The sequence below is a fragment of the Uloborus diversus genome, chromosome 1 (genome assembly GCF_026930045.1).
Source record: "Uloborus diversus isolate 005 chromosome 1, Udiv.v.3.1, whole genome shotgun sequence".
Classification (NCBI taxonomy): domain Eukaryota; kingdom Metazoa; phylum Arthropoda; class Arachnida; order Araneae; family Uloboridae; genus Uloborus; species Uloborus diversus.
In genome coordinates this window covers 263,993,414-264,137,592 of record NC_072731.1, presented here as the reverse complement: position 1 = coordinate 264,137,592, position 144,179 = coordinate 263,993,414, and the positions used below count along the sequence as shown (strand labels likewise).

At 33.4% G+C, this 144,179-nt stretch overlaps 1 protein-coding gene across 1 annotated transcript; it reads left to right on the top strand.

The window, feature by feature from the left end:
• Positions 1 to 65,783: 65,783 nt before the first annotated feature.
• LOC129227381 (uncharacterized) lies at positions 65,784 to 143,466 on the top strand. Its single transcript, XM_054861934.1, has 8 exons — positions 65,784 to 66,033; positions 97,283 to 97,463; positions 121,460 to 121,765; positions 125,718 to 125,913; positions 128,472 to 128,930; positions 135,273 to 135,518; positions 139,748 to 140,576; positions 142,895 to 143,466. Exons 1-8 carry the CDS (start codon positions 65,814 to 65,816, stop codon positions 143,464 to 143,466), a joined length of 3,009 nt encoding a protein of 1,002 aa, XP_054717909.1. The 5' UTR covers positions 65,784 to 65,813.
• Positions 143,467 to 144,179: the final 713 nt, after the last annotated feature.

Here is a 144,179-nt window from a genome sequence, read left to right as displayed (position 1 = left end):
TATGTATCATAAGAGTACCAAATACAAAAAAATTACGTCACACGACAAACCGTTTTGGTGGTAGGCAAGACACAAGCAAGAACATATGCGCACATGCAGACAGACGTACAGCAGGTTGCAACCAAAAAGGGAGGTAAGCAACCATATGCGTAGCCGCTGGGGAGGAGCAGTACAGGCGCAACAACTTGGTGCTCTTTTTAGTTGCTCCTCCCCCCCACCATCACTTTAAATCTTTCTATTTTAAGCTTTCATTATCCCAAAAAGTTAGGAATTAATGTGAAAATTTAATGCGCTTTGCATTTAACGCTTTTTGCTCGGGAGGGGGGGGGGGGCGTTACAAATTTTCGGGGACATCTTTACTAGGTACGCCATAGGTGTTTAGGTGATTAAACATACAACAATTTAATTTGCAAATCATAATACCCTTGTATTTTGTTGGTCAAGTTATAGAATTACGATTTTTAGACAATTTTTCCAGTAAAAGTAAAAGAAAGTAAAAGAAAGCATGAAAAAGGCTTAATGGTCCTAAAAATATCGCTAAAAACAAAAGAAAGTCAAAAATAAATAAAATTCAATGAATTTCGAAAAATTAAAAGCTGGAAAGTAGGGAATTGAGATGGGGTAAATGTGCCTGCCAGTCTATCTGCCCTTCCTCAACTCGCCCCCCCCCCCTACCCCAAAAAACTGTTGAGTCAATTGTCCAATTAGATTTTTACTTCCTTTTACCAAAAAGTATTGTATTCGCGAAAAAAATTCACTCAAAAATCGGCCTTAATTTCCATTTAATTCGCCCCCGATTAAATATTGAGTTTTTTTTTTTCAACCCGACCACACGTGCATATATGCCTAAGAAAGTATAGATATCCTAAATATCCATTTTGACGATCCCCGAGTTAATTACAACTTTTCTCATGACGTCTGCATGTACGTATCTCGCATAACTCAAGAAGGGTATGTCCTAGAAAGATAAAATTTGGTACGTAGTTTCCTGGTGGGGTCTAGTTGTGCACCTGTACTTTTTGTTGCAATCGGATGCTCCTTAGGAGATCTTTTACACATTTTTGGGGGGAAATCATTGTTAATTTCAATGCAAACTCAAGTGGTGTTATAATTTGGCAAACACTTGGCAATATATCGCCAAGCTTTTGGTCGACATTTTTTTTTTTTAAATCTTTTTTTAATTTGGCCACTATTGGCGATATTTTTGCTTTGGTTCGCAACAAACTTGGGTCGAAAATATTTGAAGTGTTTCTTTGCTTACTCCAAGCCCAATGCAGTATTATCATTAAATTAGCGTAAAAGGAAGTCATGTGATACACACATCAGCTCGTTTTGCTCGAAAGATCCCGCCGAAAAAACCTAATTCCCATACTTCACTATTTGATTTAGACAATTTTTCGTTCAATTTAGACAGTTTAAAAAAATCTTCACATTAGCGCCAAGGGGGACATTTAAGGCAAACATAAATCCCGCACCAAGAGGCAAATTTGCTTCAAACACACTTTGAATGAAATAACTCTTGACAACCAATTCCCGACTCCGGAGAGTTTTAACTCTTTCAACTCCTGATTCACTAAACTAATTGGACTCCAACTCTGACTTCGCATCGTAAAATATGAGACGGGGCGCAAATTATTGACTTCGACTCTTGGAATTTTCAAGTCTTTGACTCCGACTGCCTTACCTCAAAATAAGTCCGGTTCTGACTCCGTAAACAATGACTGTTTCGGACTTTGAGGGAAAATGACCGACTCCGACTCTTTGAGTTTAAAATTTTCGACTTCCAGCTCCTTGACCCAAAATTAGAACGACTCCGACTCCGCTGCTCTGGTTTTTGTCTGTGAAATAATTATTGCTGATTTTTATTTTTACTCTAAAGTTTTAGTTTATGTACTCTAGTTCTGGCAGCGGCTAATGAATAGAAATTCGAGCCCATTTTGTATTAGCATAAAAAGCTGCACAGACGATTCCCCCCCCCCCCCCTTTTAATGGTGAAAATTATTTAAGTTTACATTTTATTGTTTCCTTTTATTTTTTAAACGGGAGACAAAACGATTTTTTTTTTTTTTTGCTATAATGTATTTATTTAAATGCACATATTTCTTTTTCTTTCTTTTTTTGGTTCTTGGAAGTGATTAAAGGTTTTTTTTTTTTTTTTTTAATGCAAAAATATATCAGCAATTTCGTCAAAAATGTGCTACTATTTTTGTTCGTTTATCTATTTTTTTAGATGAGCGAACATATCTTGTTTCTAGAAATCAAATTAAATTGTTAGAAAGCTGTGATTGACATAATTTGAAGCCTCAAATAATTTAGAGAATTTCGATTAGATACTAGGAAGTCGATGTTGTTATTACGGGAAAGTAGGCTCGTTTATTTCTAAACGGAACTTCTTGTTGGTAGTTAAATTACTTCTCACATAAGACTTTTCATTTAAGAACAACATGTGATAATAGATAACAATACTTTTATGTTTGATTTTTAATGTTTTAATTCAAACATCATACTCTCGAGTAAAAGTAGAAATATTACTCATACTTAAAACTTAGAAGCTGTTAGTACCCAGGGGTGCGTACAAACTAAGATATTGAGTCGGAAGGTCATGATGAAGAGTGACCCCCCCCCCCTTCGCACGAGCGAAATTACGGTTTAGGGTACAAAAAATGTCTGAAATTGCTTGGGTTTCTACAAAAGCACTAAACAAGGCGAGGGAAAGTACTTAGTAGAGCACAAACATTACTAATTAATTTTATTAGCAATAAAAAAGTATTTGAAACGTTTACTTTTACAAATAATTAATGAATTGAAGAAAAAAAACTGAAATCGTTTGCATTTTATTCACAAACTGTTTGAGCATAATGAGGACGGATAATAGTGTCGAAGGTTTAAGAAGGCGGGGGGGGGGGGGGGGGGGGGGGTATTGACCTAGGAGAGGTTGGTCCAAAGCTGGTAGACCATCGTACCCCCCCCCCCCCCCCCCCATGGTGTGTAAGCGGTGATACATACGTATGTCGTGTTTACATGAACATCCCCGAGTTTTAATCAGTCCCAATGAAGGAACAGAGAAGCGTCATAACGCAATCAGGTATTAAATTTTAAAAAAAATGATGCATTTCTTTTAAAAAAATGAAGATTTGTAACTTATAATTTGTCGAAGATCAGCTTATTTTTTTAATTGCCAATAATATTGCGTTATTCTGACACCCTCCACCTACAAACCAGATAATTATTTCGTTTGTTTCTTTTTTAAATTATTGAAATTAAATAAGTTATAATTATTTAAATTAAAAAAAAACGGGCTTTTAGGAAAAGCTGGTCGGGCAAAGCGGATATAGGATTTAATCATATTTTAATTTATAAAATCTTGACTCGTGTTCTGACTTAGATTTTCTATTTTAATAGGATAAGTTTAAGGTCAAAAAGTTATTTTTTTAAGGATGGCAATTAATTGTCTATTTATTTAATGGATGTTTATTAATTTAATCAATTTTGTATTTATGATTTATAAACAAATGTGCTGACTTTAAATTACAGCTGTTTTATTTTTGTTTTATAATGGCAGGTAGCTAGTCTACTATTTTAATCATTTAAAACTTCATATTTGATTCGCTAATGTCCCAAATCGCAATTAGTTAAACTTACCCGCTTTGGGCTCCATGGTAGGGCAAAGCAGGTTTTTCAAATGTTTGTAAAGTTTTGATAATAAATAAATATTGGATGTGAAATAATACAAAAATCTCTTTGCATTTTGAAGTTCAAGAGCCCTGCTAGGAAATGAAACCGAAATTGTTGCGAAAAAAAATTAAAAAACTACAATTTTCGAGCGTTTTTCTGACACCTACCCGCTTTGGGCCACCATCCCCTGATAGCATCAGCATTAGCAGTTGCTCAACTGTGCCACAACACAAGTAACAAAGGACAACGCAATCGCTTTCTGCTTTTGAAGTCGTAACATGCCGACATGCATGTTTTTAGTAGAACTTTTTTTGCTACTCTAATAAACTTTTCTAAAAGATCAGAGCAAAGTATGACTGAGACCATATATTTTAAACAATTCCATTCATATTCATTTATATTATCAATTTCGCTGCACTATAATTAGAAAATATACTCAATTTCAATAAATAAAAAATAGCAGTAATCACATTCTATTTTGCGTATGGAGAACATTGGACGATCTCTGGTTCATTTAATTAGTTTTACTGTAATTAAGCAAACCTATATATTTAAAGCAAATTAAAAATTCCGCCAGAAACTGAATTAATTTACGAATAAACTGCTCCCTTGTGCTTACAGAAATAGTTAATTCGAAAATTAAATACGTAACTCCAGTTTACAAAAATATTCAAACAGCTCACTTATCATAGAATTTGCTCAGAAATGAATAATCCTGCTCTATAAATGAACTCTAAGCATGCTAAATTCAAATACTCCCTATTTGTTTATTTACAAGAAAGTCGCCCGTCAAGGTATGACGAAGAAAAATTACTTCTATTGTGAGCCTCTGAGAAGTAGAGCTTCAACCCTGACAATGTTTACCTATGTTTCGGAAAATAGGGGGGGGGGGGGTAATTGGCGCTAAGTTGAGTTGAGAAACTTTCTTTGTAGTTCTTCAAGAATATTCCAACTAAAATCCGAGTCAACAACACGTCTATTTTTCACTAACTCCCCTAAAACAGGTAAACATAGTCAAGGTCACAGCTGAACTAACCAGAGCTGCACTATTTTCCTCTACATTTGAACAAAACTATTGCATGAAATACACCGTCATCTCAGTCAATTCCAGCCAAGGTCTGCAGTTTCGTGATTATTTGCACTCATCAGCCCGGCATAGGACTAACTGAGCTGGAAAATCTCTCAAGGAAGGCAAGAGTGCCAAGCAAACTGGTAGCTAATATAGAATTAGCACTGATCAGACGAGTGACCGAAACAATGTTTCGGTTCAACTCGAATATTGCAGGCAAGGCAGGTATATTCAGTATGTTACAAACTTACTGGTCAGTGCTAATTCTATATTAGCTACCAGTTTGTTTGGCATTCTTGGCTTCCTTAAGAGGTTTTCCACCTCCAGCTCAGTTAGTCCAATGCCGGGCTGATGAGTGCTAAATTAGCACGAAACTGCAGTCCTCGGCTGGAATTGACTGAGATGGCGGTGTATTTCATGTATTTCTGCTTTAGCCCTGGCTATAGGGCGGTAACTTACTGAATAAAACTATTGCCTTTTTGGTGACATTTTGATAGTTGAAATTGTAACCCAAACTCCAGTGAATGAACCCTAAACTCATGTAGGTAGCGTTAATTTTCAACCACTTTTTCGTTTATACGTTCCCCTGAAATGACAGTCTTACCAGTAAAACAGTTAAGTGACGGGATCGAGTTCAGCCTTGTCACAATTCCCTGCGTGTTAAGCATTACATAAAATATTATCAAATGATCATGCCGTGGCGCGAGTTTCATTGTTGAAACACGCGTGTTACTCGATCATCACTATAATTTATATGAGGATACCTCAAATATACTAACACGCAGTCAAAGGTGACCGGATCCTAAATTTGCGGGGGGGGGGGGGCTCTCAATTTGTCGAATGCAATCCCGAATTTTATCAAATGAGAAAAAAAAAAAGAAAAATAAAAGCACGCGCATATATATATATATACATACCAACGTTTCATGAGAAAATACATTTGGCTAAGCAATATTTTTAAAAAACCGCAAGATTGAAATACAGATTTCAAATTTTCGGATCATCAGTCAAAATTTGTCGAATGAGAAAAAATTTTGGGAGGCCATGGTGACCTCTCATCGTGGAACCTCGGCATGCAGCAAACCGTCTGATTATTAAAAGCAATAAAGAGAATAATAAGAGTCCGACTCAACGCGTGTCAGATTTTATCAACAGGACTTTCACATTCATATTCACGGACATGAACTTTAAATTATCATTACCGTGTTGTAAACGTGGATTAAACAAAATAACCTAAAATTACAACCAAGGTGCGAAAACAAACTAGTATAAACAGTAACAATTACATTTTGATATAAAGAGAGTAAAATATAAAACTGCATAAGAGAACATTTCAAAAATACATTACAAAAATGCCTTATTGTGCTAATTCGCCTTTGATTAATGCAGTTTGTGATTCTAAATGGTGTCTCTGGATTAAGCGAAATCCGGTTTAACAAAAGTTTACTAGTTTATGTTATTTTTTTTATCTTTATCTTTACTAATAATAAAGCTGAAAGTCCCTCTGTCTGTCCAGATCTCTGTCTGTCAGGATCTCTGTGACGCGCATAGCGCCTAGACAGTTCGGCCGATTTTCATGAAATTTGGCACAAAGATAGTTTGTAGCGTCGGGTGTGCACCTCGAAGCGATTTTTCGAAAATTCAATGTGGTTCTTTTTCTATTCCAATTTTAAGAACAAAACTATCACAAGATGGACGAGTAAATTACGAAATTATCATAACGTGGAACCGTAGCATGGGCACAAGCCAATTGACGAGAAAAGAAATTATCATAACGTGGAACCGTAACATGGGTACAAGCCAATTGGCGAGAAAATTCACCATACAGTATTTGTAAATATACAGGCGAACCAAAAGACCTTTTAATTTTTCTATTACGGGCAAAGCCGTGCGGGTACCACTAGTATATAATAAAAGAAAATGAGTTCTGGTTTATCATTGCATTCTTCTAGGCAGGGCAAAGACGATGCAAAAAAAAAAAAAAAAAAAAATACAAGACAACTTAAATCAGTTGTTTTTCTACTCCTTCGATTAAGACAACAAGTTAATGTTTCACTCAACTACTGTTTCTAAATTTTGTTTAATTCGAAGTACAGTCGAACCCGCTAATGGAATAACCAATTTTCCACGAAAAATTATTCTAATACGCGGGATATTCCATTAAACGGGATTAAAATAATGGACATCAACGGTTTGGTACATTGAAAAAGTATTACATAAAGCGGGATATTCTTTAAACCGATATTCTAATAAGCGGGCTTGACTGTATTTATGTCTTTTGAAGAACAAAGATTTTTCAGCGAAAGTGGAACATTTATTTACTTCCAAATTTGCAGTTACTTAGTCCCCTAGTCCTGCCTTGCTCTGCCAACGATATCAATCAGTCAGACTTTCTTGTCCAATTTTGCGTGTTTTAAAGTACGGCAGAAATCACTCCCCCCCCCCCCCCCCCCTTACGAAGAAACTATTTTTATCTTAATAGTATTTTTAAATACTTCTAAAAGTCTGGAATAGTTAAAAGGTTTCATTGTAATTTCAATTATGTTCCATGTAATTTCAATTATGTCATTGTAATTTCAATTATGTTATTTTCTTTCTCAGAAAATAAACAGCTAGTTCCAAAAAAGAGTGCAATAAATTACGTCTACATTCAAAATTAAAATAGGTAAATGCGATCAAAAAACAACGGAACATCGTTGTCTTAATAGTATTTTTAAATACTTCTAAAAGTCTGGAATAGTTAAAAGGTTTCATTGCAATTTCAATTATGTTCTACTTTCTCAGAAAATATCAGCTAGTTCCAAAAAAGAGTGCAATAAATTACGTCTACATTAAAGATTAAAATAGGGAAATGCGATCAAAAAACAACGGAACACTGTCAGTAGAAAAACGTAAGATATTTTATATTAGATTTACCTTTAGCAAAATCGTTAAATTTACAGAATACTTTCCTTATGTTTACCGGAACAGTACCTGCAATACCTTCCCGATAAACAATCTTTCAAACGATGTCTTAATCCAAGGCAAAAAACCATTTACCTTGATTCTTCACACACACAATGCGATTCTCTTTTTAAGCCACAGTTGAGAGCATCGTGTTCTTTTTCGCAAAATAAACAATTAACCGTTTTCTTATCAGCCTTTTACCTTCAGCAAAATCGTTAAATCTATAGAATACTTTCATTGTGTTTACTGGAACAGTACCTGCAATTAATTCCCGATAAACAATCTTTCAAATGATGTCTTAATCCAAGGCAAAAAAATCATCTACCCTGATTCTTCACACACACACACAATACGATTCTCTTTTTTTTCAACACCTAACCACAGTTGAGAACATCGTGTTCTTTTTCGCAAAATAAACAATTAGCCGTTTTCTTATCAGCCTTTTACCTTTAGCAAAATCGTTAAATTTATAGAATACTTTCATTATGTTTACCGGAACAATACCTGCAATTCCTTCCCGATAAACAATCTTTCAAACGATGTCTTAATCCAAAGCCAAAAAAAAAAAAAAAAGCATCTACCTTGATTCTTCACACACACACCACAATACGATTCTCTTTTTTTCAACACCTAACCACAGTTGAGACGTGGGTCTCGGTTGAGAACACAGTGTTCTTTTTCGCAAAATAAACAATTAGCCATTTTCTTATCAGCGAAAGATTCATTTCCTTTCATCGCAGCCACGAACAAACTAAACTGCAAGTGGAAATGCGAGCGCTGTCTTGTCCACTTGTAGACAAAAGTTGAATTTTTATTTTTACTGTTTAGTTCAAATGGCTTCGACATACACGAATAAGTTTGGTCTCTTGCTGATATTTCTGTTAGCAAAAAATCCAAGGATTGATTTACGTCTGGAACACAAGGGGTTTTCTAATTTTGTCTATTAGGGGCCATTCATTAATTACGTAAAGGTCTCGAGGGGGGTGGGGGTTCGAAAAATCTCTACATACATTTACTTTGGGAGGGGGGAGTCATACTCATTCTTACGTAATATTTTTCTAGTCGATATTTTGTATTAGAAATCACGCGGTGAAGTGGTTTGGCATGGATCCTATTTCATTTGAATCCGGAAGGTAAAAAGCTGTTTTTTAATTGTTTTATAAAGAATGAATAGTATAAATATTTAAAAAAAAAGAATTGTCCTATGTATATATGATATGTTTATTTTTAATTAATATCGCTTCATATACAAAAAAGGTCGAAAAAATATTCAATTTATATTCTAACTTTTTAGTAAACATTTCTTTACACGTAAATATTTTAAAATATTTTAATAGTGATTTTTTTTGAGAGAGATGTAAGGTACATTAGACAAAGAACTGTATTGAGATGTTTGTTTAAGACCCACAGCAATAGAACTGGGAATTTTAATAACTGATCCTTTCTCTAACAACATTTTAAAAAACGAAATAATCTTGCGTAAGAATTTGGGGGGGGGGGGAGTGAAAACCCTACGTACTCTTACATGGGGGAAGGGGGGGTCAAATATTGCAAAAATCATCCTTATGTAATTAATGAATGGCCCCTTATATTATAATGCCAATTTATGGGGTATTATTTTCAACACTGCTGCAAATAACATTGTACAGTATGAATTAGGACTCCAATCCTAAAAGCGGAAAAGCAAATCACGTTAGCTTCTATTTCATTGTAAAGCCGTTTTAACTTCGAAAGTCAGTAATTTTGTAAACAGGAGAAAAGCAATTTTTGTTCACATGGCTGTTAATTATGACGCGTTTTTGTCCGAATCGTTCTTTTAAGATTTGATGTGCCGAGTCATTTTTATCTGAAATTTCAAAACCCGCAATTGCATTAGCTGCTGGACCACCCAGAAAACTTTTTAGGTGATTAAGTTTTTCAGTTTTTGAAAGCGTTTCACTTTTATGAATCGAGACCTTGAAAGTGTAGTAAAAATAAATGAAATTTGCTGCAATCACCGAAAAACTTTCGAATGTTAAATTTTGAAAGCTTCGCGTGTTTTGATTTGTCTACTAAATTCCCCCTCATGTTCAAACTTACGTTCACTTGGCTATTATTAGAGGATTTAATTTCCTTTAATTTTCTTTGAGCGCGGAATAGTGCGTTTGAAACCACTAGTATTCTGATACCAGTTTTTTTTTCTTTTAATTCTAACAACGGTTCGATATCATCAATATTCTTTAAAAGTTCTGCTTTAATATTTAATTGAGTATCTTCATGACTACTGTTCTAATAATGGTTCGGTTTTTCTTGAGCTTTTCAAAACCTATTTTATTAAATAAAAGTGTCGCTTACCTTTTGCAGTCTTCGCACTATGTGCTAATCCATACGAAAGTCTTTTGAATCCACAAATGTAACATACAACACATTATGTTGAATATAAGCGTAACTGTCTTGTCGGATGCAGCACAAAAATGGTTCAGTAGGTAAAACTGCCACATCAAATACAAAAATCGACAAACAGTTATTGAAGAGTAGAAAAAACATTCTAATTTAGAACTGTGCGTTTAAACGTTTATAAAATGCATTTAAACAACATATATCCAAAATAGTGATCATAAGTTCCATTAAACCATCGAAAATTCTGCGTTCGTACAACGTCAGTAACTCAGTGGCGACTGAATGGTTGATGGTAGGGAGCGTTGACGGGCTGTTGCCATTCCAAATCAAGTAATTTTCCTCGGGCTGTTATCATTTGTAAACTTGTAATTACTTCCTTTTACAAGAAAGGAATTATTGTATTCGCGAAAAAATTTTACTCAAAATTCGGCCTTGATTTCCAATTTGCTCACCCCCGAATGAATGTTCAGTTTTTTTTTAACCTGACCACACGAGGAAAGGTGCCTAAGAACGTATAGACACTCGAAATATCAATTTTGACATTCCCCGAGTTAATTACAACGACTTTTCTCGGGACGTCCGTATATACGTATGTATGTATGTGCGTATGTGAGGATCTGCGTATGTGTGGATGTGTGTATGTTTGTCGCATAACTCAAGAACGGTATGTCCTAGAAAGTTGAAATTTGGTACGTAGACTCCTAGTGGGGTTTAGTTGTGCACCTCCCCTTTTGGTTGCACTCGGGTGTTTCTAAGGGGGTCTTTTGCACCTTTTTTGGGAGGAGGGGGGAATCATTGTTAATATCAATGCAAATTCAAGTAGTGTTATAATTTGGCGGACACTTGTCGATATATCGCCAGTCTTTTGGTCGCCAAGTTTTGCTGCCAATTTGGCGACAAATTTGGCGATTTTTTTTAAAAATCTGGTTTCAATTTGGCCACTGTTGGTGATATTTAGAGAGTTAACTATTGAATCACATTAGATTTTTCAATAATGGAGAAATAACATTAAATTGGTGTAAAAGGAAGTCATGTGATGCACACATCAGCTCGTTATTGTTTTGTTTTTTTTGTGCAAAATTGTAGAATTGATGTCCAGACGCATATTTTAATACACAATATGAGAATAGGTTCTAAGAAGTAAATATAAAATGGGTAAACGCGTTAACATGACAGCAGTTGGATAAATCAAAAGAAAAAATGAAAATTTTAAAGTAAAAATATTTATCAATTCTACATTGAAGTGAGACAATCCTGGGGTTTCCAATCCCGAAATCCCGATCCCGAATAACGCGGGATCCCGCAGGATATTTAGCGGGATTGATCCAGCGGGATTTCGTGTTCAATCTCGCGGGATTTCCAATCCCGCGAGATTGAACACAATTGCGGGAATTGAACACAATTGCGGAATAAAAAATTGCGGAATTTCCAATCCCGCAATTTTTTTACTTGCAACAGTTTTCCATCTTTTGCCGCTCATAAAACGACTATTTTTACAAGCATCATCTGAAGTTTGAATAACCTTTGTCGTATATCTGCAAGTAGAGCAAGAAAATTTTTGTCTGTCATATGATTAACGGTGGATTTACCACAAAGAAACACAATAAAAATAGTGTGTATTTTCCGGAGAATGAATTGGTATTCTCATTCGATGTTTCAGTTTTCATACGTTCAGTAATTGAGAAAATCCTTGAAATTTATAAACATTTTCAAAAACCATCGCTAAAATTTAAAATCCAATAAATTACGCTTTAGGAAAAATAGAGAAAGTGCAAAACGGATTCCATAACCTGCTGGTGTAGCCTGCGTGCAATGTTGAAGCACTTCTGTAAGATTAAGGAATTCACTCAAAACCGTTTAGTTACAAAGGGTGCATTCGGAAACAAGGATCGGTCACTTCGGTGCCTCCGCAAGCGTTCGGAAACGCTTGCGGAGCCGGTGACGTCACTCAACCGCGTTCGAAAACGCTGCGGTCGTTTTCTGGCAGTCGACTTTTCCTGTCGCACCGCTGTGTGGAAGCGGTTAGCGAGATCACAAACGTCACAAAGTCTGTGTTGACTAATCCGGTCGTGTTTCATGTTTTGATCGTAACGCACGTGACTTTCCCATCACGAAAGTTACGCTTTGATTGGAGTGTCGTTTGCTGCTGAACTAGAACTACCGCGGTGTGACTACGGGCGTTCGGAAACACAGCTGTTCTACCATGCTTTCTAGAGAAATTCCAGATACGTCATAACCACACCGGACTAACCACGCGATGTAACCGGTGGATTATTTCCGAACGCAGTCCAAAAGTGCACTACTCCAAGGAGGAAAGCAATGAAACTCCTGACATTATTTATATATTCGGCACGACTTTGAAAGGGGCGACAGAAACTTTTATGAAACACAGGATGACTCGAATGACAGTGCAGTAAGTGAAGCTGCTCATGTTTTTGAATGTATCTTTAAAGTGAGAGGTAAAATTAGCGAAGTTATCCAAAAACGTTTACTGAGGCTGCAAGTGAGTTAAACGGTGAAATCAAGCAGTATTTATCCCTTGCTGTAATGAATCAAATTCAGTGATACAATGACTAACGTTAATGAAGTAACAAGGGCAAGTTAAATTGGGTACAGAAAAACACATATCCATTAGACACCGTTTTTGACCGGAATTTGCAGTTCTTGAGGAAAAAAAAAAACAAGCACAAGAAAAGAAAAATCTAGTACAAACGGTGATGAAGTCAATGGGGATCATTTTCTAAATGTTTACAATTATTTAATTTCAGTAAAACCTGCTGTAGTGGAGCCACAGCACGTGTTTTCATACAGCGCATTATTTTTTGATCAAAAAGCCATTCCCATCGCATTCGAGCGATATACTTTTGCTTACCAAACGATAATAGCTAGCTACTTGCGTCGCCCGGCTTTGCACGGTCAACCTCTAAAATAAAATTAGTGTCAAGCATCGCGTGTTCAACAATCAGGCTAGAACAAAAAAAAAAAAAAATCAGTAAAATTTTGCGACAGAATGCGGAAAAATAACCAAAAAGTATACATTTTAAATCCCTCGATTACAGGAAAAGCCTTTAAAACAAAAGTCAATATTTTACTTGTTCATATTTCAGAAAAAATCGTAACAGATCTTTCGTTTCAATGATTTTCTTTACGCTACAAATTTTAATAATAGCATTGTTACGGAAAGTTGAGATGAAGCACTGAAGAATAAATTGAACGGAGGAAAGATTTCGAAAAATAGGGATTTTATGTCTAAATCTAAGTGTCATAATTAATATAGTTTTTAATTGATATCTCCTCCAATTATTATCCGAGGATTATGTTAAATAGCAAACATAAATACGGGAAAATTACGAATCCATCGATACCTGTTTCGATGTTCAGTTCACTGGCGTTCGGGAGAAGTAACTTGGACATAGATACATACATAGGTATATACATAGGTACATACGTTCAGTTTTTAATTATATAAGATTAGGGTCTGGCTTTGTAGTGCTGTACAATTTATGTGCGGAATTCAAGAAGACTGCTAATTAAGGTCACATAGAAGCAGTTCTTCTTAAAATACATAACTTTTTCTATTCGACATTGAAATTTAACATTTAGAAGAATAAAGTCAATCCCGAAATACCTCGGGACTGAATTTCGCGCAGGACTGGAAATCCTAGTACTACTGTAAATTTATTACGTATAGAGATACTATTTAGAAAGCCATGTGGTGACCGACCCCCTAAAAGCAAGGACGCACCCTCCCTAAATATCGTGAAGCACCCCCCCGAAACACAAGCCCCCCCAAAAAAGAGAAAAATACCCCTCAAAACAACTCCTCTAAAAGTTTCAATGGCGCAGTCTGCGCTATGACCCTTCCTTTACTCTATGAGTGGGAATTTGGTGAATCATTTTAAACTGAAAGTATTTTTTTAAATTTTGCAGACAAAATTTAATAGCTGAAAACATTAAAACTGTTTTGCTGAGCTTTTTAAGAGAAAAAAAGAGCAGTTTTCACCAAAATTTAGTACAATTCGTGGCAAATAATCCTTTAATCAAAATATTACCTGAAATCTTTCAAAACAAATAAAATCGCTAGTAAAGTATCTAGAATTTTCAATTAGGTAAAGATACTGATACAGTAAAACCTGGAAAATTGACCACCCTTGTAAGTTGACCGCTTTTTTCAGCACAGAATTAGATCTATATCATATAAATTAATCTCTATAAGTTGGCCACGTGTTTAAGTTGACCAATAAAGCAGTGCACCGCGAGTGGTTAACTTACACAGGTTTCACTGTATCAATTAAATTTCCAATGTTATTGATTAGAGAAACGTGCGATTTTCTAGGTTCTTTTTTGCCGTTTGACAGCTGAAAATACTAAACAATAAATTACATATTCTTTTCTATGTTCAAATGCCGAACATTAGCGATAATCCATTAGTTCACGAGTGGTACTTTTTGACGGTGTCCTCATATTTCCATCTTGGACCAGGAGTTAGTAAAACAGGGAGCTAGTCCTATCATTGGCTAAGCAAAAGCTTGGGCAAAGAACCCAAGTCACGTGACTCAAAAACGACGAATGGTTGACACAATTTGCGTGAAACTAGCGAAAGAAACCCGATTTCATCCAATGCTTTTCTTTGAAATCTATCACGTGATTTTGGGGTCTTTCCTTCACGGATGAAAGTCTTCACTCCTTCCGTTTTATCTTTTCTCAATGATTGCGGTAGAACTATACATATTTCTAAATGTACAAAAGCCATTGGTTGTTTACATCCGCATAAAAAAATGCTGGGAAATTCATTACTCTGATTTCAAAAAAAAGAGGTCTCACAAACAGTCATGTCCAGTGATATTTTTAAACAGAGCAATTGCCATCATCCTTAGAAAACTGGGAATCATTGTGTTTTCCCCCAAAGTCCTCCATCTTTTATTATGAGAGCACTGCATTGTATCTTGGCTCAGAATTTTCCTGAAGGTCAAACTAACAAATGTTTTAGTCGTAGGAATAGAAAGTGGAAAATTTATTCTGTTACGCGTTCGATGCAATTTCAAACTTTGACACAATTCTTGAGAAAACACAGGAGATTTATTTACAAATATGTACAAGAAATATCGTTAGCAACTGCTAAATTAACCATAGCAATTAGGTAAATATGAACACCGTAAACTCAACGGTTACACACGTATTTACATCCAAATACGCGAAAACACAGTGCAAAGGCTAATACACACAATAAGAGAGCTAACGGCTCAGACAGTTTAAAAAGCAAAACTGAATCTCCCATTCAAATGCCACACGGCTTTATTCTGCTTTGGAAAGTTAGACAAAATTCTAAATGCTTCTCGATGTTTTCTTTTTATTCCATTCACAAATCTTATCATTCAGAAATTGAGGGACCGTATACTTCAGTCGAATGTTAAGGGGCTGCATGTACATTACAAGAAACTATTTACAGGTTAAGTTACTACAATAATTTTAGATGAAGAATAATGGAACAAACGCCAAATTTAGCCAGATTACAACAAATTAATCACAAAAATAATTGCTATTTATAGAATTTGTAACAATACATTGTTCTACCGATGCTTCTTTGTCAGCCAGCATATAAAGGGTGTCCCAAAATTAACGCAAGATTTGAATTTGCCACAATTTTTGCTGTGAATTGTTCGCAGCCACGGAAAAAGAACAATTTGACTGCTGGGAGTTTAGGGTTAGTAAAAATGGAGTGTTATGCTATTATACAGCCAGCGAAACAATTCAATCACTGCATGAGGAATTTCCTGTTCGTGTACTCTCTGGTTTCGGCGATATGAATTGTACCCAAAGATCGTGTGATTTTACATCATTAGACTTCTCCCTATGGGGTTATTTGAAGTCAAACGTCTATGTCAGCAATCCCACAACCACCTGCGCATTACCTAATTGCGATATCGAGCGCCAATAACAGTAAACAGCTTGACCCGCCCAAACTTTCATTATTTTTCAAATAATTGTTCGATAACGAAAACGCATCATAGAATCGAAAACGCTCCATTTGTAGTAACCCTAGACCCTCAGCTCCCAGATTGTTCTTTTTTCAGGATTGCCCACAATTTATTGCAAAAATGGCGGCAAATTCAAATTTTGCGTTAATTTTGGGACGCCCTTTATATGCTTTTTCATTGCCAACAACTTATCACATATCGTCACCTCAGAGCAACCGTAAGACATCTAATTCTAGAAACAATAAGAAGATATCCTACTGTTGCTCTTAGACGATGATATTCTCTTTTAAGGGGGCACAGTACCTTTAAAGCAATTTCTTATAATTTATACAAATTTTATATTTCTTTGAAACCATAACATGCATACTTATTTCGTAATCAATAATTTATTTTCAAAATTTAAAAATATTGCCAACTTTTTTTAAAAATTCAAAAAATTGAGGAAAATTTCAACTTTTTAAAATCCCTAAGGCTTTTTTTATTTTTGCACTAATTTAAGAAACGTTTTTCGCAAAACGATCACTATAATCATCTCTAAAAATCTGCGCATTCATTTGCTTATGAGTTCATTCGAAAATTTTCTGTGATTAATTATGTAAAAAATCAAAGTTTTTTTTTTAATTGGTTTCTAAAGGTTTAGCATGCTCTAAACATTTGAGTAATTTATAAAATGCTTATCCAATGCACAGTTTTGTCAAATATGTTATCCCAATTGCAAAAAGTATGACTTTAAAGCTGTATCTTTAATAGAAAAAATCCTTAGGGATTCTAATGACATGAAAACACAAAAAAACCACCATCGAGAAAAAGCAATTTGAAGTTTTTTTTTTTCATAAGAACACATAGGGAGCATGGCCTAAAACCACTCATAACTTTTTAAATATTTGAACTACAGCATTTAAACTTTCCCCTGTGTTCAGAATAGTTTTTTGTTTTGAAATAAGCAATAAAATTTTTTTTTGATCTTTTCATCATTTTTGAGGTAATGTAACCTCAAATGATACCTTAAATGATACTTCGAAGAATTGTCGCTAAACATTTCATCTCATTTTGCCAAAGTTTTCTGCATCGTATAGGTTTCTTAACTTCTATAAGTTTAAATCATTATCTCTTTTCAATTACACAGCTTGTCACTATAATGAAAACACAAAAAAAATCCTCCCACAAGGAGCGAAAAACTTATCATTTTCCTGAAATTGGCTTCATCAATTACATTGATTTAAAAGAAAACTTCCTCATTAGACGAAACAAAAAGTTTTTATTTTCATGCATCCTCTTTTTATATAATCTTAATTAGTTCTTGAATAATTAATCAAGTTCATCGTCATCGATTTTCAATTAAAGTATCGCGTTCTTAAGGATCAATTAATTAACGAGAAATGGGAAGGAAAACTTGCTTTCAGTGTTTTCCGAAATTTTCAGATTAGGGTTTGAAGATATATTTTCGGAAAATATGTTTTTACACAACATAAACATACTCTTATATGTGATGTTTGATTTCAAGTTAAATAAATATGCGACATACATACGCACATCCACACATACGCACATGCATACCTACGTACATACGGAAGTCACGAGAAAAGTCGTTGTAAAAAACTCGGGGAATGTCAAAATGGATATTTCGAATGTTTATACGTTCTTAGGCACTTATCCGCGTGTGGTCGGGACGAAAAAAAAAACTCAACATTAATACGGGGGTGAGCAAAATGGGAATTAAGGCCGAATTTTGAGTGAAATTTTTTTCGCGAATAAAATACTTCCTTTTTTTGTAAAAGGAAGTAAAAAATGGTTTAATTAAAAATGTTTGGAATCCGATCTCCACCCCTCCCTCTTTTTTATGTCATAGACAGTTATTATCTTGCAGATAGTTTTGAATTGTGTGCGCACATACTTTAAATTTTTTTATTACTCTGGTCACATTGTATGTTGATTACTTAATTTTTTAAAACCAGGTAAAAATATCTTTAAAGTTTATCGCAAAAATTCCTAACTGATGAAGGTTTATGCATATCTGGGGAAGTTATGGCATTCATACAAAAAATAAAAAAAAAAGATAAATTAATTTGAATTATGGTATTTTGAATTCAAATTATGTTTTTCGCAATCATGAGTGTGTGTGTTTGTGTCAAGGCATGAGTGTGTGTGGGTATGTGTGTGTGTATAGGTATGTGTTTGCATGCGTGTGTGTTTGTGTCTGTATGCAGGCATGAGTGTGTGTGTGTGTGTATGTATGCGTGTGTATTTGTGTCTGTGTGCAGGCATGAGTCTGTGTATGTGTGTGTGCGTGTGTATTTGTGTCTGTGTGCAGGCATGAGTGTGTGTGTGTGTATGTGTGCAGGTGTGTGTATGTATGCGTGTGTATGTAGGATATGGACGTAACCTGGAGACGGTTTTTACTAGAAGAGCAGCATCGTGAGGCCGGTAGACGGTGGTGCTGCAGAAGGAGGCGGGAGGGGGGGGGGATAAAATCATAGGAACCTCAAAACAGTCAAATGAGAGCAATAAGCAATCGTGATTGCTCAAAAAAAACTTTGAGAAGTAATACTTATGATATTTTATTTCTTGCTTTTGGGATAATTTTCATAGATTATAATTTTTTTAATCACAAAAATCGACCTTACCATTTATTATCTAATCAAGATGTAGTTCAGTACTGTGTTAAGGATTGAAAAATTATTTTGTGACTTTCAGTAAGATACAGCTTTGATATTTTTTTCAAAAAAAAAAAATAAAACAACGGTAACCTTAAAGGGTTGGTAGAAGTGTAAAAAGTTAGACACCCCTGTCGTAGACGATTATAGTAAAAATTCCAATGGGGTCGTTTCCTGCAGTCAAAAGTACTACTTTTAGTCATTGAAATGGATAGAATGAGCAAAAAAAAAAAAAAAATACATAACATGGACCCCGAAAATACTTTCATTTTCCCAGCAGTTTTTTTTAAATTATTTTTTTTTAAAGTCCGATTTTTTAAAAAAGGCGTGATCTTTTATGACGTCACAAGTGATGCTTTTTGGCGCATCTTCCTACTACGTTTCCACGTTATGATAATCAAGCAGCGAATTAAAACTGCACTCTACGGTTGCTATCAACCCTATCGTTGCCAATACACCTGTAAAGATGCGAATTAAATATTTAGCTCTGTGAGAGTGACAACACAGAATGGCATTTCATCATTTGTAATGTCATCGGCAAGGAATGTAAACAATGAAAGCTCGCCGATTTAAGTAATTTTTTAAAAATATTAAACTTAAAGAAATTATTTGAAAAATTGTCAGATCCTATATTTTTAAGCATGCTCTTTCAGAAAAAAATACTTTTGAAATTTTGGAAACGATCCCATTGTAGTCTCTGTGTTACTTTCAAATATATAATACATTTCAAAAACTGTTGATTTTTATTAACACAATTCAAACAATTCCCCATTTTATAAGAATATTATTCATTTTTTATAAAAAAAATGTCACAAATGAAATAGAATCATAGATGACGTGTACGTATTGGATTAAAAAGGAAAAATAGAGGGTCGTTTTATTCCTCCTTTGAGAATTTCAGCACGCAAAGGTCTCTTTAATGTAAACAAGATTAATTTTGAGGCAATTCCAGCTTGGGGAAAGATTTGACAGCAAAAATTGTTCTTCATTCGCAATCATGAACAAAAGGAAAAGTTTTCTTTTGTTTAAGTTTATTCATTCCAACAAAAGAAGCAAAACATATAAAAAATTTATTGTCAGATTATTTAAATGATTAGATAATATATCTATAGGGACTAAATACATGAAATACTCACACAATATTCTTCAATCACAACTTTAGTTACGTATTTTGCTGGATTTATAAATGCATATTTGTCAAATAGCGCAGTACAAAAATATAGTTCAATCAAATTTGAAATTTCCTTTTATAAATTTATAAGCAATTTATTGAACTAACTAGTGGCATAATGTATGGTGAATTTCTCGCCAAATGGCTTGCCCATGTTACGGTTCCACGTTATGATAACTTGGTCATTTATTCGTCCATCTTATGATAATTTTACTCGGGAAAATGCTCTTAAAATTGGAACAGAAAAAGAAAAAAATCGAATTTTCGAGAAATCGCTTCGAGGTGCACACCCCCTTGCTACAAACTAATTCTGTGTCGAATTTCATGAAAATCGGCCGAACGGTCTAGTCGCTATGTGGCTCACAGATATCCAGACAGAGAGACTTTCAGCTTTATTATTAGTAACTAGGGGTACCCGCACGGCTTTGCCCGTAATAGAAAATTAAAAGGTCTTTTGGTTCGCCTGTATATTTACAAATAATGTATGGTGAATTTTCTGGCCAATTGGCTTGTGCCCATCTTACGGTTCCACGTTATAATAATTTCGTAATTTACTCGTTTATCTTATGATATTTTTGTTCTTAAAATTGGTATAGAAAAAGAACAAAATCGAGTTTTCGAAAAAACCGCTTCAAAATACACACATTCATGTTACAAACTAATTTTGTGCCAAATTTCATGAAAATCGGCCGAACGGTCTAGGCACTATGCGCATCACAGAAATCTTGACAGATAGAGATCCGGACAGAGATACTTTCAGCTTTATTATTAGTAAAGATTAGTAAAGAAGATTCCTGCTTCTGATGGAAAACGCGACTCCTTTTCAGTGGCCGTATAAAAAAATTTTTTTTGATTAATTTACACATAATTTTACCTTAGTGAAAATTCTTTGCCCTTTGACCAGGGCTATCAGTGGGATTTTTCGTAAAACCCAATATTGGACTCATGAAATTCCCAAGACCGGGCAAGAAATGGATCAAGATCATGTAACTATTAAAATCTTAATTTATAATTTATTCTCTACATTTTTATTACTTACTATTGTAACTGATCGATTATTAATCTTAATAATTTTTAAATACGTAGGTAGTTTTAATTTATTACCGTTAAGTTTTACGCACAAGTACTTGCGTGATAATGGTTTTTCCTTTGCATACGTAAATAAAGAATATCGAAAGATATATTTGCGTAGGGTTACTATGTAATAACAGGGTTTTTAAAATAAAATTACTCACGTAAAAAAGGTGACGATCGTGCCAATTTCCGAAATGTACTTCCAAAGTCAGAATCAAGCGAAGAACGAAAGTTCAGATAATTTTGAAAACCTGTTTTGTCGTAATTACAAACGTTTTCTTTAAGAAATAAAAGAGGGCAACATATACAAAATTTTAATCATTGAAACTATTTGGTATATCCTCAGTTTTGCCGACACGAAATTCCCCTCTCCCCTTTTTTTCCAGTTTTAATCATACCTTTTGATATACTAACGGAAAATTTGAAATGTTGGCGGAAGTGGAGAAAAGCCGATTATTCCGATCTATTTCAAACAATTAAATCGCGTGAAAATCTTTTTCGAGCAGACGACATTTTCGATTCCGAGTCATAACTGACTACAACTGTATTATGTCGAGGGATCTGCATACTAAGTGCCTTGCCTCCATTATTTTTTATACCGATAGATGGCAGCACCACCACCGGATCCAACAGTTAATGAGAATTTTGAACTAATCCAGGAGCTAATAGATACCTGAAATTAGCACCCCCAGAGGTATCGTTTCACTTGGAGGACATTGAGACCACGAGCATATTTAACGTCGCCCAGTCCCCTTTAATGACGACGGTGGGTCTTCGACCATCGAGGTTCGAACCCGAGGCCCTCCGGCTCGACATTTTAATAGGATTTATCTTTTACATTGTTGTATTAAGCTATTTTTATTCAAGCAAATGATGGCGAAAACCACCCCCCGCCCTCTTAGAGCGATTAACTAAAAATTGGAAACAGTTCCTGTTTCCTTGTAGGTTCCCATTTATTCCAAATTTCATCTAAAACGTAGTTTTACTTTTTGAGATATATCACTTGCATAGAAAAAAAAAAGAAAATATTATACATGAAATACACCGCCAGCTCAGTCATTTCCCGCCTGCAGTTTCGTGCTTGTTAGCACTCATCAGCCCGGCATAGGACAGTGACTGAGCTGGAGATGGAAAACCTCTTAAGGAAGCCAAGAGTGCCAAACAAACTGGTAGCTAATATAGAATTAGCACAGACCAGACGAGTGACCGAAGGACTTCGGTTAGCGCACAACGAGCGTGCTTCGGTCACTCGTGGTCTCATAGGGTGGCCGACTTTTTTTTTTTTTTGCGACTTTTTTTTTTTTTTGTGCGGCATATGAAAATTTCAATCAGATTGGGACTCAATTGACACAATTATGTACAAAACGAACGTGTTTTAATGCTATTTTTTATGCGATCCTTAGTCACCGCAAAAAAGTAGGCCTAAGTGTAGTTGCTTCGTTGTTTGTGTGTTTGTGTGAGCGTAATTCCTCATTTTTTTTCAAACTTCAGCATCACGTGCACATAATTTTGAACGACCCTAACTAATCATGAATACCAATAGATGTTATCCAATTGTTGCGAATAAGTCACAGTGATTGCTTCTCGATAAAAATTGCTTGGTTTTTGAAAAAGCGATAACAATTTCAGGAAACAGGGAAAAAATATTACTAATGGAATGGGACGCATCTTTGCGTAAGTGCTTTCGTTTCGTTTGGGAGAAGTTTTTATAAGCGATTAACTGCGTATTTCTTTTGCATTGGCAACAGTACCGAATTGCGGCTTTGCATTTTTCGAAAGAGAACAGAGCGTTGGAAGGAATCCAAGATGCCCTGATGCGAAAAGAATTTAATGCAGCCCATCTATTCAAAATCTTATATATTTTTTCAGTTCTTCATCTACGTTATTTGCAGTTGGAGCGGTGCAGAACGAATGCCTTTTTGCTGGATAAATGTATTTTTTTTCCCTTCTTTAGTGATGCATCATCATGTGTGACTGATGGATTTAAAAAATTAAAAAACATTCCGTCTTGTTATTTGACCATAATTGTTCTAGATTTGTGTGGATCTTATTTTTTAAGATACTGAGTTATGCACCGTGTTTAAAGGCTCTTGTTTTGTGAGTTTTCGATTAAACGATAAAAGAGGGTTTTATTTCTTTAATAATATTAAGTATATCTTCGGCTTTGAACGACAGCTAGACAACTGTAAATCTTTACTAATAATAAAGGTGAAAGTCTGTCTGGACCTCTGTCTGTCTGTCTGGATATCTTTGACGCGCGCAGCACCTAGATCGTTATGACGATTTTTATGACATTTGGCACAAAGTTAGTTCGTAGCATGGGGCTGTGCACCTCGAAGCGATTTTGTGAAAATTCGGTTTTGTTCTTTTTCTATTCTAATTTTAAAAAAACTTTTTCCGAGCAAATGATCACAGCGTGGAATAGTAAATTACGAAATCATCATAACGTGGAACCGTAACATGGGCGAGCCATTTAACATAGCCAATTGGCGAGAAATTTATCCTCCATTATTTGTTAATATACAGGAGCACCAAATGATCTTTTAATTTTCTACTACGGGCAAAGCCGTGCGGGTGACACTAGTTGTAAAAAAATTGTAAAATTTGTCAGGAACTAAAATTATTTTGAAGCATTAACCAATTAAATTTAAAGAAAAAAAATATTTTCATATTCTAATCTAACTATAATAATTTGATCATTTTTAGAAGATTAGTTTTAGTGTTCTGTGTATTTTTGTATCAATACCACTAGTTCTTAAAATAGCAGTTTACGTGTCCTTATGCACATAACTACATGTTCTAGGCCACTTCTACGCGCGAGTATTTAAGAAACTTCTTTTTTTAATTCTAAAACTGAATACATTAATAATAATTATATTTATATTAATTGACTGTATTTGTTATAATTAGTAGTAGCATCACCACTATTATTAGGATCTCTGTGAATCAATAGATTAACAGTAACTGTTGTCTTTAATCTTGCAAAAGGAAATATATTATTATTTAAAAAAAAAAAGTTTTTTTTGGGGGGGGGGGAATTATAACAAAATCAATAACTTAAGGGTCCTTTAAATTTGCTATTTATCAAATGCGTTTTCATTTTAAGAAGCATTTATTATAAAAAATATTAACTTTAACTTCAGAATCCTTCGAATTTCAAAAAACCGCATTTTTCACAGAGAAAGCAGTTTATTAAGCAAAACCCACAAATGCAAATGCAAATAATAATGAAGTTATTATTAAGGCAAAGTGGGAGAGAACACATCCTAATGTATGATAATAAATTTCGGCGAAAATTTTCCGTGATAAAATAAGCATATCACTAAAATAAGAAACAAGAGAAGAAAATGAAAAAAAAAAAAAAAAGCCTGGCAAAGTGTCAGAATCTTAACAAACTTTTTTCTCGAGTCCATTATATTCCTTTGCATAGGAAAACATCCTGTCTGCCGTTGATTAACTTCTAATTTGCATAATCTAATTTCGCATCTCATGCTTTATGTTCACAGATGGTGATTTTGATCAAGGACGACACGATGTTGCAGAAAAATCGATTAAATAATTATCTTCAGGCACTTAGTGTTATGAGTGCGAATGGAGGAATGAGGTTTCTTTTTTCTTTAATTTTTGTTACTTTCTTATAAATTTCGTTTTTAGAAATTTCTTGTCGTTGTTTCGTTCAGAGAGGATTTTTTTTTGCTTGGTAAAAAAAAGCTTTAGCTCGAGAATAATAATTCGTTTTTGAAATAGCATCAAGGTGTAATGTAATTTTCCAAAGCTGAAAGAAAAAAGGATGCTTTTATCAAAAACGTAAACGGGGGTGATGTAGTGATTCGTAATTGTTGTGACATCATACTCTTATTTTCCGTATTTTTTAACTTAAAATAACATTTTTTTTTCTATTTTAGTTAATGAAATTCTCTACTGGAGTTTTTCATGTTCCTCTTCATTTTTATCAGCTTGGAGATGAATCGGCTTTTCTAACACAATTGGAAACTCTCTCTCTCTCTCTCTCTTTCTCTCGCTCACACACCACACACACATATTAATGCATGAAAAACGTCTCACTAAGAAAAATATGTATACGTAGTTATAGTAGGGCTAGTATGGTAATGTATTTTCTGATTCTTATTTAAAAAAATGATTTAAACCGAAAATTGTCCTTAGATTTTTTTTTTCATCCAATAAAATATATAATAAAAAACATATATATTAATTTGAATTTTTGGCATCTTGAATTCAAATTATGTTTTTCGCAATCACGAGCGTGTGCGTGTATGAATGCGCGTGTGTGTTTGTGTGGGCGCATGTGTGTGTGTTTGTGTAAACACATGTGTGTGGGTGCGCGTGTGTGTGTGTATGTATGCATTTGTGTGCGTGTTGTGTATGCAGTGCTGTGTGTGTAGGCGTTCGTGTGTGTGTGTATGTAGGCATATGTGTTTGTGTCTGTTTGCAGGCATGAGTGTGTGTATGTGTATGTGCGTGTGTGTAGTAGTGCGTGTGTGTGTTTGTGTCTGTGCGCAGGCATGAGTGTGTAGGCGTGTGTGTGTATGAATGCGCGTGTGTGTTTGCGTGGGCGCATGTGTGTGTGTTTGTGTAAACACATGTGTGTGGGTGCGCGCGTGTGTGTGTATGCAGTGCTGTGTGTGTAGGCGTTCGTGTGTGTATGTAGGCATATGTGTCTGTGTCTGCGTGCAGGCATGAGTGTGTGTATGTGTATGTGCGTGTGTGTAGTAGTGTTTGTGTCTGTGCGCAGGCATGAGTGTGTAGGTGTGTGTGTGTGTATGCGCGTGTGTGTAGGACATGGTTTTCGCAAGAGAGGCAGCATCGTGAGGCCGGTCGACGCGACGGTGGTGCTGGCGGGAAAATAAAATCAGCGTAATATCAAAAACAGTCAAGTGAGAACAATAAGCAATCGTGATCGCTCAATGAATAGGTTCGCTTCTACCATACTGAGGAAACGAGTAGGTAAATATGAAGCTCGTTTCGATACTAATAGTTGCGTTACATAATTTAAACTTAATACGTATATATTAAAGGTTCGTCCAGTTTTGAAGAGCCAGTTTTGAGCCAACTTTCCCGTAAAAGTGAAAGAAAGAAGAATAAAGCTCGAAAGAAGGCTTAATGCATCTTTAAAATATCGCACCCCTCCCATCCCCCAAAATTGAAAAAAAAATTAAAAAGTTAAACAAATATACCAAAATTAAAAATTTGAAAGTAGGGTTTGGATGATGTGTGTATATCGATCTGTCTGTCCCCCCGTAATGACATTTTAGTGAATAGTCCCTGTACCCACTTTTCCTTGCTGAAAGGACATTTGATTCCCATATTCCGCTTTTTGCAGTTAACAATTTTGTGTTCAATTTTGAACTGTTCAAAAAAGCTGAACAACAGCGTCTATGGGGAAATTTAAGGTTAATGTAAATCCTGAACTCAAGGCGGATTCCCTTCAAACAAACTTTCTTGGAAAACACAATTGATGAAGAACAAGAATAGAATTTTTTTTTTTTAATTCATCAGGGTACTTTTTAATACGTAAAAAAATTAGCATTAACGAAAACGTAAAAAAAAAAAAAAAATGCCTGGCACCAAAAAAACTGCAAAAAAAAAAAAAAAAAACACACTATGAATATGTACCCAATATTTGGCTTCCAGAAATAGAAAAAAAAAGAATAAAATTCAAAGCACGATATTTCGTAGACGTACCATAAATAAATAAGAGTGAATAAAAATGAATAAAATAACTTCAAAGCACAAATGTTTTTACCAGGTCTGTGGAGTCAGAGGGAAAAATCCAGATTACGGCTTCTAGAATTTAAGGGCCCTTTGACTCCTAGATTTTTAGGTCCCTTTGACTCCGACTCCTAGAATTTTAGGGCCCATTGACTCCGACTCCTTTACCCCAAAAGGAGTCCGACTCAGACTCCACTATTACAACACTGACTTAGCAGTCCTGGCTGAAATGCAGACTGGGGAGGAAAATGACTGACTCCGGCTCATTTTCGGCATTTTGTATGTAAATATCAACATATACGGCTTGTTTTAAAACTCTTACTTAAGATAAATTAGAAAAAAAAAGATCAGTTTTACAACAATCATGGGCTAACCTTCTAATAAAATAGAATAAAACGAATTCCAACGTTTTCATAAGCATAAATCTATTTTTAAAATTTTCTTCTACAGCAGTTTCTGTTTTTACGCTTTTTTGCTTGCGAGAAAATGAAAGTTCCTTCAGTTTTTAACGCAAGCTTTGGCTCTTTATTTCAGAAAACGTAACAAGAAAATAAAATTCCCCTTTTTGCTTTACACTTTCTTGTAAAATGAAGTTAAATACATAAAGGTAATGTCCTCTAAATTTTCCCTGTATGGGAAAATCGAACAATAGACATATCACGGATAAGTTCTTCAGCAAAAAATTGCACTTATTGTACTCAGACAAATGCAAGAAAATTGTAGATGAAAAAACCGCAGATACTGCCCTTTATCTTCCCTCGGCAGTATTAATTTCTGACATATTTCCGTATTACCCCGCATTATCCGGCATGCCGGGAAATTCGAATTTTTCGGCATGCCGGATAATTTGAGGTTTATTTTGCAACAAAACAGAAGTAAATTTCCCCTTTCAGTTCCAATCAGAAAACAAACCACTGTAAGTTAAAAAAAAAAAAAAAGTAAATCCTAAAAGTAACCTTCTTTCAAAAAAATATGTATTGCGCTTATAATATGTGCTTGTTATTTATGGTAGTCGTTATTAATAGATTTAATTATATGCCAATGAAGTAATCAATTCAGAAGCAACCATCGTTACTGCGATTTGTTTATATATTTTTTTTTAAATAAATTAGTTTAGGTTCCTTTTAGAGAGGTAAGTTTAATTTTTATTTATTGAATGGCTATGGTAAATTTTTAGCAGTGGTTTAGGGGCGGCAACTTACTGCTTAAATGTTTGCTTACATAAATTTAATTTTACATATTAATTTTGATAAAATTATTTGTTGTTAAACAATATTTTTCTTGTAAAATAACAAATGACATCGTTAGTAAATATTTTTACAAAATTAAACTGTTTATAATACTAATAAGATATGTATAGAACTTATATTCATTTTTAAGCTCAACTTATATATTTTTTACAGTATTATTTTTTTCCCCTAACCTCGATTTTTCCGGCATACCGGAAAAACCAGGCAAGTGTTCTTAAAAATCTGGTAACCCTCGAATTTTGTGGCATTCCGGATAATGCGAGGTAATACGGTAAGAAAAAGAATGTAAGTTGTAGGGAGAAAATAACATTTACTGTCTGCTAAATCGATTGTTAAAAATTAAGTTATATTTGATTTTAGCTGTAATTTCTTGAGTGACAACATTTGTTTTTTTTACTAATCATTTGCTGCTAAAATTTATTACTCTAAAGCAATAACAACAGAAAATTTAATGATTGATAAAAAAAAAGGAATCATAAAATGTTGATTAAAATGAGGTACTTTACATGTGTTTTTTTATTGATTCTTCATCGAAGTATTAAATTTTGTGCCTATAAAGTAACTTAGATCAGAAATTTAAGTAATGTCAGAAATAGCTGAGTCAACTTTCGAGGCCCTTAGAATGTCTAAAAGATAAAAACCCTTTTTAAAAATACCTAAATTCCAAAGGACCCGTTCTTTTTCTCCCTTGTTTGACAGGAAACTAAAAGCTGCAGACGTGACACGGTCGTCCATCAATAGCTTCAAATTTAGTTTCTTATCTGTTGTACCACCTGCTGAGAACAATGTTTGGACATAGGACTGACAACGTTCCTTCTAAAAAACTCTTTTGTCTTCCTGCGAATCTTTTGGGACCTGATATCGATTGTTAAATTTTTAGAAGAAACGTTGTTTAAAATAGTAGGATAGATACGAACAGCTGATGAGTTTTTTTTACATTGTTGCTGATTTCTACTAAAGATTGAAAATTTTAGAGAAATTCTTATGTGTCATGTAAAAAGTTTCCACTCTACGTGTTGGTTGAATTCATTAACTGCTTGGTTAGGAATAATGAACTTGTTAGAGAAAGATAAAGTATGCAGTTTTGCTTTATTTAATATCAGGAAAAAAGTAGATAGCTTTTGAAGTATATATATATATATATATATATATATATATATATATATATATATATATATATATATATATATATATATATATATATATATATATATATATTAATATACTTTTTGAAACATTAATTCATTTTATAAAAAAAAGGAGAAAATGTTTTTTTATGTATTTTAAAATTAATTACACGTCTGCACTTATTTTAAAAAAATCATTTTGGTCGAAAATGAATTAAAAAATTATGGCATTGAAATAGAAAATCTAAAAGCCATTTCCGCTTCACCTTTCTATTGAGATATAATAATGTATATTTTAAGTCCAAAAAATAAAAAAAAATGAAAATAAGTTTTTTTTTTCTTTTTTTTCTATTTTATTAAATCAAGTTTATTGTAAAATTGAAAAAAAAAATGACTTGGCTTTAAGTTTTAAAATGTGCGATCTTGAAGTAAAACATTTATACTAAAAACGAAACGAAAATCAGCGCTAACACGTGAAGAAACTATCGAAGTTTAAAACATCGCACACCCAGCACAAAACTGCCACATCTTCAAAAAACACTTTTTCAGTAAAAAGCATTTTAAATATAATGCGCCTTAACTTAAATTCTTATAATAACACACTGACACATCTCAAAAATAAGGTTTAATTATTTTTCGTTTGTAGCTGTCTTTCCTTTTAATAGAACTAATAATAATTCACCAGGATGTGTATATGCTACCGTTAAAGTATGAAATCCGTTATTTCATAGAATACCTAGTTATTTCATGGAATAACTGATCGTGTCCGTTAAAGTCAAAACTCTCTTGTATTTCATGGTTTAACTAGTTATTTCGTAGAACAACGATCTGCGGCCCATTAAAGTGTAAAATAATCTATATCATATGTCTTGCACGACAAATAAATTTACCTTCCACCCCTACTGCATTTGAAAAATGTTCGTGTAAAACCCAGTGTGTCAACAAAAAATAGTTTTGTTTTAGAAATAATGTTCTTCGTAATTCCAAGTGTTATTTTAGTAATCCTTGTTGTAACAAATGATTTTATGGTACGTTTCCATAAATACCATTTATACGCTGCGTAAATTAAATAAATTGCTTATTTTTCATTTAAGTTGTCTATCATTAGTTTGTTTATAGAATACCTATATATATAGTTATTTCATTTTAGATAAATTGTTTATTTTACACTTTTAACTGTCTCTCATTAGTTATTTTATAGAATACCTAGTTATTTCATAGAATAATTAGTTAAAGTGTTAAATTAATAACATATTACACACTTTAACGCGGACACGATCAGTTATTTCATGGAATAACTAGGTATTCTATAAAATAACTGCATTATATACTTTAACGGTAACATATATAACTAAAAATTGACAATTTTTTACTTGTGGCGGTGTTCTGTTAGGTGTGTAACGCAACTTGTCACAACTACGAATTTCATAGTTAAATGATTTTTAGCATTATACTATTCTTTTCATTATTATTTACTATTGTTTCGGCCTTGTGATATATTTTATAATCAAGATATATTACGAAGTTGCATATTGTGCGAAGATTTAGTTTAAATTAACAGTTACAACAAATGTGATATGGTGAACACATACTTCAAAATGTTAACAATACATTTGTCAAACTCTTTCAAAACTCGCGTCTGACGCGAACGAAAGTTACCGACTAATTTGCAATAACTTGTATATAGCCATTTTTTGTTTCTAACGGCAGTTTGATACTTTCTAGGAAAAATAGATATGTTAGATTCTAACTAAATTTAGTTACAATAAATAGAACCAATACTCAATATTTTTCTTGCCAATCGAGGGGTGCATTTTGATGAGAGGTTATAATATACTTTAGAAATTCTTCTTATAGAGCTATTTGGTGCAGAAAAAACAATATATCCAATTTTTATTACGTTAAGTAGCATAAAATTAAATATTTAACCATAAATTAATTTTTACAAAGCGTTTTTGTAAATTGTCAAAAAATCTGTGTCTGATAAGGAGTTACTCTGTCGAATTAAAACGTATAATAATTTATCAGAAAGTTTTAGCGATGGAAGCAATGATTTTCACTCCACACCCCCTTGGAAGTCAACTCTCCCTCTTATAACTTAAACAGTAAAAAGCAACACATTATAGATATAGATTCTTTTTCAGTCACAAAAAAAAAAAAAAAAACAACTCGATCATTTTTTTAACCTGTTTTTCCAAAATAAACTCGTACTATAAGGGATTAGATCTGACTCCAGTTTGAAAAAAAATAAACAAAGAGTCGGGAAGAAAATCCACATCAGCAAAACACTAAAACCAAATCCTCTAAAATTTATTCTCTGTTCGAATGACCCCCACCTGGGGAGAAGTAGCGTTCGGACACTTCTCGACAAGGATCGTTGAATGAGTTCTCCCTTTGTCTAGTCAAGACTCCTTCGAGACGTTCTATCGATTATGTCGAAACCTTTTATTCTTACAGAATTATCAAGAAACTTTCCTTAAAGAGGTTTTAGCTTTCCCCGAGGACTATAAAGAAAAGGGTATTTGTTGTGCTAATTCCTGGAGAAAAATTAGATTCTTATTCTTAATGCAAAAAGATTTGATTGTGGCTTTCTTTTGTTCTGCAGTAACGATAGAAACATTTTAACAGCGAAGGCGGGGAAATACAGAGAACAATTTCGGAACTTTTATTTAGTACTAGTGGTACCGGCACGGCTTTGCCTGTAATAGAAAACTTAAAAGGTCTTTTGGTTCGCCTGTATACTTACAAATAATGTATGGTGAATTTTCTCGCCAATTGGCTTGTACCCCTGTTAAGGTTCCACGTTATGATAATTTCGTAATTTACTCGTCCATCTTATGATAGTTTTGTTCTTAAAATTGGAATAGAAAAAGAACCGCATCGAATTTTTGAAAAATCGCTTTGAGCTGCACACCCCCATGCTACAAACTAACTTTGTACCAAATTTCATGAAAATCGGCTGAACGGTCTAGGCGCTATGCGCGTCACAGACATCCAGACATCCTACGGACAGAGAGACTTTCAGCTTTATTATTAGTAAAGATTTATTTAACTGTTTTCCCTTTTGAGATGGCTTAGGAGAATTCACGGAGAAATATCCTTAATAGCTATGACTAAAATATTAAGACCGTTATGCGAAAACCACTTGACGGTCACAAAAGTTGCATGATGGTCTGAAATCGTCAATGCAAACCCAGGTAGCACACGTAACGCTTAAACGTTTCATAGACGTCTTAAAATGGTTGTAATAACGTTGACAACTATTGTAAATCGTTTATGAAACGAAGTATAGTACCTGAGAAGTTGGGTTGCAGCAACTTACGAAACTCAATCCACAACGATGTCATAAAATAACGTTTCAGTGACGTCTTCATAACGTTACAAAGTGTTCGATCACATACTATTTGTCATGGTGGTTTTGCAATGAACGCGTTACAATTGTGTCACTACATGACTCAAGTGAGACGCCACAATTCCGTCACTTTGTGAGTGTGACCATTGTAACTTGCCGGTGACGTCTCTTTAACTTAGCCCTGACGCGATGTTCTATCAAAGAAACGACGCCATACGATTGTTTCATGTCCAGTACTAACGGAAGCAGCACAGTACAAACGGATGGATTCGGAGACATACTGCATTAGTGTATTGAGTTGCGAGGATTACAGTAGGACATTTAATTGAGACTTTAAGGCAAACACAACGTGGCAAAACTACCTCAACCATTCATTCAATTAGTGCATTTAATATTTCTTAGTGTATATGGACATTGTAAGTTGCCAGTGACGTCTCTTTAACTTAGGCCTGACGCGATGTTCTATCAAAGAAACGACGCCATACGATTGTTTCATGTACAGTACTAATGGGAGCAGCACAGTACAAACGGATGGATTCTGAGACATACTGCATTAGTGTATTGAGTTGCGAGGAATACAGTAGGACATTTAACTGAGACTTTAAGGCAAACACAACGTGGCAAAACTACCTCAACCATTCATTCAATTAGTGCATTGAATTTTTCTTAGTGAGTGTGAACATTGTTACTTGCCAGTGACGTCTCTTTAACTTAGGCCTGACATGATGTTCTGTCAAAGAAACGACGCCATACGATTGTTTTATGTACAGTACTAACGGAAGCAGCAAAGTACAAACGGATGGATTCTGAGACATACTGCATTAGTGTATTGAGTTGCGAGGAATACAGTAGGACATTTAACTGAGACTTTAAGGCAAATATAACGTAGCAAAACTACCTGAACCATTTATTCAATTAGTGCATTGAGTACTTCCTTGTGCATGTGTTTTAAATAGTGTGGTTAGTATTTTCGTAATTATTATTGTATCAGCTAATTTGCATTAATATAATTAATCAAAAAAGTACAGTAGGACACTTACCAGAGACTTTAAGGCAAGCATAACGTGGCAAAACTACCTCAACCATTCATTCAATTAGTGCATTGAGTACTTCCTTGTGCATGTGTTTTAAATAGTGTGGTTAGTATTTTCGTAATTATTATTGTATTAGCTAATTTGCATTAATATAATTAATCAAAAAAGTACAGTAGGACACTTACCAGAGACTTTAAGGCAAGCAAAACGTGGCAAAACTACCTCAACCATTCATTCAATTAGTGCATTGAGTATTTCCTAGTGTATGTGTTTTAAAAAATGTGGTTAGTATTTTCGTAATTATTATTGTATTAGCTAATTTGCATTAATATAATGAATCAAAAAAGTACAGTAGGACACTTACCAGAGATTTTAAGGCAAGCATAACTTGGCAAAACTACCTCAACCATTCATTCAATTAGTGCATTGAGTACTTCCTAGTGTATGTGTTTTAAATAGTGTGGTTAGTATTTTCGTAATCATTATTGTATTAGCTAATTTGCATTAATATAATGAATCAAAAAAGTACAGTAGGACACTTACCAGAGATTTTAAGGCAAGCATAACGTAGCAAAACTACCTCAACCATTTATTCAATTAGTGCATTGAGTATTTCCTTGTGCATGTGTTTTAAATAGTCTGGTTAATATTTTCGTAATTATTATTGTATTAGCTAATTTGCATTAATATAATTAATCAAAAAAGTACAGTAGGACACTTACCAGAGATTTTAAGGCAAGCATAACGTGGCAAAACTACCTCAACCATTCATTCAATTAGTGCATTGAGTATTTCCTTGTGCATGTGTTTTAAATAGTGTGGTTAGTATTTTCGTAATTATTATTGTATTACCTAATTTGCATTAATATAATTAATCAAAAAAGTACAGTAGGACACTTACCAGAGATTTTAAGGCAAGCATAACGTGGCAAAACTACCTCAACCATTCATTCAATTAGTGCATTGAGTACTTCCTAGTGTATGTGTTTTAAATAGTGTGGTTAGTATTTTCGTAATTATTATTGTATTAGCTAATTTGCATTAATATAATTAATCAAAAAAGTACAGTAGGACACTTACCAGAGATTTTAAGGCAAGCATAACGTAGCAAAACTACCTCAACCATTTATTCAATTAGTGCATTCAGTATTTCCTTGTGCATGTGTTTTAAATAGTGTGGTTAATATTTTCGTAATTATTATTGTATTAGCTAATTTGCATTAACATAATGAATCAAAAAAATACAATAGGACATTAACCAGAGACTTTAAAGCAAACATAACTTGGCAAAACTACCTCAACCATTCATTCAATTAGTGCATTGAGTATTTCCTAGTGTATGTGTTTTAAATAGTGTGGTTAGTATTTTCGTAATTATTATTGTATTAGCTTATTTGCATTAGTATAATGAATCAAAAAACGTACAGTAGGACAGTTACCAGAGATCTTAAGGGAAACATTATGTGGAAAAACTACCTCAACTCCTCATTTAATTAGTGCATTGAGTATTTCTTAGAGTATGCGGTTTAAATAGTGTGGTTATAATTTTCGTATTAATTATTGTATTAGCTTATTTGCATTAGTATAATGAATCAAAAAATATACAGTAGGACAGTTACCAGAGACCTTAAGGGAAACATTAAGTATTAAAATTACCTCAACTCCTCATTCAATTAGTGCATTGAGTATTTCTTAGAGTATATGAGTTTTAAATAGTGTGGTTAATATTTTTCTATTAATTATAGTATTAGATTATTTGCAATAATATAATGAATTTAAAAAAGTACAGGATAGCACTTACCGATGGAATAGGGAATATAAGGAAGATTACATGTCGTAATATAAAACTACTTCAACTTTTCATACAACAAAGCAGCGAAATCACCGGGATTAAAACTAGGAATCATCAAATTTCAAGGTATCATCTTATCACTAAGGAGACAAAACATTCATTTTAAGCGCATGATATCTGGATGTGTTTCATTTGAAGAACTGATCTCATAAAATTTTCAATAATTGTTAGCACGGACTTTTCATCCCTGCTTAGAAAAATTTCAACAGAAAATAAACTGAATGGGATGTTAAACTTGTACTAAAGCAATACTTAAATGTTCACTTAAAATGGATTTTAAACGTGTACTTTATATGATGAAAAGAAAGGTTTAAAAAAAAAGAAAAAAAATTAATTTGAGTTTTGAAATCTTGAATTCAAACTATGTTTTTCGCAATCACGAGTGTGTGTGTGTGTGTATGTAGACGTGTGTGTTTATGTGTGTGTGGGGGGGGGGGGGTATGTGTGTTTGTGTGTAAGGGGTATGTGTATGTGTGTGTAGGCATGTGTGTTTATGTCTGTGTGCAGGTATGAGTGTGTGGGTAGTTGTGTGTATGAGTGTTTGTGTGTGGGGGGAATCTGTATGTGAGTGTAGGCATATGTGTTTGTGTGCAGGCATGAGTGTGTGGGTAGGTGTGTGTGTATGTGTAGGTGTCTGTATGTATGTGTTGTGTGTGTATGTGTTTGTGTATGTGTGTAGGCGTATGTATGTGTGTTTATGTGTGTAGGCGTATGTATGTGCGTTTATGTGTGTAGGCGTATGTGTGTGTGTAGGTGTGTGTATATATGCGTGTGTGTGTGTAGTATATGGACGCAACCTGGAGACGGTTTTCGCTATAGGAGCAGCATCGTGAGGAGCCGGTCGACGGTGGTGCTGCAGAGGGTGCTGGCGGGAAAATAAAATGATAGCACATCAAAACAGTCAAGTGAAAGCAATAATCAGTTGTGACTGCTCAAAAAAAAGGAAAATTATTATTAAGTCCACACTCAAACGATCGTATGGATGGAAACACATTTGAGGCAGTGAGAAGCAAAGGCATGTAAGTGGCAAAATTAAAAATTTGGAGATAACTAGCATACGTGGGAGGTGGACCACTCCTCTGTCTTGGGGCAAGAGATGGTACTAGTAGCCCTGGTAGGTGCTGCTGTACAGCATGATTTAGAAAAAAAAATAATGAAAGCCTACCTAGGACATCATCTTTATAGTAGGTTTACTCAAAACTTGAAAATGTCCACTTACATCCTTTTGCTTCTCACTGCCTCATTTGGTGTTGAAATACGAACAAGTTAATCTTTATAATTTATGTTTACTAGACGAAATTTAGAAATGAGCATAATGCATTATCCACGACTTTGCCATAAAGGTTACTCGTAACTTCTAGAAATTCTTTCATTTAAAAACGTATTTGAATTTCCGAAATTCCAAAAAAACTGAACATTGTGCTCATCATCATATGAGCGAACAATCCCTCCAGAGCTTTTCACTTAACAACACTAAGTGGCACAATTTCACGCCACTGCGGATTGAAAAAGGAACAGGGAGGGTGGTGAAAGAATGCCCATGCCTTGAAAAGGGGGTGTTCAGGAGGCAATCGATACTTTTCGGGCTCCTGTAACGCCGTCCATGACCTATTAAAAATAGATTAAAATCCAATTAAGGGGCAAATTAAATAAGCTCCCCGTTCCTGACGCATGTCTTGACTTGAATTATGACTGCGACCATTGTTTCAGGCCATCTGGATACATACTTTCCCTTATCAGAGCCAGGATGGGTTTTGCAGCAACGCTGGTGGCTGTCGAGTGAGTCATGCCTTGATATGATATCCCGAGTAATTACTCTGATACGCTATCCTCACTCGCTTCTGCTAATTACTCAGATACGATTGTGAGCCACACGGAGCGTTGCTAATAGTTTAACGCGAATGTTTCATGGAGATATGGGCAAGCGATATCTCGCGGAAGTTCTTGACTGCGTTTGCATGGGGTGTTGTGTGGATCAGGGCTTATTGTTAGTGGGGTTTGGAATTCTGTTAAATGCAAATTGGCAGATTCTATAACCGTTAAAATCCTCGGCAGAGGCTGTTGCTATGAAAGTGTATTCGCTGAATTGCGCATGGCTAATATTAACATCGTTCAATAATGCTTAACAGTTAAAACTTTAAACTGCTGAACCTGGAATTATTTAGGCAATGGCAATTCTAGTTCCATTTTAAATAACAATGCCATTTCATGCAACATAATTTAAACTTTGAAAGGTTTTTCTGAATCTAAACATAAAATCGATAAGGGAAATTTCAACTACAATATTTCTACATAAAAAGTAGTCGAAAACTTTGTACTATATAGTGAATAAAAAATGACAACGTATATAAAGTACAAATTGAGAATGAAAAAAGGTTAAAAAACCAGCAAACAGCTGTTTCGGCACTCTAAAATACAAGTGCCATCATCAGTGCAATTAAAAACGAAGACAGGTTCACCCGACTAAAACACAGTCGAGGCGAACATTGGAATGAGAGACGAGTTGTAAAAGATATGAGAGCAGTACCGGAAACGATGACGTCAAGGTTACGTCATAACTCAGGAGGACAGTTGCACTGATGATGGCACTTGTATTTTAGAGTGCCGAAACAGCTGTTTGCTGGTTTTTTTAACCTTTTTCCATTCTCAATTTGTACTTTATATGCGTTGTCATTTTTTATTTACAATATTTCTATTCTGAACAGTTCCACGATTTCGACACTCGGCATAACGATGAAGCAAAACGCCTAAAATATTTTATAGGTGTCCAACAGGAAAAAAATACTTTTCATTAAAGCTATTTCAAATAGTATTTTCTCGATGGAAAGAAATCTTTCACTTTGAGCAGAGGTTCTAAAAATTCAGGTCATCACAAACAACTACTCAAACGTACTTAACCCGCGACGTGTTGATTTGATGCGTTTCAATATCGCTTTTGCATACGAAAATTTACGCAATGTTCTGCATATTTATTCATTTTTTGTATCTATTTTTTGAATTATCTGTAGTTTTCATAAATTATTAATATTTTTTTTTTTGGCTGTGAAAGTAAAAACTGAATGAAAAATCAGTATTTAGGAACTGGAATAAATGTTATCAAATAGAAGTTAACGTACCAAAGTGTACTAGTAATTATATTACAAGTTTACTAGTAATAAATAACTTATTAGAGTTTGTTAAAGCACTTTTAGCCCTGTTATAGTGAGATCATGCTCCATTTGAGTTGTATAACCATGAAGGATTAGGATTCTAAACTATAATTAGGCAACGTGCAAATGTGTTCTATTGCACGAACAGTAAAAGACAAAGTACTTATGATTATATTTATAATATATGTATTAGAATAACATTTAGCATGTCTATCACAAATCATTGTGTTAGTGATATACTCGAATTTTCATTCTTTCCAAATGAAGGAAATTGTTACTTGAATTTAAATGTATCTAATGTTTCGGGGAGAACTGTTGAAATATTAACTCTCAAGGTTCGTTCAATGTTTTTAAGTCGATTCTGCTTTGCACTTTTATTTCAAAAATTGCAGAAAACGTTTGCTTACACAAATAACTTGTACAAAAAGAGACAAGATTTTTCAGAACTTTGTTAGTTAAATTTTTGAATGCAGACCAAAGAGGAAACGAAAAATGACTTTGTACTTATTTCCTTCTTTGTAGATAACTTCCCAGGTCCCATTAAAGGTAAATTCTGCTTATTCATTATAGTCAATTTTACCATATCTATACATACTGGCAATATTTATTTGTTTTGAGAGAATATCATTATGCGTTCATTATGTTTTGAAATAAAATACGGCTACTCACCCTGCGATTGCAATTGTTTTTACCTATTTTACACTTTTTGGCAAACTATGAACGCCGACCACGTGGTATATACTCTTGGATCTAAGGGGTTCAAGGAGCTAACTTTAGAAACATCTGACTTAGGATCCTTTGAAACATGTAAGAGATTTGATTTTAAAGAAACTATTGAGTCTTTGTTCCCTTCAAATCTGAAAAAAAATGGATAAAGGCTAAAATGTATGGTTTAATGTATCGTAAAAGTTTCGCCGAAAAACAAACGTCCAAGTCATCTGACACAATAAGACTTGATAAATCGAAAAATGGTAGGGTTTTTTTTCCATAAATTTCATGGTTAAAAAAACATTCTATGTATATTATTTCCTCCAATGGGATTTGATTAATCTAAGTACGCATACTTTTTGGCTTTTAACTATTGAGTTAATTATTTACAAATTGTATGGTATTGAGTGCGTGGTACATTTTTAAAACGTTCTATGGTGGTATGGCGCGTTATCTGATTAAATACACTTCGTAATAGAATCAGGTACAAAAAACCTGTATTGCTGTTTGTAGTTTGTATTGTAAATACTGACGCTTGTCACTTGTGAGTAAAGGTAAAACAAAATGTACAATAATGAAGGGCTCAAGGGTGTGAAGTGCACAACATGTTGTTGAATTGAAACTTATAAATCGCCAGATATGGCGTATAAAGCATTATATGTACAAGAAATACAAAAAAAAAAGTTTCGGAATATATTAAATTGGACGTTCCATACCTGTTTCCACAGTTGTCATATTTCCATAGTTGAATAGCATAACGCGTCAAAATATTTGTATAGAAATACAGAATGATTTTTCTATCAAATAAGAAAACAACATTAATTTGACGTACACAGAAACGCTCGTAATCGTAAAAGCACATACAAATAAAAAAATTCAAAAAATATTAATTGCACAAAATGTCAGTTTTAAATGAAGAATTTAATTCAAAATCACAAGCGCTTAGAGACTTTTCAAATGTCATACAACAAGTTCACTAAAATTTAAAATAATCCTCTGAAACTACCGACCATCCAAAATATGTATCTAAACACTTTCCACCTAGATCAAGCAAAAGTCACAAAAGATTCCACTCCGACCCCCCTCTCCCCTCCCATAAAAGTACTCGAGTTCTCCGAATCTCAGAATGAGAGAGACACAAGCAGATCAAATTACAGCCGGATCTCTCCAGTGGAAACGCTTAATTTCGGGATTAGAACACAAGGGGCTGTGTGTATGTAACTAAAATGTACCATTCCATTGGACAGTCCGGGAGCAGGGCTCCGGGGCAGAGAGAATCAGGCCCGCATGGAAGCGTCTGGCAATATAATCTTAAGACGATGGGAGGGATGGGGGGGGGGGGGGGGTCGTTTTAAATGCTTCGGCGGAATGATGCTGTTCCAAAGCCCTCCGTCCGCAGAGAATTCGGAATAATTCTTCCCTGTTCGAGTTGAAGTGGTACAAGTTGTTTTGTTTCTCTCGCTTCCTCCATTTTTGAAGACAATTTATATTTCGGGCGGCGACATCGATTTCGATGTTCTCAGAGCATCGATGTTTTTGTTAAAATATCAATTGCTGTTATCCATTCTTATGATTTGTTTCTACCCAGCGTTTATCTAGCTTGAAAGATGTAAATACAAATACAAATACAAATGTGACGACCAGCAACAGGCTCTAGGCCCAGCTAGGCTGGTTCTAGTCAATTAATTAGTCCCCAATGGAGATCAGTGGCCCTCTTAAAGCTATCCACCCCCTTGCTCATTACCGCCTCTTCCGGTAAGCTATTCCAAGTGCCCACGACCCTGCTAAAGTAGTAGTTTTTCCTAATTTCCAAGTTCGCCTGATATTTAAATAGCTTAAAACAATGACCCCTTGTCCTGCTTTCCCCGCAAAAATTTAATCCATTTACTTCTTTCATTTTGATAAATTTAAATACCTGAATCATGTCCCCTCTGACTCTCCTTTGCTCCAGGCTATACATGTTAAGCCTATTATGTCTGGTATCATAATCTAAATCGGAGAGTCCCCTTACTAATTTAGTTACCCTTCTATGAACCCTTTCCAATACGAAAATATCTTTCTTCAGATAAGGCGACCAAAACTGAACAGCGTACTCCAAATGAGGTCTTACTAAACTCCTATATAAAGGCAGAAGAACCTTCTTGGATTTGTTTGAAATAAAGATATTGAGTATGAATGATTGTGTAATTAGTTTGCATTAGACGTTTTGTTTCTATATTACTTGAGTGAGAAAATATAAAATGTGACGTAATTGAGGCAAAACATAGAAAAGAATGTAAGTCCAGTCCGAAAAATTCAACTTTTTGTTATTCGCTATTGAAGGTCATAACTACAATATTACAAATAATTTAATAATGTATGGAAGCTTTGTGTTTCCAATTTTTCAAGATAAATTATTTCTTGACATAAAAAATGATCTGGTAAAATTATGCAACTACAAAATATTTTTCGATTGTCCTGCAAAACTTAATTTTTTGAACTTACACCCTTTTTAATGTCGATACCTCAGTTATTCTTAGCAATTTAGATTAATATTTTGATCTTTTGTATTTTGAACATGCAGCAGTTTCTTATTTCTTTGCTTTACCTACATTGAAACTAAAGTATTCTTTTAAAAAAATGTCCTAATCGTTACTATTATTATTTTAATTACAATAGTTATTATACATAGTACTATTATTATTGTATAATTAATTTAGCCAATTATAAATATCAGATATGAAATAATAAATTGAGGTTGTGAGTTCGGTTCACCCAGAAAAATTACTGGTAAGAGTTTACTATACAATAAATACATTTTTAAAAATTGGATGTTTCAAAAAATTGATGTTTTGGGATCAACAAATCGACTTTGCAAATCATCAATGTCTTTTGGTTGATCTATCGGTACTATAGATGTTTTATTTTTGAAAATAGATATTTTGAAACACCAGTGTTTTGTCATCAATTTTACACCTTTAGAAAAGCAATGATGCAGTAGATGATACCTACTGCATCATGATGATGCAGTATTGATAGTTGATGACCTCTTAGAAAAGCAATTATTTTAATGCAAAGATTTCGGTGACATTTTTTGCCATAATCTTTTATCATATTTTACAACTTTTCATACTTCTCTTTATTTTGATTTTTTCAGCTGTAATTTTAATCGAAGGTGCCCAACATTTTCTTACCAAAAGAACCACGTCATATTCAAAACACATTTGAATTTTAAAATACTTAAGTTTGTTCCTGATAACGTGGAAAAGGAGAAAAAATTAAAAACCTAGAATTTTTATTGCAAGAAAATGAGCAGCACGAAAAAGCCGATCTATTTCTTTATAAATGAGAATGTGCTTCTTGTAGTTCCGAAACATATGTGAACACTTCATAGTGAATACTAGTGATGTGCCGGATCGTTAAAAATGAAAATCCGAGGATACGGATTCGGATACGGATCATTAGTGTCTAGATCCGCGAATACGGATGCGGAGCTTTAACTTTTTACCCAATTCAATTCCTGTCTAAGAGTAAAAATTTTCATAAAAGGTATTCCCGTCAGGGTAAAGACACTACGGTGAAAATAATTTCATCCACGGCGAAAACATGTTGAAGAAAGTCTACGCTAAGATGTGGGAAAAGTTGGGAGGAATGGGACAGCGCTGCATTTATGCTTAAATAAAAGGTAGAAAATTATTTCTAGTTTGCTCGGTAGATGTAGGATATAGGAGCAATAGTCTAAAGCTGCTACTGGGCAGGCTGGAAATATTTTTTTGCAATTTTAGCAAAAATGCAGCGCTGACCCATTCCTTTCTACTCGCTCCTTCTGACGAAATTAGAAATCTCTACAAATAGTAAACGGAAGATTTAGTCTCAATTGTTTCGAAGAATGTCGAGAAAAACCAAAATGAAAAGCAATACAAACCCCAAATAAACAACAATAGCTGATATTAAATAAAAATTAGCAGAAATCCACACCGAGAGTGCTAACCTCGTATTAAGATAAATATCGCGGGTCAGAATACACATTGTTAACAAATAGGAACTGATAGCAGATATACATTTTGAATCATTGAGTTTTATCCTTATCTTCCAACAATGAAATCAATATCAACCGCGTGTGTAAAGGCTTAGAGTTGTATTAAAAATTGACATTGTAGGACTATAACTCCTAGTGTATATAATTTGAAACTTCTTAACAAGTATTAAACGCAAAAAAAAAAAGAAAAGAAAAAAGAAAATGTTCCTTCGATTAGTTTCACTTTTTCTAACGAACGGGCGAACGGGTAAGTTTTTACCACTAAAATTGGGAAAAACGCTTATTCGATTTTAATTCATATATCCGAAAGTTCAAGTTCTACAAAGATGGCACCAAACTAAGAACCCTTTCGATCAAGACACCATTTGAACGATAAAAGAACTATCAAAATCGGTTCATCTGCTTAGGAGCTACTATGGCACAGACGGACACACGGATAGATATGTCAAACTTATACCCTTTTAAAAACGTATCTTACTTTTTAAACTTATTTACTCGGGATTAAAAATTAACTTTTTAATTTCATAAATGAAACCACATAGCTTCAGTAAGAAATAAAAGCTATTTTAAATGAAATTTAATAGAGCCTATATCCAGAATTCAAATATGTGTTGAAATTTAAAAATGCAAATGCTCCCTTTAGATCCGTCAAAAACGTAACGGATACGGATACATATATTTATTTTCCCTCAGATGTCCGCGGATACGGAATCGGATATCCGGCGCATCACTAAAAAGTACTAGTTAAAGCACGTTGGAATGATATTGAATGAACTCAAAAATAGTCAACTATAATTAATTTTAAATTGCTGTTCATTACGAAAAACTGAGCTCTATATAAGTTACAATTTTATACAACTGAAGAAGTGTTGCTCAAAATTCAAAATAATAATAATAATAATAATAATAATGATGATGATAATAATAATAATAATAATAATAATAATAATAATAATAATAATAATAATAATAATAATAATAATAATAATAATAATGATGATGATGATGATGATGATGATGATGATGATGATGATGATGATGATGATGATGATGATGATGATGATGATGATGATGATGATGATGATGATGATGATGATGATGATGATGATGATGATGATGACGACGACGACGATGATGATGATGATGATGATGATGATGATGATAATAATAACAATAATAATAATAATAATAATAATAATAATAATAATAATAATAATAATAATAACAATAATAATAATAATAATAATAATAATAATAATAATAACAATAATAATAATAAATAGATAAATTAATAAATAAATAAATAAATAAACAAATAAATAAACGCCATTAACCAAAAAGCACCTAGCTCACGCATATGAAGTTGGCCCTTTGCAAAAGCTCATCAATGTAAACTAAACTTGTTTTGCGAAAATGGTTGAAATGTTACAGCTTTCTCTCCCGAAAGTCATGACTTTGACTCGAATAACTCTTAGTTATAACCTTGGCATTTTGAGCTTCTACGTTGTTTCTAATTTTTACACCAAAATTACTCTATGACAATCAACTTAAAATTTAAGTGCAATAAGAAATTTCAATCATTGAATGTTTTTTAAATTATTCAATTTTATGTAAATCTTTGCTTAAAGTTAAACTTATCCAAAGAAACACACCGTCCTAGCTGATCCCATTGCAAAAGCGAATGAGTGTGCTTACTTCATTGTGCAACTAAACTCGTTGTCTCGAGTTGGTAGAAATTTTATGGCTCTCTCCCGAAAGTCATGATTTTTATTGGAACGGTCTTGACTCGAATGACTCTTGATTACAGCCTTGCTAATTTGAGCGGGAGAAATTCTGCAAAATATTTCCTCCCCAATTTAATTTGATGTCACGCTTTTCTCTAACTACAAATTCGGCTAATATTTTTCGGTGAAACTATCCCGCGTAAAATGAACGATTAATTGGGCACGGTTTTAATCCTCTGATTATAATTAGCTCAGGGTGTGAGCAAATAAATGTGTGTGTGTATTTATAATGTGTAATATTATACTTTATTTCCTTAAGATTGGTTTTAGAGCTAATTCAAGTGTTTTAAGGTAATGGGTTTTTAAAGAAGCTAAGGCGTACTGTTTCCTAAAAATAGTAATTTTAAAAACGATTTCTAAATGAATAGCAAAAACTATATATTTTTTTATTTACAAAGGTTTTTAGATAATTTACTAACAGTCGTAGCAGATAATACCGTTTACATTTATAATATGGTACAAAAAATGACTTCTTTTTTATAATTAAGTAAAAAATTGAATTCATGAAATTTTTTAATTACCTTGTTAAATATTATTTTTTGTTTGCTGTCTGTTTTTGTGCGGTCTTTTTTTCTGCGTTTTTTTTTTTTTTTTTTTGTGTGAGGGATATGAAAAATATTTATAAAACGAGTGCGAGGTAGTATCTTCAAGTGACGACAGGGGCATCCCGATAAGAAATCACTGTAACCTCCCAAAAATTCGGGAAATTTTTCGGGAGTCAGCAAACTTAATAACCTTTGGTTTATTTTGATTTAGTTTAAATATAAAATTTTGGGTTATTTTCTACGTGAGACTTTTTTATGCGGTTCCTATCCACCGCATAAAAACAGGTTTGGGTGTACTAGTCCATGATTTTGCAGAACAGATTGATCCAAAAACAAACTTGAAAGAGAAGTTAATTTTATTATTAGTTTCAGGCATTTCAAATTTCAATTAGTTTTAATTCTTTGAAAATATAATCTCATGCATCACACAAGAATGTTCAAGAAAAATTATTTGCAAAGAAAATCATCACTGCAGAATTTTTTAAATTGTCCGTGTCCCATTTATCAATTTGCCTTAAACTGAAAAAAGAAAAAAAAACATTGAATCAAAAATACAATGCACAAGTTCCCCAGTTGTAAAAATGTCCTCAAAAAAGGTTTAAGCCTTTTTTAAAAACAGAAATATATTTAGTGTTTTTTTTTTTTTTCTTGAAGCAGCGTAAGAAACATACTAATCACAGAGTAGCAGCTGCTTTTCTTAACGTTAACGATCCAAGACGAGAAAAACAAATGGTATTGGTAATCCGTCAATTCAAAAGCGAAAAAGGTTAGAAAAAAAAAGAAGAGCGAAAGAAAGCAAGTCCAAAAAAAGTAACGCATGATGTAATAGATTCCAGTCCATAAGTTACTCGCTAAACGTTCTTTTCGCATCAATACTCAATTACAGACTCGCTAAAGTATATTGATCTGAAGGAAATCGAAATTCTATTACAACACTTGCTTCGAAATCTTCTTTCGAATGCGTTCAAAAAATGATTTCGTGATCCCTCCGTGTAAGCAATAAGCAAGTTAAAAGCTAAATGAGCCTGGATCTGAGTTTAAAACTCATTTTATGTATATTTGGATTTTAAGTGCCATTTTCCGGAGTTAAAAATTAATCACGTTTTAAAGTGAGTACCATTATTTGCGCATTTTGTTTTCAGAAAAAAGTGGAACGTCATGAAAATGAAAAATGGCAACAACGTGCCCAATTTCTGAACAAAATGGACGCATTCATGTATTTCATTTTCTTGTTCAAAAGTTCCGTTATACACCTCATATTTCTTTTTCGATGCTGTTTTTTTTTTATTTGTCTCTATTATTAATAATTACTGTGCTTATTTTGTTTCATTGTATTATTTTGCAAAACCAGCCTAAGTCTTATACGATAAAATTGCTACTCCCGAATTTTTTTTTTTTAATTTCCAACGGCTGGCAGCAAGAAAAGGTTACAAAGAACAAAATAGCAAAAACAAACACAATACACAGAACAAGGAAAAATACAGAAACAATAGATTGAAATATTTAGCTGCCGATACGGCAGCTTCCCAATAACGGTCACACAGGCTACGTCTGGAAAGCTGGGTGCAAGTGTGCAGGTGACGAATGTCCATTTCTTCGTTTGAATTGCAAAGGGAACAATTGGGACTCTTGACAATCCCCAATCGGTGAAGGTGTTTTGGTAAACAATCATGGCTAGTTAAAAGTCGAAACAAAGCCACTGACTCTACTCTTGGTGCTGAAGGGACAAAATCACGGTTTATAAACCAAACTTTGTGGTTGCTTCTAGCTTTTAGGTCTTGCCAAAAAAAAACTCTTGATTTTTTCCTTATATATAACTTTATAGCATTGAATGAGACTGGCTCATTTGGTAGTTGAATAATAGCAGACCCCCTCTTGGCCAGAACATCAGCAAGCTCATTTCCTCTAATCCCACAGTGTGCAGGGATCCACTGCAACACCACTTTTATATTCTGCTGGCAGACTACCACTTTTATATTCTGCCGACATTCAGAAATTTCCTGCGATTTGCAGCTCTTTATCGATGCTATCGCCTCAATAGCCGCTTGAGAATCCGATAGGACAACGCATCCCTTAAGTTTAAAATCACGGTATTTCAACTGATCTAGAGCCAGGTGTATAGCTTCTACTCCCGAAATTACTGTACATATTTTATAAGGGATACATCTATTCAAAAAGGAATATAGAATGTGTTTTTTTTTCAGCAAAATTCAACTACACAAATGCTCAAAGTAAAAAACTTTGCGCAAGCCCGAAGTAAAGCAATTTGTGCAAAATGTTCAATTTCAAGCCTCAATTCAGTTTCTGTTACATGACAAACGTCCAATGGGGTTGTTTCCTTCAGTCAAAAGTACTACTTTTAGTCACTGAAATTGATAGAATAAGCAAAAATAACCAGAAAATACTTTCACATTCCCAACAGTTATTTTTTAACTATTTTTTTAAAATGTCCGACTTTTCAAACAAGGCGTGGTCTTGATGACGTCACAAATGATGCACTTTGGCGCATCTTTCTACAGCGTTTCCACGTTAAGATAATCAAGAAGCGAATTACACATTGCTCTCAACGCTTGATATCAACCATAGCGTTGCCAATACACGTGAGTAAAGATGCGAATTAAATATTTTGCTCTGTGAATGGCCACACTGAATGGCATTTCATCATTTGTGATGTCATCGGCAGAAATATAAACAATGAAAGCACACCGATTTAAGTTTTTTTTTTTTTTGAGCAATCACGATTGCTTATTGTTCTCACTTGACCGTCCTTGACGTTGTGGTTTCTTCTTCAGCTTGAACCAGGGGCCTCTGCAGCACCACCGCCCACCGGCCTCTGCAGGCGGCGCGGCGGCTGTCCCCCGGTCGTGAGCTACCCGCTTTTCCTGGTCGGAGGAGACCATGTCCAGTACACACACGCCTACGTGCATACACACAGGTCTATACACACACACAAGCATACACATGCATGCACGCGCGCCTACGCACACACAACTATACACACGTAACAACCCAGGAGGAGGGGCAAGCTTGGGGGACAGGAGCCGTTTCTAGAAACAATAACTCCAATGAATAGGGTCCTGTCGTAACTCGTGATTGCGAAATACATAATTTGAATTCAAAATGTCAAAATTCAAATTAATTTAATTGTTTTTTTTTTTTTTTTTTTTTTTTTTAATATTAAACTTGAGCAAATTATTGAAAAAATGGTCAGATCTTACGTTTTTAAACATGCCCTTTCAGAAAAAAATACTTTTAAGTTTTTGTCAACTACCGCATTTGTAATCCAGTTTATTTCACACAATTTCGAGTCCTACACCGTCAGTGATTTGCAATGCTGCACAAGTGCAGTTCTTAAAGTTTTCGTAGCGTTTTCGGCGTTGAGAAATGATGAAATCTTTGTGGCGTAACAAAATGAAAAGAAATCAAATGGCGGGTGGAACGAACTGGGTTACAGATTAGACGTTTGTGGTCTAAAAAATTGCCTACAAGTAAGACATTTGAGGCAGTGAGAAGCAAAGGGATTTAAGTGGACAGTTTCAAGTTTTGAGTAAAACGCGTTTAAAGATTAGCTCCTAGGTCGACTTCCATTGAAATTTTTTTCCAAATCATGCTGTATAACAGCAACTACCAGGGCTACTAGTACCATCTCTTGCCCCAAGACAGAAGAGAGTTTCACCTGTGTACTGGTTATCTCCAAATTTTTAATTTTTGCCACTTACATCCCTTTGCTTCTCACTGCCTCATATGTATTTGAAAAACAAACTTTTGGTGTATTTTTTAAAGTCATGCATCACTTATTGTAACATGAGTAGGAATTTCGAAAATATACTTTTTTTTCTGTTTTTAAATCTGGTCCATTATTTGCTCATCCTGTCATAAGTAATGATGAACACTATCGCATTCTTTGAAACAGTGTAAAGATTTTACATGTTCTATGGAGACATATGCATGGTTAGAATAAATTGCACTTTTGAAAGCAATAATCACGAATGCCTTCACAGTTATCACTCCGTTGGTTGATGGAATGGTAGGGGGGGGGGGGTTCATCGTGATGTGAACGATGAAAGTCATTAAAGCTAATCGTTAACTACTCTTATTCTTCTTTATATTTTGTAGTAATTTTACATGTTAATAGTTTTTCCCCTGTTCGAGACAGTACATCTTTCACATCGCATTGATCTATTTACTTTGTTTTTGTTCATTATTTATTATTATTTCACTTTTTAAAGGAGATAAAACTTTCAGCATTTACTGTTGAATCTTTTTTTTTTCTTTCTTTCTTTTTTTTTTTTTTTTTTTTTGCAGACATTACTGACGGACATTTTGTAGGAGAACACAGTTTGAAAGTTTAATGAATATTTTTTACCTTATTCCTGTCATTCTTTTTGTGTACTCTCTTATTCATTTTTTTTTTTTTTTTGAAAAACAATATTCCCCGTGTTCTCATGTAATTTGATTTATTTTAAAACTGTTATTTACACCCATCTGCGATATTAATTCCAATTAATTCCAGGGGGCTGCACACAAACAATGCCATACTTCATACTTTTTACACAACTTTTTTGTAACAAAGATGAGACCCCTTCCATACATTTGTTACAAAGTGTCGCACTTCACCATACCCCTTTCCCCTTTCATATATCACGGTGTTCTTCATAAGCATATGGTTGCAAAAATATGTGTGATATCACACTTCTTGTCCCCTAGGACCCCCTTGGCAGAAAGTACCACAATTCAGCAGACCTTCAAACCCCCCTTGAAAGCGGATGACAATAAAATAATATTTGGCTGGAGTAGAGGTAAAAAAATATATAAATTTTTATCATTCCTCAAAAGATTCTTTCGTTTCTTTTATTTTCTTTCTTCTTTGCTTCTTTGAGAGGTTCTTGACTCGATTTTGTGAATAAAAAAATATTTCTTGCATTTGCAAGAAGCAAACTCAGGTTAGTTCCATATCAAAACCTCTTACAGTTCCAACGCTCACTGACGAAAATCGTTGGCAAATACTACACGAAGCTGATTTATGCAAATCAGCACCGATGACACAAACCGAATCCATCGAAATAGCATCAGTGTAGGGAAATATTTAAATCATGTATTCGAAAATGAGCTGGTTAGCAAGCAGGACAACATTGTATTTCCCTAGTTTTATTCCAGCTGCACTGCAGCATGTATTAACGGATTACGTAAGCTGCCTGATAAAAGGCATTTTTGAGATAGGCTTGTTTGACAAGAAAGGGCAAGAATACGTTAGGGCTAAAATATTAAAAAAAATAGTTTCAAAATTAAAAAAAAACACTCTTTAGTAGCAAAATGAACTAAAAAGTTAAAAATTGTCTTTGGATGACAAGTATACAAAGTAATTGACCAAACTTAATTTTACTGTAATAGAAAACACGCGTGGGCGGCTTCTTATCAGTTGTCTCAAATTTCTTCCACTTGTTATCCATGCAAAAATGTAAATAGGCAGCTCCCAATGCTTTTTTCTATTACAGTAAAATTAAGTGTTTGGTCAAGTACTTTACGTACTTGTCATCCAAAGATTATTTTTAACTTTTTAGTTCATTTTGGTACTAAAGCGTGTTTTTTTAGTTTTTTAAACTATTATTTTATTCTTTTCAAATAAGATTTAGATACTAAATATTGCTAACACTTGTAACTCTCAAATGAAATTTTTGTGCGTGTGTTCGTTTTTATGGAATGAAAGGTATCTTAGTATACTATTGCATTATTTGCATCAGACATTTTGAAAGCTTTCTGATAAATTCATATGAAAACATTGTTACACTTCGCAGCTCTGATTTGTACGGTTTAAGTAATTCTAATAAGTCACTGACTATTTGTCCAAAGTTGGACCCACAAACATACAAGTTAAGCTAATAAAAGCGTGTCAATTAGAATAAACTAATAACTTATCGATAATAAATTAATTTGATTATAGAATATTGCGTTGTCATCGGGTCTGAGGTTGCGCTCCAAATTTTAAAAGAATCCGATCACAAAAAGTGGGCGAAAATTGAGTTGCAAGGTTATAAATTTAATTTCGGTGCAGACGGGATTAGAACGCACGCCCAATGATTCCCGGAGGTGGACGTCAGCAAAGACCCGCGCCTTAGACCGCTCAGCCACGAAAGCTCATTAAGTGATGAAATGTACTAACAGTAATAAGCCACTAGTTCTTAGTACAAAGGAGAGTTACTCACAAGCATACAAGTGAAGCTAATAAAAGCGTGTTAAAAATACATAATAAACTTCAGAAAAGTTTTGAATTATTAAGAATAAAAAGGTGCAAAAAACAGTCACTGGAATAATGTTTAACGTAATTTTGAAAACTTTACTCTTTTAATAAGATTTAACAGTTTTAATTTGGCCTCTTCTCGAATACAGTAGCACAAGTTCTTATGTTCAATAAAAACCAATTATTGGCTGTTATTTAAATCTATCAACAGTTTACAGTGACGTATGTGTTTTAAATTTGGCTAAAACTTGGAAAAATTTATATTTTTACGATGCCGTTATTTATCTCTCCTTAAGTTGAAAATATTTAAACCCAACAGCTTTGGTTGACTATTACTTGAACCGATAATGATTTTAAAAAAAAATTGTATAGGATTTTTCGGTCAAATAAAATTTGGAAAATCGTAGGTCCCTTGTTAATTAGTCAGGGTGAAAACCTCAACCACTATTATGCTGCGACTTTAGTTCTCTCAATCTGTACTTACTTTTTGTTTTCTGTAAAAAAAAAAAAAAGAAAGAAAAACATAACTCATTAATAAACCGAAATGTTTTATTTTTTGTCACTTTTAGATTTTAAAAATCAGTTGGAAAAGGCATGTAATGCGTATGAAAATCCGGAAAATTAAAAATTATCTGTTTCAAATAAGGGGGGAAGTGACGGATAATTTATTAACGGAAATTTTCGGTTTGTTTGACATTCCAGACAATTGTTGCATTTGAAATCACTGCAAATTTCGACTTTTTTTTAAATCTGAATTAAGCTAAGGAACGGTTTAGTGTAAAAACAAAATAATAAAAAGGAAATTTAAAAATAAAAGAAAAGTTATTCAAAGTGCAAAGACAGGAAAATAAAATAGAAACCTTTTTTATTTAGGTTACAGAGTTTCCATTAACCTAAAGTTTTTGCATTGCATTTCGGTTCTTTTAAACAGAATTTAGAGAGTTCGATTTCTCTTGAGTGGGCCATTAGAAGAAACTACGAATTCTAATCGTCATTGCGGATCAACGATTTGACTTCTCGTTTAGTAAGTAACTTTCACTTCGACTTCCGAGGCTAACGAGCTGCACTTCACAGTAAAGTGCGATAGTTCAAACAACCGAGAACTGATTTTAGTTTTCGTTTCATAGCGTCTGAGCTTTTGTTCCGTAATGGACAAAACAGAGAAAGACTAAAAATGAAGTTTCATTTCGAAGTACATAGGTTAAAGTTGAAACTTCATTTTTGTTTCAACCAATGTACCTATGCTATATTTTTCATGGCAAAATAATAAGCAAGGAAAATTTGAGTCAATAAATACCTATTTTTTTCCTGTATTTTTAAACTTTTTAAGTTTGTCGTACTTCGAAGTCAACTTTAGAAATACAGCGCTGTACATGGATCGTCGTAGATGTTGAAAACTGACACATTATTTATGCCAGTTGATTTGGGCAGTCCCCCCCTTTTTTTTATTTTAAACACAAAAAAATGTGTACTGGATTTTTTTTTATAACTAACTGATTTATCCGTGCAAAAATGAAAGTTGATTTGAGCAACATTTTTTTTTCTCAAACACAATAAAAGATAAAATCGATTTTTCATTCCGTTTATTTTTTACCTAAAGATTAAAAATGCATAAAATTTAAAGTTAAACTAAGCAACATTTTTTCCTAAATTATTGAACCAAATATATTCGTTGTCTAAATGCTCCGAACTATACAAAACTTAAAATTTGCTTAATCACTATTGTTTCTCAATCAAAACATAACGTATAATGGCATTTTAGCACTATATTACACAAAGTTCGAATTTTACAAAATTTAGTGAACTCAATCTAAAGTAGTATGAGTTTAATTAATAACATATAACGAAACTAAGCCAACATTTTTAAACAACCGCCTTGTTGTGAGTAAAAATAAATAAAATTAAAATCACCGCAGCAGTGCAGAACGTTCAAGCAAGAATTTGCTAAATTTTTGGTTCGAATATTCAGTTACATCTTTACTAATAATAAAGCTGAAAGTCTCTCTGTCCGGAGGATGTCTGTAGGATGTCAGGATCTCTGTGACGCGCATAGCGCCTAGACCGTTCGGCCGATTTTCATGAAATTTGGCACAAAGTTAGTTTGTAACATGGGGATGTGCACCTTGAAGCGATTTATCGAAAATTCGATGTGGTTCTTTTTCTATTCCAATTTTAAGAACAAAATTATCATAAGATGGACGAGTAAATTACGAAATTATCATAACGTGGAACCGTAACATGGGTACAAGCCGATTGGCGAGGAAATTCACCATACATTATTTGTAAATATACAGGCGAACCAAAAGACCTTTTAATTTTTCTATTACGGGCAAAGCCGTGCTGTTACCGCTAGTTTTTAAATAACCGCCTTGTTGTGAGTAAAAAGAAATACAATTATAGTCAGAGCAGGCATAACGTTCAAGCAAGAATTTTCAAATTTTTGTTTCAAAAAATCAGTTACATGAAACATGAAATTGCAACAAAGTGGCTAATGCTTTTAATGGTGTATGGTAAAGTAACTCGCGATGTCCATTAATTATGCTGTATTTCCATTTTTATGTTGCAAACCATTCGTTACTTTACCAGTTCAGTGTGACTACTGATCTAAAAGTATGATCTTTTACTTTGATAATAATCGTTCCATCATCATTAAGCATTGGAAAGTTAGAAACGCAATTTGGGTCAAAAAATATCAATTTGTCCCCAGGACGGATCCCCGCTTCACGCTCGTATATCTCCTGACATCGAGGAAATGAATAACTTGCTTTGGAATAAACCATTCGTCAAACTCTTCGTTCTTGGATTCCAAAAGATATTTCGTAATTCAACCATTCCTTCTGAACATGATACGGCCAATGAATATGTGAGCACGGTCTTTGATAAATGAAAGCATCCAGTGTATACGCTTACGGATTTCTTTTTTAAAAATAGGAGATTATGATTTATTTAGCTGAAGTGTCTCTTAACGTTCAGGAAACGTTCAATTCTTTGAGCGTGGGTAATAATACTCAGTTTAGTTCGCTTTGAGTGATGCATTGGATCGGACAAGAGTGCATTGAATTGCGTGTGCGACTGCTAATACGTAATTAATGGAGTGTTTTAACTAGATACTTTTGTAGTTGAGCCGCATGATTTTGATTTATGTTTCTGTAATGTATTGATTTGTGAAGATGTTTCTAATTTTGGTGCTGTGTTTTCGGTTGAAAAGAAAATTTTGCCTTTGCATTTTGTTTCCTGATGCTTTGACGTTTTTTGATTGAAATAAACAGAAAGGATTTTGAGGATAGTATTTTCTTGCATTTAAACAGTTTATTTGCCATTACTTGAGCTTTCGTAGCTGGAAATTACGATTTTATTTTTCGTGATATAGTTTTATTTCGATCAACATTTCAGCTAAGCAAATGAACAATATTTAATAAGTTATCAAACAATCTATGAATATTTTTGTTTTTGTAACAATCTAGTTCACCCTCCTAAAGGTATAGGGCAAACAAATCCGCACAGATTATTTAAAAAAAAAGTAAATAAATAAAACATTTATTTATTGTGGTTATTATAATATTTCGGTTATTATAATTTTTCGTGGAAAAATAAGAAGAAGAAAAACAAAAGCAAAATATTTAGGTTTTTAAAACTGTCTACAATTTGTGTAATTGAAATATTCATTATCGTGAAAACACGTGAAACCGCCAATCAAATATTATTGCTTTATATTTTTAAATCCATATCTGTTTTTTTTTTTTGTTGTTATTCCTGCTTAGATTATAAAAAACAGATTGTTGTTTGCAATATTGAATTTGCGAGAAAAAAGTACGTTAAATTTGTTAAAATGAGTTTTATTTTAATTAAATTTTAAATTTAATTCAATTTTTTAATTTAATTTTTACTCAATTTAGTATTAATTAATCATATTTCAGCTACAATTCAAGATAAATGCAGAATAGCAAACACATTTAAAACCAGTTAACGTAAAATGACGAGGAAAAATGTGTTACCATCTGACTTTATGGAGTCAAAATTTTGCGTGACAACTTTTCATGCTAATACAAAATTACAGCAATGTTGCATAACTTTCCAATTAAATTGTATTTTATTCCTCTATTTAAACACATTCCAAAGACTCTAGTTATTGTTTTCATACAACTATTATGTAATTCATCTCTTGTATACAGCAGCATGAAGCTCAGAAATTTAATGAGCTTAAATTCTTAGGATTGCCAAGTCATACATTTTTGTAGCAATGTTTCTAAAAGGGAGATTGAAGCTTTAGATATTTATGTTCCGAATCCTTTAAAATGTATTAATCATGTCTCATGCAGTAATATAAAGAACACACACTTAAATTTATTGAATAATTTCATGGCACAAAAAATGAATAAATAAATAAACTTTAAACTGTTCGTGTCGAAATAAACTGAAATGGCTTCACCTGAAACCGCTTTAATACCCGAGCTCAAAAAACGAAATTTTAAAACTCATCTTATACAAATCCTCAAAGCTTCTGTTACTCGCAGACTCTCGAGAACTCTCGCAAGGAAACGTTTCATTCAAATCCAGCACGGATAGAATCCCCATTCCCCGGCATAAATCTCTAAGCCCGAAAATGGTGGAAATATGCACTTATTCTGCATGCCCCATGAAAGTTCTGGAAAGAAATTAGGAGCAACATCTGGCGCTATTATATTTTATTCCTCTATTTGAACTCATTCCAAGGACTCTGGTTATTGTTTTCATACAACTATTATGTAATTCTTCTTTAGTATACCGCAGCATGAGACACAGGCATTTAATGAACTTAAATTCTTAGGATTGCCAAGTCATACATTTTTAGCAATGTTTCTAAAAGGGAGATTGAATCTTAAGATATTTATGTTTCGAACCCTTTAATAGGTTACAGTACCTCAAAAATGATGAAACGATCAAAAAAATTTTTTATTGCTTATTTCAAAAGTAAAAACTATTCTGAACACAGGGGAAAAGTTTCATTGCTTTAGTTCGAATATTTAAAAAGTTATGAGTGGTTTTAGGCCACGCTCGCTATGTGTTCTTATGCAAAAGAAAAACTTTAAACTGCTTTTTCTCAATAACGGTATTTTTGTGTTTCCATGTCATTAGAATCCCTAAGGATTTTCTTCTATTAAAGATACAGCTTTAAAGTAATACTTTTTGCAATTGGGATAACATATTTGACAAAACTGTGCATTGGATAAGCATTTTATAAATTACTCAAATGTTTAGAGCATGTTAAACCTTTAAAAACCGTTTAAAAAAAAAAAAACTTTGATTTTTTACATAATTAATCACAGAAAATTTTCTAATAAACTCATAAGCAAATGAATGCACAGATTTTTAGAGATGATTATAGTGATCGTTTTGCAAAAAACGTTTTTTAAATTAGTACAAAAATAAAAAAGCCTTAGGGATTTCAAAAAATAGAAATTTTCTTCATTTTTTTGAATTTTTATAAAAAGGAGGCAATATTTTTAAATTGTGGAAATAAATTATTGATTAAGAAATAAGTATGCATGTAATGTTTTCAAAGAAACATAAAATTTACTTAAATTAAAAAAATGTTTGAAAGATACTGTGACCCCTTAAAAATGTTTTAATCATGTTTCATGCCGTAATACACAAATCTCGCACTTAAATTTATTGAATAATTTCATGGCACAAAAAATGAATAAATAAATAAACTTTAAACTGCTTATGTAGAAATAAACTGAAATGGCTTCACCTGAAACCGCTTTCATACCCGAGCTCAAAAAACGAAATTTTAAAACTCATCTTATACAAATCCGCAAAGCTTCTGTTACTCGCAGACTCTCGAGAACTCTCGCGAGGAAACGTTTCATTCAAATCCAGCACGAATAGAATCCCCATTCCCCGGCATAAATCTCTAAGCCCGAAAAGGGTGGAAATATGCACTTATTCTGCATGGCCCATGAAAGTTCTGGAAAGAAATTAGGAGCAACATCTGGCGCTATTATATTTTATTCCTGTATTTGAACTCATTCCAAAGACTCTAGTTATTGTTTTCATACAACTATCATGTAATTCATCTTTTGTATACCGCGGCATGAGACACAGGCATTTAATGAACTTAAATTCTTAGGATTGCCAAGTCATACATTTTTGTAGTAATGTTTCTAAAAGGGAGATTGAAGCTTAAGCTATTTATGTTTCGAACCCTTTAAGGGGTTACAGTACCTCAAAAATGATGAAACGATCAAAATAATTTTTATTGCTTATTTCAAAAGTAAAAGCTATTCTGAACACAGGAAAAAAGTTTCATTGCTTTAGTTCAAATATTTAAAAAGTTATGAGTGGTTTTAGGCCATGCTCGCTATGTGTTCTTATGCAAAAGAAAAACTTTAAACTGCTTTTTCTCGATGATGGCATTTTTGTGTTTTCATGTCATTAGAATCCCTAAGGATTTTTTTTTCTATTAAAGAAACAGCTTTTAAGTAATACTTTTTGCAATTGGGATAACATATTTGACAAAAGTGTGCATTGGATAAGCATTTTATAAATTACTCCAATGTTTAGAGCATGCTAAACCTTTAAAAACCATTTTTAAAAAAAACTTTGATTTTTACATAATTAATCACAGAAAATTTTCTAATAAACTCATAAGCAAATAAATGCACAGATTTTTAGAGATGATTATAGTGATCGTTTAGCAAAAAAAAATTAATAAGTGCAAAAATAAAAAAGCCTTAGGGATTTCAAAAAATAGAAATTTTCTTTAATTTTTTGAATTTTTTAAAAAAATAGGCAATATTTTTAAATTGTGGGAATAAATTATTGATTAAGAAATAAGTATGCATGTAATGTTTTCAAAGAAACATAAAATTTACTTAAATTCAAAAAAAAATGTTTGAAAGGTACTGTGGCCCCTTGAAAATGTTTTAATCATGTTTCATGCCGTAATACACAAATCTCGCACTTAAAGTTATTGAATAATTTCATGCTGCAAAAAATATATAAATAAATAAACTTTAAACTATTTATGTCGAAATAAACTGAAATGGCTTCACCTGAAACCGCTTTCATACTGAATCTCAAAAAATTCAAATTTTAAAACTCATCATATACAAATCCCCAAAGCTTCTGTTACTCGCAGACTCTCGAGAACTCTCGCAAGGAAACGTTTCATTCAAATCCAGCACGGATAGAATCCCCATTCCCCGGCATAAATCTCTAAGCCCGAAAATGGTGGAAATATGCACTTATTCTGCATGCCCCATGAAAGTTCTGGAAAGAAATTAGGAGCAACATCTGGCGCTATTATATTTTATTCCTCTATTTGAACTCATTCCAAAGTCTCTTGTTATTGTTTTCATACAACTATCATGTAATTCATCTTTTGTATACCGCAGCATGAGACTCAGACATTTATTGAGCTTAAATTCCTAGGATTGCCAAGTCATACATTTTTGTAGTAATGGTTCTAAAAGGGAGATTGAAGCTTTAGATATTTATGTTCCGAACCCTTTAAAATGTATTCATCATGTTTCATGCAGTAATATACAGAACACACACTTAAATTTATTGAATAATTTCATGCTGCAAAAAATACATAAATAAATAAACTTTAAACTGTTTATGTCGAAATAAACTGAAATGGCTTCACCTGAAACCGCTTTCATACCTGAACTCAAAAAACGAAATTTTAAAACTCATCTTATACAAATCCTCAAAGCTTCTGTTACTCGCACACTCTCGAGAACTCTCGCAAGGAAACGTTTCATTCAAATCCAGCACGGATAGAATCCCCATTCCCCGGCATAAATCTCTAAGCCCGAAAATGGTGGAAATTTGCACTTATTCTGCATGCCCCATGAAAGTTCTGGAAAGAAATTAGGAGCAACATCTGGCGCTATTATATTTTATTCCTCTATTTGAACTCATTCCAAAGACTGGTTATTGTTTTCATACAACTATCATGTTATTAATCTTTAGTATACCACAGCATGAGACATAGGCGTTTAATGAACTTAAATTCTTAGGATTGCCAAGTCATACATTTTTAGCAATGTTTCTAAAAGGGAGATTGAAGCTTAAGATATTTATGTTCCGAACCCTTTAAAAATGTTTTAATTATGTCTCATGCAGTAATATACAGACCTCACACTTGAGTTTATTGAACAATTTCACACCACAACGAGCTGATGTGTGCATCACATGACTTCCTTTTACTCCAATTTAATGTCATTTCCCCATTACAGGCAATTTTAATGTAATTCAATAGTTTACTTTCTAAATATCACCAGCAGTGGCCAAATTGAAACCAGATTTAAAAAGAAAATCGCAAATTTGTCGCCAAATTGGCGACGAAATTTGGCGACCAAAAGACTGGCGATATATCGCCAAGTGTCCGACAAATTACAACACTACTTGAGTTTACATCGAAATTAACGATGATTTCCCCCAAAAGGGGGCAAAGGACCCCCTTAGGAACATCCGAATGCAACCAAAAGGGAAGGTGCACAACTGGAGCCCACTAGGAGTCTACGTACCAAATTTCAACTTTCTAGGACATGCCGTTTTTGAGTTATGCGATACATACACACATATGCACATACGCACATATATACGTACATACGGACGTCACGAGAAAATTTTTTGTAATTAACTCGGGGGTCGTCAAAATGGATATTTCAGGTGTCTGTACGTTCCTAGGCATATATCCACGTGTGGCCGAGTTGAAAAAAAATTCAACATTCATTCGGGAGTGAGAAAAATGGAAATTAAGGCTGATTTTTGAGTGAAAATTTTTTCGCGAATTACTTCCTTTTTTGTAAAGGAAGTAAAAAATGTATGAATAAATAAACTTTAAACTGTTTATGTCGAAATAAACTGAAATGGCTTCACCTGAAACCGCTTTCATACCTCAAAAAACGAAATTTTAAAACTCATCTTATACAAATCCTCAAAGCTTCTGTTACTCGCAGACTCTCGAGAACTCTCGCGAGGAAACGTTTCATTCAAATCCAGCACGGATAGAATCCCCATTCCCCGCATAAATCTCTAAGCCCGAAAATGGTGGAAATATGCACTCATTCTGCATGCCCCATGAAAGTTCTGGAAAGAAATTAGGAGCAACATCTGGCGCTGGCCACGAATAAATGCCTCGTTTCTCGGGAGATTATGCGAAAGGGAGCGTGAATTTGAAAGGCGAGTAGTATTTAGCACCTCGAATCCGGAGTTGTACCGGGAAATATGTAATAAGATGAAAGCTTGAGAAGATAGACAAGTAGACGGATGGGAATGTTCAGTTTTGTGAACGTCACTTGCGTAAAATGTATTTTCTGTTCTCATCTCATAAGTTAAGATTTTTTTCGGTGTGAAATGTTTCTCAATTCTATTGCTTTCTGAGGTTATAAGATAAATCTAACTTAGTACTCGTATTAACCTTTAAAACAAAGTTAAAGGAAAGTTGCATAAAATTATATATATATATACACACACAGGGCGTTCCGTTTTAACCTGCAAGACCTTTATTTTCGCAACCGTTAGTCCTAGATGTATACTTTCAATTGCAAAAATGTTCAAAATCAGATGCAGAGTTAAGATACTGAGAGTGTTTAAAGTGAAAATAAAAATAAGTCAAAAAATACAAAATGTAACTTTTTATACGGGCCCCAGGTCCCCTTACTTATATTTAGGGAAATTTTCTCCACTGAAAAATCATTCCAATAGAAAAAGTTTGACATTAGTACGACCAATATTCACCGAGGTATGAAACGCAGCGTTTTGTGACTTACATCACTTTACACTCGCCATCAATAACACCTTTCGAGGGAAAATATAGCGATTAACAAAAGTTTAAAATTGTATGTGTGCATATAGTGCAATTTTTCAAAATTTTTGAGATTTTGTAGTGTGCTTTTGCGTATCATAGCATAACATTTGCATTTATTTTTGAATAGCAATGAAAAATATAAATTCTTATTTTATTTACTTCGACAATCTGACATCCCTCTGAATGGGCGATTAGTTCCAATCTCATCTTTGTATGGTCCCTTAAAACTTTAAACTCGAATATGTCCTTGAGTTTTGGTCGCACAAATGTCGAGTTTTTTGTGTCAGTAATAGTTTTCAATTGAGCTTATTTCTTTAAATATTAGTTAGGGGACCTGGGGCCCGTATAAAAAGTTAAATTTTGTATGTTTTGGCTTAATTTTATTTTTGCTACAAACTTTCAATATCTTAACTCTGCATCTGATTTTGAACATTTCTGCAATTGGAAGTAAACATCTAGGATTAACGGTTGCGAAAATAAAGGTCTTGAAGGTTGAAACGGAACACCCTGCATAATAGCGATTTCACTGATCGAGTAACACTCCTGACGTCACCAGCAATGAAGATCGCGCCACGGCAAGATATTTTGATAATATTTTTTGGTAATGTTTAACATGAAGAGAAATTAATTACTTTGACAAGACTAAACCGGTAACTTAACTGTTTTGCTGGTAAGACTGTCATTTTAGGAGAATGAAGAAACGAAAAAGTGGTAAATGATGAACGCTATCCACTGGAGTTACGGTTAAAATTTGAATATCCAAATTTCACCATACAGGAAATTGATTCATTCAAATGTTAAAGCAATTTTTACCCGTCACACCTTGACGTATAAGTTTATATGTGAACTGAAAGCTGTAGAAGACTGCTAGAAAAGGTAAAAATGAAAAAATAATGGCGTATAAGTTGTACAAAAATTGCAGATTACTGCGTACACGTGTTTCTGTGTTACAAGGAATATCTTTCTAAATGCAAAATCATGCGTAAGCTCACTAATTGAAAAAGAGGTTCCTTGTAGCCCCAAAACACGTGCATGTAGTAACCTGCAATTATTTCGCAATTCATACGTTGTTATTTCTTAATTTTACTTTTTAAGCACAAAGGCAATTATTGAGTTTTAGTGATAGAAATATTCAATTTTGTGAGCATCACTTGGTCAGAAAAAAATCATTCTGATCCAATGAGTTTTTCTTTTCACTATGAAATGTTTCACTATTATTTGTGCTTGCTGTAAGGTAATGTGAAGAAACATAACTGAATTTTACCTTTGAAAATGTCCATATCAAAGTAGTATACTATAGTTGTGTATGACAACTACTATAGTTCAAATACAATAAGCTACAACGAAAATTGCTTTAGAAAAAATGTAATTAACAGCAACTACAAGTACGGTAGTATAAATGTAATTAACAGCAGCAACAAGTACGGTAGTATAAATGTAATTAACTGCAAATACAACTACTTTAGTACAAAGGGAATAAAATACAACAAAAACTACTTTAGTACAAATGTAATTAAATATAACTACAACTAATTTAGTACAAATATAATTCACTACAACTTCAACTACTTTAGTACACATGTAATTAACTACATTTACTGTAGTACTAATAAAATAAAAAACAGATACAACTACGTTAGTACAAATGAAATAACACACAACTACAAACAACTACAACTTTAACTACCTTAGTACAAATGTATTTTACTACAACTACTATAGTACAAATGAAATAACATACAACTACAAATACTTTAGTATATAAACAATAAATTATAACTAAAACTACTTTATTGCAAATCATATTAACTATAACTACAACTACATTATTACAAATATAATTAACTATAACTACAACTATTTCAGTAAAAGTGTAATTAACTACAATTACAACTATTTTCCAAAAAAAAAAAAATGTAATGATTACAAACCACTTCTTAAATCAAGTTACTATTTAATCGACTTATAAATGACACGGTGTTAAAAATTATATAAATCAGTAATACTGTGTAAAAATATCCATTAGGAAACTCATAAAGCTACTTTTATCAGGATCTGCAGCGAAAAGGAAAATTACGTTGCTTATTTGGAGTGCAGACTCTTAAATACAAGAGTAATCCATAAGAATATCAGATACGTACGCAAAATATCTCGCTACGTGAAGCTAATGTCAAACAAGAAAGATGGGGAGTTTTCTTCCAAGAATCTGCTGTCACGTGAGATAAAAGGAAGTACCTTTTTGCAAGAGTAAATGTCGTAAAGAATATACCTGACAACCAATGTCGTTATTTAAGGGAATGTAGTTAACTATTTATTCATAGGTATATATTCTGCAAAAAACATGATAGAGACGTATTCTTTGGATATAGTAAATAAGTGGAGGACTTTTTGTGAGGAATGCTTTTTATCATTAATGATATTTCTTTCTTTTTAAGTAATCTGAAAGTGAGCTGGTGTGTGCATCACATGATTTCCTTTTACTCCAATTTAATGTCATTTCCCCATTATTGGCATTTCTAATGTGATTCAATGGTTTACTCTCTAAATATCACCAACAGTAGCCAAATTGAAATTATATTAAAAAAAAAAAATTGCGCGACAAAACTTGGCGACCAAAAGACTGGCGATATATCGCCAAGTGTCCGCCAAATGATAACACCACTTGAGTTTACATCGAAATTAACAATGATTTCCCCAAAAAAGCTGTAAAAGACCCCCAAAAAAGGGGAAAAAGACCCCCTTTGGAGCATCCGAATATCACCAAAAGGGAAGGTGCACAACTAGACCCCACTAGGAGTCTACGTACCAAATTTCAACTTTCTAGGACGTACCGTTCTTGAGTTATGCGACATACATCGCACATACAGACATACGTTCATACAGACGTCACGAGAAAACTCGTTGTAATTAACTCGGGAATAGTCAAAATGGATATTTCGCGTGGCTATACGTTCTTAGGCATATCGTATGGTTGAGTCGAAAAAAAAAACTCATCATTTATGGCAAGGGATTGGTTCTTGATTTGTAATAAATCAGTTACCTACGGAAAAATAAGTGGGTTTGTAAAAGCACAGAAAGTACTGAAATACATCTGTAATTTTGTGAAGTAAATACAGTGGTGGTAAAAAAATTGCATCACCCGTGCCGCAAAGGAGAGGAATATCATCCCGACTGCATTCAACACACAGTCAAGCATCCCGTATCCCAGATGATTTGGGGATGCATTTCTGATCAAGGAGTTGGTGGGCTTCACTTTGTGCAAGGAACAGTAAACGCCCAGGTGTATATTGGCACTTTGGAGGAGAAATTGCTTCCTACTATCCGGGATCACTTTACTTCAGTTCCAAACGTCATTTTCCAGGATGATTCTGCTCCGTGCCATAGGGCAAAACTGGCAATTAACAATTTAAAACCTTTATCCTGCCTTTAAACTTAAATCGACATGGGGTTAAGTAATTTTATTTTTCTCTGAACGCACACGCAGGTTCAGAAATGGAAAAATGAGCATGGGGTCAGCCGTTAGCCTTGGCCCGGAAACAGCCCCGATCTACGTAAACAATGATCGGATTCCTGCTGTTAAACGTTTATTTCATAAGTTTTGCAGGATTTCACATACATTTATCGTTAATTGGTCGACCAAAACTTCTCACATAATCCCATTGTTGTGAAAATGCGAGGGGGATGCAATTTTTTTTACCAGCATTGTACATTTACGCACGAATTCCTGACATGACAATACACAAGTTGAAGACTGATCTTACGAGAAAGCACACGAATAGCGTACTAATGAGAGGAAAGTGATAAAGGTAGCAACTTAAAGAGGATATTGAGACATTTTTTGACGCAAAAAAACACATTTCCCCTGTTATCGAGAGATAAGGTCATAAAGTGCGCCAACACTTGAAAAATCGCCAAATTTAAGGATTTGGCGAGAGATTGAACTTACCTCGTGATTTCACCGTCTGCATGCAGCAGGACATTCATCAACAAAGCGCGTAAAAGATATTTTCTATCAAAACTCGCTAATTGCGTTGTATTTCTTAAAATTTCAGCATTTTCAAAAACCCCATGTTTCGGCAATTGGGACACGAGGACAAATAACTCATGCGTCCAAAAACAAGTTTTACTGTGCACTTTTGATTAACACAATCGTGTGGTGTTCCGGCGAGTTATTTCATTGTTAGTTTGTGTTTGTTCGGTTGAGTGTCTCTTACTGACGACTTGTTCGTCCTTTCAGGGGCCGGAGTGAGTAAGACCACGATTGCCATTGGATGGATGCCACCGTCACGTGGGTCGTCACGACTCTGCAGCGCGAGGACCGTCCTTGTGGTGGCGATCGCCGTGGCGGCGGTGGTGTCGGCGGCCACTTCGTGCGGAGGCGGCGAGTGGCGGTGCGGCGGCGAGGACGGAGGCGGGAAATGCATCAGCCTCAACAAGTTCTGCGACGGAATCGAGCACTGTGAAGACGGATCGGACGAGCCTCTTGGATGCACAAGTAAGTGTTGTTCCCTTCCTTGTTGTTGTAAGACTCTGAGAAGTTGAGCTCCGATTCGGACGTTTACCTCTGTTTCGGAAAATAGGTAGGGCTAATTGAGGCTAAGTTGATTGAGAAACTTTCTCAGTTTTTCAAAAATATTCCAACTAAAATCCGAGCTAATAACACGTTTATTTTTCACTTAACTCCCCAAAAACAGGTAGTTAACAACATAGTCAAGGTCACAGCTCAACTAACCAGAGCTGCACTATATACTTTCAATGCAGTCGACTCGTCAAGCAAAGTTTTCTTTACGGTTGACTAGCTGGGTTGTCCGGCTTTGCCGGTTCATCTTGAAAATTAAAATTGTGTCAAGTTACGGATACAGTCAAACCGTGTTAACACGAACTCGACGGGGACGCCAAAATATTTCATGTTAATCGAATTTCGCGCTAACCAATTTCAACATTTGCCGGATTTTGTGTAAGCTGACAAGTTTTTTTTTTTTTTTTTTTTTTGTGTGACTCTGAAAATATAGTAACCGAAGTACATTTGTACAAAAATGTTCTCCCAAGCATTTGTATAATTTATCGCTTTTATACCCTAAACCTCTACACGGGCAGAACAGTTATATTGAATCAGATAAATTTTTCTTTTCTTCTCGACAAAATTTTAAATCTAGGTTTATCAGCCACTTGGTAAAGATTTCACTGTTCATCCATGCTTTTTTACTGTAAGCATAGTCTACAGCTAAAGTTAGTTTTTACTTGAAGCAACGAGATTTTCACGATTTTCCTACAACAAGGTGAATTTGTTTTTTGCTGCCATCCAGTTCGCTTGCGTCCAAATGCAGATCTTTCAACTTTCAAAAGAAATTTCAAGTAAAAAAGGATGAGGTTTTAATTTTTTCTTCTTCCTTTTTCTTTTACCAAAACCTTAAAATGTTCTTCGTCTTATGCGGGAATTCGTCTGAAATCTCTTCACGTTAAGCGATTGATTTAACACTAATTTGTAGCTTTTTCTGACGGGGAGTGGCGTTGACTTCGTGCTAAGCGAAATTTTGCGATAAGCGAGTTCGTATTAACGGGGTTTGACTGTATTCAACAATTAGGCTTACATAAATAAATAAAAAAAAAGCATCATGCAAAATTTCCCTCTCAAACAATGACGACAGATATTAAAATACTTTTAAGAAATTGAATCGAGAAAGATGTATTTAAAAAGAGTAACCATGGAAACACAAAATAAAATAAGTTTAAGGAATTAAAATGCGAAAGAAAATGGTTAACAATTTGAATGGAAATGATATTTTTTGATCTTGATTTAAAAATGCTTGTAACTTTTTCTCCTTTGGAGATAGAAGCCCAATTTTTCGACCATTGGTCGAAATGGATCTGGAAAAACATATATCGCTTTTGCCACTGGTGTCAAAAAGAAAACTGTGGGACAGTTCCTACACTTTTTATTGATAGATTTAATAAAGAAAGTTGTGCCTAAATTTCAGTTAAGCCTAAAAAAATACGAGCTGAAAACGCAAATAACTCCCGCCGTAATTAAGCTAGAGCATTGAAAAAAATTGCGTAGAACGCAGATTATTCTACCCTTTCCAACGATATGTAATATTAATATGTGCAAGTAATTTTTCACCCCCATATTTGGGAATTTATGTGAAAATTTTGCCTAAATTGGAATAAAAAAGGAACTACACATCGAATTTTTTTCGAACTGATCTGCAAACCTTTCCGGCGCTAAAAGAAAGATACTGAGAATATTTCAGCGAAATCGGTCGGGTAGTTCTCGAGTTTTGTGAGTTGAACCAACAGACGCTGTTTTGAGACTTCATTTTATACTATGTAGAGATATATCCTTCTTGAGATAGTGCTATGGTTCTGCTTTGCGTGAGAACTTATATTATACTTGATGATGATTCCGAGTCACAACTGACTACAACTGTATTTATGTCGAGGACTGCATACTAAGTGCCTTGCCTCCATTATTTTATATACCGATAGATGGCAGCACCATTAACGGATCGAACAGTTAATGAGAATTTAGAACTAGACCACACTGTAAAAAAAATCTGTAAAATTTACAGAAAAAAACTGTCAGCCAGGACGCCAGTTTTCTTCCGTTTATTTTACAGAAATCTTCCGTATTTTTATTATTTGTTCAAGCTGATTTATTATTTTATGAAGATTAAAAAATGAAACTATACTTTCATAAATACATTTCAATATTTATTATACTACTACGAAATACATGTATACAAAGGTAAATTTCCGAATATGCCTCTGTAACAGATGACAAAAAAACATAATAATGAAATATTGATTAGGATGCAATGAAATGGAAGTTGCAAACGATTTAAGACTTACTCGCTTTAAATAAATATAAGATCAAAAACTCGAGCACGAGAACGAAAATCCAAACACGCGGGCGAAATTTCGAAGATTCGAAGAAAAACAAAGTATAACCGGTTACAGATTCAAAAAAACAGAGAAATCCTGTATGTTATTACGAACAGTTTTTTTCTGTAAAAAATACGGATAACTTCTTCAAAATTTACAGTTTTTTTTACAGTGCAGGAGCTAATAGCTACCTGGTGCGAGCACCCCCAGAGGTATCGTTTCACTTGGAGGACATTGAGACGACGAGCATATTTAACGTCGCCCAGTCCCCTTTAATGACGACGGTGGGTCTTCGACCATCGAGGTTCGAACTCAGGACCTTCCGGTCCCGAATCCGTCACTCTACCGATCGAGCTACCACGGCCCTTATATTATACTTAACTGAGTCTTTTTAGCCAGTCGTCAACTTTCAAAATCTAGGACAGACACGTGTAAATTAACGAAAAAAAAGGGCAAACCAGACCAATTACTTCAAAGAAACTTCAACTCATGAATAAAAAATAAATATTAACAAATAATAATATTGAAGAATCGGTTTCAAAGCATATGCACCAAAAGACTAAAAACTTATACAAATTTACGCGATCAATTTGTGTAAAACCACAAAAATATAGGTTATACACTTATGCGTCAAACTTCAACTAAAGAGAGAAAACGACTCGTCGGAACTTTTCCATTATATTCGGATAGTATTCTCTCATCGGATCTTCAATTTTCAGTATTTGTTTCTCTTTATCGTTTTAAAAATGCTTCTTTATAACAGGGAAATATTTAGGGTTTTTTAAATTATTTTTTTTACTTTCAGTACTTTTATTATTAATTTATGCAAAAATAATTTAATGGCGTTCCCCTTGCTTATTTAATCTCCTCGCTTCTTAGTAGCATTTTCAAGTTGGAAAACGCCACTAATTATTTATACAAGAAAACTAAAACTAGTTGATTAACGCAGAACAATGTTTTTAAAAGGCAGACATTACGCTCTAAACCTCCTTTTCGATGCAATTTGGTTCCTTCAGAAGTGGAGATCATTAAAACTGAATGATCGAAAAACCGATTAATTAACGAACTCAAAATCAATAATGAATTTAGCCATAAAAACATGTTAATTTCTTCCCTCTTGGAAAATATATCGCGGAAACAATATGAAGCAGAAACTTATATTGAATATTTTTTAATTTTTTTTTTGTCCTCTTCCTTTGCAGCGTTCTTCATATTAAAGTAAAGTTTTATAGCTTTATCTCTAATATCAGTGAGTGCATTAGCGTTCACCACTTCGATAATTTAAGGAAGCCGCTTTAATGTCAACCGAAAAGAATCATGTGTGATAAGAGGCGAAATCCATTTGAAGTACTTTCGATTGATTTATTATTAAATTAGGGAGAAAAGGGGGGGAAAATCTTTAAATGGCGGCAATTTTGCTCAAAGCTTGCTAAAAAATTTACTTGCGTGTTTTGCATAAAGTTAATTAGAAATTGTTCTAATAGATAAAGAATAAAAAAATATCGGAATATTTTCCGAGAAAGTTGCTTAGTTTGTATTAATTTATTTTTTTTTGGAAAATAAGTAAAATGGAAGGAAACTGGTTTTATTTCCTAACATGAACGAAGTCATTTACGGCTAAAAATTAAAACATTTATTTTCTACACAACAACATAAATTAGAGTTGACTTTATATTAGGTATTAAATTTATGAGTTTCCGTGTGTAAGCAATGCAGTCGAACCCGCTCATAATGAAACCTGATATTACATGAACTCGGATTTAACGAAAAGCTCGGAACTTTTCATTTTGTACAATGCTAAATATATAAGACTATGACTTGCTTTAAACGAGCAAACCCTGATTAAAGCAAACAATATTTTTGCGATCATAAAAGTGTTATTTATAAGTAGAAAAACTTCTATTTTGGGGGGGGGGGGGTGAATAAAACGATGTGCAGAAAGATACAGTAAGATAATTCAAAGTAAATTAACGGACTTTTTGTTTCTGAACAGAAATTAAAAATAAACATTTTATTAATTTGAATTTTTGACATTTTTAATTCAAATTATGTTTTTCACAATCACGAGCGCGTGTGTGTATGTATGCGCGTGTGTTTGTGTAGGCGCATGTGTGTGGGTGCGTGTGAGTGTATGTATGCATGTGTGTGAGTGTTGTGTATGCAGTGCTGTGCGTGTACGCGCGGGTGCGTACACGCGTTCGTGTGTGTGTGTGTAAGTAGGCATGTGTGTTTGTGTCTGTGTGCAGGCATGAGTGTGTGTATGTATGTGTAGGAGTGTGTATTTGTAGGTGTGTGTATGTATGCGTGTGTGTGTGTAGGATATGGATGCAACCTGGACACGATTTTCGCAAGAGGAGCAGCATTGTGAGGCGACCGGTCGACGGTGATGCTGCAGAGGGTGCTGGCGGGAAAATAAAATCAGCGTAATGACAAAAACAGTCAAATGAGAAAAATAAGAAATAGTGATTGGTCAAAAAAAAAAAGAAGGATTAAAAGCATAATTGAAGGCATGACGAGAAAAGAGTTTTAAAGAAGTTTTAAGTCCTAAAAACGCGAAATCCAATGTTTGCTAGTGATAAGTGATGTGCACTGGGAGTGTTACCATGGCAATGAAACTTTCTCTGCAATAAATTCCTAGTCTGCCATTATGTGGAAAAGATTAACCAACTCGTTTCATTTAATTAGATTAAATTCTAGAGAGCTATGTGATACGCTGCATAAATGAGCAACGTTAAACATCTTTTAAAACATTTAATGCAAATCAATGCTGTTTACTTTGAACTGTTGAAACCATATTATAAGATATACAATAATTCGATTCGGGGGTGAGCAAAATGGAAATTAAAATCGATTTTTGACTAAAAAGTTTTTCGCGAATACAATACTTCCTTTTTTGTGAAAGGAAGTAAAAAGGATGTAACGTGACATTTTAACATTACGCATATACTAGGCACCGACTACCGTTAAGTTTAACATTGAAAAAGCACGCTTGAAAGTCAAACTCATATTTTTAAATACAACAGCAAAAAAACTCATCTTAATATATAAAAATCTTCTGTGCGGACGTTTGTCACCATAAGGCTTTGAAACGGCTGGACTGATTTTGATCAAATTTTTTGTGTGTAATTAAGTTGTGGCAAGCATGGTTTTGAAGCGCGATGGATCAAATAGAAAGCGTTTTTCTTAATTAATTAATTAATTAATTAAAACATTGGATGGTTATATCTCCCAAATGATTGATATTTATTTTAACCTATTGTTGAGCGAGAACTGAAATAAATATTTAACCCTTTGCCAAAGGAAAATAAGAAAGCCAGCTCTGCTTTTTGTAATGCAATTTCCTACTGTGATATGTCAATTGAAAATAGATAAAACGTAGAGGGTGAGAGTGAAGCCTTCATTTCTTGAAAGCAACGATTTTAGGTCCCGTGATATATTTTAAAGTATAAAGTACTGCAAGACTCACGCAAAACGTGTATTGTGCCGTCGTAGTTGAACCATGTGACCGGATCGGTGCTTTACGTTTTCCTAACCAAAAGATAAGAAAGTACCGTACCTAGCAACATTTGTTTCTTGGCTGAAATCCATCTGAGTTTTGGCACCAATGTCGAGAATACTTTAAACATTATCTAACTAATCAGTACATTATTAAAGGAAAAGATGATGGAATTTAAAGACGAAACAAATTTTATTTTTGTCCAGATATATTACAACAGGGTAGTTCTGTACACAAAAGATAGTGCAGTGGAAGATCTTTATCTTTGGTGGAAAGAACAAATTAGGCAATATATGAAATTTTAAAAGTTTCCGTTCAAAAGATCGGATCGCTAATCGCTCGGAGTTGGCTTCGCTCACCGATCGGGTGAATTACAGTAACGTGGTTTCTTGGCGACTTTGGCTATAAACAATAGAGTTACGTGATCATTTGTTTACATTTTAAAGCTACTATAATTTAATTTATTGTATTTTTTGTTTGTTTGGCGAAATATTTTAAATTACAAAGAATTGTTTTTCGTTTTTAAAGAGTGTTTAATCATTTTAATTGAAGAATGTGTTTATTTTACATCGGGAGGGGGGCTTCGCTTATTCAGAGAACGGTGTTTACCTTTATCATATTTTAAACGATATCCTTTCGATTGTTTTGTTCTTTTTCATATGGCGGGCGTTGCAGCGGGATTTCCCGTTTGTTCTAGATGGGAAGTTAGTTTTTTACATTTAATATCTGATTACGCTTTTTATCCTTTGAGTTGGCGGAAGGAACAAACCATACAATCTATGAAGACCTTTGAAGTACGCGAGAAAAAATAGTTCGTAATACAACTGATCAACAGGCATTAGATAACATTAATCAAGTTGTAATAAATATACGCATTCTGACACCAAGCAGCTTTAAACATTTTCTTTTTTCGTATTTTTTTCAACAAAACGGTTCAAACACTTGATAGTTTGTTGCAATTTTCAACTTTTCAATTTACAAAGTTTGAACAGAACGTCTGTTGGGTCCTCTAGTTTTCTATAATATTTTAAACTTCATGACCAAATTTATATGAGGCAGTGAGAAGCAAAGGAACAAAATTACACGTAATTACAAAATTACACGTAAGTGACAAAATTAAAAATTTGAAGATAACCAGTACAAATGGTAGGTGAACCCCTCGTCTGTCTTGGGGCAAGAGATGGTACTAGTGGACCTGGTAGGTGTTATTGTACAGCATGGCTTAGAAAAAAAAGTCCACGGAAGCCTACCTAGGATGTTATCTTTATACGCGTTTTACTCAAAACTTTTGAAGATGTCCACTTACATCACTTTGCTTCTCATTGCCTCAAAGGTCCTACAACAATCAATTACACTACATAAATAAATGTTATAAATTGGACAATTGTTTTAACAAATTTTATCAATGCTCAAATATTTGCAGCAATCGCTATGAATTTTCCACCATATTACCCATAACACGATGAGGCACACCAATATGTATGTAAATAGTCTTGTTTGCTCAAGAGGAGTAACAGTGAATGCATTATTCTGATTTGACAACGTGCTTATTGGCGGAGTTGGGTATAAAGTAATAACGTATCATATATGCTACGGAAGTGTGTATTGTAGAGTATATTATAGAGTAATGGATATTAGCTGTTTATGTGTTTGCAAATGTAAAATGTTTGAGCTATCAGGAAGGGATATAAACTGCACAATTTAACCTTTAACTTTTCACGTGGGTCATTTACACTGGAAAAATAAAATGTTTAATTCCAAAGTATCATTTTAATATCAAACCCAAAATATTATTTTCCAAGCCAAATAGGAAAGTGATTGAGCACAACAGAGCAAATAAAAGTTGCAGTGCATTGTTTGATGTATCGTGTGTAATAAAAGACTCCGAAATTGAAGAAGAAAATGGCCCATGTCAGTAAATTATTCTAATTTATTGAAATTAACTATTGTTGTTATGCATTTAACTCATTTTTAACTTCATTATGCGCTGTAAAGGAAGTATTGTGGTCGCGAAAAAATATTCCCTCAAATTTCGGCCTAAATTTTAATTTTAATCACTTCCAAATAAGTGTTGAGTGGTTTTTTTTCAACCCGCCTGCACGTTCATACATACTTAAGAACGCATAGACGGCCAAATAAGTGTTGAGTGTGTTTTTAGACCCGCCAACACGTTCATACGTACTTAAGAACGCATAGACGGCAGAAATATTCATTTTATCGATCCCCGAGGTCATTATCACGAGTTTTCTCGTGGCGCCTGTATGTGCGTATGCATGTTTATACGTATGCCCGTATGTGCGTGGGGGGGGGGGGGGGAAACACTTGAATTACTTTTACTTTCATACAGTTTTATGCAGTTTTAGATCACAAACGCCAATAAAATCATGACTTTTATTTGCTTTTGAAAGTAAAATTGTCCATGTTTACAACCCTTTTATGCGTTTAGGAAAATGTCTAAATAGTTTTTCATTTGACAAGTGTTGCTTCTAACGCTCGTACATGAGTATATGTTCACCCATTTTTTAAATCATTAACATTCAAACAGATTGTTTCATGGACGTAAAAGAAAGTAGTGTGGTGTCCACACCAGATTTTTCCCTTTAAAATTACGTACTTATGTTGGACATTTTCCAACATTGCAGAGTAGCAGTATTGACATTAAAAACCAGCAGTTATAATCAACAGTAACGTATTTATCAAAGTCCCAAATAAAACCAAGAACATTTTAAATGAAAGTCAACATACTAGGAATTCAGAATCATCCACTTGCACAGAAATGTCACTTCTTACATGGGGAAATTAATTTGCATAAATGGCAGAAAAATTCTTTTTCTTAAACATTTTAAGCAAGTAATGCACACAGTATCAACAAGTTTATTTATAATTGTGTCTTTTAATAATTTCAGAAGACAAAGTTTGAAAGATCTCCATCTTTGCATACAAACATGTCTAAAGCATACATCTTTGCATACAAACATGTCGTCGCGGGTTGAAAAAAAACCACTCAACTTTTATTTGGAAGTGATTAAAATGGAAATTTAGGCTGAAATTTGATGGAACATTTTTTTGCGATCACAAAACTTCCTTTACTGTGCATAATAAAGTTAATAAATGAGTTGAATGCATAACAACAATAGTCAATAATTTTCAATAAATTAGAGTAATTTCCTGACATGGGACATTTTTTTCTTCAATTTCGGAGTCTTTTATTACACACGATACGACAATCAATGCACTACAACTTTTATTTGCTCTGTTGTGCTCAATCAATGTAAAAATAATATTTTGGGTTTGATGTTAAAATGATACTTTGGAAATCAAAATTTTATTTTTCCAGTGTAAAAGACCCAACGTGGAAAGAAAAAGGTTAAATTGTGCAGCTCATATCTCTTTATGATCGCTCAAACGTTTTACATTTGCAAACACATAAACAGCTAATACCCATTACTATATAATATACTCTACAATATACACTTCCGTAGCATATATGATATGTTATTACTTATATATATATATATATATATATATATATATATATATATATATATATATATATATATACAAGGCTTATATGTAGATACATGAACGGTACTTTTCAACTGCCTCTTTATAGATAAATAATATAAATTCATTAAACAAGTATACTTTTAAAAGGCTGCAGTGTATCTTCAATCTCGTTACAAATATAAAGTCATCTAAAATTCATTTATAGGTAATTTTTGTGAAAATATTTCACAAAGCGACCAAGAGAGTGTCATAATACTTCAAATACATTTGTGTGCAATCGTCTTCCCCCTCCAGAATTTAAGCATAATTCGACGTGAAATATACCCAAAGTGATCGCATGAATGTCGACTAATGAAGCCATCCCCTCCCCATGAAAGTAATATCATAGCCAATTACTTCACTTCAATTCCGTCGCATATAAATATGCGTCCCTCAGCAGCGACGGGCTCCGCACATTATTTAACTTAACAAGCACGCTCCTCCAACATTTCCGTTAAATTAATTGATCGTCTTCCGTAATCGAAGAACTTCTTTCCTAAAGTGGATCTCGACGCACGTTTCCTATAAAAAAAAAAAGACGAGTCACTAAAAAGAAAGTCACTAAAAGTCCTTAATGCAGTTTTCATGTGGCCAGCTAGCGTCTCCTTAAAAGCCTTCTTTTTTTTTCTTTCTCTCTCTCTCTCTTGCGCAAACAGAGCTATTCGCTGCATTCGATATGAGTGGAACTCGGCTATATTCACTAATGGAATGTGGTGATGTACTTTATACGTCATGTGTCATTAATTATACATTATATGTGGCAAAAAATTTGCCCATTAAAAGTAACGGGCTTTGGCTTCGCTGTGTGGTTTGAGTTAATATAGGCAAAAAAAAAAAAAAAAAAGAAAAAGAAAAAAGAAATTGGTATTTTAAAAAAAATGAAATAATATTCGAAATATTCATTTTACCTTAAAGAAGTTAAAAGGGATGATTCAAATAAGATTTAATGTAATATTTTATCTATAAACGTTGACAGGTGAAAGGAACGGGCTTTGGCTTCGCTGTGTGGCTTGAGTTAGTATAGGCAAAAAAAAAGAAGAAAAAAAAAAGAAAAAAGAAATTGGTATTTGAAAAATATCAAAAAATTGAAATAGTATTCAAAATATTCATTTTACCTTAAAGAAGTTAGAAGGGATAATTCAAATAAGATTTAATGTAATATTTTATCCATAAACGTTGACAGGTGGCGGAGGTCTACTTATAAAGTAAAATTATTTTCATACGACATTGTGTTTAATTACTATATGTGAGAGATTATACAAAATTGTAAAAGGTTGTGTTCCACACAGATATTTTTATTTTTATTAATATCTAAAAAATATTTCTCTGAATACTTTAATGCTTCTTCAACATTAAAATTCCAGTACTAAATTACGCCAAAATTATAGTTTTCTATGTCGTTGATATTTCTTGTTCCAAGCCTGTAATTTTCATATTTAAAAAAATTGTAGACAAAAATTGATTAGAGATTTCTACTACATGTTTTTAAAACTAAACATAGATCTTTATCAAAAAAGAAAATTCATTTATCAAAAAAAAAAAAAATAAATAAATAAATAAAATAAAAAATAAAATAAATAAATAAATAAATAAATAAAAAATAAGAATTAATTTGAATTTTGACATCTGGAATTCAAATTATGTTTTTCGCAGTCACGAGTGTGGGTGTATGTAGGCGTGTGTGTTTGTGTCTGTGTGCAGGTATGAGTGTGTGGGTAGTTGTGTGTATGAGTGTTTGTGGTAGGGGGGGATGTGTATGTGTGTGTAGGCATCTGTGTTTGTGTCTGTGTGCAGGCATCGTGAGGAGCCGATCGATGGTGATGGTGCGGAGGGTGCTGGCGGGAGAATGAAATGATAGCACATCAAAACAGTCAAATGAAAGCAATAAGCAATCGGGATTGCTCAAAAAAAGAACGAAAAACAAACCTAAACAATGTGAAAACATCACCTTAAAGTACAAGTGTAAAGCCGTTCGTAGTGGAAACCGTTCTCCGACACAGAGCTTCTTTTCACCCGTGTAAGGGGTTCTGTGCAACTTTTTCTGTTGAATGGGACAATACATATACGGGACATAACAGTGCCTTCGGTTCGGGGTTGTAGGGAACCCCGTACAGTTGGGATATATACTTACAGTGCTGGTAAAAAAAATTGCATCACCCTCGCATTTTCACAACAATGGGATTATGTGAGAAGATTTGGTCGACCAATTAACGATGAATGTATGTGAAATTCTGCAAAACTTATGAAATAAACATTTAGCAGCTGGAATCCGATCATTACTTACGTAGATCGGGGCTGTTTCTTGGCCAAGGCAAACTGCTGACCCCAAGCTCATTTTTCCATTTCTGAACCTGCGTGTGAGTTTAGAAAAAAAAATGACTTAACCCCATGTCAATTTAAGTGTAATGGCATGATAAAGGTTTTTGAGTTGTTACTTATTAGTTTTGCCCTATGGCACGGAGCAGAATCATCCTTGAAAATGACGTTCGGAACTGAAGTAAAGTGATTCCGGATAGTAGGAAGCAATTTCTCCTCCAAAATGCCAATATACACCTGAGCGTTCACCGTTCCCTGCACAAAGTGAAGCCCACTCACTCCTTGATCAGAAATCCATCCCCAAATCATCTGGGATACGGGATGCTTGATTGTGTGTTGAATGCAGTCGGGATGATATTCCTCTCCTTTGTGGCGCGGGTGATGCATATTTTTTACCACCACTGTATACTTGTACTGAGAGTACTGCGTGTAACCAGCCAAACAATTGAAAGGGTTTCATTGTTGTTTGCAGATGATATCAAAAAAAGTTCTTACTCTAAGACTTAGCATTTTCCTCTTAAGCCGATCTACAAACACAGTTTTACTGTTTTCAACAAGTTTTTTTTTTTTTTTCTGTCATGTGGGACATTAAACAATTAGCTATACACTTTATCTACCCTGTTATTTTTATTGCGAAATTTAAGTAGATATTTAGATAAATCTCATACATACTGCGCCGTGTGGAAAATAGAAACAACTAAGCTTGTCTTTCTTCTTACCTTTTTGAAAGATTATATTTTGATGTAAAATTATGTTTCGGGACGTATTTTATATAAATGTACACTGTAAAACAATCCCAAACGTTACTAATTATGTCTATGGAACGTTTCAGGATTTAAAAGGTTTTCATGTATTTCCCCGTAAAACTTAAGTATCTTTGCAAAAAGGTTTCCTAAATAGCTTCAAATTTCATGAATTCAGACTTCTTACTGTTGCGGAAACTTTTTTAGCTAACAGTTTGAAGATTGACTGAGCGTGTTTATAGTTTTGGCTCTAGTTTGCTTACGGCTTGTCCAGATTGCCTAATCTCCCAAGGATAGCAAATAAGTCACTGGATAGCTGCGGCTTTGCAAAGCAAGAATTACAGGCGAAGGAGATACTTGGATTCTTACTCGCGATTCTGTCTTAGCTTTAGCAATGGTGCCTTACTGCAGACACGTGTCTCGGCGTTACACGAAATGCCTTTTTCATTGCAAAAGAATTGAGCCCAAAACGCTTATTTTCTTACTGTAAGCTTATAGTCCTGTTTACGTTTATTTTCTTATTGCAAGCTTATAGTCTTATTTACGCTTATTTTCTTATTGTAAGCTTATATTCTTGTTTACGCTTATTTTCTTATTGTAAGCTTATAAATTTATGTACGCTAATTTTCTTATTGTAAGCTTATAGTCCTATTTACGCTTATTTTCTTACTGTAAGCTTGTAGTGTTATTTACGCTTATTTTCTTATTGTAAGCTTACAGTCTTATTTACGCTTATTTTCTTTTGCTGTAAGCTTTTGTGATAAGCTTATTCTTATTTTAATAGAAAACCGAAAATTGCTGCAAAATTTGAACGAAGCAATTGCCTGTTTGGTGATATTTTGAAACTTGACATTTTGACCCGAACTTCAAGGGGTTAACCTTAAACTCTAGTAGATAGCGTTCATTGCTGACCCCTTTTTCGGTTCTTCATTCTCCTAAAATGACAGCATTTCCAGTAAAATAGCTAAATTATGGGATACAGTTCAGTCTTGTCAAAATAAAGCATTTCTTTTCATGTCAAACATTTCTAAAAATATTATCAAACTTGTGGTACCCGCACGGCTTTGCCCGTAGTTGAAAATTAAAAGGTCATTTGGTTCGCCTGTATATTTACAAATAATGGATGACGAATTTTTCGCCAATTTGCTATATTCATTTGCTTCCAGTGTTACGGTTTCACGCTATGATAATTTCATAATTTACTCTTCCACGTTGTGATAATTTGCTCGGTAAAATTTTCTTAAAATTGGAATAGAAAAAGAACAAAATTGAATTTCCGAAAAATAGCATCGAGGTGCGCACCCCCATGCCTCAAGCTAATTTTGTGCCACATTTCACGAAAATTCGGCCGAACGGTCTAGGCGCTGTGCGCGTCACAGAGATCCAGACAGATCCAGAGATTCAGACAGAGAGACTTTCAGCTTTATTATTAGCAAAGATTATTAAGCTATGGCGTGAATTTCATTGTTGGTGACGTCAGGAGCATTACTTGATCAGTGAGTTGATGAGGATAAGCCCAGTTCTGTTGCATTGTAAAGCATAAATGTGTTCCTACAGTAATCTTAAAGGGGTTACAGTACCTCAAAAATGATGAAACGATCAAAAAAAAAAAAAAATTTATTGCTTATTTCAAAACAAAAAACTATTCTGAACACAGGGGAAAAGTTTCATCGCTTTAGTTCAAATATTTAAAAAGTTATGAGTGGTTTTAGGCTATGCTCCCTATGTGTTCTTATGCAAAAGAAAAACTTTAAACTGCTTTTTCTCGATGATGGTTTTTTTGTGTTTTCATGTCATTAGAATCCCTAAGTATTTTTTTCTATTAAAGATACAGCTTTAAAGTAATACTTTTTGCAATTGGGGTAACATATTTGACAAAACTGTGCATTTTATAAATTACTCTAATGTTTAGAGCATGTTAAACTTTAAAAACCAAATTTAAAAAAAACTTTGATTTTTTTACATAATTAATCACAGAAAATTTTCTAATAAACTCATAAGCAAATGAATGCACAGATTTTTAGAGATGATTATAGTGATCGTTTTGCAAAAACTTTTTTTAATTTAGTGCAAAAATAAAAAAGCCTTAGGGATTTTTAAAAATTGAAATTTTCAAAAAAAGTAGGCAATATTTTTAAATTTTGAAAATAAATTATTGATTACGAAATTAGTGTGCATGGTATGGTTCCAAAAAAATATAAAATTTATATAAATTTTAAAAAACTGTTTGAAAGGTATTGTGTCCCCTTTATTTGCATAATTAGACATTGTTATATTTCATATTTCACATTACTTACAGTCGTTGTATAGCTTTCAATGCATTTTAAAAAGTTCTCCTTTAAGTCTTTAAAAATCATAGGAATAGTATACATTTCAGCACTGAAATTCTATTTCCATTCATTGAATTGGCCCTAATAAATTTAATAATACTTTCAATTCCTGACAAAAATGCAATGCAAGAATATTTTGACACGATAGAACTCTTTCCAAAATGTTATTTTAATTAAATCAAAGCGCTTGCCTCTAATACTTCAAAAGACCTGCTATTTTGAATGACATCTATTTACAAAAGTTCCTTTAAAAATACTTCAATTAATGTAGACGAAATATTTTAATAACTTGAGACTCTATTCAAGGGAAAAAAAAACCTTCTCTTATTAGAATGTCTTCGCATAAATATTTGAATACGTCGTCGATGAAATGCGATATAGCTGTCATTTCATATTTTCATTCCTGTACAATTTAATTAAAAATATTGCTTTCAAATAAATTGAGTGGCAAGAAATATGAGAAGTTAAATGCATTTTAATTAGTGTGTGTCTCAATGAAATATGAAGCCTTTTTTTTTATCGTGTGTTGTTTCAAACATTAGTATAAAACTTCTGTCGCATTTAGTAGGAAATGTCATGTATTTAAAAAAGCAGTGAAGTTTTTTAACGTATATTGAATAGATATCTTTGCTTCTAAAAGAATATGCGCTTTAGACAGGATTTCAGAAATTAAGGGATGTCGTTATATAGCAGACAATTATACTTTTCCATCCATATGTAATTGTTTTCAAGTAGCTATCACGAAATTTGGGAGCTGCATAAAAAACGCTTCTTTAATTAATATTGTAAACTGGCAACAACTTGTCCCCATCACGTGATTTGCTTTTTAACGTTGGCAAATTTGGACTTTGTCATAGAGTAAAGAAATATACATAGAGAGGCTCCGTCTACGGTAAAAATTAGATGAAATTGAAGCCGGAGTTGTGGGATAAAGCGGTTCAATGATAGGCGGGGTTATGATAACACGATGGCTAAGCGAGAATAGTTTTCACCAATCTCGCAAAGAGTCTGAATCAAGTAGCTTCCGGATTGGTTTGCATTTTAATTCATGTTTTAATGCAATTTCAAAAACGTGCTTCTAAACTTGCATTAATATGAGATTCAGTAATGAACCTCCCCCCACCTTCAACTCCTCAGAAATATGGATAAATCCTTTAAATTGGTTATCTTGTTTGGCGGGAAGCTTTTTGCTCATCAAGCAACCACCTCAATTAAAAACGCTTCCCCGCCAAAAAAAAAACAATTTGAAGGATCTATCCATATTTCTGAGGAGTTGAAGAGGGGAGGAGGTTCTAACGGAAGTAGGTGTGATGGAAGAGGAGAACAGGGAGTATTATAGTTTGGCAGATACTTGGCGGGCAAACTAAATATCATGACCTTTTAAGACTGATGCTTTTTTGGTTTAGGATGAAGGCTTTCTTTTTTGTGGAGAAAAGTTAAAGCTTTTCGCGGCGGGGAAATTTTTACAACTGGGTTGTTTTTCATGAGATAAATGTTTATGTCACGTTATTTCCTTTCAAATGCAGTTCAATCGATCGCGACTGGTGACAGATTGGATTTGAGCACGCCACGCTTGTATATCAATTTGGAAGCATTTTCTTCCATTTGTCACCAATGAGGTATCATTTGCAACAGTATTTCATACGAGTAACTCGCTGCAAAAGCATAGCAGGGTGAAGTGGAAATAAATGTGTTTTCGAGGAAACTATGTAAATTCAATGTATACAGGGTGATCCGTTTTAACCTGATTGACCATTATTTTCACAACCGTTAGTCCTAGATGTATACTTTCCAATTGCAAAAATGTTCAAAATCAGATGCACAGTTACGATATTGAAAGTTTGAAGCAAAAAGAAAAATTAGTCAAAAAATATAAAATTTAACTTTTTATACGGGCCCCAGGTCTCCTAACTTATATTTAGGGAAATAATCTCAATTAAAAAATAACTCCAACACAAAACGTTTAAAATTAGTACGACCAATATTCACCGATATATGAAACGCAGCGTTTTTTGACTTACACCACTTTTCACTCGCTGTCAATAACGTCTTTTGGGGGAAAATACAGCGATTAACAAGTGTTTAAAAGTAGATGTTTGCATGGAGTATGGTCTTTTGGGGGAAAATATAGCGGTTAACAAGTGTTTAAAATTATATGTTTGCATGGAGTGTGGTTTTGTAGTGTGTTTTTGCGTATCAAGGCATTACATTTGCATTTATTTTTGAATAGCAATGAAAAATATAAACACCTTGTTATTACTAAGACGACCTGTCATTCTTCTGAAAGGGCGAAAAGTTGCAATGTCATCTTCTGTATGGTTCCTTGAAACTTTGAACTAGAATATCTCCTTGATTTTTGGTTGCACAAATGCCAAGTTTTTTGTGTGACTAATAGTTTTCAATGGAGATTATTTCTATAAATATTAGTTAAGGTACCTAGGGCCGGTATAAAAAGTTAAATTTTGTATTTTTTGACACATTTTTATTTTTGCTTCAAACTTTCAATATCTTAACTCTGCATCTGATTTTGAACATTTTTGCAATTGAAAGTATACATCTAGGACTAACGGTTGCGAAAATAAAGATCTTGCAGGTCAAAACGAAAACCCTGTATAAATAAATAACTATAATTATTTATTTTCTTGCTTTATAAAACGAGAATATGTGTCATTGTTTTCATTTTCAAAAAAGTGTACTGTACCATAACTGAAAATGACAAAATAAACTCAAGAATCTCACAAATGATAAAAATATTTCATCTTGAGCGACACTGGATTTCATCCGTTAGCTAGTTTGTCACACAGTAGAGCGCATCTGTCACACGCTTTCGCTGGAAACAAAATGAATTTTTTAGAGAAAAGAAAAAAAAAGTGAAATCATTTTTTTTTCTCAAGGAATAGCTTGGATTTTTTTTCTGCTTCTTCCCTTGCCCCCCCCCCCCCCGTTGCTGCATATACAGAGCACCTCCAATAAACATCCCGTAAAATATTCCCTCTTCTGCTTGCGAGCGATAAATAAATAGAACCTCCTCCCCCCCCCCCCGCTCCCATGGTTGATAACTGAAAAAGAGCATCAGCAGAGGCTTCTTGAGATAGAAATTTGGAAGAAAAAAAAGTTTTTAGAGGAAGGATGAGGAAGAAAAGACGCAAATCGATATTTTTCCTCTGAGATAGCTGTTTATCTCTGTACAGTTGGAGATATATGTAACGAAAAAGTGAAAAAAATCGATAAATTAGTTTTTACTAAGTATCATAAGAAATATCTTGGTTCTAGGCATTTTTTCACTTTTTCTGCTCTCTTGTATTAAATTTTTGTGGAATGTGATGAATTGTTTTGCTTTAATTATGTTTAATATTTTGCAAAAATACCGAGAAATATTGAAGTTGCCTTAAGAAAAAAATAAAAGAGCTTGAAATATGTTGGGTTTAATATGCCCTTGCATAACGCAAAAAATCCTTTTGTTTAATAGTTACTTTGAAAATTTACGGCATTTAAAATACAATAAATAAATTGTAATTAAAAAAAAAAAAACATTTTTTTGTTGAAGAACTTTAGAAGAAATAATTTAGTTATAGGGTTAGGGGGATTTTAGGGGAAAAAAATTTAAAATACAACAGCGTTTTTCGTTACTGCTCGAACGCCATTTCAATGCTTATAAATAGGGCTATACATCAAATATCAAGCATACATTAAAATAATTTTTTAATTTTGTAAAAGTTGCTCATTTTTTATATTATTAATTAATTAATTTATTAATTAATTAATTTATTTATTTACTTATTTATTTATTTTCGTCGAATTCATTAAACATAAACTTTGGTCATGTTCAATAACTTTAAAAACAATATTATCTATTTGTTTGTTTTCTTTTGTTTGTTTTACCTTTAAGAGGTAGATATTCATATATTTTCTACGACTTACTGATTTATCTTATATGATTAAAAACTGAGAATCTCTATGTATGTACTTATCTACCTAAGTTTCTATGTACCTATGTCCAAATTACTCCTCCCGAACGCCAGTAAACTGATCATCGAACCAGGTATCGATGTATTCGTAATTTTCCCATCTTTATGTTTGGCTTATTAACATTATCCTCCGACAATAATTAGTGGAAATATCAATTAAAACTATTAAGTATGATACTAGGATTTCGACATAGAACCCTTATTTTTCAAAGCCTTTCCTCCACTCCCAGAAGTACTTTAAAAGGAGGATTTAAGAAACGTAACATATACTACGTTTCTATCACTATATTTTCACAAAAAATATTTACTATGATGCAAAAGGCAGGATTTTTTTACAAGAACAATCGCGTGATTAAACTAAACTACATTATCATGTTTCGATAAGGATATCTTGTTCTATGCGGAAAGATGCAAAGAACTTGAAAAAGGCGTCTGTCGAAAAAAAATGCATTTAGGGTAACTGCACCAGTTACCCTAACTGGTTCTAACTAACAGGTCTGTTACTAGACAGGCAAGGGTTTAGTAACAGACAGTCGTAAGTTTGGATTTAAGTAATAACTTAAACTTTAGGGGGCTAAAACTGATATTTCTGCCACCCATGAATACGGTGCAACCGTCTAGTGTTATCAGAGGGAATTTTATGAGCCAGTTGGTACTTGCAAGGCAGTGGTGGAAGGTTTGAACAGACACTACGAGGTCTGCTGGTGTTTCGTGTTCATTTGAATTTTATAAGGTTTTAAATCAAAAACTAAAGAACTTTTGCCCATTTTAAAGAGAAAAGGGGAAATTCTGTTCATTATTCGTCCTTTCTTCATCCTATCTGTTATTCGGTATGATCAGAATTGCCGGTGTCTGTTACTGGGTATTCAGTAAATTACCACCCAATAGCCAGGGCTAAAGCAGAAATACGTGAAATACACCGCCAGCTCAGTCATTTCCAACCGAAGACTGCAGTTTCGTGCTTATTAGCACTCATCAGCCCGGCATAGGAAAGTGACTGAGCTGGAGATGGAAAACCTCTTAAGGAAGCCAAGAGTGCCAAACAATTGGGTTGTAATTTCTTGAATATACCATGCCTTGCCTTCAATCCTCGAGTTGAACCGAACCATTGCTTCGGTCTCTCGTCTGGTCTGTGCTAATTCTATATTAGCTACCAGTTTGTTTCGCACTCTTGGCTTCCTTAAGAGGTTTTCCATCTCCAGCTCATTCACTTTCCTATGCCGGGCTGATGAGTGCTAATAAGCACGAAACTGCAGTCCTCGGCTGGAAATGACTGATCTGGCGGTGTATTTCATGTATTTCTGCCTTAGCCCTGGCTATAGGGCGGAAACTTACTGAAATTACCATGCCTTGACTTCAATGTTCGCGTTGAACCGAACCATTGCTTCGGTCACTCGTCTGAGCTGCGCTAATTCTACATTAGCTACCTGTTTGGCACTCTTGGCTTCCTTATGAGGTTTCCCATCTCCAGCTCAGTCACTTTCCTATGCCGGGCTGATGACTGCTAAGAAGCATGAAACTGCAGTCCTCGGCTGGAAATGACTGAGCTGGCGGTGTATTTCATGTATTTCTGTTACTGGGGTTCGGACCTTTTTTTCGAAATTGAGCAGATAAAAATAGAATGAACTAATTCAGAGGATCCAACTGCAGCCAAACGTGTTATGAGATGCAGTTGCATGAGCGAAAAAAAGTTCAAAAAACTAAATTCATTGAAAGGCTCAGAAAATTGAGTTCACCTGAGAACGAGGTCTTAAGCATGTCTGTTACTGGTGGCGCTACCCTGTGTTGACAAATAGAAGCACGCTTCCTGAAAATACATTTGAGCATACGTTATTCAGTAAATTACCGCCCAAGCCAAGGCTAAAGCAGAAATACATCGCCAGCTCAGTCATTTCCAGCCGAGAACTGCAGTTTCGTGCTTATTAGCACTCATCAGCCCGGCATAGGAAAGTGACTGAGCTGGAGATGGAAAACCTCTTATGGAAGTCAAGAGGGGCAAACAAACTGGTAGCTAATGTAGAATTAGCACAGACCAGACGAGTGACCGAAGCAATGGTTCGGTTGAACTCGAAAATTGATGGCAAGGTATGGCATATTCATGGTATATCAATATGGGCCAGTAATTTACTGAATATACCATGCCTTGCCATCAATTTTTGAGTTGAACCGAACCATTGCTTCGGTCACTCGTCTGGTCTGTGCTAATTATACATTAGCTACTAGTTTACGTGAAATACACCGCCAGCTCAGTCATTTCCAGCCGAGGACTGCAGTTTGGTGCTTATTAGCACTCATCAGCCCGGCATAGGAAAGTGACTGAGCTGAAGGTGGAAAACCTCTTAAGGAAGCCAAGAGTGCGAAATAAACTGGTAGCTAATATAGAATTAGCAGACCAGACGAGTGACCGAAGCAATGGTTCGGTTCAACTCGAAGATTGAACGCAAGGCAAGGTATATTCAGTAAATTACCGCCCATTAGCCAGGGCTAAAGCAGAAATACGTGAAATACACCGCCAGTTCAGTCACTGAGCTGGCGGTGTATTTCACGTATTTCTGCTTTAGCCCTGGCTAATGGGCGGTAATTTACTGAATATAGCTACTAGTTTGTTTGGCCCTCTTTTCTTCCATAAGAGGTTTTCCATCTCCAGCTCAGTCACTTTCCTATGCCGGGCTGATAAGCGCTAATAAGCACGAAACTGCAGTCCTCGGCTGGAAAGGACTGAGCTGGCGGTGTATTTCATGCATAAGTTATTAGTTCTTTAAAAAAAAAAAAAAGTAAATAAATAAATTTCGATATGTTTCAGTCTTCTAAGGTTTAATAAAGGTAATTTTCTCCTTCTGTAGTATAGAAAAGTAATTATCGTTTGAGATGATATAATTTTCTTCAAAATTGTCAAGGCGTTGACTAATACACATATTTTTTCGATTTTCAATAGTTAATATCGTTTAAATTTAGTTTTTTTTCTGCACTTTAACACTTTATCTTCTGTAACGCAACAACTCTCTAGTGTCGTTTATGTTTTATTGTATCATTGTAAAGCTTTTATGCATTTTTTCCTACTTTTTTACATATATTGATGCTAAATTACCAAAATTTTTGTCAAGAGCAAATCAAAATTGTAACAGATAATAATGTAATTTTTTATGTATTTAAATAAAATTCCTCAGGGATCCATTTCCTCAGATTTATCTGAGCATTCAAAATCGATAAACCGAGTAATTGGTAGGTGCGGGTGGTCTCTGAGGGTGTCAAGTGTCAAAATTGAAAACTTTAATGAATGTTAAATTCAAAAAAAAAAAAACAATTTGTTAATTATCACGTTCTAAAGTTCCTGTTTTAAAAGCTATGATAACAAAAAAATTCTTAAAAGTGCTGAAAATGTTGTAGCTTTTATTATCATTCTTATACATAAATGGACATGCTTTCCTATTAAATGCGTTTCGAGTAATTCTTCTAAAATCGTGAAAACTTTAAATTTGAAAACGAAAAAAATGAACTTGTAAGCATTAATTTTATTTTTCATTCCTAAGATGTTATTTTGTTTAATTTTGAGAGATTTCTTTACAGGTAAACGTAATGTTAAATGACAGGATTATCAACATTTTTTGAAATTTCTTCACAACAGAAAAATTTTGCTTACGCACATTTTCTCGTAAAGTAATTCCGCTAAGTAATTCAAAGCTCCGATAACTAACAATTTTTTACTCCATCAATTAAATTTCTCGCAGGTGGTATCAAATTCTTGAAAATTATTTTTCTTTTTAGCATTTTACTTCAGTTCATTTAGATTTTAAAATAATTATCTTTCGTTGTGCTTTGTTTGCAATTTATCAACACAGAGCATATAACTTAAATTAATGAAAATTAAACTGTTTCGGATAAAAGTAGAGTTGTTAAAACATGGAATCGTTAAATGATTGCGATACGAATGATAATAATTTCACTTTCACAAAAAGAGTTGCTATTATTTTGATATTTCATTCAATACAGAACCAGCCATTATATCAAACGTGAAACATAATTTTGGTTCGCGTTAGGGGATTATAATTTTACTCGTTTAAAGAGTAGATTTTACGCCTAAAAATTAGTCTAAAGTATCTTTAAGCATGGCATATTTTAAACCTAAAATTTCTTTTAGATATCCCAAGCGACGGCTTATAAAACCATTAGATAATTCAATAAAAGATTATAAATAATAAAAATGTTTTAAATGATGTTTTTAATGATGCATTTTTTATGCCATGAAAAGGGGATAATAATTTTACTCGTTTAAAGAGTAGATTTTACGCTTAAAAAATGAAGTTCAAAGTACCTTGAAGCATGGCATATTTTTTACCTAAAATTTCTTTTATATATCCCAAGTGACGACTTATAAAACCATTAGATAATTCAATAAAAGATTATAAAACATGAAAGTGTTTTAAATGATGCATTTTTATGCCATAAAAAGGGGATAATCATTTTACTCGTTTAAAGAGTAGATTTTACGCTGAAAAAATTGAGTCCAAAGTACCTTGAAGCATGGCATATTTTATACCTAAAATTTCTTTTATATATTCCAAGCGACGGCTTATAAAACCATTAGATAATTCAATAAAAGATTATAAAACATGAAAATGTTTTAAACGATGCATTTTTATGCCATAAAAAGGGGATAATCATTTTACTCGTTTAAAGAGTAGATTTTACGCTGAAAAAATGAAGTCTAAAGTATCTTTGGCATGGCATATTTTATACCTAAAATTTCTTTTATATATCCCAAGCCACGGATTATAAAACCATTAGATAATTCAATACAAGATTTTAAAAAATGGAAATGTTTTAAATGATGCATTTTTATGCCATAAAAAGGGGATAATCATTTTACTCGTTTAAAGAGTAGATTTTACGCTTAAAAAATGAAGTCCAAAGTACCTTGAAGCATGGCATATTTTATACCTAAAATTTCTTTTATATATTCCAAGCGACGGATTATAAAACCATTGGATAATTCAATAAAAGATTTTAAAAAATGGAAATGTTTTAAATGATGCATTTTTATGCCATAAAAAGGGGATAATCATTTTACTCGTTTAAAGAGTAGATTTTACGCTGAAAAAATGAAGTCTAAAGTATCTTTGGCATGGCATATTTTATACCTAAAATTTCTTTTATATATTCCAAGCGACGGATTATAAAACCATTAGATAATTCAATAAAAGATTTTAAAAAATGGAAATGTTTTAAATGATGCATTTTTATGCCATAAAAAAAAATGGGGATAATCATTTTACTCGTTTAAAGAGTAGATTTTACGCTGAAAAGTAATGAAGTCTAAAGTATCTTAAGGCATGGCATATTTTATACCTAAAATTTCTTTTATATATTCCAAGCGACGGATCATAAAACCATTAGATAATTCAATAAAAGATTTTAAAAAATGGAAATGTTTTAAATGATGCATTTTTATGCCATAAAAAGGGGATAATCATTTTACTCGTTTAAAGAGTAGATTTTACGCTGAAAAAATGAAGTCTAAAGTATCTTAAGGCATGGCATATTTTATACCTAAAATTTCTTTTATATATTCCAAGCGACGGATCATAAAACCATTAGATAATTCAATAAAAGATTTTAAAAAATGGAAATGTTTTAAATGATGCATTTTTATGCCATAAAAAGGGGATAATCATTTTACTCGTTTAAAGAGTAGATTTTACGCTGAAAAAATGAAGTCTAAAGTATCTTAAGGCATGGCATATTTTATACCTAAAATTTCTTTTATATATTCCAAGCGACGGATCATAAAACCATTAGATAATTCAATAAAAGATTTTAAAAAATGGAAATGTTTTAAATGATGCATTTTTATGCCATAAAAAGGGGATAATCATTTTACTCGTTTAAAGAGTAGATTTTACGCTGAAAAAATGAAGTCTAAAGTATCTTAAGGCATGGCATATTTTATACCTAAAATTTCTTTTATATATTCCAAGCGACGGATCATAAAACCATTAGATAATTCAATAAAAGATTTTAAAAAATGGAAATGTTTTAAATGATGCATTTTTATGCCATAAAAAGGGGATAATCATTTTACTCGTTTAAAGAGTAGATTTTACGCTGAAAAAATGAAGTCTAAAGTATCTTAAGGCATGGCATATTTTATACCTAAAATTTCTTTTATATATTCCAAGCGACGGATCATAAAACCATTAGATAATTCAATAAAAGATTTTAAAAAATGGAAATGTTTTAAATGATGCATTTTTATGCCATAAAAAGGGGATAATCATTTTACTCGTTTAAAGAGTAGATTTTACGCTGAAAAAATGAAGTCTAAAGTACCTTGAAGCATGGCATATTTTATACCTAAAATTTCTTTTATATATCCCAAGCCACGGATTATAAAACCATTAGATAATTCAATACAAGATTTTAAAAAATGGAAATGTTTTAAATGATGCATTTTTATGCCATAAAAAGGGGATAATCATTTTACTCGTTTAAAGAGTAGATTTTACGCTTAAAAAATGAAGTCCAAAGTACCTTGAAGCATGGCATATTTTATACCTAAAATTTCTTTTATATATTCCAAGCGACGGATTATAAAACCATTGGATAATTCAATAAAAGATTTTAAAAAATGGAAATGTTTTAAATGATGCATTTTTATGCCATAAAAAGGGGATAATCATTTTACTCGTTTAAAGAGTAGATTTTACGCTGAAAAAATGAAGTCTAAAGTATCTTAAGGCATGGCATATTTTATACCTAAAATTTCTTTTATATATTCCAAGCGACGGATCATAAAACCATTAGATAATTCAATAAAAGATTTTAAAAAATGGAAATGTTTTAAATGATGCATTTTTATGCCATAAAAAGGGGATAATCATTTTACTCGTTTAAAGAGTAGATTTTACGCTGAAAAAATGAAGTCTAAAGTACCTTGAAGCATGGCATATTTTATACCTAAAATTTCTTTTATATATCCCAAGCCACGGATTATAAAACCATTAGATAATTCAATACAAGATTTTAAAAAATGGAAATGTTTTAAATGATGCATTTTTATGCCATAAAAAGGGGATAATCATTTTACTCGTTTAAAGAGTAGATTTTACGCTTAAAAAATGAAGTCCAAAGTACCTTGAAGCATGGCATATTTTATACCTAAAATTTCTTTTATATATTCCAAGCGACGGATTATAAAACCATTGGATAATTCAATAAAAGATTTTAAAAAATGGAAATGTTTTAAATGATGCATTTTTATGCCATAAAAAGGGGATAATCATTTTACTCGTTTAAGGAGTAGATTTTACGCTGAAAAAATGAAGTCTAAAGTATCTTTGGCATGGCATATTTTATACCTAAAATTTCTTTTATATATTCCAAGCGACGGATCATAAAACCATTAGATAATTCAATAAAAGATTTTAAAAAATGGAAATGTTTTAAATGATGCATTTTTATGCCATAAAAAGGGGATAATCATTTTACTCGTTTAAAGAGTAGATTTTACGCTTAAAAAATGAAGTCCAAAGTACCTTGAAGCATGGCATATTTTTATACCTAAAATTTCTTTTATATATTCCAAGCGACGGATTATAAAACCATTGGATAATTCAATAAAAGATTTTAAAAAATGGAAATGTTTTAAATGATGCATTTTTATGCCATAAAAAGGGGATAATCATTTTACTCGTTTAAAGAGTAGATTTTACGCTGAAAAAATGAAGTCTAAAGTATCTTTGGCATGGCATATTTTATACCTAAAATTTCTTTTATATATTCCAAGCGACGGATTATAAAACCATTAGATAATTCAATACAAGATTTTAAAAAATGGAAATGTTTTAAATGATGCATTTTTATGCCATAAAAAGGGGATAATCATTTTACTCGTTTAAAGAGTAGATTTTACGCTGAAAAAATGAAGTCTAAAGTATCTTAAGGCATGGCATATTTTATACCTAAAATTTCTTTTATATATTCCAAGCGACGGATCATAAAACCATTAGATAATTCAATAAAAGATTTTAAAAAATGGAAATGTTTTAAATGATGCATTTTTATGCCATAAAAAGGGGATAATCATTTTACTCGTTTAAAGAGTAGATTTTACGCTGAAAAAATGAAGTCTAAAGTACCTTGAAGCATGGCATATTTTATACCTAAAATTTCTTTTATATATTCCAAGCGACGGATTATAAAACCATTAGATAATTCAATAAAAGATTTTAAAAAATGGAAATGTTTTAAATGATGCATTTTTATGCCATAAAAAGGGGATAATCATTTTACTCGTTTAAAGAGTAGATTTTACGCTGAAAAAATGAAGTCTAAAGTACCTTGAAGCATGGCATATTTTATACCTAAAATTTCTTTTATATATTCCAAGCGACGGATCATAAAACCATTAGATAATTCAATAAAAGATTTTAAAAAATGGAAATGTTTTAAATGATGCATTTTTATGCCATAAAAAGGGGATAATCATTTTACTCGTTTAAAGAGTAGATTTTACGCTGAAAAAATGAAGTCTAAAGTACCTTGAAGCATGGCATATTTTATACCTAAAATTTCTTTTATATATCCCAAGCCACGGATTATAAAACCATTAGATAATTCAATACAAGATTTTAAAAAATGGAAATGTTTTAAATGATGCATTTTTATGCCATAAAAAGGGGATAATCATTTTACTCGTTTAAAGAGTAGATTTTACGCTTAAAAAATGAAGTCCAAAGTACCTTGAAGCATGGCATATTTTATACCTAAAATTTCTTTTATATATTCCAAGCGACGGATTATAAAACCATTGGATAATTCAATAAAAGATTTTAAAAAATGGAAATGTTTTAAATGATGCATTTTTATGCCATAAAAAGGGGATAATCATTTTACTCGTTTAAAGAGTAGATTTTACGCTGAAAAAATGAAGTCTAAAGTATCTTTGGCATGGCATATTTTATACCTAAAATTTCTTTTATATATTCCAAGCGACGGATTATAAAACCATTAGATAATTCAATAAAAGATTTTAAAAAATGGAAATGTTTTAAATGATGCATTTTTATGCCATAAAAAGGGGATAATCATTTTACTCGTTTAAAGAGTAGATTTTACGCTGAAAAAATGAAGTCTAAAGTATCTTAAGGCATGGCATATTTTATACCTAAAATTTCTTTTATATATTCCAAGCGACGGATCATAAAACCATTAGATAATTCAATAAAAGATTTTAAAAAATGGAAATGTTTTAAATGATGCATTTTTATGCCATAAAAAGGGGATAATCATTTTACTCGTTTAAAGAGTAGATTTTACGCTGAAAAAATGAAGTCTAAAGTATCTTAAGGCATGGCATATTTTATACCTAAAATTTCTTTTATATATTCCAAGCGACGGATCATAAAACCATTAGATAATTCAATAAAAGATTTTAAAAAATGGAAATGTTTTAAATGATGCATTTTTATGCCATAAAAAGGGGATAATCATTTTACTCGTTTAAAGAGTAGATTTTACGCTGAAAAAATGAAGTCTAAAGTATCTTAAGGCATGGCATATTTTATACCTAAAATTTCTTTTATATATTCCAAGCGACGGATCATAAAACCATTAGATAATTCAATAAAAGATTTTAAAAAATGGAAATGTTTTAAATGATGCATTTTTATGCCATAAAAAGGGGATAATCATTTTACTCGTTTAAAGAGTAGATTTTACGCTGAAAAAATGAAGTCTAAAGTATCTTAAGGCATGGCATATTTTATACCTAAAATTTCTTTTATATATTCCAAGCGACGGATCATAAAACCATTAGATAATTCAATAAAAGATTTTAAAAAATGGAAATGTTTTAAATGATGCATTTTTATGCCATAAAAAGGGGATAATCATTTTACTCGTTTAAAGAGTAGATTTTACGCTGAAAAAATGAAGTCTAAAGTATCTTAAGGCATGGCATATTTTATACCTAAAATTTCTTTTATATATTCCAAGCGACGGATCATAAAACCATTAGATAATTCAATAAAAGATTTTAAAAAATGGAAATGTTTTAAATGATGCATTTTTATGCCATAAAAAGGGGATAATCATTTTACTCGTTTAAAGAGTAGATTTTACGCTGAAAAAATGAAGTCTAAAGTATCTTTAGGCATGGCATATTTTATACCTAAAATTTCTTTTATATATTCCAAGCGACGGATTATAAAACCATTAGATAATTCAATAAAAGATTTTAAAAAATGGAAATGTTTTAAATGATGCATTTTTATGCCATAAAAAGGGGATAACCATTTTACTCGTTTAAAGAGTAGATTTTACGCTTAAAAAATGAAGTCCAAAGTACCTTGAAGCATGGCATATTTTATACCTAAAATTTCTTTTATATATCCCAAGCCACGACTTATAAAACCATTAGATAATTCAATAAATGATTATAAGAAATTACGGGATCAAAGAGAGAAATAATAGCTTCAAGTTTTGAAAAGACAATAGGAGGGAGTGGAGAAAGCAATTGAAAACTATTCGTTTACAGTCGTTAATGTTAACAAAATGCTCGAACGTATTGTTTGTCCTCATTTAAGAATTTTTGAAGGAAAATTATTCCCTGCAAACGTTTTCTTTTACTTTAGTTTCCGTATCCCATTTATTTACGTCGTTACGTTTTGCTGCTCAAATATACCTTGCAGCATGAATTGCGAGCTGAAATTAGAATAGTGTTAAAGTATACTTTGCTTAAAACAAACAATAAAAACATGTGCTATGTAATGGGGTTGTTTCCTTCGGTCAAAAATATTACTTTTAATCACTAAAATTGATAGAATAAGGAAAAAAAAAACGTAGACCCAGAAAATACTTTTATTTTTCCAACAGTTACTTTTTAGTTATTTTTTTAAAATGCCCGATTTTGAAAACAAGGTGTGGTCTTGATGACGTCACAAATGATGCACTTTTTCGCATCTTTCTACCGCGTTTCCACGGTATAATAATCAATCAGCGAATCAATTATCGTGCTCTACGCTTGCTATCAACCCTATCGTTGCCAATACACGTGAGTAAAGATGCGGATTAAATATTTTGCTCGCTGAAGGGCAAAACTGAATGGCAGTTCATCATTTGTGATGTCATCGGCAGAAGCCGTAAACAGTAAAAGCTCTCCGATTTACGTTTTTTTTTTAAATGTTAACCTTAAACAAATTATTTAAAAAATGGTCAGATCCGGTGTTTTTAAGCATGCTCTTTCGGAAAAAAAAAAATACTTTTAAAATTTTGGGAAAGACCCCATTGCGCAAATGTGACTGCAGAATGATGTTTTGTTGATTTATAGCATATAAAAATGACAGAAAATATAAACAAGTTAAATTTACTAACAAGAAAATAATATTGGATTACCATTATCTTGAAAATTTACCTTGATACGTTAACGACACTTAATTGACCAATGCTTGATATGCTCCTCTTAGAATGGTTTTTGCAAAAGGGGGAAAGGTTTCTCATTGCCGCTAGGCGGCGCTGAATGGCTCTGGAACATCACGTAAACGACGTTACAGTGACAAACGCATATCGTTGTGAAATGCCTGTAACGAGAGTTTTAAAATGCCCTATAAACTAGCAAATTTTAATGAAAATAAAAAATAAATTGAAATTTTAATGAATTCTAGAAGCCCACTATGGTGTATCAAATGGTTTCAACCAAATGCGTCTGATATGAGCTAAATAAAATAATTCCAATTAAATCGCTCTTTTTTTTTTTTTTTTTTGTTCTCTTTCTTTCTTCTTGCTATAGTCTACGCACATAACTAGTACCTTTTCTTTATGGGTACCATAATAAAGTACCTAATTAGTTTCATGAGTATCAAGAAAACATTATTTGAAGTAGGGGCGTTGTTAAACGAAAATAATCATCAAGTACTAGCTCTCTAGAATTCGCATCAAAATGAGTAACCCCCTGAGAGATTGAGGTTGAAATTTTTTTTAAACAACATCTTCCCCCCTCCCCCCCCCCCCCCGAAGAATCCAGAAATGATTTCAGTTCAAAATATTTCATTTACGATTTATTCCAAACACCAAATTCTGTACAAAATAATACCATTTGATAAAACGAAAAAAAAAAGAAATTCCGTTTTTATGTGGTTTTTTGCTTACGACAAGTTATTGGATGTGGGTGAAGAGGGTAAGAGTTAAGAAAATAAAGTATTGCAAGAAAATATAAGAAGGTCGATTCCTTCGATTCTGCATAAAAGAAACGTTAATCTTTTTCAGAACTGTTTCACAACAGAAACTGACAAAGTCAGCAAAAATTCCCAATAACAAACAATTCGTTGCAATGAAATCTTGCTTTTACAATGCGAATTTTTGTAATATAGTCGTATTGTGAATAATGTCGCTGTTGTAAATATTACAAAACTCTTGCTTTCCAGGTTTCACAGTTAAAAAAAAATTCATTTTATATCTCAAATTTCAGATTGCAACAGGACGTTTTTTGGTGAAACGAACGTGAAGTATCCTTTACGAGTGACTGGACCTTTCCAGAGATACCTCCCCTTTGTCTGCAAGATAGCGTTCGTCGCGGCTGGAAAAGAATTCGGCGATTTCGTCGAGCTGACGTTTCTCTCTTTCCAGATCGGGAGACTCGAGCTAACAAGGTAATTTATTTATTTTGTGCTAGCACGGCTTTGCCCGTAGTAGAAAATTAAAAGGTCATTTGGTTCGCCTGTATATTCGCAAATAATGGACGATAAATTTCTCGCCAATTTGCTATGTTAATTTGCTTGCCCATGTTATGGTTCCACGTTATGATAATTTGGTAATTTAATCGTCCACGTTGTGATAATTTGCTGGGAAAAATTTTCTTAAAATTGCAATACAAAAAGAACAAAAACTAATTTTCGAAAAATCAATCGAGGTACACACCCCCATGTTATAAACTAATTATTTGCCGAATTTCAAGAAAAATCGCGCGAACGGTCAAAGCACTATGCGCGTCACAGAGATCCTGAAAGACAGAGAGATGCACAGACAGAGATACTTTGAGCTTTATTATTAGTAAAGATATTACTTATTATTTGTGTACTAATTTCTATAAGTAAGAATTTCTTTTCAATGTATTAGCTTTTATTCAAAAACGTGAAGCTAAATCAAAACCAAGTATCTGATGATTGTTTTGAAAATCTACCCGTTATTATGTGAATTCTCAAACGTAGTGTAAATTTCAAATAGGAAATTTAAACATATGTATGAATTATTTTCTAGCATTAGTATGTAATATTTTCGGGAAAAAATATTTTCGCAAAACAAAAGTTTCGCTTCGAAAAAATTTGTTGTATGAAGAATTCAAAAACATTAAAAAAATTGTATTAAAAATGTTTCGAATGGAATGATTTTTGAGCACTCATTTTTTAACTGTAAAAAAAAGTCTTGATCAAAATAAAATCCACTACAGTTCGGTGCAAAAAAACTACGATGAAGTATGGGGAAAATAAGCAAGTTATTAAGAGATATTAAGTTTAACATTTTGCTTCTTTTTCATAGACTATTTCACATACATATAGCTGCTAACTATTTATGATGCAACTCAAAAGACTATCCGCTCAGAAAAGTTAAATTCTTTTAAGTTTTCCTATATATCCTAGCAAATTTAGAATCCCTTTCTAAAAGCATGGAACCCGTAGCAGTTGTAAATTTGAATAGAAGTTTCGCAACTAAAATTCCGAAATGAAGAAGAATCAGCGTAATCAAAGTAAGAGTTATTCAATAGAGCGCAACGCGCAGAAAATGTAGCTTCGATTGAAAGCAGTAATTTTCAATGGAACTTTAATTCATAACAAACTTCATTCTGAATACTCTTCGTTTAAGGCTCCAATTTTTTTTTTTTTATAATTTGCGAAAGAAAAAAAGATCAACTTATTTTGCCAACTGTGATTTTAATAAAAACAACTTAATTTTATTTTTGAACTCTTTCAATGTGTAGTGGTGAAATAGCAATGCAGATACAAAAACAAACAATATATATATACATATATATATATATATATATATATATATATATATAATATTTTGGGTTCCATTTTCAGTTTTGGCCCAAATACATACTATTTTCAAACGCCAGTTTAATTCGTAAAAGAATGATTAATAGAATAGTACTGTAAATCGTAGCAGTAAATAACGAAACGAAAGTAGTTCCGGTTCCTGCAAGATTTGATGCAATAGAGCGACTCCAATTGTTCCGTCTATTTTCTTGAAATCAAATATTTATCCGATTCAAATTAGAAATCCGAATAAAACCAACCTACACACCAACTTTGCGAAGTCTCACTGTCAGAGAATGACACTATTAACAGTTGGGAAAAAGATCACTCATTCGCACAAAAGTTCAAGTGCAGTTCATACAAACGTGCTTGAACCATATGTTCCTGGACTTCGCAAAAATAATAAATATGTATAATGTTCTAACCATTGAGAAGAGATAAAATGAAGGAAGTAAGGACTTTCATTCATAAAACCAAGATCCCAGGTCATGTGATAGATTTTAAAGCAAAGCGCATTCGTCGTTGTTGAGTTACGTGACTTGGAGTCTTTTGGTCCGCTTTTGCTAAGCCAATGATTCGACTTGCTCTCTCCATTTTAGTTCCTGCTCTAAGGTTTTACCAGCACTCGTGCACAAATAATATGACCATTTCTTTTAGAGTGGGCATTCTGATTCTTTTTAACAATAAATAGATTGTTACTTCCTTTTACAAAAAAGGAAGTATTGTATTCGCGAAAAAAATTTCATCCAAAAATCGGCCTTAATTTCCATTTTGCTCATCCCCAAGTGAATGTTGAGTTTTTTTTTCAACCTGACCACACGTGGATATGTGCCTAGGAACGTACAAACACCCGAAATATCCATTTTGACGATCCCCGAGTTAATTACAACGAGTTTTCTCGTGATGTCTGTATGTACGTATGTATGTGCGTATGTATGTCGCATAACTCACAAGAACGGAATGTCCTAGAAAGTTGAAATTTGGTACTTAGACTCCTAGTAGGGTCTAGTTGTGCACCTCCCCTTTTGGTTGCATTCCGATGCTTCAAAGAGGGTCTTTTGCTATTTTTTGGGGGGGGGGGGGAACCATTGCTAATTTCGATGTAAACTCATGTGGTGTTATAATTTGGCGGACACTTGGAGATATATCGCCAGTCTTTTTGTCGCCAAGTTTTGTCGCCAGCTTGGCGACAAATTTGGCGATTTTTATTAATTATTAATTTTTTTTAAATCTGGTTTCAATTTGGCCACTGTTGGTGATATTTAGAGAGTAAACTATTGAATCACATTAAAACTGCCAATAATGAGAAAATGACATTAAATTGGAGTAAAAGGAAGTCATGTGATGCACACACCAGCTCGCTTGCTTAAGATTCAAACCAAAAAATATGAATGCAAATTAGTATTCAACATAGCAAATAGCGTAACTTTAATTCATCGACTTCTCTATACAGCTCAAAAAAACAGCTTCAAACAAATAGGAAAAAAAAAACCACGGGAGATAAAAATCCATTCACAGACGATGCCTTTGTACGACTTCCACGCACCCCCTTATGAAAGTGCCATTGAAAACTTTATTTACATCATATGCAAGTCCACAGACGGAAATTCATCGAATACATACCCCAGAATGAGATCTTGAATACGATCGGATTTCCAATATAACCTTGGATTTGGCGTGGTCGTGAATAGAAATCAGATATTTCTCATGTCCCTTTTATGGGGGAAATCATTGTTAATTTCGATTTAAACTCAAGTGGTGTTATAATTTGGCGGACACTTGGCGATATATCGCCATCCTTTTGGTCGCCAAGTTTTGTCGTCAGCTTGGCGACAAATTTGGCGATTTTTATTTACTATTTTTTTTTTAAATTTGGATTCAATTTGGCTACTGTTGGTGATATTTAGAGAGTAAACCATTGAATCACATTAAAATTGCCGATAATGAGAAAATGACATTAAATTGGAGTAAAAGGAAGTCATGTGATGTACACACCAGCTCGTTTGCTTAAGATTTAAACCAAAAAATATGAATGCAAATTAGTATTCAACATAGCAAATAGCGTAACTCTAATTCATCGACTTCTCTATACAGCTCAAAAAAACAGCTTCAAACAAATAGGAAAAAAAAAAAAAAAACCACGGGAGATAAAAATCCATCCACAGACGATGCCTTTGTATGACTTCCACGCACCCCCTTATGAAAGTATCATTGAAAACTTTATTCACATCATATGCAAGTCCGCAGAGGGAAATTCATCGAATACATACCCCAGAATGAGATCTTGAATACGATCGGATTTCCAATATAACCTTGGATTTGGCGTGGTCGTGAATAGAAATCAGATATTTCTCATGTCCCAGGGAAAGAAACGCAGCGATGCGAGGAAATTCAATTTTCCTGTGACGTCCAGACTGTATCGACGCGCAGCACTTTCAGCTGACCAATATTTTCGGAAATTCTGCGAAGCCGTATGAGGAACTGACAACTTTTTTGTGTGAGGGAGACGGAAAATATCGCTGTCGGGGCCCTCGGAGTATATTGAATGTGTCAAAGGCAAATAGAATATGTATGCAGATCTTTTTTACCATGAAATATTTGAATCTGAAGAAATAAATCGAACATGGACGTATCGAGGTAATTGAATTAGATTGGTAGTGAGAGGTTTTATTGGTTGAAAAGCAGTGCAATGAGTAAAGTGATAAAAAATAGTGTGTAGTTTTTTGTGCGTTTAATTGTTATTGAGCCAATACTTGCATTATATAACTTTTTATTGTGATAAATAAGTTTTTTTTTAAATTATGAAGCACTAAAGTTTTATCATTTGCGAAATGCAGAATTAAAAATTGAATGTTTAATAATTAATGTTTTTGCTGCAATACTTGGATAAGGTGCATTAAAGTCACTGTTTGAGCCAAGGAAACCAGGTATGAAACTAGCTGGAGGATAAGACTTTTTGTTTTATCAAAAATCCAAACAGTTAACTGATCGGTCAAACTTGTATAATACTGCTTTAAATTTGGTTCAACGAGTGTTTTTCAAAAACGACAAATACTTTTGTGTCGTTATTTATTGCCGTGATTTACAATAATACTCTATTGAACATTCTTTAACAAACTAACTTGGCATTTGAAAGTAGCATGTATTTTGGCCGAAATTGAAAATTATACCCAAATTATTGAGCAATCACGATTGCTTATTGCTTTCATTTGACTGTTTTTTTTGGCATCCTATCATTTTATTTTCCCACCGCCACCCTCCGCACCATCACCGTTGACCGGCTCCTCACGATGCTGCTCCCATAGCGAAAGCAGTCTCCACGTTGCATCCATGTCCTACACACACGCGCATACACACACACATACACCTACATACACCTACACACACACAAACACATACACACACGCAAACATACAGATACCAACACATACACACACATACACACAACTACCCACACATTCATGCCTGCACACAGACACAAACACATATGCCTACACACACATACATATACCCCCCCTACACACATTCATACACACAACTACCCACACACTTATGCCAGCACACAGACACAAACACACATGTCTACACACACATACAAATCCCCCCTACACACAAACACATATACCCCCACACACAAACACACACGCCTACATACACACACTCGTGATTGCGAAAAACATAATTTGAATTCAAGATGTCAAAATTCATTTTTTTTTCTTTTTGTTTTTATTATTTTGTATTTGCATTGCGATGTTTTACTACTACTAACACATTTGTGCGGTTCAGAATTATAAATAAGTTCTCTTAAATTCAATATTAATCCGTCTTTAAAATGCGCATGCGTTTCATGTTTTTTTAGCTTATGATTGCAGACACATGTGCCCCGTCGTTAATTGTTACCTTAAGTTTTTATTTTCCATGCTGTTTGTTTACGAATTAAGTTTTAATTTACTTAAAATCTCGAGCATTCTAAACAATCTTAAAATAAATATTTCTTCTCTAAATGTCTAAAAAGAGTTTGTAATTTCTTTCTTTTCTTTTTTAGTATCAAAGATTTCCGAAAAAAAAAACCTTACAAAAGTAATTAAAGAAAGAACGAGAGTAGCTAAAACAAATAAAACCCCAGTTGTTCCACTCGGAGTATAAACGTTAGAAAAAGTTGTCTTTCCTATCTCGTTCGAAAATGGCTAGAAAATTCAGTGCCCGTTGTCTTTCTTTGTATCCCAGAATTGGGAAGCTCCCGGAAAAGAGGGAACACTGGTACGGAAATTAAACTAAAGAGAGAAAAACACGGAACAGTCGCTTGAAAGGAGTCGGAGCCCCGTGTGAATTTAAATCGACTTTGCTTTTTTTTGTGCAGTTTTTCTTCGTTTTGCCCTTAAAGCTGAAGTCAAGCGAACGACGATTGAATGCTTCAGACTTTCATTGTTATCGTGTATTTAGTTTTTCCTCTAAAATGTTGTACTCCTTTCTATGTCGTAATTTAAGTAATAATGCTATTCATGTTGAATAATGGGTGTCTGTTAAAGTGTTGATCTTACTGTTAATTCAGTGCGGATATTTCTATCTTGGTTACGTTAAGAAGGAAATGGTGGCAATTTCAAAGGGTCATTTAACTTTGAGACACCTTTAATGTAGACAAAGAATGAATAGGTAGGGTAGGCCGGGGCACGTTTACTCAAGGGGCATGTTTACGCAGTGCCCTTTTTACTTCCTTTTACACAAAAGGAAGTATTGTATTCGCGAAAAAATTTTCACCCTAAAATCGGCCTTAATTTCCATTTTAATCACCCCCAAATGAATGTTGAGTTTTTTTCAACCCGACCACACGTGGATGCCTAGGAACGTACAGACACCTGAAATATCCATTTCGACGATCCCCGAGTTATTTACTGCGAGATTTCTCGTGGCGTCTGTATGTCCGTATGTATGTGCGTATGTGTGTATGTATGTCGCATAACTCAAGAACGGAATGTCCTAGAAAGTTGAAATTTGGTACGTAGACTCCTAGTGGGGTCTAGTTGTGCACCTTCCTTTTTGGTTGCATTCGGATGCTCCAAAGGGGGTCTTTTGCTCCTTTTTGGGGGGAAATCATTGTTAATTTCGATGTAAACTCAAGTTGTGTTATAATTTGTCGGACACTTGACGATATATCGCCAGTCTTTTGGTCGCCAAGTTTTGTCGCCAACTTGGCGGTTTTTTTTTAAAATTTGGTTTTAATTTGGCCACTGCAGGTGATATTTAGAGAGTAAACTATTGAATCACATTAAAATTGCCAATAATGGGGAAATGACATTAAATTGGAGTAAAAGCAAGTCGTGTGATGCACACATCGCCTCGTTTCAAAACGAATAATAACTGGAGAATCAACAGTCATAACAGATTGATGCTGCTCCCTAGCAAATATCTCACAAGTTTTTGAGCATCAATCGAGCTTCGGTCTAGCATGTAGAAAGAACAACCCGTTTTCTACCAAGTCGAGAAAATTTTGAGTTGAACGTTTTTAAGCTGATAGGGAATAAATGATACTTAGCTAAAAAAGAACAAATATGTAAAAAATAGCAGAATTTTGTCCTTTTTATACTTTTTACTTCCTTTTACAAAAAAGGAAGTATTGTATTCGCGAAAAAATTTTCACTTAAAAATTGGCCTTAATTTCTATTTTGTTCACCCCCGAATGAATGTTGGGTTTTTTTTCGACTCGACCACACGTGGATACATGCCTAGGAACTTACAGACACCCGAAGTATAAATTTTGACGATTCCCGAGTTAATTGCAACGAGTTTTCTCGTGACGTCTGTATGTACGTATGTATGTGCGTACGTGTGTATGTATGTCGCATAACTCAGGAACGGAATGTCCTAGAAAGTTGAAATTTTGCATTCGGATGCTCCAAAGGGGGTCTTTTGTCCCTTTTTGGAGGGAAATCATTGTTAATTTCGATGTAAACTCAAGTGGTGTTATAATTTGGCGGACACTTGGCAATATATCGCCACTCTTTTGGTTACCAAGCTTTGTCGCCAACTTGGCGACAAATTTGACGATTTTTTTTTTTAATCTGGTTTTGATTTGGCCACTGTTGGTGATTTTTACAGAGTAAACTATTGAATCACATTAAAATTGACTATAATGGGAAAATGACATTAAATTGGAGTAAAAGGAAGTCATGTGATGCACACATCAACTCGTTTGAGAATTCTATTTGTATGAACTGAAATGATATTTAATATTTTTGCCCGTTAAGAATTAATCCAAACTTGGAGATGGGGCAAGTTTACGCGTTGACGACTGAGCTCCTTTACGCACGTTCTTACTGTGTCTTTCTTCTAAACGTGCCCTGACGCTGTTTTTGCTCCGAACTGTCTCAAAACTTTTTGTATTTTCAGGCTATTTGGTTTTAAAAATCGCCATTTAAATTTAATTGAGCTATAAATTCGTATCTTATAGCTTACAATCATGTAGTGCAGTCTTTATGCCTGTTCAGCTTTTACTTTATACACAACTCAGTCTGTTATGAATTTGCTTTTTTTTTTAACATAGTAAGACATCATATTCAAAATACTAACAGAACCACGTTAGGCGTCAAAATAAACGTTTACGCAACCGACTTGGACTCAAAAATAATTTTTTTAACGGTTAGAAACACAAACTAAGCAACAACCAAATATACCAATTTTGACTCCGTAAACTGCTTTATAAAAACGCAATGTCAAAAATTTCCATAGTTAAAACGTAGTTTAGAAAATTCATTGAAAAAATCCCCCTAAACGTGCCGCGGTCTACCTTAATATATCTCTAATCACTATATAATATGAAAATCAAATGATGGGACAACAAATAGCCAATTACGAAAGAGATCCCAATTGCACCTACCAAACAACCAATCTTAAAAAGGACACATGTTTGTTTTTCGACTGTTGTCAAAAACAACTTGTATGCTTTGTAAAAAAGCAGTCGAAAACTTTGTACTATGGAATGAGTAAAAATGACAACAACGTGTATAAAGTACAAATAAAGTAGTATAAAAGAGTTAAAAACTCAGCAAACAGCTGTTTCGGGGCTGTCACATGCAAGCCCCTTCATCAGTGCAAAAAAGAACTAAAAGTCCACACAATGTAAACCGAACGATAAAATGAGTTCGGTTTACACCTCCTCTTTTAATTGCATTCGGGTGTTATCTAAATGGGTCTTTTGCTCCTTTTTGGAGGGAAATGATTTTTGATTTCGATGTAAACTCAAGTGGCGTTATAATTTGGCGGATACTTGGCGATACATTGCGAGTTTTTTTGTCGCCAAGTTTTGTTGCCAACCTGGCAACAAATTTGCCGATTTTTTCTAAAATCTGGTTTTAATTTAGCCTCTGTTGGTGATATTTAGAGAGTAAACTATTGAGTCACATCAAAATTGCCAGTAATGGGGAAATGACATTAAATTGGAGTAAACGGAAGTCATGTGATGCACACATCAGCTCGTTTAAAAGAAAAATTCACCTTCGTCTTAATCGAACAGGTTTCGTTTTCAATAAATGCAAATGCAAAAATTGATTTACAAATATTCTGCTAAATACTACATACGAAACAAAGCTTTCAGGGAATCTTTAATCAACACTCTTTTTTAAAAGAAAGTTTCACCTTCGTCTTTACTAAATATGTTTCGTTTTCAATAAATGCAAATGCAAAAATTGATTCACAAATATTTTGCCAAATACTACATACAAAACAAAGCGCTCAGTAAATCTTTACTCAACACTCTTTTTTAAAAGAAAGTTTCACCTTCATCTGAATGAATTAGGTTTCGTTTTCAATAACTGCAAATGCAAAAATTGATTCACAAACATTCTGCTAAATACTACATACGAAACAAAGCATTCAGTGAATTTTACTTAACACTCTTTTCTAAAAGAAAGTTTCACCTTCATCTTTTTTAAGTAGGTTTCGTTTTCAATAAATACAAATGCAAAAACTGATTCACAAATATTCTGCTAAATACTACATCTAAAACAAAGCACTCAGTAAATCTTTACTCAACACTCTTTTTCAAAAGAAAGTTTCACCTTCGTCTTTATAAAATAGTTTTCGTCTGCTCACCCCTATTGTTTTATCCATCCTTTTACTTCCAAGTCACTCCTTTCTGTTTGCGAAAAAGAAGAAGACCACCGAAAACGATCAAGAATATTCCTGTACAAAAAAGGAAAACACCGATCCTCCGTTTCTTTCTTGTCCCTATCTTGTACTTTCTCCCGTTTCCTTTTCCTTCCCCAACTGGAACAAATAGACTATTTTTTCCCGCCCTGACCGTTTCTAATTACTGCTTTAGCCTCGTGTCTGAGTTCTCGGGATTTGTTTTCCATCAAAAATTCGTCCCGTGATTCCGCCTCTTCGACACGCTAAAGTAACTGGAATCGGTCGGAGGGGATTTAGTTTGCCGGATATCTTTCTTTCAATAACCGCAGGGGGATTCTTGTATTTAACTGATCAAATCTTCATGCTTACAAGCCAGGAGAATCTAATGGATAAAAAATATAATTTCCTGGAATGTCTGTAGTTGAAAGTTGTTGAAATAGCTTTGTTTCCCCATCAAAAACTCGGGGATCGTCAAAATGGGTATTTCAGGTGTGTGTACGTTCCTAGGAATATATCCATTTGTAGTCGGATCGAAAAAAAACTCAACATTTATTCGGGGGTGAGTAAAATGGAAATTAAGGCCGATTTTTGAGTGAAAAATTTTTCGTGAATACAATACTTCCTTTTTTGTAAAAGGAAGTAAAAAAAGGCGTAAAATATGAAAATACCAACCTAAAGCATAAAACTATAAATTAGTACCCTCTTTTATTAGGCTAAAAAAAGTATTATGTTTCAGAAATAAATTATTATGTTAAAATAAATGGTAATTGAGGCAGTGAGAAATAAAGATATGTAAATGCCAAAATTAAAAATTTGGAGATAACCTGCACAAATGGTAGGAGAACCTCGCCTATGTCTCAGGGGAAGATATAGAACTAGTATCCCTTGTGGTGCTATTTACAGCAGGATTTTTAAAAAATCAATGAAATCTTACCTAGGATCTGAACTTTAAATGCGTTTACTCATCTTATTTTTTTCTAATCCACTAACATCTTTTTGTTTGCCATTGCCAAAAATCTTTTCTCAAGTATTCTTCCAAATACATAGGAAGTAAAACTTTACTTAACTACTTTGTTATTAAAAAACTCTTTTTAACCTTCATCTGCATTAATTAGTTTTCGTTTTCAACAAATACAAATTCAAATATTGATTCACAAATATTCTGCTAAATACTACATACGAAACAAAGCGTTCAGTGAATCCTTACTCAACACTCTTTTTTAAAAGAAAGAGAGTTTCATCTTTGTCTTTATTAATTAGGTTTCGTTTTTAATAAATGCAAATGCAAAAATTGATTCACAAATATTCTGCTAAACACTAGATACAAAACAAAGCGCTCAGTAAATCTTTACTCAACACTTTTTTTTAAAAAAGAAAGTTTCACCTTCATCTTTTTTAATTAGGTTTCATTTTTAATAAATACAAATGCAAAACATGATTCGCAAATATTCTGCTAAATATTACATACGAAACAAAGCGTTCAGAGAATTTTACTCAACACTCTTTTCTAAAAGAAAATTTCACCTTCGTCTTTATTAAATAGGTTTCCTTTCTTATTAATGCAAATGCAAAAAGTGATTCACAAATGTTCTGCTAAATACTACACACAAAACAAATCGCTCAGTAAATCTTTACTCAACACTCTTTACTCAAAACTCTTTTTTAAAAGAAAGAGTTTCAACTTCATCTTTATTAAATAGGTTTCGTTTTCAATAAATACAAATGCAAAAATTGATTCGCATATATTCTGCTAAATACTACATACAAAACAAAGCGTTCAGTAAATCTTTACTCAACACTCTTTTTTACTAAAAAGTTTCACCTTCGTCTTTTATTAAATAGTTTTCGTCTGCTCACCCCTATTGTTTTATCCATCCTTTTACTTCCAAGTCACTCCTTTCTGTTTGCGAAAAAGAAGACCACGGAAAATGATAAAGAATATTCCTGTACAAAAAAGGAAAGCACCGATTCTCCGTTTCTTTTTTGTCCCTATCTTGTACTTTCTCTCGTTTCCTTTTCCTTCCCAAAGTGGAACAAATAGACTATTTTTTTCCCGCCCTGACCGTTTCTAATTACTGCTTTAGCCTCGTGTCTGAGTTCTCAGGATTTGTTTTCCATCAAAAATTCGTCCCGTGATTCCGCCTCTTCGACACGCTAAAGTAACTGGAATCGGTCGGGAGGGGATTTAGTTTGCCGGATATCTTTCTCTCAATAACCGCAGGGGGATTCTTGTATTTAACTGATCAAATCTTCATGCTTACAAGCCAGGAAAATCTAAAGGATAAAATAATATAATTTCCTGGAATGTCTGTTGTTGAAAGTTGTTGAAATAGCTTTGTTTCCCCATCAAAAACTCGGGGATCGTCAAAATGGGTATTTCGGGTGTCTGTACGTTCCTAGGCATATATCCACGTGTGGTCGGATCGAAAAAAACTCAACATTTAATCTGGGGTGAGTAAAATGGAAATTAAGGCCGATTTTTGAGTGAAAATTTTTTCGTGAATACAATACTTCCTTTTTTGTAAAAGGAAGTAAAAAAAGGCGTAAAATATGAAAATACCAACCTAAAGCATAAAACTATAAATTAGTACCCCCTTTTATTAGGCAAAAATGAGATGTTTCAGAAATATATTATTATGTTAAAATAAATGGTAATTGAGGCAGTGAGAAACAAAGATATGTAAATGCCAAAATTAAAAATTTGGAGATAACTTGCACAAATGGTAGGAGAACCTCTCCTATGTCTCAGGGGAAGATATAGCACTAGTATCCCTTGTGGTGCTGTTTACAGCAGGATTTTTAAAAAATCAATGATATCTTACCTAGGATCTGAACTTTAAATGCGCTTACTCATCTTTTTTTTTCTAATCCACTAACATCTTTTTGTTTGCCATTGCCAAAAATCTTTTCTCAAGTATTCTTCCAAATTCATAGGAAGTAAAACTTTACTTAACTACTTTGTTATTAAAAAAATCTCTTTAACCTTCATCTGCATTAATTAGTTTTCGTTCTCAACAAATACAAATTCAAATATTGATTCACAAATATTCTGCTGAATACTACATACGAAACAAAGCGTTCAGTGAATTTTACTCAAAATTCTTTTTTAAAAGAAAGTTTCACCTTCGTCTTTATTAAATAGGTTTCGTTTTCAATAAATACAAATGCAAAAACTGATTCACAAATATTCTGCTAAATACTACATCTAAAACAAAGTGTTCAGTAAATCTTTACCCAACACTCCTTTTTAAAAGAAAGTTTCATCTTCCTCTTTATTAAATAGGTTTCGTCTGCTCACCCCTATTGTTTGATCCATCCTTTTACTTCCAAGTCACTCCTTTCTGTTTGCGAAAAAGAAGAGGACCACCGAAAACGATAAAGAATATTCCTGTACAAAAAAGGAAAGCAGCGATCCTCCGCTTCTTTCTTGTCCCTATCTTGTACTTTCTCTCGTTTCCTTTTCCTTCCCCCAAGTTGAACAAATAGACTATTTTTTCCCGCCCTGACCGTTTCTAATTACTGCTTTAGCCTCGTGTCTGAGTTCTCAGGATTTGTTTTCCATCAAAAATTCGTCCCGTGATTCCGCCTCTTCGACATGCTAAAGTAACTGAAATCGGTCGGGAGGGGATTTAGTTTGCCGGATATCTTTCTCTCAATAACCGAAAGGGGGATTTTTGTATTTAACTGATCAGATCTTCATGCTTACAAGCCAGGAGAATCTAAAGGATAAAAAATATAATTTCCTGGAATGTCGGTAGTTGAATGTTGTTGAAATAGCTTTGTTTCCCCATCAAAAACTCGGGGATCGTCAAAATGGGTATTTCGGGTGTTTGTACGTTCCTAGGCATATATCCAAGTGTGGGCGGATCGAAAAAAACTCAACATTTATTCGGGAGTGAGTAAAATGGAAATTAAGGCCGATTTTTGAGTGAAATTTTTTTCGTGAATACAATACTTCCTTTTTACTTCCTTTTACAAAAAAAGGAAGTATTGTATTCGCGAAAAAAATTTCACTCAAAAATCAGCCTTAATTTCCATTTTTCTCACCCCCTAATGAATGTTGAGTTTTTTTTTTCGACCCTATCACTCGTACAGACACCCGAAATATCCATTTTGACGACCCCCGAGTTAATTACAACGAATTTTCTCGTGACGTCCGTATGTACGTATGTATGTGCATATGTATCTCGCATAACTCAAGAACGGAATGTCCTAGAAAGTTGAAATTTGGTACGTAGACTCCTAGTGGGGTCTAGTTGTGCACCTTCCCTTTTGGTTGCATTCGAATGTTCCTAAGGGGTTGTTTTTGCCCCTTTTTGGGGGGAAATCATTGTTAATTTCGATGTAAAAATCAAGTTGTGTCATAATTTGTCGGACACTTGGCGATATATCGTCAGTCTTTTGATCGCCAAGCTATGTCGCCAACTTGGCGCGAATTTGGCGATAATTTTTCTTTTTTTTAAATTTGGTTTCAATTTGTCCACTGTCACCAACAGTTAGAGAGTAAACAATTGAATCACATTAAAATTGCCAGTAATGGGAAAATTGCATTAAATTCGAGTAAAAGGAAGTCATGTGATGCCTTTCAAACATCAGCTCGTTTGTAAAAGGAAATAAAACAAGGCGTAAAATATGAAAATACCACTCTAAAGCATAAAACTATAAAATAGTACCATCTTTTATTAGGCTAAAATAAGTATTATGTTTCAGAAATATATTATTACGTTAAAATAAATGGTAATTGAGGCAGTGAGAAACAAAGATATGTAAATGCCAAAATTAAAAATTTGGAGATAACCTGCATTATCTCCAAATTATTATGCCAACCATTAATACAAAAATGGTAGGAGAACCTCTCCTATGTCTGAGGGGAAGATATAGAACTAGTATCCCTTGTGGTGCTGTTTACAGCAGAATTTAAAAAAAAAATCAATGACAGCTTACCTAGAATCTGAACTTCAAATGCGTTTATTCACCTTTTTTTACTTCCTTTTACCAAAAAGGAAGTATTGTATTCGCAAAAAAAATTTCACTCAAAAATCGGCCTTAATTTTCTTTTACTGGATTGACTACTTTTAAGGAAATGATAAAAGTTGAAGTAACGGAAAAAATTAATTAGATTCGATAAATAAATTTCATTTTAAAGCCTCGACGTCTTGAATGTAGTTTTCTTGCAATTGAAAATAATCGACTTTTTAATCATAGGAATGTGCAATTGAAACTAATAACAGCAACTTGTTATGTAACATTCATTAGGCAATCTAATATGTGATTATATGAGACGAAACTTCTTTTACCACGTAAAGTGAAATCTCAATGCATAATATAATAAATTTTTGTATCATACATTGTTTTAGCATTGATACTATTCCGTAACTTTATCCATGGTGAAATATAAAGCACTCTTCGTAGGAGCTTCAGTAATATTCTAAATAGGGCCGTGGTGGCTGATCGGTAAGGCATCAGACTTGTGACCGGAGAGTCCCGGGTTCGATCCTCGCTGGTCGAAGATCCACTATCTTTATTAATGGTGACTGGGGACATTAAATATGCTCTTGGTCACGAGGTCCTCCAAGTAAAGCGATTCCTCTGGGAATGCTGGACCCGGGATTGTTCGGTTTCTGGTCTGGTTCAAAAAATCAGAACCGTCTTCAGGGTCTTATCCAACTGGTTAAGCCACAAATAGTAGTAGATACGGGGGACTCTGGAGTGGAAAGTAAGTTTGTAAAATATTGATGCTCTTTTCTTGACATTCCTTTTCATAACCTTAGCAAAACAAGACATTTAAAGCCTTGCCTTCAATCCTCGAGTTGAACCGAACCATTGCTTCGGTCACTCGTCTGGTCTGCGCTAATTCTATATTAGCTACCAGTTTGTTTGGCACCAGTTTGTTGTTTCTTGGCTTCCTTAAGAGGTTTTCCATCTCCAGCTCAGTCACTTTCCTATGCCGGGCTGATGAGTGCTAATAAGCACGAAACTGCAGTTCTCGGCTGGAAATGACTGAGCTGGCTGTGTATTTCAAGTATTTCTGCTTTAGCCCTGGTTATTGGGCGGTAATTTACTGAATAGAAGAAGGTTTCTTCTAATCGAAAAACATGATTTGAAGTGTCTTCAGCAAATACTGTTATCAAGTATTTTAATGTAACTAACAAATCAGTATGTTAAAACTATTTCCTCACATTTTTTGGGCTGACGTGCAGACCGAATAACGAGCCTTATTTCACTTTTGTCAAGACTAGAGAAAAAGTTCATAAACATAAGTTTTTCTTTCTTTCTTTCTTTTTTTTTTGTACACGCTCTACAACTACGTTGCCCCTGGCACTCCCCACGTTATATAATCCCTTCAGTCGGAATTATAAAATATTGGACTAAAAATGTTGATATTTGCTACACAGTGCACCATGGTAAAGAGTGTCTTATAGACAAAATTTTGAGTTTGTAGGAGAAAAATTAAAAGAGTTATGGCACGTCCAATATTCCGGACTTATATTTTTGAAATCAATATTTCATATACAAAAACGATAAAATACCGAACAAACTTCATTATAAAATGTTCTAGAAACAATTATGAAACAAAATATAAGCATTTGAAACGATTAATTAAATATTATATATTTTTTAAAAAATCAGGAAAAAAACCTCGCTTTTCAGATGAAAGTCCATGGTTTTTAGAAATGAGCCACTCTCCAGGGGCGTAGCTAAGGGGGGGGTTTTGGGGACAAAACCCCCCCCGAAACGTTAGTCTCAAAAAAAAAAGAGAAAAAGAAGAGAGAAGAGAAAGAAAAAAAAAGAAGAAAAGTAAAAAATTCCAAGCGATTATATATATATATATATACATATTATATATATATATATATATATATATATATATATATATATATATATATATATATATATATATATATATATATATATATATATATATATATAGATAGATAGATAGATAGATAGATATAAAAGAAGTAACCCCCCCGAAAGTCGGGTCTAGCTACGCCACTGCCACTCTCTATCTCTCAATCCTTATACGTCAGTGTTGTCAATCCCAAAACGAAAATTTTTTTCACACATTATAATAAGCAGAATGTAAAGTGTCAACTACAAAAAAATCAACTGATTAAATCAATTATTAAATGATTAGCAGCTGTTTAAAGTGCATGTCCGTTATACCGGACACCAGGTCTGAAGGGGATAAACTGGTTAATATTGGAAAAATATTGTTATTTTTTGAAGTTCAATGTGTCTAAATAACTTCAATTTTAAATTGTCTGAAACAATATTAAATAAATTAATGCATAAAAGTAAAGATTTTCCCCATGCAATAAAATCATGATAATTATTTAAGAAAAAGTGCTATCGTAATAAAATAGGGATATGGTGATCTTAAAGTAATTAATAAAAAAATGGGTTGCAATTTCTAAAACTCAGCACGAATTAATTCGCCTTTCTTTCACCCTTCCAAAACATTTGCTTTGAATTTTAAGGTATTAAGAAATTTATACGCTCGGCGCCAAAGACGAGAACCAATTTCGCTCTCTCAATCCAATTAAAGCAAAACATATTCCCTCGCCAAGTACTTCCTGCCAAACATTTGCGCAATCCTTTAATTAATGTAGGTGATTAATCATCCCAAGGTTTTAGGATTAATACTTTTATTCTATCATTATGGCACTTACAACGTACGGAAACTTCTTGCAGCGCGATAAAAGAATAAACGCATTATAGGCTGAAGCTTTTGTTTTCGCGATTATATCTGCCATTAATTTTCTTCTATGTTCACTATGTTTATCTTAAGCGCTCGGATGTTTATTTTCTAAAACAAAATATGCGCCTGTTGCTGCACCGTCTTCATAAAATAAACATTTTTCCATTAATATTTCATTAAATTTTAACATGGAAGTTTGCGTTTTTTTTCTCTCTATCCGTGCTGCTCTTAAGCGGAAATAATTATTTATCACGCGCTCTCAAGTGGTAATTTAATCTGAGTAATTGAAAAATAAGGTGTTTTTTTTTTTAAGTTTTTCGTTATCGAGATATTCTTGTTGCTGATGTATTTCAGACTTATCTTTGAAGTAATGATGTCTTAATATTCATTTAAGTAGGAAATTTGGCAAAAATTAGGGATGTATCTGTTTTGGAGTTATGATTAATGGCCACTGAACATACTAGATGACTTATAAATGATTTTTATCTGGGATTGCTCAGTTTAAAGCATTTAAATGGATATTGATATAGTGGACCGTCAAGGGTTGGCACGTAGCCACGCCTCGTTTCAGAAGAATCCATTTTCATAAAGGTTATTGAAAAATAAAAAACGAAATGGAAAGAACAGGGTTGCTCTGAAGAGCTCTTTACTTTTCTGTCAAGAGTGATTGGTAATTGCCACATCAGTTCAATAACAAAGATTCATTTAAAGAAATTACAGTAGAAGTTATATTTTAATCATTTTACTTATTCTAAAAATCATACGGCTAAATCTAAAAATTATGGATTTTGTTGTGTAGAGTAATAATAAAGATAAGCTAACTTTAATCAACAAACGACAAATGAAAAATGAAATGATGCCCACAAAACAAATACAATATCTTTACTAATATAAAGGTGAAAGTCTCTCTGTCTGGATCTCTGATCGATCTTCTCCCCTACATTATACCGCAAATTCAATTGTAAAATGTAGTTTTGGTAAAAAAAATTGCTGGCACCCAGCAAGTACTTGTTATTGTAAAATATTTTGATTTTTATAAGTGCATTATCGATTTCATTAACCTGTCGAAAGAATTTTTTTTCTTTTTTGTAAAATGCCGTCATCTTTTCCCAGTGAAATGAGATTCCATTGTAAAAAAGTACCGGCAAGCAGCAATTTTTTTTCAGTAAAATATTTGGAATTTTATCACTGTGTAGTCTATTTCATAGGTTGTCGAAAGGAAACTTTATTGTAAAATGCAATCATTTTTTAATATCAAAACGAGATATTATAGTAAATAAGTAGTGGCGCTCAGCAAATACTTTTTCCCGTAAAATATATCGTGTTTTTTTTTTTTTTTTAATTATTATTATTTTTTTACAGTGAACTCTCTCGAAAGGTTAAGGTCCACATTAATTCTTACACCGCCTGCATCAATGTTAACTAGAACTTCTAAGCCAGGCAGATATTATGTATTGCAACAAGAAACGCATATTCATATAAAAAATCTTCCATATTTTCTTTAAATTTATGCAAACCTCTTTTCCTTACAGATTAAGCACTTTTTTTTTACATAAAATAGTGCAACCTTTAACTAGTGGTAGCTAAAATGATTTTCGTTTTTTTCAAAGAACCAGAACCCAACCTAACCAAGAAAACAATTTATCAGACTTCAGAAACAGGAACTTCCAAAAAAAAAAAAAACAAACAGGGGTGGGGAGGGGGTGTACCTTCGGCCACGTCACCTGTGCGTGAAATGATTAACTCTCCTGGTGCCCAGCAATAGTGTGTGATGAAATTACTTTTCGCGGGACCATCAGCTGTTGCTGACAGCTCCCATGCCGCGATACGTTCTGGCTTCTATTCCCCGTGACCCTCTGTGTTAGCGGGGAAGCTAATGGAGAATGATGCATTTTATGCGCTCGTCTTTATTACCTCCTTCACTGCTTCGGAGGGACAGCCGGGAGAAGTGGCGATGTCAGGAATATTGTTGGCAAAATATTGGATCGTGTTCGGGTAATTCGATTATCAGTGAATTCATTGGAAATTCGTGAGCGCTTGGATGGACTTGATTTTTCTTCTTTCCTGTTGTACGTTCTGTAAGGCTTAGAACCGTGATAGGTAAACACAATGGAAATATTGTTGGAGAAATATGCAAAATTAGGGAACAAAAATCATTGTTTTTCCGCTAAGATTAAAATTAATGCGCACTTTTTTTTGAGAATATAACAAAAATGAGAAAATTTCACTTTTTAAAAATTTTAATGCTTTTTTGTTTTTTTGCTCATATTTAAAAAAATGTTTTTTGCTAAATGATCACAATACTTATCTTAAAATCATGATAGGTAAACACACCGGAAATATTGTTGGAGAAATATGCAAAATTAGGGAACAAAAATCATTGTTTTTCTGTTAAGATTAAAATTAATGCGCACTTTTTTTTGAAAATATAACAAAACTAAGAAAATTTCATTTTTAAAAATTTTGATGCTTTTTTGTTTTTGCTCCTATTTTAAAAATGTTTTTTGCTAAATGATCAAAACCTTAAAATCGTGATAGGTAAACACACTGGAAATATTGTTGGAGAAATATGCAGAATCAGAGAATGAAAACCATTGTTTTTTTTTCGTTCAATTAACCAAATTTAGTTTAACGGAATAAAGAAACTTAGAGTAATTGTTTCATTCATTTTCTACAATATAGATAGTATTCCAAAAATGTTAGAAATATTTCTTCTTTCAATTGAAAAAATTTTACTGAGCAAGATGCAAGTAATTCATTCTCCTTTTGATTTTGGACAAAGTTATGTTGGAATATTGTTTCTAAAAGTTTACAAATTTACAAGATCAAATAGTTTAAAATTGGAAAAAACAACAACAATTATGAAACTGATTACATACATTTTTGTATGAAAACACAGGGTTGTTTCTGAAGTTTTGCACTGATAAAGTTAATTCAAGATGAAAAATTCAAACTCAAATTTAAACTATCTTTAAACTTTGATCCTTATTCAAAAAAGTTGTTATTTTCACAACATTAACACACTTCTACGTGTGCTCTTTTATCAGTGTGTATGACATAATCCTTAGTTTTAAAATAAGCAATAAAAATATTTTTGGTCGCTTGGTCATTTATGATGCAATGTAACTCCTTAAGATTAAAATTTGAAATCCGAACATTCTCCGAAATTGAAACCACCAATTCAGAGTTAGCAATTGGACAATCGCTCATTTAGCCGCTACACTGTCAAATTCCAAAGAGAGACCAAATGAGAAGTCAATCATGAGCAACGTTCGAGCGTTTCATAATATCCTGCGATATCCACCACGATATGAAGGAGAGTTGGGAATTAATTTACAGGCAGTGTCTAGATTAGGAGAAGACTTGATTGCTCAGTAATTGACGGATGGTAGAAGCATTTAGGCCTTCGTGCGGTTCAGTTTACTGTTTTTGTCTATTTATATTAATATGAATAATGTTTTAGTTTGTTTTCCAATACTTTGATTCTCAGATATTTGACAGTTGCCGAGTGACTTGAATTCAGAGCCATAAGGTATAAAAGTTTAAAATCATGCATGTACGTTTAAAGTTAGGTTTTTTGAATTATTACAGTTGATGTGACCTTAGGTCAAAATTATTGAATACGTTTTGTAGTGCAAATAGTACAAATTATTTACTCTACATTATTTTGATAGAAACAGATACAGTTAGGGATATAAATTTATAAATACAAAATAACAGCTCATAAGTTTATAAAAAGTTAAAAATCACGCATGTACGTTTAAAGTTATGTTTTTAAAAATTATTACAGTTGATGTGACTTTAGGTCAAAGATATTGAATACGTCTTGTTGTACAAACTATTTACTCTACATTATTTCGATAGAAACAGATACAGTTAGGGATATAAATACATAATAACAGCCCATAAGTTTATTAAAGTTAAAAATCATGCATGTACGTTTAAAGTTATGTTTTTTGAATTATTACAGTTGATGTGATCTTAGGTCAAAGTTATTGAATACGTTTTGTTGTACGAACTATTTACTCTACATTATTTCGATAGAAACAGATAGAGTTAGGGATATAAATACATAAATATATAATAACAGCTCATAAGTTTATGAAAGTTAAAAAATCATGCATGTACGTTTAAAGTTATGTTTTTTTTTTCTGAATTATTGCAGTTGATGTGACCTTAGGTCAAAATTACTGAATGCGTTTTGTAGTACAAACTATTTACTCTACATTATTTCGATAGAAACAGATACAGTTAGGGATATAAATACATAATAACAGCCCATAAGTTTATTAAAGTTAAAAATCATGCATGTACGTTTAAAGTTATGTTTTTTGAATTATTACAGTTGATGTGATCTTAGGTCAAAGTTATTGAATACGTTTTGTTGTACGAACTATTTACTCTACATTATTTCGATAGAAACAGATACAGTTAGGGATATAAATACATAATAACAGCTCATAAGTTTATAAAAGTTAAAAATCATGCATGTACGTTTAAAGTTATGTTTTTTTGAATTATTACAGTTGATGTAACCTTAGGTCAAAGTTATTGAATACGTTTTGTAGTACAAACTATTTACTCTACATTATTTCGATAGAAACAGATACAGCTAGGGATATAAATACATAAGGAATGGGCAGAGGCTGACAGCAACCTTCTGAGGAAGAGTAAGAACTTAAACTGGTTGTAAAGAGGGCTTATCCTTGGAAAAGATAAAATTTGGAAACTTTCTATTGGTTCATGTCCACTCGCACAGTACGTGGTGTACATGTTGTGTACACGTGATTATTCGGGGTTATTCCCCAGACAGATATTTTGTGAAACTGACTGATCGTCACTATATAGTTTTTCTAGTGTCACTATAGTTTCTAGTGTCACTATATAAGAGTAATGTCAACGGTAGTTGGACACGCAATTTACGCCAATTTGAAAATGTTTTTTAACTAGAGTCGACTACATGCTTAGTTGATAGTGGAGAAACAAGCTAAAGTCAAGCGAAGGAAATAGTTAATAGCTCCTGGACTGGTATTTGGGTTAAATTACGCTCTTCACTTTAGAAATTAAAATAGTTAGTTAAACCCATACATATAGTGCAGCTCTGGTTAGTTGAGCTCTGACCTTGACAATGTTTACCTGTTTTTGAGAAGTTTAGTGAAAAATAGACGAGTTATTGGTCCGGATTTTAGTTGGAATATTTTTGAAGAACTACTAAGAAAGTTTCTCAGCTCAATTTAGCACCAATTATCCCTCCCTATTTTCCGAAACAGAGGTAAACATTGTCAGAGTCTGAGCACAAATTCTTAGAGCCTCACAATGCATAAACTTTTTTTCATAATTTCTGTCAATCGTTAAATATTTCCAATTTTACTAGCGAAGCAGCGAAGAGCATTTCATCCATTTGAATCAAATGCGCCAGACAATAGCAGCTCATAACAGGTTGCGATCTCCACTTATTCGCGAAGGAGGTAGGGTAGGTAGCTACTAAGTGTGCCGTTTAATTTGTTAACTCGGTTTTTCTTCGGCATGTCGTGACGTCACTGTCACCTTAAGTTGTAAGCAGGTAGAGAGTTTTACAAGACGGGAGAAACATATTAAAATGCAATTAATATATATTGAGCCGTCCTGATTATTCTTATCTTTGCTAAAACATTGTTTGCTATATATTTCATCACACACAAAAGCACACTTGAGTATCTTTCCTTTTTCTGTGTTTTTTAAAGCTATCCAGAAAAAAATAAATGCGTTTGAACTTCAAATGAGGCTGTGAGAAGCAAAGAGATGCAAGTGGACTATTTTAAGTTTCGAGTAAAACGCGTTTAAAGATAACATCCTAGGTAGGCTTTCATTGATTTTTTTTTTCTAAATCATGTTGTACAGCAGCATCTACCAGGGCAACTAGTACCATCTCTTGCCCCAAGACAGAGAAGGGGTTCACCTACCATGTGTACTGGTTATCTCCAAATTTTTAATTTTGCCACTTGCATCCCTTTGCTTCTCACTACCTCATATGTGATCTGGCCCGTAAAATTCACCATAGTATAAGGCGCAGCCCTTGAAGTAGGAGTTTTTTTTTTTTTTAATGTTTAGTAAAACCGTGTTATGTTATTTCTATTTATGTATCCTATAACTTTACGTCACCCACAACAAGTTATATATCACCTGAAAGATCCCTTTTTTCCACGTAATATTGAAGAGATTTTTTTTTCTGTTCGTGTAATAATTTAACTCATTGCAGTAAAAAAAATAATTTGAATTTTGTCATCTGGAATTCAAATTATGTTTTTCGCAATCATGAGTGTGTGTGTGTATGTAGGCGTGTATGTTTAAGTCTGTGTGCAGGTATGAGTGTGTGGGTAGTTGTGTGTATGAGTGTTTGTGTGTGGGGGGTGTATGTGTGTGTAGGCATATGTGTTTGTGTCTGTGTGCAGGCATGAGTGTGTAGGTAGTTGTGTGTAGGTGTGTGTGTATGTTTAGGTGTCTGTATGTATGTATGCGTGTGTGTGTATGTGTAGGTGTATGTATGTGTCTGTATGTGTGTGTGTGTGTAGGTGCGTGTATGTATACGTGTAAGTGTAGGATATTGACGCAACCTGGAGATGGCTTTCGCTAGAGGAGCCGGTCAACGGTGATGCTGCAGAGGGTGCTGGCGGGAAAATACAATGATAACACATAAAACAGTCAAATGAAAGCAATAAGCAATCGTGATTGCTCAAAAAACCCTCTACCGTCTTCAAAAAAAAAAAAAAAAAAAAAACTTGAAACATAACTTTTTGTCTCTTCATAGAAACCAGACTTCTGTGTGCCAAAAGGGGCATTTGAAGATATCGGAGTGGCCCGAAGATTCCAAAGACTGGGACGATGACTCTCCGTTTTCCTTGCGACCACCAATCCGCTACGCTTCCATTTATCAGAGACCACCAATGGATGACACCTCCTCACGAACCATCCCGCACTTCGGAGAGTTCTGTGGTTCCATGATTGAGCGCAGTGTCACTTTTTTCTCCCAAACCAACAATGTGAGTGTGACAGCTGTGGTCCCCAGTAGAGCTTCCATACCATCCACCTCCTTTGGATTATACCTTACTTACAGGTACTTCTAATCAATCTGACTTTATTTATTTATTTATTTAATTATTATTTTTTTATTTTTATTTATTTATTTATTTATTTATTTATTTATTTATTTATTTATTTTTGAAGGCTTTGCATATTGGATTTGGGCGTCTATACATTTTTAATAAATTATAATTTTCGTTGAAATAAATTATATAAATTTCCTTATATAGTTCAATTGTGTTATTAGAAAAATTAATTTGGCCATGAAATGGATATCTTAGCATTCGTTATGCAAGTGTGTAATTTTATACATATAATATAAGTTGAAAATTATATAGAAATAGGTTTTTCGCAACTACAGAGGTCAAAAGTATTTGTTAACATGCGAAATGAAAAATAAAAAACAAAACATCCAGCAAATAAATAATTAATGATACTATTGTCCTGCATTTTCCCATAATTAAAGTGATAAAAACGTTAAGGGGTGTAAGGACCTTTAACCTTCAAAATTTCTTGGTGGTTAAAAATAGGTTTATTGGCAACTACGAACGTCAAAAGTATTTAATAACACGCGAAATAAAAAAAAAAAACTGCCAGAAAATAAATAATTAATGATACTATTGTCCTGCATTTTCCTTTAACTAAAGTAAAACATTAAGGGATCTAAGTACCTTTAACTTTCAAAATTTTCGACTGTCTGGAAAAAATAAATGTTATGCGTAGTTTAATTCTGAACAATTTGATACTTTATTTATTACCATACACAAGAAACTTTTCAAGTTATCGTAAAAATGCGTAAACTTTCCCCATAGAAAATTTATGTCAACGCAGCTGTTTATGCCTCTTTTTCTCAGGTGCCGGTTTCTCGTTTTGCGTGCGTGATATCTCAAAAAGTTTCTTATATATTTCCGTAAAACTTTTCATGCTTGTGTTGTCTGGTTTATTTTTATGATCTTAACCTAAAATTTTAATTAAAAATAAAAGTTGAAATTCCTTTACTAAAAAAAAATTATACTATTTTTTTCGCAAAAATTTAGGAAAATTTTAATATTAACTTATAAAATTAAAAATAAATAAAGAAATAAATAAATAAATAATTTAAGCAAAATAAACAAATTTAGGTTCAGATAAAAAAAATAAACCAGACAAACATGCATGAAAAGTTTTAGGGAAATATGTAAGAAACTTTCTGAGAAATCACGCACGCAAAACGAGAAACTGGCGAAATTGGCACCTGAGAAAAAGAAGCTTAATCAGCTGCTGTAAACATTAATCTCTATGGCGAAAGATTTCTTACGCATTTTTACGATAACTTGAAAAGTTGTTTGCGTAAATAAGGTATAAAATTGTTCAGAATAAAATTACGCATAATATTTATTTTTTTCCAGAAAGTCAAAGATATTGAAGGTTTAAGGTCATTAGACCCATTAATAATTAATACGCGTGCTATCTCCGTAAAAGAAAAGTTTAAGCAATTTTAAGTAAGTTTTAGTGCATTTTGAATGTGGTGTTGCAACAAACAATAATAGTCAAGATGAAAAAGCATTTTCAAAATGAACAAACTGGAATTTTTTTAAAAAATGTGATTAGATAAAGTCTACGAAACGAACTATGTGCTTAACTGTAGATTTGTACTGAAATGTTTCGGTTTTTTAAAAACGTTTTTAGCATAAATTTGTGTTATCAAAAAAAAAAAGTTTAAAAAATAATCAATTAATCATCCATTTCATTTTGGAAATATTTTCAGTTTGTAATGAGAAAAATATTGAAAATTGTTTCGTCATCATTGCAGTTTCTGAAAATCTTTTAAATCCAATACTTCTTTTCAATTTTGTTCTTGTGGCCTAATTGTCTCTTTTAAAAACAACTCCAGCTATCTGCTGAGCTATCTGCTCCAGCTATCTTTGATTCTGCAAATCACAAAGTTACTTCTTGCATTTTAAGGACTTACACAGACATTTTTTTTTCAAGATCATTTTTAAATAATTGAGCATTCTTTTTAAGTATCTTGTTATTTTTCAAATATATTTGAAGAAATTTTGTTTCAACTTCAAATTCTTTGTTTCATAGTATTATTTTTGCAAAAGCAGTAATTTTGATTTCGTAGAAACTGAACAATTTATGATGCATTAAAAAACATTATTTAATGTATATGCATTCTCACAAGTCAGTCATTTTCTTTCATAAACAAGACTTTCTTTTTGGCAGTTCTTGAAAGCAAAAATGTATTTCTAAGCTATTGACTACCTATTCGAGCAACTTCATCGGAAAAGTAGTGCACTACAAAAATTAATTTATGAAAATGGACTTATAATGGGGTTGTTTTCTGTAGTCAAAAGTACTACTTTTAGTCACTGAAATTTATAGAATAAGCAAAAAAAAAAAAAAAAATAACATAGACCCAGAAAATATTTTTATTTTCCCAACAGTTGTTTTTTAATTAATTTTTTTAAATGTTCAATTTTTCAAACAAGGCTTGGTCTTGATGACGTCACAAATGATGCATTTTGGTGCATCTTTCTACAACGGTTCCACGCTATGATAATCAACAAGCGAATTAAAATTGCTCTCCACGCTTGCTATCAACCCTATCGTTGCCAATACACGCGAGTAAAGATGCGAATTTAATATTTTTCTCTGTGAATGGCAACACTGAATGGCATTTCATCATTTGTGATGTCATCAGGCAGAAACATGAACAATAAAAGCGCAACGATTTAAGTAATTTTTTAAAAATATCAAACTTAAATTAATTACTTAAAAAATGGTCATATCCCATGTTTTTAAGCATGCTCTCGCAGAAAAAAAAATACTTCTAAAATTTCGGAAACGACCCTATTGCGTCACTAAAAGGATTGTATTTATGAGACATTAACAGAAAATCCATATACATTTACTCTGGGTATTATAGATCGATCTATTATCGTTAGTTACGATTAGTGATGTTCCGGATATCTCTATCCGTATCCGTGGATATCCGAGGAAAATTAAAGATCTGTATCCGTATCCGTAACTTTTTTGACGGATCTTAAACGGATCTTTTCTATTCTAAATTTTTTTAAATATTTGAATAAAAGACTCTTAAATTTCGTTTAAATTAGGTTTTATTCCCTATTTAAATTATAAGGTATCATTTCAGAAGCCAACGGCCATCTGAGACATTTTTTTTTCTAATTTTTAGTTTAATATTAGTTTTTGTTATTGATGTGGGGTTTCTGTTCTTCTTCATTTTGGTTTTTCCCTGTATCCTTCAAAAAAAGTAAGACAAAAGGCTCTATTTACTGTTTGTAAAGGTGTTCTCGGCTCTGTTATTTCGTCGGTCGGAGTAAGTTGGGTGGAATGGGTCAGCGCAGCATTTATGCTGAAATAAAATGCGAAAAATTATTTCTAGCCTATCCAGTAACAGCTTTACATTCTTGCTCCTGTATCCTACACTACCGAGAAAGATAGAAATAATTTTTCACATTCTATTTAAGCATTAATGCTGCGCTGACCCGTTCCTTCCAACTCTCCATCAGTTTTAACGGAGATTTCTTCAAAGAGTAAATCATAGTCTTTATTATATTTTCGCCGTAGATGACATTTTTTGAAGAAACAGTGTTTTTATAGTGACGGGAATACCTTCCGTAATCAATTTTACATTTGGATAGTTGAATTGGGCAAAAACATTTTGAGATCCGTATCCGTATCCGCGGATCTTGACACTAATGATCCGGATCCGTATCCGTATCCGCGGATCTTGACACTAATGATCCAAATCCGTATCCGTATCCGCGGATCTTGACACTTATGATCCGGATCTGGATCCGTATCCGCGGATCTTGACACTTATGATCCGGATCTGGATCCGTATCCGCGGATCTACTTTTTTAACGATCCGACTCATCACTAGTTAAGATAACCTTAACAATATACTTCTAATAACTGACTGCATCGTGATTTTTAAATCGTGATTCAAAATTTCTCAAATGATGTACTCTTAACAGGTTTCTCAAGCGCAGACCATTGGATTCCGGGCCGGCGAGTTTTCTTGGAAACCACATTTCTGGAACATACTGTGATAAGGAATTTACGGACTGCCATGGAAACCGACGATGTAGGATTAGAACGCCTAATTTTCCTGGGTTCTACCCAAGAAACATAACGTGCAATTACTACATCAGGCAGCCAAAAGCCCCTGAGGTAAGTTAATTTCATTTTTATTTATTTTTTTATTACATACACGTTACAGAAAAAGTTTGTTTAAAAAGTATTTCATCATTTAAAACACAACACAGCAATTGCAGAACCTTTCCACTAAAATTGATCGTCTGCAGCAGTTGCCATTTTCGTTCTAGTGAGCAAATGTTTTGCAAAACTGTTATTTTTTTTCTTCTCAGAAATAGAAATTGCAACAAAATAAATATGGTGACTAAATAAAATTAAAACCATAAAAGGGAGCCATTTAACTAAACTTTTTTTTTCTTTACAAAATAATTCCTGTACTTTTTCTTAGCTTACTCCCACCCTTGGCTATTGATCTATTAGGTGCTATGATTGTAGGTAAAAATGAGCATCGGGGGAAGAAAAGAGGAAGTTTTTTTTTTTAAATCCTTTTTAACACTTCATTTATAATTTTTTAACCGATTTCTCAGTTAAAAAGATTTAGAAACTTATAAATTTTATATGTTCTTGTCTAAAGTTCTTGGTGAAGAATTAATTAAACTTTTTTTGTTTAGCTGTAATTTCATTTCTGAGAAAGTACTGTTGGGGACGTCTAAAGGTATTTTTGCTCGAGATTATTTATAGAACCTTGAACATTAATGTTCAGTTTATAAGCGCTATTGTCTTAGAATGAAATGGGAGATGATCTATGACCAGTATTTCATACTTATAGCTCATTAAGGGATTGAGTTTTGCAGACTGAATCATTTTACAAGACAATACAACATTTTCTTACATGCGATTTAATTATTATAGTTAGAAAAAGAAAAAAACAATTTGACTCAAGGTTGGTATTTTGCTCGAAGATTTTCAGTGCTTCAGTATATAACTTCAGAATTGATTTTTGATCGTTAAAGTAAGAGGATTGTCCTGGTTTCGAGAGATTTAAACAATTTTAAATTGACATAAACCTATACATAACATTAATAAAACTTAAATATAAGAAACTAATGCATCTCATGGCTCTTTACTCTTTTCATATACAATTTAACTAAAAGATAAAAGTAAAAAGGTACCATATGAAAAATGAAAAAAAAAAAAAAAAAAACGAAACTACAGAATGTGAAATAAAACACTTTAGCATAAATCGGTGAATATGAGAATATGAGAATCAATATCTTTTTAGACCAATTTATTTATAACTCAAATCCTATAAAATATTAATGTAAGGTGGACCCAAAAAATCGGAATTTTTTAAAAATCAGCCGAGATTTTTTTTTTTCGTTCATCCATTCCTTTAGAGTCAGTTTGTCATGAATTGACGTTACACCCTTTTTAACCCTCAAATGTTTGAGTTTTTGTAATAATTACTCAGAGAGAAAAAAAAAAACAGTTATGAGGTCGACCATCAAACTAAACGAGACACTTTTGCAATCAATTATAAAACTAAATAACTTTTACAGATCATTTTGAACCGAAGAAAACCTTTTTGGAGAAGTAGCATATTTTAATGTTCAATGCTTACTTTGAGAAAAAAAAATATCATTTGATTTTCTCAGCATAGAACAATGCGTTTTGCTTCTTTTCTGATTCCTTGAATAATTTTGAATGTTGAAATGGATTTTAAAATTATTAAATTTGAAATTCATTTTTTTCTTTTAGAAACAATATTAATTTAATTACTAGCAAATACCGACATCCTTCTTCAAAATACAGAGGCTGCAGTTTCACCCTTGTTTGGAGTTGAGTAGTCTGGAATAGCACCCCATGACCGAACTTGAGGCAGATATCCTCACATTACAGATTACCTTCAAACTGGTAGCCAAAACTAACTCAACCCACCATTCTAGATGTCATAGCCGGGCTGTCGGTGTTTGCTTGTAGCTCTGCCTTCGCTATAGGGCGTTAACTTAATAGGGAAGTTTTCGATTTTTCAATTTTATTTTTATATGATAGAGTAACATGTATGAACATCATAGGTGAAAAAAATTTTGCGATACGATAAGTAGTTTTATTTTAAATTAATTTTTAAAGCTCAAGCGCTTGTGACGTCAAATGGCACAGGAAGTGACGTCATGCGCTCTGCCGATAGGGGAGAAACCGAAGGACGTGCATTCGACTTCGAAGACGAAACGTAAAAGGCTTATCTCCTCGCATTTAACTCCTCGCGTTTCAGGAACATTTAACCTCTCATCCTCTTCGAAATATTAGAATAACATCATTGATGTTACTTGAGGAAGATTATTAAGATTGTGCTTTAACGAATCCGGCCTCCATAGTGTGTTCAAAAGGATTATTGAATTTCCAAAAAAATAAAATTATCAGCGCGCTCAAAATGTCCCTAGCGAAAACAAGGGATCTTCGGCGGAAGGCTGCCCATTAATGCCCTGTGACGTAAGCTCGTGACGTTTCAGAAGAGCGCACTTTTGCGCGTGGATTTTTAAAAATTCATTAAAAATCAAACACGGTGTTTTAAAATTCGGCGATGGTGAATTTTTTAGTTTTGACGGTCAATTAACAATATCCAATAGCCAAAATATGAACATTTAATAGGTTGCAACTTTCCTATTAAGCTTATTTTTCTTTCGTTCTCCAAGGGTTACACCGCAAGGATCATCCTCTCCCAGCCTAACGACTACAAAATCTCCGTTCCAACTGGCAGGCCAACCTCCACGACCAGCTCAAACTTTCTGCTGTCCACCGATTGCATCAGTGGGGATTCCGTTCGAATCTTCGACGGCCCTTCCGTTCGTTCTCCTCAGCTATTGGAATTCTGTGGGGCTGGAGCCCTCCCCGAAGTGGTGTCCAGTGGGAACGAAATGCTGGTGCAGATTAACAGTGCCCCGTATCAGCTCCTGAGCAACTCCCGCGTGGAGATCGAAATTTCGATTCGTTTCGAGATGGTGCATTCTGAATCGCTCGAGGACGATGGAAGGTGTTCGTATACGCTTGAAGGTACCAGGAGAAGATATGGGTTGCTTCATAGTCCCAGACATACGATGCCACCAAATGCCAACTGTACGTACAGACTTATTGGGGCATCCCGACACGACAGAGTAAGTATAAAACCATGTATGTCTGTCTATAAAACCTTGTAACCCTATACCAACCTATGTCTAACTTTCAAAACTATATCGTACTTTTAATTTGTAAAACTCCAAAATGGTACATTTCGAAATTGGGCTATCATACGGCATTGAAAATTTGGATAAGAAAAGTAAACCGCTTTACAAAAATATAACCAACCTTTAAGATACATCGAAAATACAGAACAGGCAAATTTCAGGCAGTTTAACTGTGCCCCATATCAGCTCTTGAGCAACTCCCGCGTGGAGGTCGAAATTTGGGTTCGTTTCGAGATGGTGCATTCTGAATCGCTCGAGGATGATGGAAGGTGTTCGTATACGCTTGAAGGTACCAGGAGAAGATATGGGTTGCTTCATAGTCCCAGACATACGATGCCACCAAATGCCAACTGTACGTACAGACTTATTGGGGCATCCCGACACGACAGAGTAAGTATAAAACCATGCATGTCTGTCTATAAAATCTTGTAACACTATACCAACCTATGCCTAACTTTCAAAACTACATCGTACTTTTAATTTGCAAAACTCCAAAATGGTACATTTCGAAATTAGGCCATCATACGGCATTGAAAATTTGGATAAGAAAAGTAAACCACTTTACAAAAATATAACCAACCTTTAAGATACATCGAAAAGACAGAACAAGCAAATTTCAGGCAGATTAACAGTGCCCCATATCAGCTCTTGAGCAACTCCCGCGTGGAGATCGAAATTTCGATTCGTTTCGAGATGGTGCATTCTGAATCGCTCGAGGACGATGGAAGGTGTTCGTATACGCTTGAAGGTACCAGGAGAAGATATGGGTTGCTTCATAGTCCCAGACATACGATGCCACCAAATGCCAACTGTACGTACAGACTTATTGGGGCATCCCGACACGACAGAGTAAGTATAAAACCATGTATGTCTGTCTATAAAACCTTGTAACCCTATACCAACCTATGTCTAACTTTCAAAACAATATCGTACTTTTAATTTGTAAAACTCCAAAATGGTACATTTCGAAATTGGGCTATCATACGGCATTGAAAATTTGGATAAGAAAAGTAAACCGCTTTACAAAAATATAACCAACCTTTAAGATACATCGAAAATACAGAACAGGCAAATTTCAGGCAGTTTAACTGTGCCCCATATCAGCTCTTGAGCAACTCCCGCGTGGAGGTCGAAATTTGGGTTCGTTTCGAGATGGTGCATTCTGAATCGCTCGAGGATGATGGAAGGTGTTCGTATACGCTTGAAGGTACCAGGAGAAGATATGGGTTGCTTCATAGTCCCAGACATACGATGCCACCAAATGCCAACTGTACGCACAGACTTATTGGGGCATCCCGACACGACAGAGTAAGTATAAAACCATGTATGTCTTCAACTTTCAAAACTATATCGTACTTTTAACCCCTTCAGTCGGAATTATGAAATATTGGACTAAAAATGTTGATATTTGGTACATATACAAAAACGATAAAATACCGAACAAACTTCATTATAAAATGTTCTACAAACAATTATAAAACATAATATAAGCGTTTGAAACGATTAATTAAAAATTATATATTTTTTAAAAAATCAGGAAAAAACCCTCGCTTTTCAGATGCAAATCCATGGTTGGAAAAATGAGCCACTCTCTATCTCTGAATCTTTGTATGTCAGTGTTGTCAATCCCAAAACGAAAAATTATTTCACATATTATAATAAGTAAATGTAAAGAGTCAACTACAAAAAAAATCAACTCATAAAATTAATTATTAAATGAATAGCAGCTGTTTAAAGTGTATGTCCGGTATACCGGACACCAAGTCTGAAGGGGTTAGTTTGCAAAACTCCAAAATGGCACATTTCGAAATTAGGCTAACATATGGCATTGAAGCATTTCTATTTAGATAAGAAAAGTGGAAGTGCACTCCGCTTTACAAAAATATAACCGACCTTTAAGATACATCGTAAAAACAGAACAGGCAAGTTTCAGGCAGGTTTGGACAATTTGTGTTGTTGGACACATGTAAACAAATACAAAGCAGCTTGCAAGGGCGTCCATATAGCGGGGCAAGTGGGGGCTCAAGCCCCCCTCCCCTAGAAATGAGAACTTCCTTGCTTTTAGTACTTTTTTCTTTGCAAAAATGTAAAAACATTTCTTCTCTAGCCATTAATGAATACGTTATTAAAAATGTCAAATTTTAATAACTCGAATCTGTGCTAAAATCGGTTTCCATGGGGAAAATATCTTGCTAAATCATGAGGAAAACATCTGAGCCCTCCCCCCCCCCTTACAATTTTGCATATGGGCGTCCTTGACAGCTTGTGTACGTCAGTCGAAAACTGAAGTTTTACCTCCATATCAGTTCCTGGGCCAGTCCCAAGTGAAAATCAAAATTTCAATTCGTTTCGAGATGGTGCATTCGGAATCGCTCGATAGGAGGGTGGGTGATGTTCTTTCACGCTCGAGGGTACCAGGGGAACTGTTACATAGAAACGGACATACCATGTCGTCCAGAGTCGCTGGGGCATGCGGGGCACAGGCCCCTCCTCTTAGATTTGAGGGGGTCCAAAATCTCCTAAATTTATCATGCTAAATAGAAAAATAAATAATGATTTCACTCAGAATCTAGAGTACAATAATAACATTGATATTTTTGCAAATGCCAAGACAAAGAAAAAATATCTTATAAAAATTCCTCTTAAACATTTGATCTCTTTGCAAATCCCAAAAACACTCTCATCTTGATCTGCATTTACTATTAAAAGTTATATCATAGACAACTTTGATATTTACGGTAAACTGTAACAGGCAAAGTTTAACCACATCTTATCTAATTATCGTATACTGTATATCTTCTACTTCTTAAATGTTGTGATATGAGGTACCACCAAATTTAGCATGGTTGTGTTAATACGCAAGTATCGAAATATTTAGTAGCTTCAGAATAAGCGGAAATAGGGGGAGGGGGCACGAAATGACTTTCATGCCCAGTGTCTTCAAAAATCTTAGTCGGGCTCTAGGGAGCCCTGAAATAGAAATGTGCCCCATGTCCAATATCAGAATGGTCGGGCTCTGATGTTATCCAGCGTCAATTGTACATACAGACTACTTGGGGCAACTCGTCACGAAAGAGCAAGCATTAAAACCTTTATTTCTTCAACTTTTCATACTTTCACTATGAAAAATAGTAGCCTGGGTAAGAGGTTTTCAGGCGTACACCTTTACTTCGCCTTTTCTTAATTTTCGGTGCACGTGTTTGGTCGGTGGTATTTCCAGATGTTAAAATACTCCTGCGTCCATGTCGAATGAATAGATTGCACATAAAAGATCTCTTGAGTCAGCCTTGATGCACACCCGACTCCCACACTCTTGTGTAAATTAAATTCCCTGGCATACATATCGCGAGGTTGATCCCAAGTTGCTTTATCTGGTGATAAACTGGTCGTCAAAGCTTTCTCTACCATTGTTATCTTGTACTTCTGATTTTGAAAATTATTATTCAATTATTTATTACAAGTGTCCGAAGATTATAAAAAGTGTTCCGTTTTAACCTGCAAGATATTTATTTTCGCAACTGTTATTCTTAGATGCATACTTTCAATTGCAAAAATGTTCAAAATCAGATGCGAAGTTAAAATAGTAAAAGTTTTGTATCTTTTAACTCATAAAAATGAGTCAAAAAATACAAAATTTAACTTTTTATACGGGTCCTAAGTCCCCTAAATAATAGTTAGAGAAATAATCTCCATTGAAAACTATTACTGACACAAAAAACTTGACACTTGTGCGACCAAAACTCAAGGAGATATTCCATTTCCCAAATTTTAAGGGACCATACAGAAGATGCAATTGGAACTTATTGCTCTTTCAGAAGAATGACAGGTCACCAAAGTACAATATTTATATTTTTTATTATAATTCAAAAATAAATGCAAATATCATGCCGTGATACGTAAAAACACATTACAATACCTCTAGCAATTTAAAAAACTATACTATATGCACACACATAATCATGGGCGCCCATATGCAAAATTGTAAGGGGGGGGGGGCTCAGATACTTTAACCATGGTTTAGAAGGATATTTTCCCCATGGAAACAGATTTCAGGACAGATTAGAGTCATTAAAATTTGACATTTTTAATTACTTATTCATTAATGGCTGGAGAACAAATGTATTTACATTTTTGCAAAGAAAAATGTACTAAAAGCAAGGAGATTCTAATTTCTGAGGGGGGATCGAGACCCCCTTGCCCCCTATATGGGCGCCCTTGCACATAATTCCAAACACTTGTTAACTGCTATATATTTCCCTAAAATGCGTTATTGACACCGAGTGAAAAGTGGTGTAAGTCACAAAACGCTGCGTTTTATATCTCGGTGAATACTAGTTGTACTGATTTCCACCATTTTTGTCGGAATTATTTTTCAATGGAGATTATTTCCATAAACATAAGTTAGGGGAACTGGGGCCCGTATAAAAAGTTAAATTTTGTATTTTTTGACTCATTTTTATCTTTGCTTCAAACTTTCAATATCTTAACTCTTCATCTGATTTTGAACATTTTTGCAATTGGAAGTATGCATCTAAGACTAACCGTTGCGAAAAAGGTCTTTCATTGTTAAAACGGAACACCCTGTATATAACGCTGTTAGTTCTTTTGTCTTCCAAAACCTCTAAACTTAAGACAAAAACCCCAATCGCAGAGCACAAGTCAAGATAGGAGGCGTCAAAATTTTGGGTGAGTTCATATAAGGGGCAAGGGGTAATTTTTCACAGGTGAAATTGCTTGGATTCCGTAAAAGTAACTTTGTGACTCTAGTGAAGTTCCAGTTATTTCGCTGTGACGTATGGTGAAATAATTTTACTACAGAACCTGCGAATTTCAAAGAAGCTACTTTGATAATCTTTGGATAACTGTTTACTAAAATTCTTTACGGGTAACACTATAAAAATATTGTTTTAAGCTCTTAAAAAATTAAAGAAACTCGAGCGTTATTTCATTCATGCAACTTTTGATAACATTTATGCAAATGAACGTAGTTCGTTTAGAAATTTTAATCGCATTCAATTTAATTATTTTGTGAAATATTTTTTTCCCTTTTAATAACTCTGCAAGTCATTAACATGCATCTAATTATCTGCAATGTATAACTGTTATTGTAGTTAGAAAGTTTAGACTCAATACTATTATTTTATGATGATTTAGAAACAGGCCTTATCAGTTACTGCTCATTAATTTTAGTTTAATATTGTATTTAATCAAAATAATAAATATAAAGATACATTACATTTCTAGCTTTTTCTAGGCAGAAAATAAAACGCTGTGCAAGTTTAATTATTTTTTGTTACTTTAATGTTTTTGAAAAATTCTGTGTTAAATCAATTAAGATCTTGAAAACATTTTTTAGACGTAAGTCATTAGGAGCATTTTTAGTTTTTTTTAAGTATTTCATTTGAATTAGTTTGTCCTCATTAACATGTATTAGTTCTCCATTCATTAAAAAATAGTTAGCACAGTTAAAAGTTTATCTAACCAGTTGTAAATCTTTTGTGGCGTATAAATCAAGACGATGCATTATGTTCTGAAAAAAGGATTATTATTCGCAAAAAAAAGCTTATTTTATTGTATTTACTTCCTTATTCAAAAAATTATATTTCTTAGATCTATAGTTTTAACAACCCTTAATTTTAATGTTTTAGTTGAGATGCGATTGTAATTTAAATGGAAAATTCATGTTTTACAAACTATGTACCACACTATGAAATTATTTTTTTAACCGCGTAAAATTAAAAAAATAATAATAATAATAAATTAAAATAAAATGCAATATTTCTCTCTAATCTGTATTTTCTAAAAAAAGTCAAATCTATGTATAAATACTATTTTTTTAAACGTTTTTATTGACTTCACCTTTATACCTATGTGTATTTGTGATGAAATCTTAAAACTCAATTTCCACCAACTTACAAAAATAAAAATCTTATGAAATTAGATGCAATATTCTAAAACCAGATTCATTAATTAACCATCAATTACTACGTTATCCCAAACTAAAGCATCATTTACTCGTAAGTCATCTACTATAAGTGCGAAAAATGCTCGCACACATCAACATTTCACATCGATCGAAAGCCCTGATTTTTCTGCTTTAGATGAAATTTGTTCAAACGATCCAAGCATCACTTATAAGTGTTTCAAATTAATTTCAAGCTGAAACAAAGCTTGTAAATTATCATAAAACAAAAAATAATTTGTGAGTATTTTTTTTTTTTTTAATTTCTGTCTACTTAACTTCTGTGCATTTATCATTATTTTTGTTTATAGATATGGCTGTACTTCGTCTCATTCTTTGTCCTGGTAGAGAAGCAAGCTCCGGCTGCAAGCAGTGAAAACGCCTGCGCTGTGAGCAAGTTGGAAATTTACGATTTCGGGGCAACACACGGTAATGCTACCGGAAGTGGGTCGTTAATACCGGAACCCACTCATTTATTCTGCGGAGAGAACGGGCCTAAGCTATGTGCTCATGCCGCGGATTATCCGCCAAGATATCTTCCGCCACGTCCTTGTGAGGTGAGTACAAATAGATGAGTATCTCTAATTAAACAGCTGATCGAAAACAATAATTATAATGCAAATCTTGAAAATCAAGCTCGAGTCCTAATTTGGACATAGCTGTTATCGATCGCTCTTTTTACTTTCTTTTACAAAAAGGAAGTATTGTATTCGCGAAAAAAATTTCACTCAAAAATCGGTCTTAATTTCCATTTTGCTCACCCCCGAATGAATGTTGAGTTTATTTTTCAACCCAGCCACACGTGGATATATGCCTAGGAACGTACAGACACCCGAAATATCCATTTTGACGGTCCCCGAGTTAATTACAACGAGTTTTCACGTGACGTCTGTATGTACGTATGTATGTGCGTATGTGTGTATGTATGTCGCATAACTCAAGAACGGAATGTCTTAGAAAATTGAAATTTGGTACTTAGATTCTTAGTGGGGTCTAGTTGTGCACCTCCCTTTTTGGTTGCATTCGGATGCTTCAAAGGGTGCTTATGTTCCTTTTTGGGGGGAAATCATTGTTAATTTCGATGTAAACTCAAGTGGTGTTATAATTTGGCGGACACTTGGCGATGTGTCGGCAGTCGCCATGTTTTGTCGCCAACTGGGCGACAAATTTAGTGATTTTTTTTTTAAAATCTGGTTTTAATTTGCCCAATGTTGGTGATATTTAGAGAGTAAACTATTGAATCACATTAAAATTGCCAATAATGAGAAAATGATATTAAATTGAAGTAAAAGGAAGTCATGGGATGCACACATCAGCTCGTTTTTCATAATTTAGTGATTCGTATTCCTTTTTCCATGGCAGTTCATCCATAGTAATTATCAAGTTTGACAAATGTTTTTTTTTAATTCCGGATTTTTTGTTTAGTTATAAGAGGGATTGTCGGAGGTATATCCTTATTCGAAAAAGATGTTTCACCGGACTTTTCACAATGTTACTTGAAAAGTGGGCTTTTTACGTTGTTTGAAAACTGTAACCCTTTTTTATTGATGACTTTTTGAGACTTATCCATTTTCTTTTATGAATTTTTAACTGCTGTGGTGCTTGCTCTAGTTGAGACTTTATGAAAATTTCCTCAACGAAATTTTAACAAGTGCGTTTTTATCGCATTTTTTCCTTTTTCTAGTTATAATTTTTGGAGACTTGTTCTTATTCAAATGGATATATTCAGGCAATGTGTTTATTACTCTTATGGTGAATTTTTACATTACTAACGACATTATCTAGACTATATTTAACGGTTTGGAAAATCAAGAGAAAATGGAAAGAGTTAATATCTTTAATTTTTACAGCAATTCTTTTTCTTTCGCCTTTTTTTGTGGAAAGTGCTTTATGTGGCTGGCATCTAAAAAAATATCATTGTTATTTTTTATCAACCAATTTGTATTAAAAACCAGTTTTTTTTTTTTTTTTGTACTTAACTGAACGGAACATGTTCTATAATACTATATTTATCTCCATAAAGTTTTAATTCGCTTAAAATGCATATCATTCTTAGATAAACCGTTCACTACCTAAGAGATGTCGATACAAGGAAGGCGCGATGGGGAGGATCGTCCCTCCTTTGAGGGATTTTCCACTGGTTATTTTATAAATTGAAGTTCTAAAAACTAAATGCACTCCGGAAATGTTTATAAATAGAATTCAGAAACACTTTTCATCAGCATTTGTAGAACAGGATACATTGTAAAGGATAAGTTATAAAATTCAGTTGCCCCTATCTCGAATATCTTCTAAATCCGCCCTAGCTACCAAGTTGTCTGGTGTTAACTAAAATGACATAAATAAAGCACCATTACGTTCTATTCTTGTGCACCGTTTGAAGTATTCTTTTAGAACTTTTATCTCACATGCGTTTTTGACCCATGTTTCAAAAAGTAATTAATTTATTTTCATGGACGAAATCTCTCTTTTGTTTTTTTTTTATCCTTTTTTCATCAAGCAAAGCTTAAATAACAGTCAAAGCAATAATTTAATACGTACTTTTATTTCGAAGATTAAAAGACTGCGAAGTGATTATTTTACAATATTTGAGTTTTTAATTCCAACAAAGCGCAACACGCTGACTTTGAAAAAAAAAAAATATGTTTCGAACATCAGAGCGAAACATAATAGTCGCAAATTAAAGGAAAAAGGGAAAAGAAAATCCTTCCACTTGTAAGATTAAAATTTGCGATCAAAATGTGAGCAATTTATGCGTTTTAAATTAATTTCGCTCCTGCCCTTTTTCCTTCGCTTGTTCCTTTTCAACCATGAAATGTTTTAACAGATGTTATATTCTAAATCAGTTATTCTTTTCATTTTTCTGTTCTTTTCCTCGTGCTCTAATGAATTCTTTTACTGAAAATTAATTATTTTTGGTGTCAAAAGGAGTACATGAGAAAATGAATATTCTTTCAATTTATTAATAGCTCATACAGTATTTGTTGAAATGTTTGATAACTCAGTTTTTCAACGAAACATTCTTTTGTTTTTTTGATCTTCTTTGATCTCTGCTGTTTGTTTTTTTTTGGTATGGTCTCTGATTAAAGTTTTAGACACTCGAAATTTTTGCTTATAATTTCTTGTTTTTACTCAGTCTGATGTAAAATTCTGTTTTATACTTGTTTCTTAATTTTTAATTATAATATCCACATTTTAGTAACATAATACTATAAAAAAATACAGGCCTGATTCATGGTTGTGTTCACCTACAGATAAAAACCGGAGTCACCCAACCGCACCAACATTTCATATCTTCTTCAACCAATCAGAAAGCGTCAATAGGCGGTTCGTCTGTCTGACGTCATAATCGCCCCCCATTGAATATACGTTCTTAGTCATGTTTTCGCTTCATTGCATTGACGTATATCCTCCAATAGCCTCTAATTGGGACTTAACGGAGCATTAGAATTTTACGACTATTTGTATAAATATATTACAATCAGAAGTTTCAATTTATGCAGCAACGTATGCATAATACGTATTCATTTAACTAATGTAGATTCGAAAAACAATTTTTTTTTTTTTTTTTTTTTTTTTTTGCCATTGATTAAAAGTTTGCATAAAAATTATATGAAAAATGGACAGTTGCGGTACTTTCAAAAGGAATTATTTTTAAATAGGAAAGTTTTAACCTTTCTTACGAACAACTAGCGTGGTGCTTAACAATTATGTGCTGCAAAAAATAGCTTTCTAGTGTTGTTCAGTGGCTCAATTATCATGAAGATAATATTTCGCAAAAATTGTATTTTCACTTAGGTGATTAAACTTGGATATTATAAGTATCAGAATAATGTTAACAATCGGCCTGTATCTTTTGGTGAGAAAATATTTCTGTTTCAAGATAGAAAGAAATCATGCCAAGCTTGTGTTCAGCGACTTATTTACGCTTTTTCCTAGCAATTTTTACATATTTCTAATAATCTTAATAGTAAGGTAGTTATCTAGCTATATATATCCAAACAAAGCACAAATCTAACTCCTTATCAAAGCCAAGAAAAACATTTAAAACTCGCTTTGATAAAAATAATTTTGCTTTCCATTTGGCGTGTGGGACTTGCACGAATGTGTTATGTGACTGTCAATAGCCTGATCGTAAAAAAAAAAAAAAAAAAATCTTTATTCCAAAAACAGTGTTACTGTTATCATTTAAAAATTACAGTCTGAAAAGTCATATTTTTAAAAATTAAACTGTGCTGCACAGAAGTCCTTACACACTGTATGCAAAACGCGATTTCATAGAAAAAAAGTAAAATAATTCCTTGAATAAGGAACTGTACTTGCAGATATTGATGCAAATTACATTAATTTATGAAAATATTTTCCAGCAGTTTAAAGTGGATTTTAGCAAATTTATTCGCCCAAAAGTACCATCATTGCAATACTTATTATTATTATTTTTCTTATTTTCTCACTATTGAAAATAAAGGTTAAAAAACACGTAAAAAGCCAGATTTTTAAACCATTAATGTTAAATAAAAATTTTGCTTGTATGCAGATCTTCGTTATTTAATTTCTTTTTTTTTAATAATTAGATGGCTTGGTTAAAGGGATAAATATTTTATTTGCTTCATTTTAAAATGAAATTTTGTCTGAAGTGCCAAAAACTACTGAAATTATGTGAACCTGATATCAATGTAAACTTAAAATGAAACAGTAAATATGAAAGACACATCTTAAGCATGCTTACCAACATATCCTGTAGCAATTTTCGTTGCTTTAACTATTTATTTATTTATCTTTTTAGATTCCAGATGAAAGCTATTTATCAACTGGCTCCGAAGTGGTAATCCGGCACAGATTTCTATCATTTGCTTCTGAATTGCTCACAAGTTCAACAAGCTCATTCACAGCGCGCTACGAGTTCGTGGACACCAACCAGCAAGGGACGCCCATCGACCATTCCGAATGCGATCGCAGGTTGGACAGCAGACTCTCACGCAAAGGGGTCATCTCCAACCCCAGGAACGTGTTCCTATACGGCAGGGGAGGGCGCAGGAACATCACGTGCATGTTCCACTTCGTCGGCCTCCCGAGTGAACGAGTGAGGATCAAGTTGAGGAAGGCCAGGCTCAAGAGCAGTGGCACGTACTGCAGGACACACTTCGATGCTGTCCTCCAAAGACATGGCTGTCGAATGTTGCCTGGGCAACAGCAACTACCTGCTTGGGCCTTGCTAGGTGCTTCCGAGTACTGGTCGGGATATTCCTCCGCAATAGGATGTGTCTGTGATGTAGTTATTGACAGAGATCAGCAGCCGTTGGTTTTAGAGTCATTGGTGAGCAACGTGAAGCTGAACTTTGAAGTTGTTGGAATGTCTCATTTGGAAGACTTTGATGACTATTTTTTCGAGGCAGAGTACGAATTTGTGAATGACACCACTTGTGAGAGTGGGCTCCGTCGGCAGACTGGACTGAGCGGAGATGGAGTGTTTTCTTTTCGTCTGCCGACGAAAACATTCTTTTACGAGGTGCCTTCATCATCCAAAATAATTCGATGCAGGTGGCAGATTGAAGCGTCACCACATAAACATTTGTATCTCAAATTTAGGGGACTCAACGCGTCGGTAATGGAAGGTAATTATACTACCACTTCTCATTTGTTAAATAATATGTTACACTTATATTAAAAGATGGTATGAAAACAACTGCAGAAATAATTTTTAATATTTATATTAATGAAATAGTACCAAAAGATAATGATAAAGAAGATATTATTTCTCTACTTAATGTATCATTTATCCGTTAATTGCTTTTAATGGTGCATCAACCGTTGGCTAAAATATCTTAAGCTATTTTATTTCGCATCTCTACGGAGTTGCAGTCATACATATTTTGAACTATGATTAGGAATTAACGCAGAAACATCTACTATGATCAACACATCACGGATAGAGCTAGAGAAAGACAAACTGAATATTCTGATTACAAGTAATGTTCATGTTGAATAATATACTAAAAAACCTTCATGTAATAAACGACATCGCAATAAACAAATAATTGCCGAATAAAATTCAAAAATACTTATTTCCTCTTTTAATTGTTGTGTTTAATTATTCATTTATAACATCCTTTACCTTAATCTTTTTTTTTTCCTTTTTTCTAAACTGTTTATTCAGAAAACGTCAAATACTACTTGTAGAACAAAAATACGCATGGATAATAGAGATGCTTATTAAAAGTTAACTGTCTGATGTTAACATGAGGAAAATTTCATTTCATTGTGAATTATTTATTGTTTTGTAGAATTTTTGCAATTTGAAAATTATATTAACTGCCTAATGTATTTTTATAGCACATATCTTTTAAACAAGCAAAAAATGGCAAACATAATATATCTGACATCAATAATTACCTGATACGAGTACGCCTGCATTTCGTAGACTTTGCATTTCTTTAATTGCTATATATATTTTTTTCCAAACACTATATTAAGATCCAAATACTGATGTATTAATACAACGCGCCGCGATAGTTTTTAAACTGCCTAATATTTTTTTAAATTTTTCTTTGATTAATTTTGAAAGAACTAATTTCTTTAGAAAGATAAATATTTAGTTAATGTATCCTTTGGTTTTTGACTAAAGAATACATACTAAGCTGTATTGCAGTAGTAAAAAAGTTAAATTTCAGTCCAGATTTGTGTTGCTTACAAGAGTACAAATGAGCGTCAATTCTCTATATCAGAATTGATATAGATCGTTATGTGTTCGCCTTAACGAACGATTGTCTGTCATAACAAAAACAGATAATTGTTTAACATTATTTACAAGTGATGTCTGCCAAAGTATCATTTAACAAAGTAAATTTCATAAAATACCATAAACACAACAGCATATAGATTTATTTTAGTTACTTCTAAAATAGGATAAAACAATGAAAAAATCACAGCGTAAATCAGAGCTAAACAGATCTTTTAACTTTTAATTGACTTAAAAAATTATAGCAGCTGCTGTTTATACTCTCGGATAAAAATAGCAGATAACTCTTGTAAGTTCTGGAGATCTGCTAGGTTTAGAGTGTCAACCAATTTGCGCGACATTGTGCTTAATTTGGTGGAAAAATACTCCTAACTTGGCAATTTCTTTTCAAATCTCTCCTCAAGCCGACATCCAGTTATGACTTGTTTCAGTAAGTTTTATTCAAAACTTATAGTTCTTGTAAGATTTTTACATGTCATGTTTCATGCTTCAAAACGTATAGCATTTATAACAGAAAGTAAAAAAAAACAGCACAATTTAAAAATCCTTTAAAACGTGTACTTTACTGTTTGACAGCGGACTGTATGTAATTTGGCAATCTGCCAAGTAAATACTTTCCCATCTGAATGAATCGAGCAGGGGAGAAGGGAAAATAACAATGGGATTTTGATGCATGCGTTTTATGATGTCACTAGTGCCTTATTCATTTATTGCATTCTCAAAAATAAAATAAGGGGAAACAATGACAGTTACCATGGAAACAACAAAAAGAAAAGAAAATATTTTCATTTTGTTCAGGAACGTAAAAACAAAATGGTAAGCTCAAAACTTTGTTGTGAATAAACAAATCAATTAATATTTTCCGTGAGAATATAGATCGAATATACTTAAGATGTTGCTGAGAGCAAATTTTCATTTTTACAAAACTAAAAATAAATAATAGAGAGGCAAAAGTGCAAATCTGTAACAAACCAGCTAACACCCCTATAAACTAATAGATACGTCCATTTCCGACTATAAACCGGATATTAACCTTTCCATGTAATTGATGGTCAGATAGTATTTGTTTACAAATAATGACATTTTATTTAAAATAAACTTAGGGATGATTCTTTGAGTCACCAAAAAACTGTATTTTTGACATTTTAGTGTCTAAAATGTAGTTTAACTAAAACAAATCGTTTTTCCCATTAGAGTGCCACTTTGGAAGCAGGCTATTAGTGTACTTGGACCCAAGAGCAAAGCCTGTTGCCAACGCTTGTGTTGACAGCGACAGACCAAACCTAAGAGGAGACGAAACCGAGGTGTTCGACATCTTCTCAAACACTTGGTACAATGAATCGCACGATGGATTCCAAAGACCGGACAGGGACAGGCTGTTCATAGAAATGATTGCGCCACTGCAATCAGCGTCCTTCACCATGAACTGGCTGGAAGTGACGAGGCCTTTCGTGAGGACTCAATCAGGACAGACTCTCAGAAACGTCGACTGTCTCTTCGAATGTCCTGAAATCGGAGCTTGCATCGACCCTGAGCTGTGGTGCGATGGAACTCTCCATTGTCCTTCGGGGTTTGACGAATCGCCTGAACATTGTAGACACTTTCCAGTGGCTTATGTGGCTTGTGCCGCTGGTGGGGTACTTGTTTGCCTGGTTTTTGTAGTGTGGTTTACGATTAGGAGACATAGAATGCGAAAATTGCTCAAGAAAAAAGAGATTAAAAAGCTTCCCCAAGACGATTTCTGTGTGGAGAGCCCAATAGGATGAATATACACTTCGTTTTAAACAACTGATGAAGGAGATGTTTTTTATTACATTGAAAGATCATGTATATAAAGTCAAATTATCATCGATAATAACAGAAACATTTGAATATTCATTGGAATTTAGATGACTTTGTACGAAGAATGCTTTATTTAAGCTCGAGTGTGCTGGACTTTTTTATTCCATGAATTTTTTATACGGTATGAATGCGATTATGTGATGTATGTATGAAGTTTTTGTAATCAGATGGAATAAGGAATGGTCTTGTTGGCATATCAATGGTTAAGCACCGTGTTTATACGGACTACGGTGGTTGATTTCATGACTTAAGGGTTGCTTAGTAAGTGTAATTAACATTCGAGAAGATGAGGTGGTCGGACCAATGAATGATTACGACCCAGTGAAAAGAACATTTTTTTTTTGAAAAGGTTTCTAAATATTTTTTTGTTAGATAAATTGGCAGCAGTAATTTTCTTCTATACAATTCCAAAAATAAAAGAAAATAAAAAAGAACGGAACTTTGGTTTAAAACAAACTCTTTATGTTTATTGTAGACCAGACATCTTCAATTTGGAATCCACGTTACCCTAGAGTTTTCAAGAACGTTGAGCCAGTTAGCAATACTTGCTTAATCAAGGCTCAGAATTTTTATTAAAATTATTGTTTTGTAACAGATTAAATCCGTAACGACATTATGTTGTAAAAATAAATAGAAG

Bases quoted from the DNA above. Each gene is read 5' to 3' on its own strand.
- LOC129227381 (XM_054861934.1), top strand. From the start codon at position 65,814: ATGCCACCGTCACGTGGGTCGTCACGACTCTGCAGCGCGAGGACCGTC. The intron at 97,464-121,459 runs GTAATTTATTTA...GTCTCTTCATAG, and splicing joins GGGAGACTCGAGCTAACAAG to AAACCAGACTTCTGTGTGCC. The intron at 128,931-135,272 runs GTAAGTATAAAA...TTTTGTTTATAG, and splicing joins GGGCATCCCGACACGACAGA to ATATGGCTGTACTTCGTCTC.